The following is a 144,179-nucleotide window of genomic DNA, read 5'->3' on the forward strand; positions in this document are numbered from 1 at the left end:
AAAACTAACCCTCACCCTGTTTCAGCCATATCACTTGACGCTCAAAAAGCATTTGATAAGGTGGAATGGGCTTTTTTATTTGCAACTCTTTCAAAATTCGGGTTTGGTGATGGTTTCTGCAGATGGATTAAAGTCTTATATTCCAGCCCTAAAGCGGCAGTTTTTACTAATGGGATAATATCTCAGTTTTTCAATATATCTAGGTCTACTAGACAGGGGTGCAGTTTAAGTCCATTATTGTTCACATTTTTTTTAGAACCTTGGGCCACGTCGATCAGAGCAGAGCCGAGAATTAAGGGTGTCATTGGAGGTGGCAGGGAGCATAAATTATTTCTTTATGCTGATGATATTTTGGTACTGAGTCGGGATCCAGACAATTCTGTGTCGGTTTTGCTAGAAACTATTGAAGCATATTCTAAAGTGTCCGGTTACTGTATCAATTGGCAAAAATCAGAAGCTATGCCAGTGTCTCAAACATGTTCACATAATCAGTTATCAGGTTTTAATTTCAAATGGCTACCAAAGGGGATGAAATATTTAGGCATAGAATTAGATACAGATATAAGGGAAATTATGACCACTAATATGGAAAAAGTACTAAACAAAATTAAAACTAATGTGGATAATTGGACTAAATTACACTTGACTCTATGGGAGAAAATAAATGCAATAAAAATGGTTGTGGCACCAGAAATAAATTACCTAACTGGGATGATACCCATATGCATTCCAAAACAACTATTAGTTAGGTATGACAAAATGATAAAACAATTTCTTTGGGAAGGAAAAAAGCCAAGAATTCGTTTGGATAAATTATTTGAGTCCAAGAAGAGAGGAGGTTTATCATTGCCAAACATAAAATATTACAGTGTTGCCTTTGAGATGTCCAAGCTTACAGGACACTGGGATGAAGCTGGTGCGGATCTGGACTGGGTCCTGATTGAGCGGGAACTCACCTTCCCCTTTAAACCTATAGAGGCTCTAGCACAAACAGTTAAAAACAGGAAAAATAAGGAGAACAACCCTATTCTAGGACATCCCAAAGCTGTTTGGCAGGAGGTGCATAAGAGATGTAAGATTTCTCAGTATACTCAAAAATATGTGTCCATATGGCACAATACAAAAATAAAAATAGAAAGACAGCCTATCTACTGTGGTTAAGAAAAAACATCAGAATAATAAATGATTTATTTGAAAATGGCAATTTTCTTTCATATCTTAGACTTAAAGAAAAATTTAATCTAGAGGGCAGGGGCCACTTTTGGAAGTACTTACAAATTAGACACTGTGTTAAAAAGGTGGTTACTGTTGGTCAGGACAGAAGTCCAATTGAATGCTACTTATATTTACCCAAAATACATCATAAGGCTTCAAGATGGTATGATATGTGTCCCTGGACAAATAATAATGGTTGTAGTAATCTCAAGAAGGTATGGGAGAAGGATCTGTCTTGTACACTGGATGAAAAAACATGGGGGGGGGATTCTTTCCAACACCGAAGAATAGATAAGAGAAGCTAGAGGCAAATTTATTCAGTATAAGTTAATCCATAGATATTATTTTACACCCTCAAGACTTAACAGAATGGGACTAATTGATAATGATTTATGCTGGAAGTGTGGGGTAGAAAGGGGCACTTTTATGCATGCATTATGGGAATGCTCTAAGATCCTCCCCTTATGGGAAAAAGTGATAGAATGTATGAGTAAATCATTAAATTGTGAACTTCCCAGATCACCAAGACTATGCCTCCTTGGAGACAGAACGGTGGTACCTTTGTTGGACAAATATTGTTTTAGAATATTAAAAATTGGCCTAATAACATGTGCACGGGCTATTTTGAGATGTTGGAAGGAACCACAAGCCCCCACACTGAGTATGTGGAAAACACAGATGATGGAGACAGTGGCGTGTGAGAAGATGCTGGGAAGATTAAACTGTGAAAATGATATGGTAAAAGAAAAATTGAATACTTTTGGTAGACAGATGTGTTAATTTGACTTACTTACCTGTCTGTCTTAATTTTAGTAAATTTATTTTTTGATTTTTCAAATTTACTTTTTTTTTTTCTCTCTATTAATATAATTTGTTTAGTTTTTTGCTATTTTTGGCCTCCATGATGTCTGTGGTGTTTGATGTTCGTTTTGTGTGTTGCAATAATGAAAAAATAATAAAAACTTTGAATTACAAAAAAAAAATAATCAAGTTGGAAAAGTCTTAAAAGCTGGTGATTTTAATATTCATGTTGATGAGAGCAATTCTTGTGCAGGAAGGGAACTTTTAACACTAACTGAAACTTTTAATTTTGAGCAACATGTTTCTGGCTCTTGACTTAGTTTTTTCTCTTGGCATCAACATTACCAACCTTTGTGTAGAAGATGTCCACATTAGTGATCATTGCTGTGTTTTATTTGACCTGATATCTAGCTTTGGTAACCAGAATGAAGGCCTCTTTTTGTCTATCTGATGCTCTTCCCTGTAAACTCTTTTTAAAAGTGTTCGATGCCATTGGTCCCTTGGTTACTAAGCTGGTAAATACCTCTGTTTAGTTTAAGTAATGTTAAAGTTATTTGCTCATGTCTGTTTTTCGTTGTGGTCACTTTAAGAAACTCAGGGAGTCATGTGACTAGAAACCAGGTAGTAAACAAGAGAGCTGAAGAAAACCGGTCGCCTTTTGTTTCATCTACAGCAACATCTGCTTATGTTTTATGCCTTTGATAGCATCGTAGGTATGTATCAATTTGTATTGTTATTATTTACAATTGCAGATCATTATTTTTGACATGTTTTGAAGTTTGATGCTAAAATTGACTAAATAATTACAGCTCTGTTACTGGCCACTGCGAGTCCATGTGGTCGTCATAACTAGTAGGAAATTAGCAGAAATTGTTAACATGTAAGGGTATTATTTAATATATGACATTTGAAGTTAAAAAAAGGATAATAAATACACACATCCTGTCACAGTTCAAAAACAGGTAAAAGAAAAGGTTTATTAATTCATGTTGAAGATTAAAGGGGACCTATTACGACATCTAATACCTATTTCAAACAGGCCTTGAATGTCTTAAAAACAAGCTTTTGATTGTTTTTGCTAAATAAATTAGAAATTCAGCCTCTAAACCATGTCTTTATCTTCCCATTCTTTAACCTCATTATCTATGCAGGATTATGAGTGGGCGGGGCTATGATAATGAGGCTCTGTGCTGATTGGCTGCCTGAATGACGCGATACACCGCTACGGAAAAATGGTGGAAGCTCCGGCCGGCGGAGTTAGTTGTGGGCGGGGTTTCACGCATCGGAGGCCAACCTATGGAAATCACATTTTTGTTACGTAACAACGGGAGCAGAATCTTATTGGCTCATAGATCCACATGACACTGGACGGCTCATCCGGGCGGCTGTACAGACACTGCAGAATTTGGTTGCTTTCCTCCTTCTCTGAGTTGGCAGGCTGAGGGGAGACCACTTTATATATGTTAAAGCAAGAGAACATGTGTTTTTCATAATAGGTCCCCTTTACGTGGGTTTTATGCAGGACCCGGAAAAGGAACACCACCCTTTCCCGATGGAGAACCAAGGCCTCGGTTTTGGAGGTGCTGATTCTCATCCCTGCCGCGTCGCACTCGGCCTCAAACCGCCCCAGCACATGCTGGAGGTCCCGGTCCGATGAAGCCAACAGGACAACATCATCTGCAAAAAGCAGAGATGAAATCCTGAGGTTCCCAAACCGGATCCCCTCCGGCCCCTGGCTACGCCTAGAAATCCTGTCCATAAAAATTATGAACAGGACCGGTGACAAAGGGCAGCCCTGTCGGAGTCCAACATGCACCGGGAACAAGTCTGACTTACTGCCGGCAATGCGAACCAAACTCCTGCTCCGATCATACAGAGACCGGACAGCCCTTAATAGAGGGCCCCCGGACTCCATACTCACTGAGCACCCCCCACCCCCCAGCAGGACAGCAAAACCCAGTAAACCAGGCCTCGGAGGGGGGGGTGCTGCCCCTTTGAACAGAAGAAAACTTTGAAACCCTGGTCAACCCCCCAAGCCTGAAACCGGCTTTAATGTGCCTCCTAAAATGGCCGCCGTGCCATGAACTACAATCCCAGCATGCCTTGCGGGATGGGGCGGCGCCTACAAGCGGCGCGCATCCAATCACAAACGAGGCACCGATGACGTCACCGCAGCGCGCGTAGGGTCAAAACCCTGCCGCTGCTCCCTTTCTCTCTCTTCCGATCAACCTCTCTTCCTGAGCAGCAGGACTTTTGGCTCCGGGCCAAGGTCCCATCTTCCTTTCTCCCCCCCGGCTGGGGGGAGGTGTAAGGCCCCCCATCGGATCGGGCCGCTCCGTTGGACCTGCAGCCCGTTGAAGCCGCGGTGCGCGGAGCCGCTCCCATCAACTCTCGGTCTCAACTTTTCATCCGGAGCTCCGGCTCCTGCTTCACGTGTCCCCGGTCTCTGGGAGCTGGAAAGGGGGGGGGAAAACCGGTTCGAGGCTTCGGCCACCGATCTAGGGTGAGACCCCGTTTCCTCTTTCCTAACTTCTCTCTCCGTCTGAGTTTCTCTTGGAAGGATTCTCCGGTCAGCCTGCCCAGATCAGACCGCGACGCATCCCGCCGCCCCGTCCGGGGCCATGCGCTCACCAGCCGACGGGCACCCGCACTCTGAAGAAGTGGACCAGCCCCGCGCGCACCCGAGACGACGTGATAGCCTCCGGACCGGGGGGGGAGCGCCGGCTGCTGCCACGCTGCACCATCGTCCTCTTGTGATTCGAGAGTCAGGAGGAGGAGCGGGAGAGGCGAGAGAACTCTTGGATCGGACTCCGACCAAAGACCCGGCAGGAACCCCTGATCGGCACCCGGAGACCCGAGGAGGCGTGAGGTTTTGAGACCTGGGTGTATGAGTTTAACTGGGAGTGTTACAGAGCTAAATCTGTGTTCAGAGCTGAGATTACATCAGCATCATTATCATGACTGTTGTCATTAATTTGTAGTCACCACTTTCTGCTAGTCATTCATGTTTTAAAGCGCCGTTTCGCCAGTTGATCACGGTTTAAACACCGGGATCACCATCCGTTCTAATTGCACGTGGCGTGGTTACAGTTCTGCCATCTTTAAAATACCACAGGAGCCCGGCTTCTTTAAACACCGCAGCCATGTTTTAAACCGTACATGTTCGTGATATCATTTTTATTATTGCTTTGATTTCTTTTTCCATTCCATGCATTTAACTTTCATTTCATTTTTATTGATTGTTGTTTTCCTAGTTAATTAATTGTTTTATAATACTTAAGTTCTGCCATCAGGTTTATTTGGGGTGTTGTGTTTATCATCTTTTGACACCTGTATGTAAATAAATCCTGATTGATTTTTAATGAGTGGTTGTTGTTATTTCATGCAAGATTTGGTCACAAACTGATTGCTTAGGCAGAGCCTAGTGTTCGGATATCACTCCTTCAACTGTTATTCTGTAAGTGATAGTAGGATTTGCTGTTATGCAGGATAATTCAAATCATATGAGACTGATTTTCTGCTGTTTAGTTATCATTTTCCCCCGGAGTAAGGCCCCGGGGGTGGTGCCCCTACGAGAATTATTATCATTTTGATAATACAATTTGATAAATAGTCAACTTTATTAATTATTAATAATTATTAATAATATTCATTAATAGCCTTCGATAACTGATCAGCTTAGCTACCTGAGTTGCACAACACCTACGACATCCAGAGACTTGAGCTACTCAGGGCGAATCTCATCCACCCCCGGTGCCCTGCCACTGAGGAGCTTATGAACCACCTCAGTGACCTCGGCTCGGGTGATGGATGAGCACGCCCCAGAGTCCCCACTCTCTATTTTCCTACACATATATATATATATATATATATATATATATATATATATATATATATATATATACACAAAATTGTATTCTGTTGTTTTTTTTACTTTTTTGTACTGTTTTTGCATGTTCGAAATAAAATCTTCAAATCAAATCGGATCAAACAAATGGGGTCCAGACGTATATTAACGTGGTCTCATGCAGCTGCATGAGCAGAACTGAATCCAGCTGAGACCAATTCATCCAGGGACAAAGACCTTCTGTCCAACTCATTCAGTCCTTTTTCTTGTTTATGTAGAGTAAAATTTATTGAACAAATCTTGAAATATGATCCAAATCATTATACGCTCCAGAAAACATATATCAATACATGTGATCAATAATAATAATAATAACAATAATAATTAAAAATATGAATGGCTAGGGAGCGGTGGGGGTTTTCCCCGCACCTTAATACTGTTGGAGGCCATTGTGCCACACACACACGCACGCACGCACGCACGCACGCACGCACGCACGCACGCACGCACGCACGCACGCACACACACACACACACACACACACACACACTATAAAAACACTTCATAATGTCATCATGCAATAAAAAATACGACTGTTTAGAAAAACAACATGGCACATATGTGATCATTATTTCAAACCATAATCAAGTCCATATCAAATATAGAGATAATTTGTTTTAAACAAATATAAAATTATTGCATTTTCATGAATACTTCATATAAGACACTTCATCAAGGCTAACTGAGGACATCTCCTCCCCTGCAGGTGGAGCTGCTGATTGTCCTCATCGCGTTTCATGGCTTCTTGCTCTTATGTACAGAGGGATGTCCCTTTGAAAGCTTTTCATAGCAACCAGCAGCATGCACACGCACACACACACACACACACACGCACACGCACACGCACACGCACACACACACACACACACACACACACACACAGCAGGCACATCTGGGCCTGAACTGGGCCACTTTTGGGACGTAGGTTCTGTGAGTTTCCGTGAGGTTCTGTGAGTTTCTGTGAGTTTCCGTGAGGTTCTGTGAGTTTCTGTGAGTTTCCGTGAGGTTCTGTGAGTTTCTGTGAGTTTCCGTGAGGTTCTGTGAGCCAGACGTGGAGCGAAGACTCCGTACTGGATGGATTACTACCACGGGCCAGTGATGGGGGACTGCTTGAGTCCACAGATCCAGAGGACAGATCTGAACCTTGCCCGGTGGAGGTGGAGGTGAAGCAGCAATGCTCTGGTGCAGACGGGGGCCGGGACTGGCCCCAACGCTCCTCGCCATTCCTAACTTTCCCACCTCAACCCGTCAGGGAGAAAACCAGTGTTGGTTCCTGCTGCTTCTGTGATGAGTCCATCCATCTCACACAGCTGATCAGGAAACTTTCACCCAAATTGACAGGAGCTTCAGGTCTGGGGAACTGGTCTTGGTTGGAGAACAGTGTGAAGCAGGAACTTTTGACGAGGCCTGGATACAGACCAAACTCTTCTGACCATCTGATCTGAAGCAAAGGTCCCAATGGAGGTCCCAATGGAGGTCCCACCGGAGGTCCCAACGGAAGCCCCAAAGGAGGTCCCACCGGAGGTCCCACCGGAGGTCCCACCGGAGGTCTCATTGGAGGTCCCACCGGAGGTCCCAACGGAGGTCCCACCGGAGGTCCCAACGGAGGCCCCAACGGAGGTCCCACCGGAGGTCCCACCGGAGGTCCCAATGGAGGTCCCACCGGAGGTCCCACCGGAGGTCCCAATGGAGGTCCCAATGGAGGTCCCAATGGAGGCCCCAACGGAGGTCCCAATGGAGGCCCCAATGGAGGCCCACACGGAGGTCCCAATGGAGGCCCCAACGGAGGTCCCAATGGAGGTCCCAATGGAGGTCCCAACGGAGGCCCCACCGGAGGTCCCAATGGAGGTCCCACCGGAGGTCCCAACGGATGTCCCACCGGAGGTCCCACCGGAGGTCCCAACGGATGTCCCACCGGAGGTCCCAATGGAGGTCCCAACGCAGGCCCCACCGGAGGTCCCACCGGAGGTCCCAATGGAGAACCCAATGGAGGTCCCACCGGAGGTCCCACCGGAGATCCCAACGGAGGACCCACCGGAGGTCCCAACGGAGGACCCACCGGAGCACCCAACGGAGGACCCACCAGAGGACCCACCGGAGGTCCCAATGGGTCCCACCGGAGGTCCCAACGCCACGTCTCATGGTCTGCAGCACGTTTTCACTGACCTGGATCCATCTAACGTCTGGTTCCCCGTGAACCAGCCACGACACGTGTGTGTGTGTGTGTGTGTGTGTGTGTGTGTGTGTGTGTGTGTGTGTGTGCACAGATGAGTCTTTGGTCTTCATCTCGGGTCTCCAGTCACAAACAAACACACCAGAGAGAATGAGTCACAAATGTACAGCTTTGGAGGGAGAGGGTGCTGTTGAGAAAATACTGTTTATAGTATTATACTGGATGCTTCTTACACACACACACACACACACACACACACACACACACACACACACACACACACACACACACACACACACACACACACACACACACACACACACACACACACACACACACACACACAAAAGCTTTCATCACCAGGTTGTCCACCAGCTTGATTGTTTGAGACGCAGTTGAGTCAGTAGGAACGATTGTCATCACGGATGTGGTGGCCCGGCCAGGCCCCCAGGGTGGGCCTGGGGAGGATGGGGCAGACCCCAGGGTGGGCCTGGGGAGGATGGGGCAGACCCCAGGGTGGGCCTGGGGAGGACGGGGCAGCCCCCCAGGGTGGGCCTGGGGAGGACGGGGCAGCCCCTAGAGCTGGCGGAGGCCCGGAGCTGCCAGGAGGATGGCCAGCAGGAGCCCCAGGCCGGGAGGCGGGGCGGCAGGCGGCGAGCCTGCAGAGTGGATGGAAGTGGTCTCGATGTCGGAGGAGAGGAAGGCGGAGAGGGGGACGTGGGAGAACAGAGTGGGGCTGGCATAGTTGATGAGGGAATCAATCTTCTCGGCCTCCTTACTGCAGGCTTCCACCTGGAAGAACAAGAACGAGGGAGTCAGCGCTGCAGATCTAAGCCACTCCTCCCAGCAGCTCCACACCGAGCCACAGACAGGGGTGTGTTGACTAGGGCTGTAACAATATATGGTGTCACCAAATTTGGCGATACAAAAACGTCACGATACGTGTCGTGGAGGTGACAAACGCTATTGGGTTATTACAGTTTTTGCCCATTGCTTGAACACTATAGACCCATGCTTAAACTAAAGTAACACAACTTGAAACTTTTGTTACCATACCTCAAACACATGTACCCATACCTTAAACCAAAGCGCTGCTTTGCACTCTAGTTGCAATTCTGCAACACACTTAGTCCTTTATGCAGCACACTTGGTCCTGCATACTAGACTCTATTTCATACATAAGACACTTCGTTCACAAATGAAATCTCAGGGTGCCATTTGGAAAACACATGTTTCCAAAATACAAAACACATCGGTTAATTGCAACCATTCAAATACACACCTGAAGACACTAGCTTGCTAAACGTAACACCAATCAGCCAGCTACAAAAAGGCCTCAGTTTAGCCATTTCAAGAACTTTGCAAGCATGGATGGAGGGAGAGCAAGAGGACGAGGAAGAGAACGACAACGAGGGCAAGGACAAGGTCGAAGAGGCAATGCACGGACCTCCATATCTGACGATATAAGGGCAACTTTGGTGGATCATGTTATAGATCATGGCCTGACAATGAGGGAAGCTGGGCAGAGAGTCCACCCGCACCTCAGCCACTTCACAGTGGCATCTATAATACAGTAAGAACATTCAGACTGGAAAACAGGTATGTCTTCCCCTCTCTACCTTCTACTTAGATGGTATTTACAGCACTCTACAGTATATCACATTACCACATCACATGTACAGGGTATTGCAGGGTTCAGTACAGTGGATGAAACAGTATATACAGTGAAATACTGTAAGAAAAAGAATCAAACTGATGACAATTTGTGGTTGTATTTCTCTAGAATGACTAGAAATCCTTCTGGGGGAGGACGCCAACGCCTGTTCACACAACCATGAGCCCACATGCAGTATGCACAATTATGTGTTTACAATATAGTGTTTTTTCTATTTTTTTTTTTTTAGTTCACGTTACTATGTACAACATTGGGTAGGCCTATTTGGTTTGGTTTTTTTGGTTGCTTGAACATGTGCCTGCTGAATAAACAAAAATAAAAAAACAAAATCAAAGACTGCAGTGTTTTATATAAAGTAGACTAGTGTGTTCTCCCTGATCTGAAAGTGTATGCATATGATACAAGTGTGTGTCATTTTGTCATCAGAGTTACATTTTGACCAAGTATTTTTAGGTTTTGATAGCAGAGTTAAGGCAGTGATAGTAAAGTTTCAATTTGACACAGATGTGAATGGTATATTTCCCAGTGTTGTGTAATGCTTACTTGTGTGTAGAGTTTTGGCACAATGAGCGAACTTTTGCAAAATGTGTTCAAGCAACGGGCAAAAACTGTAATATTAATATATTGTTTACTAGTAACGTGCATCCTATTGGTCCTATATATCCTATATAAGAAACTAGTACCGTTTTGTGGTCCCGGTCAAGGGACTCTTGCAGGTCATCCCGCTGCTGCTTCCACCTGCCTGCGCCCCCCCCCCCCTCTGGTCATCCCGCTGCTGCTTCCACCTGCCTGCTGTGTGCTGCTGAGGTCCCCGACTCCCCCACTCTGGCCTTCGGCAGGAGGGTCCCCCCTTATGAGCCTGTTCAAGGTTTTTTTCCCTCCTAAAGGGGAGTTTTTTTTGCCACTGTTTGGCTTAAGGCTTTTCTCCCACTATGGGAGTTTTTACCTGCCATTGTTTATATAATAATTGCTCGGGGGATTATATTTATATTTATAATTATATTAATGTTTATGTTCATGTTCTGGGTCTCTGGAAAGCGTCTAGAGACAACATCTGTTGTATTAGACGCTATATAAATAAAATTGAATTGAATTGAATTTAATTGGTGGTCGGAGGGGCCGTTTGGTCAATATGGCAGCCACGCTTCCATCAGTCTGCAGGGCAGCTGTGGATACAAACGTAGCTACCACCACCGGTGAGAATGTGTATGAATGAATAATGGTCAAAGGGCCTGATTTACTAAAGGTTTGCGTGTGTAAAAACGTGTGCAAACTTGACATCACCCGCAAACCAATGTGCAAGCTGATCTACTAACAGCGTGCAAAGAGGACTGCGCCTCTCAAATGAGCAAAATAGCACACGCTGTTCATTTAGTACTTTTGCCCTGATGAATAATCAATATGGGGCGTACCCACCAGAAAGCGCTAAATACTGGGAGGGGAAAATGCGAATAGGTTAATTTACCACACGCAATGAGATTTACCAAGCCTGAAAGTTTTTGCGGGGATTGTGATTGCGTCTGTATTTAATACGTTCGAAAGGAAGGTGCTAATCTGCCCAGCATTACGCACCGATGGCTGCTGTTATTGTGGCAAGGAGGCGACATCCAAAATCAAAGAATACGCAGAGAGAGAGTCTTTGCCGAAGTTTTATTAAAGGCCACTTTTTCTTTAGTTGTTCGCCTTATATCTTGCCACCTTCTTTTAACCTCATCTGCCGTTCTTTTTGTCTTACCAACTGCATTTATTCTATCGCAGATTTTCTCCCATATTGCATTTCTTTTGGTAATGTTTAAATTTCTTTGCTGTAGTTCATGAATGTGTTTATTTGCCTCTTCCACTAATATCTCTAACTCCAACTCGTCAAATTTCATTTTGCGCTTGCGACTATCCTGCTTTCCATCCAGACTCCATGGCGCAAACCTTAAGACACGCAACACCTCATTTAAATACTGCTGTTTGCACCTGTTATCAATTGCGCAAGCATTCTTAGTTGATCACCCACAAAACACACAACAACAGCACGTGCAAACTTTTTCAGTGCACACGCAATTTAGTACTCTTTATTTAGGATCTTAGTAAATCAGGCCTTAAGTGTAGCACTTTGAGATTCATTGAATGTAAAGTGCATTATAAGTTAAATCCATTATTATTATTATGTCAAAAATCGTAAAGATTGTGCACTTCCTGGTCTGGCTGTTCCCCCTGGAATTGATGAAAGCTTGATTTCCCAAGAATATTCAACTATATATGGCACAATGGCAAAGGCATCCGGAAGCTTCAAGGATGAGAGGTGGAGGGTCTACCCCCATGTTGTCAGATGGTTAGTCAGGGATATAGCGGTGCCATGGAGCTCAAATCCAACACACAATACTATCAACTCCACCAGTAGTGAAGACTCCTCGCTTCATGTTTAGGTTTTTTTTTTTTGTTTTTTTTTTTTTACCTTAGAAATTAAATTTGACATTCAACATGACCTTGAAATAGGAAATGTATCTCAGAATTGAATTCCTAGCACCAAAAAAGTAGAGAAAGTGACAATATACAACAATCTAGGTTTAAGAGAAGCTGAGATATGAGCTTTGGTCTTTTTGGCAGGAGACATTTTGAATTTTCTGCAAACCGGCCACTAGGGGGCCATTCCAATTTGTGTGCGGTGGTTTTTGAAAACCTTATGTCCATACCCAGTACTCGAGTTGAAAAAAAAATCAGGGGGGATGGTGGATTTTATCATATGGGGACAGATAATTTGTACTGATTACAAATAATATAATATATTACAAATAATAGCAGTGACCAAAACAGCTGCAGAAATACTGCAGGAATGACATAGCAGCAGTTAAATGCAGCCTTCTGTAAGCTTTAAATATCCACTGGGCTTACATCAAATACATCAAAACACAACAATAAAAAACACTTTTCTGAACTTATCAATATGACTCTGTCCTTCACAGGATAAGTAAAATGGATCACTGCAAAAACTCAAAATCTTAACAAGAATATTTGTCTTATTTCTAGTTAAATGTCTCATTTTAGTAAAAAAAATCTCATTACACTTAAAACAAGACTCATCGCTGGAAAAAACAACAATTTTCACCTGTTTCAAGTAGATTTTCACTTGAAAGAAGAAGAAAAATCTGCCAGTGGAACAAAATTTTTTGTAATTAATTAAATAATTGCTTGTAATGAGAAGATAAATCTTGTCCCACTGGCAGATTTTCCTACTTATTGCAAGTGAAAATGTACTTAAAACAGGTGAAAATTGTCAAATAAGTTATTTTATGTTATTATTATAAGTCTAAATGTTGAAATAGCAGTAAAATCACATTCATTGATGAAATGACATAAAGGATGGAAAGGGGCGATGGGGGTGTGTGGCAGGGTGCAGGATTGGGGTGTGGTCTGCAGGGGAGAGAGGGAGTGCGGGGAAGTGGTGCACAGGTGACGCGGCTGGAACAGCTGATGGTGCACAGGTGTGTCTAATCACTCTCTGTGTATTTCAGTAGTGTAGCAAGCTCGTTGCCACTGGGGCCGACCGACAGGACAGAGGACACAGGGTTTTGTGCAGGAACCGGTTTATTCACTCTCACTGCAGACACACGTGCACCAACACCTTCAGCAGAGACCCTTTGCTGCTGTGCAGCCACTCCTTATGTAGCCAGGCAGGGTGGAGAGGGTGATGGGGCCCACCTGTGCCCAACCACCTGAGTGTCTGCTCCTCCACCCTGCCACAGCAGTTTTACAGGGGGGATGATTTGGACCGTTTTTATTTTTGGGGGGATGCCATCCCCCCTCATCCCCCTCAACTCCAGTACTGTCCATACCTAACACCATACCAAATACCAAAAACAAGTTTGCAGAAGAGGCTGGGTGGTGGGGAGTGCAGGTTTGTGGTACCTGCAGTGGTGTTGGCTCCTGCTCCACCGGGGCGATGAGCACCACCAGCTGGTGGTCCATACTCAGGTACCCGAACACGTCGCACTGCGGCACCGAGATGTGAAGCCGCAGGATCTGCAGGATGTCGCGGATTGTCACCGGCTGGTTCTTGTTGAGCTGCACAAAACAGACCAGCGTCAAAACAACTTCACATCTGTCATCAAAAAAGGGACGTTCAGACACAGACGGTCTTATGATGGTGTGAGGAACCTTGGGGTTGTTTGTGACCAGAATTTCTCCTCTAACTGACACAAACATCACGTTTCTGGGTTTCTTCTTCCATCTATGTAATATTGGAACGTCCCGTCTCAGAGGGATGCAGCTAGTGGACGTGGAAGCTGCCGGTAACATCTAAACTTTAAAGAGAACTGCAAAGCTGTGAGCAGGAAGGGACACCAGCGGCTGCTCTGTCTGAGGAAGTTGTCCCGTTTCCACATAGATAGGACCATGATGACACTTTTTTATCATGCTTTTATTGAATCTGTTTTAGCTTTTTCACTAGCATCATGGTTGGGAAACCTGCTCCTAAAAGAAAGGAGCTCACTCCCCCACATCATTAAATGGTGGGCTGATTGGGGAAACACAGCTGGGCCTGGAGTTGCTGGACGCCGAGCAGTTGCAGCGACTCGCCGCTGCTGCCTCTCTTTTAAACAAATCCTAACTAGGGCTGTCAGTTTAGCGCGTTGATTAGATTAATTAATTACACTGCTAATTAACGTGTTATATAAAATAACACAATTAATTATGAGTGTCAAAATGCACGAGCATTTTAAATGTGTCCCATTGAGGGAGCCGTAGTTCACTTGGCAGTAACAGGTCACTTCCCTCCTGCTGCTGGTCAAACTAACAAAGACCTGACAGACCTGGACAACTCAGGGGACACTCAGATAATCTTTGTTAGGGCCTTTGAACGGCAAGTTTATGTATAAAAAGAAAGAAGACGGGACTATCAACAAGAAGGCAGTGATTTGTACATTTTGTAAAAAATAATATTCCTATCACCAGAGCTGCTCCAGCCTGAATTATCATTTAAACACTAAACATGTCCGGACCAGTTCCACTGTAAACGTTACAGCTACTAGAACTTGAATCGCTGTATTGAGTCAGCTTTAGTTTTAATTTTGAATTGAGAGTCTTGTTAGGATTTCATGAAATTGTTAAAAACTCAAAGAATGTATAACACTGGTGGGCTTTCTCTTCATATTCAAAGTAACCTCGTATTGATTAAGACACGGAGCCCCCCCCCTGGTGGTACAGGTAGACTAGATTAGATTAGAGGTTAAATACAATACACATATCATTGTTGAAGAGGAGACGGTGGGAAAAGCAGATACTTAGCATTGGGGGGTCTTATCTGGGTTCTGGGTGGGCACCCCAGGTGAGAGAATAACAGAAGAGATGGAAGTGACACATTCGGGCGGTCTTTCCGTAGCTGGCCACACCAATGACATTCAGGTGCAAAGAACACCCCCCTTTTTAGTATTAAAAAGGAACTGGATCGATGACCAGGGGTGCATTTCTCTCCTACCTCTGTGGTTTCCAGACAAATGGACCTCCGGCCGGAAAACCTTGTACTTGACATATTTTAAAGTTTGTATTAACCTTTGATTCTATTCATCTAGTTTTCTTTTGGTTCGCCAGACAAACCAACACGAATCTTTCAGTCTGCCTAAGTGCCTATTTGAGACTCAGCCTTATTTTATTCCTGAATTTTGTTTATTTAAAACAAATTTCTAATTTGTATTGCATTTTTGAATAAAACACCTGGCCTAATTGGTTTGCTGATGTGCTTGAGCTTTTTCTTTTGATTTTCATTTATGAAACTTCACCAATAAAAATGTGGATTTCAAATCTTCTATTCTTAGTGTTTTCAATTGATCAGTCATGCACTGCAATTTTGCAATGTCCTAGAATTCTAATTCTTTATTTGGGGACCTTTAGCAGATATAAGATTAAAATGTGATTCATTAGATTAATTAATTATAAATCCTGTAATTAAGTAGATTAATTTTTTAATCGCCTGACAGCACTAATCCTAACGCATTTTATTTATTGCTGATGTCTATCCTGCTTTTAACTTATTTATTTTTATTTATTAGAAACCCTGACCTTGGTTTTACCTCTATTTCTTGTTCTTTGCCTTGTGGGCAACATTACTTTTCTCCTGTTCCTGTTCCTGCCATGTCTGTCTTGTGCTGCCGTAAACCTGTTCTCTGTATTTGTCCAGTGTCAAATGAATGTCTGTAAAGATTGTGTGTGAGATGCTTCTCCCATCTACTGCAAAACAAATCTACCTGCGGGTATTAATAAAGTCAGCCTGAACTGGAACATGTTAGTGTGAGCTGGTATCTGGTTGCAGACTGCTGTAGGGACAGAGCGGTACGGGTGTGGGTGGAAATGGGCCGCATTACTGGAGTAAAAACCCTGAAACGTAGAAGCAGCAGCAGGAACATCCTCTGGACTCCAACCCCCTCCTCCACCCACAGGTGGAGAGAGACTGCAGCACCAGACAGCTGAGAGGAGGAGGGACTGCAGACGTGCTGACGGCCCGGCCCCAGTTTCTACTGGCGTGTCCGCGTTACGCGCTGAGGTGCACGTGACGTCCTCAGCCCTTCAGCACGCCGGTGCTGATCCGTGGCTGTGATCAGCCTCTTCAGTCCCAGCTCAGGAACACGTCTGCACACTTTGTGCAGGAGGTCCCCCCTTATGATCCAGGTCCTGGTCCAGGTTTCTACCCCCTTATGATCCAGGTCCAGGTCCAGGTTTTTCTCCTTATGATCCAGGTCCTGGTCCAGGTTTCTTCCCCCTTATGATCCAGGTCCTGGTCCAGGTTTCTACCCCCTTATGATCCAGGTCCTGGTCCAGGTTTCTCCTTATGATCCAGGTCCTGGTCCAGGTTTCTACCCCCTTATGATCCAGGTCCTGGTCCAGGTTTCTACCCCCTTATGATCCAGGTCCTGGTCCAGGTTTCTTCCTCCTAAAGGGGGGTTTTTCTTGCCACTGTTTGGTTTAAAGTTTTTCTCCCACTAGGGGAGTTTTTACCTGCCATTGTTCATGTAATAATTGCTCGGGGGTTTATGTTCATGTTCTGGGTCTCTGGAAAGATTCTAGAGACAACATCTGTTGTAGTACAGGACTGTCTCAGAAGATTAGAATATTGTGATAAAGTTCTTTATTTTCTGTAATGCAATTAAAAAAAACAAAAATGTCATACATTCTGGATTCATTACAAATAAACTGAAATATTACAAGCCTTTTATTATTTTAATATTGCTGATTATGGTTTACAGTTTAAGATTAAGATTCCCAGAATATTCTAATTTTTTGAGATAGGATATTTGAGTTTTCTTAAACTGTAAGCCATGATCAGCAATATTAAAATAATAAAAGGTTTGCAATATTTCAGTTGATTTGTAATGAATCCAGAATGTATGACATTTTTGTTTTTGTAATTGCGTTACAGAAAATCACAATATTCTAATTTTCTGAGACAGTCCTGTATATTAATAAAATGTAATTGAATCATAAAGTGGCATTTCGGCCAATTTAATTCAACATCTGCTGAAATTGTAATTAGCCGTTTTTGCTCTTGCATAGAGCAACCCTTCCTCTGTTACCTGAGGTGCTGGTCTGGTCTTCCTGTGGGGGCGGTGGGACACTTTCTGGGTTTACAGCCCCCCCATGTGGCCAAGGGTGGTAGCTGCAGCGTTCCAGCAGCCTTATGAGTGCTGTCTGGCAGCGCTGAGCCATCCTAGCAGGACTCTGCCAGGTCCGTGTAGCTAGAGGCCTCACAGCCGCCCTGGCCCGGCTCAGCTTTACGGGGGGAAGTTCTGAGCTGCATGACAGGAAGCCCAACTGTGAACCTTTCTTACCTTTGAGAAAGTGTTCATCTGCTTCTTGCTCCAGAGGATCTGCAGCATGCTGGCACATATGGGACAGCAGGCTCCTGGAAACCAGTCAGAGAGCAGAGGTCAGAGGTCAGAGGTCACCAGTGTTGGGACTAACGCGTTATTAAGTAACGCGTTACAGTAACGCCGTTAGTTTTGCGGTAACTAATACTCTAACGCATTACTTTTTAAATTCAGTAACGCAGTTACCGTTACCAAACTTCGTTACTCCGTTATTTCTGGATACAGTGAAGCTTTTTTTCCCCACACGCGGAGACCAGAGGAAACGTAGTGTGTGTGCATTTAAAAACATGACGGTCATGAGTCAAGAGTAGGTGAGTTTCACAACGTGGAGATATTGTCATTACAGTAATCCCTGGTTTTTCGCAGGGGTTACGTTCCAAAAAGAACCCGTGGTAAGTGAAATTCTTTTTACAATTATTATAGAAGGCTTTAGATTACGGAGATCAGCACAGCCTCGCACGTATTCCACTGCTCTTCTGAGCCGCTGCATCCCGACTCTGTAGCGCCTTTTTCTTCTAAGTTGCGCGGTGCAGGAGTGTTTTTACCAGAGAAGAAAATAGTTATGGGTCGTTGTTGTCGCTCTTTTTTCTTCTGGGCAAAAAGATTCTTCTAAACCAACACCATGGATTATATCTGAGACTGTAATGAACGATTCACCAAAGGTCCCGTTCTTCAGCTGCTGCTGAAGCTCATTGGCCGTTCTCAGCTTGTTGCTCAGCAACCAACGTTATTGACACAGGAAGTGAAGAAGAGGGGAGACTGTTTAGCCAATCAGAATGCAGAACACGATGCACAATGCAAATCCATACAGAACCTGCTGAAATGAAGGCTAGAGGGGATTAATGGGAGCATTTAAAATAATGTTTTTATTTAAAGTAACTCAATAGTTAGTTTTCATAGTAACGCATTACTTTTTGGTCTAAGTAACTGAGTTACTAACTGAGTTACTTTTTTAATGAAGTAACCAGTAACGGTAACTAGTTACTATTTTTCAGTAGCTAGCACAACACTGGAGGTCAGAGGTCAGAGGTCAGAGAGCAGAGGTCAGAGGTCACAGGTCCTCCAGCCTGGTCCACTCACCCGGCGGTGTGACGGGCCGGCAGCCCGGGGTGGTGATGGGCGGGCAGCTGACCAGAGCGCAGGCCGAGTCCGGGGGCAGGGCGGCCACGGCCCCCACGGCGCGGCAGGGGCCCTCGTAGTCCACGGCCACGCGGTCGGAGAAGGCTTCACACACCGTGTTGTACGTCTCTCCGTTGTGACAGCACACCTTCCTGGGCTTCCTGCAGGCCTCCTGCACACAGTTAGGCGTGCTGTTGGTCTGCTCTGGACACAATACAAACTCTAAACTTCACTTGAAACTTAGGGAGCTCTCACACCTGTGGCCCGTTTGTTTTGTTCCCATTCAGGGGCTAAATCCATACAGTTGTTCTGTTTTTCGTTTGTGGAGTTTGTGTTCACAAGGCAACCGTCTGTAGCGGTTCAAAGCTGTTAACAAATGCCATGAACCAACTGTTCTCTCATTGGTCAGAAATGAACGTGGAAGGAGTTTCCTGTTCCGTACCCCGGGAAAAACAACAACTATGGAGCATCGTAACCACAGTTATGAGTGAGTTGTGTGGGTTGCAGTGTGGATTATGTTCTCACTGCAAACGAACCGCTCCAGGTCTGGAATGGAAGCGAGCCGAGAACCTAACCCTAACCTCTCCTAGGAGATCTCTCGCTTGTTTTGTCCTGCATCCGAGTGTGATTGCTGTGTTCACATGTACCAAACTAACCGATCTTTAGGGGGAAACGCTCCCGATTTTGGAACAACTGTTCCAAACGGGACAGGAGTGAAAGCACCCTTAAATACAGCCAGCAGCACCAAGGCCCGGCACACAAGACGCCCCAAGGAGCAACGCCTACAGACACAACCTTTCACACATTCATTTAGAGCTCATATCTGAGCTCAAATGACGGTGAAACAGGAGCAGATGCCTGGCATTTCAACCACTTTGAAACTACTTGTTGGATGGATAAGTGGTGTCCACTTCACGTCCAGCATGATGGTACCTGGCAAACGTTGTATCATGTCTGTGACTGTTGCATTGCTAGTCCTGCAGGCTTTTAGCCCATACCATAGCAACAGTGGCTAAGGCTATGTGTGTCTTGTTACTATGGGAACCACGGAGGCAGATTTGTCCTAATCTAGCTGGTTATCAATGTTAAATGAGATCTGCTATGTCTGGGCCAAGTCCATATATTTATGTTAATGTTCACCTTGAAGGGCATTATACCGCTTATACCACGGTCACTTACCAAAAAACATCAATATTAAATCAGTTATTCATGCTTTAATGTGTTTTCAGTTGAAATCATTAGTTTTATAACTCTTTTCTCTCCTCTTCAAAATTGTTCACAAAATTGTTAAATTCACCAAATAAATTAAAAGAAATTACAAAAACCCTCTTGTCTCCGTCCTGCGGTAGCCGGCTCTTCTTCTCTGAATCTCCGTTGCCGTGGTTACCACCTGGCAGTTGATCCAGTGCAATGATATTAAAGTTTTCAGGCAATTTGACCGAACTTGTTTTCTAGGTGGAGGTTATCACTTTCCATGTACACCTGCCAGCCAATCAGAAGCGAGTATTCACACAGACTGTGGTATAAATGTGGTAAACTTAAAACCTTTCTGTTTAGTAAAGCCTATAGTTAGTGTTTAGTAAACCTCTAGCTGGTGTTGGTAAATCTGTAGGTAGTGTAAACTCTAGTGTGTTAGAGTCAGTAGTCATAGTTGCAGCTATAGAACAAGACTATAATAGTTAGTCTCAAACATAGCTTGGTGCTGGTAGATATGCTGCTATAGGCTTATGCTGCAGGGGGGCACCGACATGATCCGCTGGGCGGTGCCTCTCACCCTTCTTCTCCTCTCCTCTTCCCTTCCTCTCTTCTCCATTTCCATTTTTATAAATGTCTCATAGCTATCATTTTGTCCATCGTTCCTGTAGTTTCTTGTGCCGGCCCCCCTTTTTTCTCTTTTGTGCATGTTTGCAGGCCGGAGCCTCGGGAGCTGCGGTCCCGGTCCCCGCCCATCCCTGGTCATCCCGTTGCTGCTTCCACCTGCCTGCTGTGTGCTGTTGACGTCCCCGACCCCCAGTCTGGCCTTCAGCAGGAGGGTCCCCCCTTATGATCCAGGTCCTGGTCCAGGTTTCTTTCCTCCTAAAGGGGAGTTTTTCTTGCCACTGTTTGGCTTAAGGTTTTTCTCCCACTAGGGGAGTTTTTACCTGCCATTGTTTATATAATAATTGCTCGGGGTTTATGTTTATGTTTATGTTCATGTTCTGGGTCTCTGGAAAGCGTCTAGAGACAACATCTGTTGTATTAGACGCTATATAAATAAAATTGAATTGAATTGAATTGAAGGTTCCCTTCTGTAAGTGTAGCTCTGGCTCTGGACCTGTCCGGCTGCACCAGTCCCCCTGATGCCTGCTGCCTTGCTCACGTACCTGGCAGTGGCCCATGTAGGCCAGCACCTTGCCCGCCTGCTGCAGGTGGCACATGCTGAGGTGGACCAGCCCGTCCGTGTCACAGGCCGGTTCCAGCTTGTTCCTGTCGCAGGCCGCCGGCCGGCCCACGCACTCGTACTGGGGACAGTCGGACGAGTTGCTCAGACACACTTGGTGCTTTGGAATGCACCTGAAAACACACACACACCACAAAAGAATGACCTTGGTAAAGCAACACAACAGAAGAGCAAAACAACATCAAGCAAAAGCCAAAACCTGTTGCCAAAACCTGTTGTCCAAGGCCGACCTTCTCCAGCTGTGTTTGTCTCATCAACAGATACAAGGACTCTGTGAACCGGACTTCGTCTGACTAATGATTTCATGCAGAAATATTGTTCAGTCTCCAGGTAAACAGTCCTGACAACAACAGTCACAGTGAATCACAATCAGGATTCAAGCAAATGTGAAAGCATGACACTTTTCAGTGAAGAAGGTGAAAGGGAACTGGTTCCTCACCCTGGACTGAACACAAGACCAGAGCCTCATGTATATGTGTGACCACCTTGGAATAAACAGTTGGACTGATTTGTCAATGGAGGGTTTACATGGCAAGTTTAATTCCTCTTTAATTCAGAATTAAAATTAAATCCAATTTAAAATGAGTAAAAATTACAATGTAAACACTTAATTCTGAATGAAAATGGCCATTCCGAATTAAACTTAATTCTGAAGTAAGTGTCTGGTTTATTCTGATTTTAAATCTGAATAGAATAATTCCACAATCATGTTTACACTCATTCCTCTAAATTAATGCCGGTCTTTCTTTCTGCTCGTTCCCTCCCCCGTCTGTCTCCATGATCTTATATTCCACTGGGCTGGTTTTCCTAACAAAGTTTCAAGATGCAGCAGCAGTAAACGCTGGTCAAGAGCAGAGACCATTTATTTATGAAATAGAAATCATTAAAAGAACACATGGAAACAGGAAACATAAACATTGTGAGCTTTTCAAAGTTGTAGCAGCTAAGTTAGTTTTTTTTCCGGTAGTTTAACTTCCGGAGAATTAAAAAAAGAGATTCGGAATAATTTATTCCGAATTAAAAAACATCATGTAACCGTGTCCATTAAATGTGATCAGGGCCGGGCTCTTCCTTCTTTAGTGGGTGTGTTCATGTTTGATCACATAAAGGACAGTGTGTTTGCCGTTATTGTGACTTACAAGAAGATACAAAAAAGCATAAAAGCTCCAAGAGTTCATGTACTGTAGGTATAGTTTGTCCTAATATGATTGTATCTAGGACAGATTAGTCCACATGTTACACCACATCACAGGCCTGTTTTTAAACTGAGGCTGTTTGAACCATCTTTCTAAATGACACGTCATCCCTGCGCCTGGCCTGGGTATAAAAGCCTTCACAGCGGCCGAGTCAGAGGTCGGAGGTCATAGCATACGGTTGGAGAGGGGGGAGGGTGAAGAGTGGAAAATCAGGAGGTCAGTTTAGCACAACCAAAAGCACCTGAGAAAACAACGGAGCTGCCGGTCTAGAGAGGTGGGAGGAGAAACAGACACGAGGAACTGAGGCGAGGGATGTTGATGAGAGGGGTCTGCTTTGATGCCTTGGTGTTAGCTGGGACTTCACCAACTCACCTCTGGTTTCTCTGGCAGGTTTTATTGCTGCAAGGGTTGCTGAGGTGGCACTGGCCAAACACGTACTGGTGGTCTTTGAAGCCCATGCAGCGAGCCACGCAGCCGCTGGGGTACGTCCGCCCGTTGGAGGCACACACCGGGATGAAGTGGTCCGGACAGCTGCACGGCAGACCTGAGGGGACGGGGAGAGGAGACCAGGACAACCAGGAAGGAGATGGTGAATCATTTCATCCTGGAACCAGAAGTCCTGGTTCTTACTCGCTACGTTCACAAGACGACCTGTTGCTCTCTGTTCCTTTGGCCCGTACTGAACTGTGTTTATTCTGCTCCTTCAGCCTGGAACACATTACAATATGACTGGAGGCTAACAGGGTTCATTTCTCTGAGAAATCTTAAATCTAAATTGAAAATACCGACTCCATTACATGTACCTGTTCTTTGTGATTTGCTTGCTTTTTTAATTGAATTTTAATTGTATTTTATCTGGTGTTTTCCGTCATTTATAACTATATGTTGTAATTGCTGCTGCCTATCTTGGCCAGGTCTCCCTTGGAAAAGATGTTTTTAATCTCAATGGGATTTTCCTGGTTAAATAAAGGTTAAATAAATAAATACAAAAAAAATAATCTAGGGACGACCCGATACCGACACTGGTATCGGGGCCGATACTGCTCTCATATACTCGTACTCATACTCGCAAAAATTCTCTGATACCAGGCATCGATACCACTTCATTGTTGTTGTAGTTACTGATAAGTGACTCTAGGGGGAGATGTTGAGCTGCAGTCAGCGGTGATGAGAAGAGAGTGATACATGAGTGAGAAGAGAGTGATACATGAGTGAGAAGAGGGTGATACATGAGTGAGAAGAGAGTGACACATGAGTGAGAAGAGAGTGATACATGAGTGAGAAGAGTGACACATGAGTGAGAAGAGAGTGACACATGAGTGAGAAGAGAGTGATACATGAGTGAGAAGAGAGTGATACATGAGTGAGAAGAGAGTGATACATGAGTGAGAAGAGAGTGATACATGAGTGAGAAGAGAGTGATACATGAGTGAGACTGGCAGCGCCGTTTCAGGCAACATAGCAACAATTAATGCAGCGGGACGTCAGCAGTTGGACATATTTCAGAATAAGAGACAACGACAGAAGCAAGACAGACTGAAGCTACTGCTGCTAAGGAGTCAAGAAGAGGAAAGGAGAATACGTGGTTTAATACCAGCAACTTGATAAAACATCTCAAGACGCATCATAAAGCTGAGTATACGGAGTTTGCTAATGCTACTGCAAGAACACAACAGCAACATTAGCTCAGGTTCTGCAAAAGAGACAGACAAGAGACGACCCACGGCCGTGTTGGGACTCAGCGGGCTGTCGGCGCGGCGCGTGGCCGGGGGGCTGACCGGGCCGCAGAGGAAAGCCCAGCCGGCTGAGTTTCGTTTAAAATAGTTATTCTACTCATTTTATTTATTTTTATTGAATTTATCTGTTGCAAATAAAACCTGTCTTCCAATTCATTGCATTTTTCATTGCATTTTTAGCCAAGTACACAAATTAAAATACTCGCACTCGGTGTGAATAAAATGGTATCGGGGCATCCCTAATTTCATCTCTTCATGCATGTGCAGTCTAGCAAATGCCAGAGGAGATATACCACAAACTTCAGCCTAAATGGAAAATAAGCTCCTCCCCTATTTTCAGAGTTCTGGTTATTAGTTTACCAAACCCACCCAAGCTGGTGTGGCCAACACAATGGGTTTGTTTAAACAACGCTGTTGCAACTAAAGTTAATAAAAATGAAAGGAAAAAACTGACCAGAACTATAAAAAACCCGACCAAGATTATGACGAGCCAATATTCACCAAGGAACCTGGCATCTGCTCAAATCCAGAGTTGTGGTATGCAGTGGTTCCTGATTTCCACTAGTATGGTGTAACAAACTCTCAAACAAGAGGAGCCAGCGCTGTGAAGAACGTTCAGCTGATTGTGGGTTGTGTCTAGCCTCAGTCTACACGTGTCCACCCGGACAGGGCCGGATCTGGGGGGGCCATGGGGGCCGAGGCCCCGCTTGTAATCTGATTGGCCCCTGAAGTGCCCCTGTTCTGTCAATCAACGGGCAAGCTGAGAATTTGATGATCACTGCTGCAGTTCCACCCCCAAACTGTTGGTGGTGCCTGTTGCGTCAATACAAGTGAATAGAAGCAGAAACAGCTTGGTGCTCTAGGTGGGACAAATAGATTATGGTAGATGTTATTGGACACTTTTATTTGGAGGGAGGATTCACTTCCTTTTAAAATATTTGTGAACATAACGTAAGGATTGCGTTTTCATTCTGCTTCCAAAGAAAGAGGATGATGTTAAATTAAAAGGAGCACCCTTTCGCCGGCTTTCCCATTCATTGTGTATGTGGTACCGCGGCGGCAGGCCGGTCCGCTCTTGCTGACCGTTTCCCCAGCAAAGCAGGAACAGGTCTGGCAGTCGGTCCTGCCATGGTCCGATACTACACCCAGCCAGACAACACGGCCAAACATGACCAACATACTCAACTGGATATATGAGGTGTCATTATTTACATGAAACAGTCACTCCAAACAACGACAGAGAGAAGCTGGTTAGTGAGAGCTGACTTTGTTGTGTCTGTCAGATAAGAGACTAATTATTGGAGCCATATGGTATACAGTTTAATGCAACCACTGTTATCTGGGATCCATGGGGGCGGTTTGTGACGGTATCAGGACTCCTGTGGTTCTAGTTAATATCTATGCCCCGAACTGGGATGACGATAAATTCATGAGTAAAATCATGTCAGTAATTCCAGATTTGAACTCATGACAATTGATTTTTGGTGGAGATTTAAATTGTGTGATAAACCCAGCGCTTGATCGCTCCAATTCTACCTCTACGAATATTTCTAAAAAAGCCAAGCTTTATCAGCGTTTATATTTTTTTTTCTAATGTACATCTTTCATATAGTAGAATAGATATTTTTTTCATTGACTGGAACCTTCTATCATTTGTTAATGATGTAGAGCCAGATCATGCCCCTGTATTATTATTATTAGACCTTGCATTTCCTCCTTATCAGTTTCAACAGTCCTCCTGGAAATTAGACAGACATATCCTGACTGATGAGAGCTTTTGTCAAATGATATCGCAAAAAAGAGAGATTTTCATAGATGATTTCATTGAATTCAACCAAAATGATGACATCTCTCCCTCTCTCCTGTGGGAGACACTAAAAGCAGTAATCAGGGGTGAGATAATATCATATTCAGCTAAAATAAATAAGAAGAACAGATTAAAACAAGAGGAGCTTATTAAGGCAATATCTATGGTAGATGCTCAGTACTCTGTCTCTCCCTCCCCTGAGAGCTACAAAAAGAACCTTCAAATACAATATCATTTTCTATCTGCTGAAAAGACAGGATGTCTCCTTTTAAAAGCACGAGGGAATGTCTATGAACATGGCGACAAAGCTGGACGTTTACTAGCACACCAACTTAAGTGCCGCTCAGCCTCTCAACAAATCCTACAGATTCGGAAGAATGATGGGGAATTAACCATGGAACAGAAGAAATTAAAGAAACATTCACCTCATTTTATTTGAACCTGTATACATCAGAGATAGGGCTGTAACAATATATCGTGCCACGAAATTTCGCGATACAAATACGTCACAATACGTGTAGTGGAGGTGACAAACTGTATCACGATATTGGGTAATTAATATTAATCTATTGTGTTGACTAGTAACGTGCATCCAACCACGCGTACCGACCGCACCTCGACCCGCGGACCAAAATCTTCCTCCGCTCAGAAGAAACTAGTACCGTTTTGGTCCCGATCACGGGACTCTTGGGGGTTTTGAGCTCTGAACTTTTACTTACGAAGGCTGGTGTAGAGTTAAGCCTTACCTTATTAAATTAAACCTTTTTGGGGTGGTGAGTAGGATAAACACGGGGAAACTTCTGCTGAGTTCCAGTGTACTTTAATGTCCCTCAACAGTGTAGGATTTTAGAACATCAACAATTCAATTCAATTCAATTCAATTCAATTTTATTTATATAGCGTCTAATACAACAGAGTTGTCTCTAGACGCTTTACAGAGACCCATACCCAGAACATGACCCCCGAGCAGTTATTACATAAACAATGGCAGGTAAAAACTCCCCTAGTGGGAGAAAAACCTTAAGCCAAACAGTGGCAAGGAAAAACTCCCCTTTAGGAGGGAAGAAACCTTGAGCAGGACCAGGCTCACACAGCACAGCACCTAGTGCCGTACTGTGGCGTATCACTCCGCCCAATCTAAAACAGACTAATCACTACGGATAAACTGACTAGTGTCATTATAGTCCCTGATTTACATCAGAATATAAATAATAAATTTATAAAATAATGAACCCTGAATTACCAAAATAACCTTCTTAACAAAAATAAATCTCCTCTTACACTTATAAGGTGAGCATGAATCAATCTTTTTTATGATGTAAAATTGTATGTATTTATTTACTTGTATTTATTTATTTAATTTTAGTTGTTACATTTCTGGAAAAGAAAAAAGTCAAATCATACATGAGAGAAACTATTCAGTTTGTGTCTAAATATTTGTACTTGTATGAAACTGAAGATTCATAATGCAAACCTGACATTTACTTTTAGTTCAGTTTGTGGAAAATGGTTGGCCTGGCTTTCTCTTTAAAACTTAAACAGTTATAAAGCATTACAAACTGTAACAATAGGGCAAATGCACAGTATTGTTTTGTATTTTGTGTCTTTCAAATAAAAGACCATTTTTTCCAGTCATATGTTCCTCATTCAAGGTTGTTAAAAAAATACTGCTATACTATCGTATCGTTATCGTGACCTCAATATCGTGTATCGTACCGTATCGTGAGATTAGTGTATCGTTACTGTGAGATTAATTAAACTTCTGAACAAGTTTGTCCTTATGAAAACTATCAGAATCAGAATCAGAATCAAGAATCCTTACCGATCCCGAACCGTGACCAAAACCCACGGTGAGGCTGCATTCAGCCATTATGGCCCCTCTTTATGGAACAGCCTGCCAGAGAACCTCAGGGCCGCAGAGAATGTTGATATTTTTAAAAGGAGGCTCAAGACACACCTTTTTAGTTTGGCTTTTATCTGATCTCATTTACCTATTGTTTTTAGCTATGTATTGTGTCTACTTCTTTAGCTCTTTTATCATCTCTAAAACGTTAATCCATTTTAGTGACTTTTTACTTTATGTTATTTATTATTCATCTTAAGTTTTATATAGATTTCTCTAAAATTTTACACTTTTAGGCATTTCTTACTTTCTTTTAATCTTTTAGTTTTTAGCTCCAGTGTTTCCTCAGGGGGGTCGTTCACACTGGGAGGTGTGCCTGCTCCGCCCATGGGGGTGTCGTCATGGGGATCCCTCAGGCCTGGGTAGCTGGGGGGGGGGGCTCCATCTTCTGTGTGGGGTCTGCCCCGGTCTGTCCGGGTTGGGGGGGTCTCTGTGGCGATGCTTCTGGTGGTCGTGGTCGGTGGAGCTTCTCAGTGTGGACGGCCACCCATAGGTAGTGTTTTCCTCACCTGGATCGTTAGTGCTAAGCCATGTCACCAGTCCACTTATTGTGTGTGTGTGTGTGGGTGTGGGCGTGTGAGTGTGTGCACATGTATATGAGTGTGAGTGAGTGTGTGTGTACGCGTGGGGGGTGGGGTCGTATGGAATGTTTTAAATTGTGTTTTTTATTGTTATTTTATTCTGCATGTAAAGCACCATGTGTTGCATTTTATATTGTATGATTTGGCGCTATACAAATAAATAAAGTTTAAGTTTAAGTTTATAAGGTAATTTCCTGTCACAGTTTTCTCAATAAAAGCGTCATGCTGCAAGAAGATTTTGGGAGAAGAGCTGACGAGTTCTCGGATAAGGGCCATGTGCCCTGCACTACTCAGCTTTCCTCCCCAAGCTTCTGCGCAGAAGGCTTTAAAAAAATCATTCTACAGTCTCTGTGTCTTTCCTAAGTTATGAATTTATGTTATGTTGATTTAGGGACCTAACAGTTACACCCCTAATCAGAGATGACAAATGACTGCTCCGACATGGAACTTTTTTTGATAACCTTCACGCTCCTTCTGTTACAGCGATTCATAGAGCCGGAACGGAGCTTCCATTGAGTCTTACAGAAATCATGAATGCAATGAAGGCAATGCAGAACAATAAGGTGCCAGGCCCTGATGGGTACCCCATAGAGTTCTTTAAAAAGTTCTCTGACAAACTATCAACAACCTTACTGGATATGTTTAATGACTCTTTGACCCGTGGCTCCCTCCCGCAGACTTTGACTGAGGCATCAGTCTCCCTCCTGCTAAAGCCAGGTAAAGATTGCACAGACTGCAGCTCATATCCACCCATCTCCCTATGTTTATTCTTGTCTGGGCATTTTCTTTTTTTGTTTTTGTCCAGACATTTAGCTTGTTACTCTCCCGCTCTCTTTTTTCCCCTCCTCCGATAAAACTTTTATTTTCTTGGGTTTTTCCGCTGCTTGGGCCATGATACCAGCTTCTGCTGAGCTCTGCGCTCCACGCCCCGCCCAGCTTTGGTCTCCACTACGAATGGGGAAAGAGGGGGAAGTGACGTATGCCGTAAAGCAGTCAAAGCTGTATAAATGTGTAGTTTTTTAGTGTGGCAGGGTTCCTACCATGCTCCTCAAAGTTACATAGTGCCAGTGAAGGAGATACAGACGCCTCAGACCATGACAGAGGTTCATTAAACCTGCTGGAAGTTGATGTTCCATCACAATGTAAATATTAGATTAAGCTGGAAAAGTTACATCGTGCTGCTTTAAATGAATGTATACATCACCCAAAGCCTCTGTAATTATGACTGGTAAGCTCTCACAGTATTCCCAGCTGTCAAGGGGACCCGTCAGGGCTGTCCAATCAGCCCATTGCTGTTTCTTGTCTATTACACTCAAAACTTTGCCAACAATTACTGGAATCCATAAGGGGGTGAGGGAGCAAAGAGTATGTCTCTACGCGGATGATTTGTTAATCTATGCATCCGTCTCTTGTGCTCCCCATATTATTTGTGCACTGAGGAGATTTGGTGCTTTTTCAGGGTACAAACTGAACTTAAATAAGAGTGAATGCTACCCTGTTAATGACTTGGCTCTTCACATTCAGGACGGTGTTTTACCGTTCCAAATGTCTAAAAATGGCTTTAAATACTTGGGCATTAATATTACAAGGGATTTGCAGAGTCTTTATCAAAAAAACTTCAATCCGCTATTTGAGAAAGTCAAACTGGACCTGAAGAAGTGGAGTCTACTTCACCTAGCAGGTAAAGTGAACTGCATCAAAATGAACGCGCTCCCTAGGTTTCTTTACCTGTTCCAATGTATCCCACTGTATCTTCCTAAATCTTTTTCTAAATCCATTGATAAGACTTTAATTTCATTTATATGGGACGGAGGGAATCCTAGGGCGCGGTTAGAGCTGTTACAGAGACCTAAATGTCAGGGTGGCTTAGCTCTTCCTAATGTTTGTCATTATTATTGGGCCTCTAATGTTCCAAACATCCTGCACTGGCTTCATCCTCCTGACACAGACTGACACTCTGAAGCCTCATCTTGCACTTCTACATCCCTGGGAGCCCTGGTTACCTCCAGCCTTCCCCTCTCTATCTCTCAATACACTAGCAATCCTGTAGTTATAAACACTTTAAAAATCTGGGTTCAACTTAGACAGAGCTTTGGGTTTAAAAACCTTCTCCATCTAAGTCCCATACACAACAATCACCTTTCCCCCCAGCTAGGTTAGAGTGGATTTGCTTTATGGCAGAGACGAGGCATTCATCATTTTAGGGATATGTACATAAATCGTGTTTTTGCAAGTTTTGATGATTTATCACACAATTTGGCCGACCTCGGTCTAGCTTGTTTCGTTATTTCCAAGTTTGCCATTTCCTTCAGCATCATGACCCCAACTTTCCACATCTAATACCGCCTTCTGGTTTAGATGATCTGTTGAAATCCCCGTTCAATCCTAACAAAACTCATCTCAAGAATAAATGACAGTATAACCTCCTTTAAAAACACAACCCTAACAAAACTCATCTCAGATTGGGAGAATGAATTAGGGGAGGATTTGCAGGAGGACATTTGGGAAAGCGCTCTATTAAGAGTTAATAACAGCACCTCCTGTGCCAAATTAAACATAATACAGTTCAAGATCCTACATCGCATGCATTTTTCCAAAGCAAGATTGGCTAAAATAAATCCTAACACGGATGTGAGTTGTGACAGGTGGAAACTCTCCTGCTGATTTAACCACATGTTCTGGTCGTGTCCTGCCCTGGTAAATTACTGCTCCACCATCTTTAAAACATTATCAGAAACTCTGAATATTGATCTTCAACCCGATGCTGCTATGGCCATATTCTGTACCACAGGTATTAGATATACAACATTAAAGAAAAGCTATAAAAATATTATTGCATTTACAACGCTGCCTGCAAGAAGAAGAATATTATTGTACTGGAAGTCAAAAATCCCCCCAAAGTGGTTTGGGTGGTTTAGTGATCTGACTGATTCCTACAAATCTCCTCTCAGGGTCCAGGGACATTTCTCTCTGTCTGGGATCCGCTTTATCAGTAAACTTAGAACTGTGCCCACTTAGATACGGCATAGCAGCCACCTGTATGTGTGTGTATATGTGCTTATGTGCATGTTGACTTGCTATATTCATTATTGGTCTATGTTTTATTTGTTTTTGTTTTTTTTCATTCAATTTTCCAATTCCGTTGGTTAGGTGTCCAACCTGTTCAGGGGACGGGAGGGCAGGGGTGTTAAAATATAAACATGAGCATTGTAATCCTTTTGTGTCTGTATCCATGTGCTGTGTTATTAATGCTCAATAATAAATAAAAAATAAATAAATAAACCAGTAGTTCAGACATAACCGTTGAGAGCAAACACCTGAGCATCACTCATTTGCCTCCACTCCACTGTTTGTGAGCTCAGTAACTTCTCAGGTCCTTAAATGTTGTAGTGTGAAGGCTCACGTTTGCTTTTCTATTTCACTGTTGGATAGATGTTAATGTATTTGACGCTCAGTGCATCAGCTAATGTGTTTTAATGTAACAAAGCTTAAATTGTTCCCCACTATTTGGTTACTGGATAAGACCTAAATGATTAAATGAGTGGTGTAAATGTCTTGAAACATTACAGAAAACCTTTCTTATGAGAAACACTGGTGAGAAAGACGAACTCCGTCGCTGTCAGATTAGAGGAAAGTGCTCAAGCGCCAGCGTTAAGTTGATCAAATGTGAAGTGATTATTTTGTGTCTACCAAGGCTCAACTGACACTTATGTAAGTGCTAAGACGTACTGAAACGTTAGAAGTGGATTTGAGACTTCCAGCAGTACCAAAGTTGCTTTTCTGTCAGTCGGCGTGTTCCTGTTGTTCCTTGATTTGCAAAAATGACAAATATTGAAAACAGAAATCCTGTAATAGAAATTACGCTAACTTGAAAAAACTCCAGGATATTGAAAAACCTTTTACGCTTCCAGGAGATGGTTTTTAAAGTGTATTGGAACACATTTTTTTGTGCATTTGCAGAGTCATCAACATCTGATTTTCATCTGTTTTTGTCCTCATTAATATAATGCAGTTGTCCTGTAACACTATTTAATCATTCTACTTTCCATCAGGGCTTTGCCTCTGAATAATCATTTAAATGAGTCTGCTGCCTTCAGCAGTAGTGGCAATGACAATCATTTACCAGACTGCAGATGTTTTAGTCCATTTTCTTCAATGTTGAGATTTTCGTTTTCGCTGCTTTGAAGAGAAATCTGGCAGGAAGAGCTTTTACGAGAATTACACTTACTCAAAAAACAGCAATAAATGGAAACACGACCCCCCCGCAGCACTACCTTTATCCAACTTTTAGAGATTGGATCTTCTTGATTGAAGTAGTGTTTTTTTGTGTTTGGGCCATATTATGGGTAGGACATTTGTGTCTTTATCATTTAATCAAAAAAGAAGTTGCTTCAAAAAGAAAAAAATATTTTCAATAAAAAAAAAATCACTTCAATAAAAAAAAACGTTTTCAATCAAAGAATACGGGACTGTCTCAGAAAATTAGAATATTGTGATTTTCTGTAATGCAATTACAAAAACAAAAATGTCACTTATATCACTGTATTGAACAGTAATTAAAGTAGGTATGTGTGTTTTATAAGTAAGTTTATTGAAACTCGTCTTGTTATATGTAAGAATGTATGCAGATTCAGGGGTAGGACTGGATAAATGTTTACTTCATTCCTACTCCGTTTCGAGCATGTTGGTGGATCCGTGAACTAATATTATATGAAGTGCTGTACATATATATATTATATTTGTATTCGGTTTTTTTCCTTTTTTGTACTCTTTTTTTATCATGCATGTTCGAAATCAAATCAAATCAAATCAAATCAAATTAAATCAAATCAAATCAAATCAAATCAAATCAAATCAAATCAAATTAAATTAAATTAAATTAAATTAAATTAAATTAAATTAAATTAAATTAAATTAAATTAAATCAAATTAAATCAAATCAAATCAAATCAAATCAAATCAAATCAAATCAAATCAAATCAAAGCCTGATGAGTGTCAGAGGCTTGTGGAGGACTGAAAGGACAGCATGTCTTACTCTTCTTCTGCTCCTCTGCGGTGCAGGGCTTGCTGGCCTCGGCACACGGCATCCCCACACAGTTCTCCAGACGGCCGCTGATGCCGCAGCTGCACACCTCGTAGCAGCCGGGAGCCCCGCTGGGGGTGGGCACCTGGATACGAGCGTCCTGCTGCACCAGGAACTCCGACGCCTCGCCCAGCTTGCAGCCTGAAACACACTCACATCTCAGACGCCGGCGGGAGGTCTGAGCGGTATAAGAGAGCGGCCTGCGGGTCTCACCGGGGACACACAGGTACGGCTGGCAGTTGAACCCGTCGAAGCATCCCTGCCTGTTCACCTGGCACAGGTGGCTGCTGGGGCAGGGGTTGGGGTTGCAGGGATGGATCACCTCCTCCACCACGCTGTTGCCCAGGGAGCTGGGCACTGGGGGGGAGGAGCAGAGAGTTATCAGAGCAGAACTCAGAGAGATCTGAACACATCCCAGCCTGGACACACGCTTTAACAAACTGAAGACTTGTGGGAAGAAAATATATAGAAATATCATAAATGATCAAATTATATATGTGATATATATATCATATTATTATATATAATATTATACACACATATATATATGTATATATATTATATTATATCATATATTATAATATATATATTATATATATAATATTATATCATATATGATCATGGATCATTATATATACATATATATATATATATATATATATATATATATATATATATATATATATATATATATATATATATATATATATATATATATATATATATATATATACACACAGGACTGTCTCAGAAAATTAGAATATTGTGATTTTCTGTAATGCAATTACAAAAACAAAAATGTCTTACATTCTGGATTCATTACAAATCAACTGAAATATTGCAAGCCTTTTATTATTTTAATATTACTGATCATGGCTTACAGTTTAAGAAAACTCAAATATCCTATCTCAAAAAATTTGAATATTCTGGGAATTTTAATCTTTAATATCAATCTTTAAATCAGCAATATTAAAATAATAAAAGGCTTGCAATATTTCAGTTGATTTGTAATGAATCCAGAATGTATGACATTTTAGTTTTTTTAATTGCATTACGGAAAATAAAGGACTTTATCACAATATTCTAATTTTCTGAGACAGTCCTGTATGTATATACAGTATACATATGTATATATATATTATGTGAAATATATATACTAAATATACTCACGGAGGTATCTGTGCAGGGGGATGCAGCGCTCGGGGTCGTCCATGGGGGACAACAGCTCACAGATCCCCTCTGGAGTCTGGCCCTCGTGGAAACGCTTCCTGTCCCCACACTGGGTCAGGATGTCCACGCAGTCGGACCTGAGCACGGAGAAGAAAAACTAGTGCTAGTAATCCAGCCGGCCAACACACAGCTTCCTCCCTGGAATGAGCTCAGTCCCCCCCAGCTTCTACCTGCTGAGGTCAGGTATCACTCATGACTGGCTGCACAGGGGGGGGGCAGAGACAGGCTGGATCAGCCTGAACGTATCCTGCAACCACAGCAGAACGTCTAGAAACTGACCACAACACCATTTTGCACCTTTTTGCAACCCATCTGGTCTTGTTAAATGAATCATGGTAGTAGATATTTCTCCCCCATTTCTTCTTGTTTCCAACTTGTCTGGAGATACAGTTCTCATCAGGAGATACAGTTCTCCTCTGGAGAACGCTGCTCCAGCGCTGCTCCAGCGCTGCTCCAGCGCTGCTCCAGCGCTGCTCCAGCGCTGGAACAGCGCTGGAACAGCGTTGCTCCAGCGCTGCTCCAGCATTATTTTTAGAATGAGCAGATGGCCAACAAGCACATCTTTCTGAGTCCCAGGAACTCAACCTATCAGAAAACACTTGCTCTAACTGCTTGTTTTAGATGCAGTTCTCTGTTTCCATCGTCCTGAAATGATGTCGGGCCTCTGAAGTCACGTGGGGTGTGAAGGTACTTTAAGTGTACAAGAGACTGATAATCAGCATAATCATGCCACTTAAAGTACAAAGGATCAAGAGCCGTTACAAGGCAGGTCCATAAAACTGAGCCAGTTATCCTCATGGTGCCTGAGATATTTTCATGTTTTTATCTGGAGTTGGGAGTGATCCAACTAGACTAATACTGCAGCGCTACACAACAGCACAACACCGTTTCCTCTGTAAATTCAGTTGTTCACCCATGATACCTACATTCTGAGCACAGAACCTTGCCTTTGGCCAGGTGTTGAGAGGGGAGGCCATGACCTTACAGATCCAGCATATGACGGGGGAGGAGTAGCCATGAGAGTAGTAGAAATACAGTGAAGGACAGCAAGAGACTTCATCTGTAAAGTACCAACACATCCTTGGTAATACAGATAGATGGGTCCAATCAAGAGCACAGAAACAGCTTACAGATACATGTACCTGCACAGAAACACCTTACAGATACCTATACCTGCACAGAAACAGCATGCAGATACATGTACCTGCACAGAAACAGCATACAGATACATGTACCTGCACAGAAACACCTTACAGATACATGTACCTGCACAGAAACAGCATGCAGATACATGTACCTGCACAGAAACACCTTACAGATACCTATACCTGCACAGAAACAGCATACAGATACATGTACCTGCACAGAAACACCTTACAGATACATGTACCTGCACAGAAACAGCATACAGATACATGTACCTGCACAGAAACACCTTACAGATACATGTACCTGCACAGAAACACCTTACAGATACCTATACCTGCACAGACACACCTTACAGATACATGTACCTGCACAGAAACAGCATACAGATACCTATACCTGCACAGAAACAGCATGCAGATACATGTACCTGCACAGAAACACCTTGCAGATACATGTACCTGCACAGAAACACCTTACAGATACCTATACCTGCACAGAAACAGCATACAGATACATGTACCTGCACAGAAACACCTTACAGATACATGTACCTGCACAGAAACACCTTACAGATACCTATACCTGCACAGAAACACCTTACAGATACATGTACCTGCACAGAAACACCTTACAGATACCTATACCTGCACAGAAACAGCATGCAGATACATGTACCTGCACAGAAACACCTTACAGATACCTATACCTGCACAGAAACAGCATGCAGATACATGTACCTGCACAGAAACACCTTACAGATACCTATACCTGCACAGAAACACCTTACAGATACCTATACCTGCACAGAAACAGCATGCAGATACATGTACCTGCACAGAAACACCTTACAGATACCTATACCTGCACAGAAACACCTTACAGATACCTATACCTGCACAGAAACAGCATACAGATACATGTACCTGCACAGAAACAGCATACAGATACATGTACCTGCACAGAAACAGCATGCAGATACATGTACCTGCACAGAAACAGCATACAGATACATGTACCTGCACAGAAACAGCATGCAGATACATGTACCTGCACAGAAACACCTTACAGATACATGTACCTGCACAGAAACACCTTACAGATACATGTACCTGCACAGAAACAGCATGCAGATACATGTACCTGCACAGAAACACCTTACAGATACATGTACCTGCACAGAAACACCTTACAGATACATGTACCTGCACAGAAACACCTTACAGATACATGTACCTGCACAGAAACAGCATGCAGATACATGTACCTGCACAGAAACAGCATGCAGATACATGTACCTGCACAGAAACAGCATACAGATACCTATACCTGCACAGAAACAGCATGCAGATACATGTACCTGCACAGAAACACCTTACAGATACCTATACCAGCACAGAAACAGCATACAGATACATGTACCTGCACAGAAACAGCATACAGATACATGTACCTGCACAGAAACAGCATACAGATACATGTACCTGCACAGAAACAGCATACAGATACCTATACCTGCACAGAAACAGCATGCAGATACATGTACCTGCACAGAAACAGCTGAGTCAGGGTGCTGGTTCACCTACTTGCAGATGACGCTGCCTCTGGACTTGCTGAGACAGGGTTTGATCTGCAGGGAACACGCCACAGCCTTCCACATGTCTGGGAGACACTTCCTGATGTCCAGCACGGGGATGTTCATGAAGGGCATCTTGATGGTCCCGTTGGACCACAGCTTGATGTCGTTCATCGCACCCTGGTCCGACTGGATGTTACAACTCCGGAAAAGCTCCGTCGGCCTGCACATTCACAAACCACACAGATATTACAACTTCACCAGGGAGGAGCTCTATTTAAGAATCTGCAGCATGTGAAAGGTTCTTCAAAGGTTTGGTATTTACTAGATGTGTCTACCGCTCATATTATCTCCCATAATGCAATGTGCCACTTCAGTGGAGGTTGGTCTGAGCGGTCACATGACCAGCCGTACAGTTGTTTTGCTGACTCATGCCAGCACATACTGTACAATACTTTAGAAACAGCCATGGTCTTAAGCCTGATTTAAGGTTCCACGTTAAACCGAGACAGAGCCTACTCCGTTGCTGTGACACCGTCGTGAACCTTCAGACTTCTCCGTCACTCCATTTCTCCGTGGTGCAGTACCCCCCCAGATCACTAGTTGATACTTTGTTTAGCCTCCAGTTTTTCCGGTCACAGTGAATCAAAGAGATAAGGACAACTATTGTGCAAAAAACCAAAACAACCCCCCAAAAATAAAAATCACACACACACGAAGAAAAGAGCGCTGAAAGTTCACGACTGCTTCACGAACCGGAACTGGAAATGCATTGCTACCAAGCGAACCAATCACAGCCCTCTCGTCTGCGTTGGGTCGTAGCTCCATGTTTTGGGAGGTGCTAGCAGGCTACGGCGTAGCTACGGAGAGACTCCCGCGTAGCCGCCTACCCTACGGAGTAGGTTTAACCAGAACCAGAATTCAGCCTTTAGCATTTCTAAAAGCAACGGGTTCATTAAAGTCCGGTTATAAGCTGTTGTTTCTGCTAAACGGAGAAGTGAGCAGCCTTCTGTCCGGGACTGTGGTACCGCTCACACTTGATCAGTTCACCGATCAAAGGCTTTGATTAGCAGCTGCTGCTCCTGCCAGTGGAAACAGTGAAGGGGGACCGGGTTTCCTACACACTGCTTCCACAGGTTGGCTTCTTGCTTGACGGTCAGATGGGGACAGAAATTGGATCCATCATGTCTTGTCATCCATCTACGACTGTATTTACCAATGTTAAGACCCGGTAAGTACCAGGTGATCTGTTGCATGTCATGAAATGTAAACCTGAGGATTTAAGGAGTAGTTTTTTGCGTGTGCAGCAGGAGTCAGAGTCGGACCTGTTGTTGAAGTTGGTGCAGTAGGTCAGGTCCTTGCAGCCCAGCTGGCAGGGCTCCCTGACGTCAGCCAGGCAGTTGATGAGCTCCGTCTCCAGCGGGTTGTACTCGCAGTGCTGGTCAAAGTCCTGCAGCTTCTGGCTGCCCCACTTGGTGCTGATGTCCTTGCACAGATCCCTGTCGCAGCAGAACCAAGGCTGTTACATGTGGCAGCTCTGACGCTGATCCCTGCTCTCCAAATCAATTCAATTCAATTCAATTCAATTCAATTCAATTCAATTCAATGTTATCTATATAGTGTCTATTACAAAATAAGTTGTCTCTAGGATCTTTCCAGAGACCAGAACATGACCCCCGAGCAATTATTACATAAACAATGAAAAAAAAAAAAAAATTTATATGTATTATGATTATGATGATGATGATTATGATTATTATTATTATTAATAATAATACTATTTATTTATATTTAATTGTATTTATTTATTTTTATTCAAATTTATTTATATTTAATTGTATTTATTTATTTTTATTAATATTTATTTATATTTAATTGTATTTATTTATATTTAATTGTATTTATTTATTTTTATTTATATTTAATTTTATTTATTTATTTATGTATTTATATTTAATTGTATTTATTTATTTATATTTAATTGTATTTATTTATTTGTATTTATATTTAATTGTATTCATTTATATTTAATTTAATTTATTTATTTTTATTTATATTTAATTTAATTTATTTATATTTAATTGTATTTATATAATATTTAATTGTATTTATTTATTTGTATTTATATTTAATTGTATTTATTTATTTTTATTTATATTTATATTTATATTTATAAATGTATAATTTCTAAATAATGAACCAGAGCGTATGACATCAGCACTGAGCTGAGCTGCTCCGTACCTGCAGTGGGAGGTGTTGGCCTTGGCGCAGCAGTGCAGCTTAGCACTGTCCATCTTGATGGGGTTGGGGGTCTCCTCCTCCGGCGGGGAGGGGAGGTGGGCGCTGCCCAGGAAACACTGCCACATGGGGTCCTGGGGGAGGGGCTGGGAGCGACACTCCTTGATCAGGCCGTCCATGATCTCCTGCTCCGTGCTCATGGTGCTGAGGATTTCCCGGCAGGCGATCTGGCAGTGGGGGGCCTCGGCCCGGTCGCAGCAGTGCAGGCCTGCAGGGGAAGGTCAGGGACACGTAGAGACACTAACTAATCAATCATGAGAGGATCATGGCTTACAGCTTAAGAAAACTCAAATATCCTATCTCAAAAAATTTGAATATTCTGGGAATCTTAATCTTAAACTGTAAGCCATAATCTGCAAAATTAAAATAATAAAAGGCTTGTTGATTTGATTTGTAATGAATCCAGAATGTATGACATTTTTGTTTTTGTAATTGCATTACAGAAAATAAAGAACTTTATCACAATATTCTAATTTTCAGAGACAGTCCTGTATAAGACTAGATAGTAGAATTATAGTAGATCAGAAAGTATTTGCTGTTGGGTGGAAAACTTGTATGTCTAAAACCATTCTTTTATTATTGTAAATATTGATGAAAATACTTTCTTTTTTCTTTTTTTTTCAACTAGAACTGACTAAAACTGGACTAAAACCTTTTTGAGTTTCCGTCGACTAAAACTATCACATATAGAAATGACTAAAATGTGACTAAAACTAATAAGCATTTTCGTCCAAAAGACTGAGACTAAGACTAAATCTAAAACAAGTGTGGCGGATGGACGTACTCTCGATGGGGCTGCGTGCCGGGTAGGTCTCGGTGAAGTTGTTGACGCAGTCCACCAGCTTGTGGCTGTGGCTCTGGCAGTAGTCTTTGACAGCCTTGATCTGGGACTTGGTTGGGGTGGAGTCGGTCCTGAAGATGGCCTCGCAGTACTCCCTGCAGGTGGTGTGCCGCCCCGCGAAGCTGCAGCACGAAGAGCCCACTGGAGGAACACACACACGGACCAGAGAGTCGCTAAATACGGTTAGAAATGTTCACAGTCATTTAAAAACCATGGCAGCGGGTGAGAAATCAAAGCATTTGTCATGACATGAGTCAGTATCTGACGACACGAGTGAGTCCAACGGAGACTGTCTGCTGGTGACAACGGTCAGTAAACCTGAGACTTGAGATTTTGTGCCTAATACTGGAAAAAAAAGAAAAAAAAGGCTTGTAACACATGAAAAAGAGCAATTTAATACCATCTTTTATTGTTTAATGCAAAAATGATATTATTCCAGGCTGGTTTGATGGAATCAGTTCACTGAGTTACAGCTGAGTCCAAAGTGAAGACTCCCATGATGCTGCAGCTTAGTAAACAAAAAGAGTGTGCACGTGCAAAGCTGAACTCCGTGAGAATAGAAACCAAAAATGTGACACCCCCCCCCGTACTGTACTGTAAGACATGAGACAAGGTTGCAGGAAGAATGAGACAAAATAACAAGTGCAACTGTTCGTCCTTCAAATGTCGCTGCAAAAATGTTTTACAGTAGAAAAGAGGAAAAGAGGAAACATGAAGACGTGGTAACAGCCGAGAAACTGATGCAAACTAATAAATGTAATGAAGCTGAGAAGAAATCGATGCAGCGTTTCATCCAGAGGAAAGGGATGCTCTGATGCAGCGTTTCATCCAGAGGAAAGGGATGCTCTGATGCAGCGTTTCATCCAGAGAGGGATGCTCTGATGCAGCGTTAGATCCAGAGGAGAGGGATGCTCTGATGCAGCGTTTCACCCAGAGGAGAGGGATGCTCTGATGCAGCGTTTCATCCAGAGAGGGATGCTCTGATGCAGCGTTAGATCCAGAGGAGAGGGATGCTCTGATGCAGCGTTTCACCCAGAGGAGAGGGATGCTCTGATGCAGCGTTAGATCCAGAGAGGGATGCTCTGATACAGCGTTAGATCCAGAGAGGGATGCTCTGATGCAGCGTTAGATCCAGAGAGGGATGCTCTGATGCAGCGTTTCATCCAGAGGAGAGGGATGCTCTGATGCAGCATTAGATCCAGAGAGGGATGCTCTGATGCAGCGTAAGATCCAGAGAGGGATGCTCTGATGCAGCGTTTCATTCCAGAGGAGAGGGATGCTCTGATGCAGCGTTTCACCCAGAGGAGAGGGATGCTCTGATGCAGCGTTAGATCCAGAGAGGGATGCTCTGATGCAGCGTTTCATCCAGAGGAGAGGGATGCTATGATGCAGCGTTAGATCCAGAGGAGAGGGATGCTCTGATGCAGCGTTAGATCCAGAGAGGGATGCTCTGATGCAGCGTTAGATCCAGAGGAGAGGGATGCTCTGATGCAGCGTTTCATCCAGAGGAGAGGGATGCTCTGATGCAGCATTAGATCCAGAGGAGAGGGATGCTCTGATGCAGCGTTAGATCCAGAGGAGAGGGATGCTCTTATGCAGTGTTTCATCCAGAGGAGAGGGATGCTCTTATGCAGTGTTTCATCCAGAGGAGAGGGATGCTCTGATGCAGCGTTTCATCCAGAGAGGGATGCTCTGATGCAACGTTAGATCCAGAGGAGATTGTGTGTGTGTGTGTGTGTGTGTGTGTGTGTGTGTGTGTGTGTGTGTGTGTGTGTGTGTGTGTGTGTGTGTGTGTGTCTTGGAGTGTGTGGACCCACACAGCTGAACTTACTTTCATTTTTGGTTATGCAGGTGTAGAGGGAGCTCTGGAACGAGAAGAGACAGCTGTCATGACACAAATGCTGCTCAGAACAGGGAGATCCCTCATGAATGAAGGTTTGAACACCCCAGGAGCAGGTCTACCACAGACCAGACCCCAGGAGCAGGTCTACCACAGACCAGACCCCAGGAGCAGGTCTACCACACAGACCAGACCCCAGGAGCAGGTCTACCACAGACCAGACCCCAGGAGCAGGTCTACCACACAGACCAGACCCCAGGAGCAATATATATATCCCACTATATATATTCATACTGCGTAAAATTCTTACTATTAGTTTAAGGTACTTCTAAATACGTCAAGGTCTTTGATATCTAATAAGCAGGTCCATCTGAAAACATAGTCTTGAGTTCAAGGGGAGGAGTTCATACGTTTTTTACGTCTTCCTTTTAGAACATGTCAAAACTGCTGTTGCTACCAAAAAAAGTGTCTCTCTTGCGTTCATTGTTTAAGTATGTTCAAGCATGTCTGTTACTTACACTATCATGTTTGAAATAAAGACTGAATTGAAAATTGAATTGAAACAAGAAAGAATGGAGAAGTCAGGTCTGCCGTATTCATGGTTGAAGGGACATTACTGGACATCGCTCTTCCACCTACCTCCGTGACCTTTTTGCATACGCTTGTTATGTCATTTTTAGAAGATGCCTGTCAGGGAAACAAAGAAAGGAAATTAGCAGAATGTTCACTTTGCTTATTTTTGTTTTCAATAAAATGAATCTGGACAGATATCAGTTTGATGGCGTGAGGTTGTGCTGCTTGGTGTCCTGCGTCTCACCTGTCTGCATTCCCTGCGACACTCGTTAGTGATGGCCAACTCACAGCAACCGAGGCCGACCCAGCCATCCGACTTCCTGGATACTCCTGCAGCCACACAAACACAATCAACCCTCTGGAAGTGTGCTTCTGCAGGCAGACCCATCCAATTCCCACAATGGACAGATCGGGGAATTCATCTACTTAGTGATATCTATGATGAAAATGGCCTGTGCACATTTCAAGATATAAAGTTTAGTTTTAATTTACAGAACACATCTTTTTTTTCTGCTTGCAAATTAAGGCTGCACTTAAGGCGCAAGGTGTAGCTAATGATGTTAAGTTATCTTAACATCCCCTGTATGAGCTAATCAGTGGTGATTCCTCTAAGACTGCAAGGGAAGCTCAGCTTCCTCTAAAATGTCAAATAAGAGGAACCTTCATGCAGATGGTCTGGGAATGCCAACCTGTTGCAAAACTTCTGGCAACAGGTTGCAACTGCATTATCCTCGATAACAGTACAGAATATTACAGTAAACCCTCAAACACTTATTTTAAATAATTTATCCACAATCAATGCTTCACTATGTCAAAAACAAATCTTGCTTGCTGGCCTAACAGCAGCAAAAAAGATAATTGCAGTAAGATGGAAACCACCACACACGCTTAACATCTCCCATTGGTATTTGACTGTTCTTGATATTATCTATCTGGAAATATCTACAGCTCCAATCCATAATGCAAAACAACCAAATATTTTATTTTGGCATATGGCATCAGATCAAATGAAAGCCAAACTAGATAGATGTATTTAACATTGATATAGACTACCTTGTTGCAGCTATCCTTGTCCAGTTCTTGATATAATTATGTTTTGCCTTTGTTTTATTTTGTCCTTGTTTGTTTTTTATTGTTGTATTATCTTTTTTTTCTGTTTTCCTTATTATTAATTACTCATTGTTTTCATCGAGTGCTCAGGTCCGAGGGGTGGGTTTGGAAGGGGGTGAAAATATGTGAATAATGTTTGTTTGACATCATTGTGGATGCAAAAGTAAAAAAGATATTTAAATAAAAACATTTGATCACAAAAGTGTGCTTTTGCTTCATGGGCAAAGACTGACTCTATTTTTCTACGCTGATATGGGTCTTTATCAAACATCAGGAATTGGATTGGAGCGAGCTCTGCTCTGGCTGCCCTAGCGGTGAACACCTGAAGAGGTGTGGATGCGGAAGAATGAACCTTTGTGCACCAAACTAGACGGCAGAGAAGTCTGGGAAAGATGAGTGTCGTCACGGTTACGTGTTGGGATCTGGCCCACATCTTCTGTTATTGATTTGTGGTTCTTGTTGTTGCATCCAGTGTTGAAAGGCCAACGTGAACATCAGACAAACAGCTGCATGTATCACTTCCTGTTTTCTTCATGACCAAAGACTGTGAAGTGCAAGCTTCAAACAGCTTTGGTAACTGCTATGGAAGCATTCAGGAAGATGGTGTAAGCCTTTCACTGAAACTGGTGTAGCTGAGCCAATATGTTGTTTATTTTATTTTTAATTTTTTTATGAACATTCTCAAAATCTGGGCGCAATATTGTTGTGTATATATTTTTTTACCGTAATTCGGTATAGTTCCCTGTCACCTGTAGCATAGGGGGACCTTAATTAGAGGCGCACCCAAATATTCAGGAGTGACGTAAGCACAGACTCCCGCCAGAACTCCTGAAGCTGTTACAATGGTAAGACGTATGTGTCGGTCTTCTTTGTTTTATGCAAGCTATCTTGCTTTAAAGTGACTTGTTTTGGTTAAAACCGTAAAAAATACAACTGCTAACTTACCTTGAGTCTTTTAAATGGTAAAACGGCCGTTATATGTGTGAAAATACGTCGGGAAATCCCCCTCATTTACATATCCTCTCACTGACTTCAGGAGACACAGAGAGCTGCTGCTCCGTCTGCCTGTGTTGACTGTCCCCTGTGCTGCTGTTCTTAGGTGCGTTATGGGTTTTTTTCCCCATGTATTTAATGTTCTGTGTATTTTAAAGGACTGCTTTTGTTAGTAGCTTGACAGAAAATATTTTATTTGGAAGTGGATTTTTATTTTATTTATTTATATTTTTATATTTATATTTATTTGAGAATTAGACATATTTTATTGCAGTGGATATCAGGTTTACTGATTGTTTCAATTGTAACTGCTCAGATGTGCAGCCACTGTACAGGTATACATTTTAGTATACACACTTTTTGTTTATATTAATATTTTTCTGTTTATTTGAGCATACATAAATAATTTGTTATTTAATTTAGAACTCCTGAAGCTGTTACAATGGAGACACAGAGAGCTGCTGCTCCGTCTGCCTGTGTTGACTGTCCCCTGTGCTGCTGTTCTTAGAAATAAATTTGCAGATCCTGACTTCCTGGTGCCTGGTGTCTTCCTGCTTCTGTGAGCAACCATCTTAAAGTCGCTACATAAACTGGTGCCGTGACAACCCGGATCCATTGGTCAGCCGCCGCCGATCACCGAGGTTCAGCAGTGTGCTCGTGACGTCTGGGATGCCAAGTTGGTGGACCTGTGGATTCTTTTAGCTGTTTAAGTAATTGCTCACATCCAGTATAAATACAGTCATCAGGAATAATCAGATTACTTCATAAAAGTAAACAAAAGTATCTGTACAAGTTATTATTGCCTGTGAATTCTGCAAAACTATTCAAAATTGTTAAAATTGTGAAAATTGTGAAAATTGTCTGTTACATTTTTTTTAATATATTCATATGGTGTAAAACATGGCTGGTAGAGGTCGGGATACCTTTAATATTTTTACACCAACTGCTGGGAGGGGCAGGGGGTTGTTAAACACAGATGGAGTAGTTCGGGGTAGGACTTCAGTATGTGAAGAGCCTTTAGACTCAGATTATATCACTGATACCCCTCTGCGTGAGCCTCTATTCTCAACCCCTGTTGTAAACAATGAGAACACTTCCCAACAGTTACGTGAGCTCATAGGTGAGTTAGGGAGCCAGATAGGTGAATCAATAGCCAGCCGCTTGCTGGCCAGTCAGTCCCCACTCACCCCAAAACAGCCTACTCCAGCTGATTCAGCCAGAGCTGGAGCGCCAGACACAACCATGGATCTTTCCAAAGTGAGCCTGGTAGTCAGACCTGATACTAAAGAGCCTCCCATGTATCGTGGAGATGGCAATGACAAATATTCCATTCAAGAGTGGATTGAAATGATGGAGGTGTATTTGGACAAGAGAGGGTTCTCAACCAATGAGCAGAACAAGGAGATTCTCAGTCACCTTCTTGGCAGGGCAAAAAGTATTGTTAAAGTAGGATTGAAAAGCAGCTCATCATCTGGCACAGCTGTTAATCCTGAGGCCATCTATAACATACTGAGACGCTACTTTAGCGAAACCCCTGAGTCCTGTTTACCCCTGGCCGACTTTTATGCTACCCAGCCAACGGCAAAGGAAACACCAGTAGATTACTGGGTAAGGCTGAATAATGCTGCCGAAGCAGCCCACAGGCATCTGAGGCGCCAGGGAAGCAACATGGAAAACATGGATGCTGAAATAGCCATGATGTTCATCAGAAACTGTCCTGACCCTAGTCTCGCCTGTGTTTTTAAGTGTAAGCCCATAAGTAAGTGGTCACTCACAGAGGTGCAAGAAAGTATTGATGAACATCAAAGAGAGTATCAAGTGAAAAAGTCAAACACCAACACAGCCAAAACACATGTCCTCCAGGTGTCAACCATTAGTTCTCCCGAACCCGTATCTGAACCCGTATCTGAATATGCCCAAGTAAACACAGCCAAATATACCCCTAACCAAACCAGGTCAAATGAAGCAGCCACTTCTGAAGCAGGTGCTCTAGAGCGTGTTCTAACTATGCTGGAGAGAGTGTTAGAGCGCACCAGCCAGCCTGCCCGCGCTGCAAGACCTCAATATTCCCCATCAGCTCAGTTCACTCCATGCCAGGTCTGTAGCAACCCCTCTCACTCAACACGAGCACACTGCATGCGTGAGAGGAGATGTCTAAACTGCCTAGAACCAGGCCATCAGCGGAAAGACTGCCCTAAAGCCACTGCCACACAGCGAGACGGTCGTTCACCAGATCAGGGAAACTAAATCACTCACACCTGGGAGGGGACAGTGTGAGTGTCAGTAGTGAAACCCTCAACGTCAGTGAAAACATGCAATCTGTGTACGCAGAGAGTCTAAAATCTGTCCCACCTGGCACTGTTGTATTATTTCAGAACATAACCCAGCTTGAAAAATCTGACGACCTGTTCTACACCGATACACAGGTGGATGATAAGGTTTCATTGAAGGCTCTGCTAGATTCTGGTTCCATGGCCTGCACCATAAGTGAGGAGGCGGAGCAGATGCTTAAGGATGTTGGATCAGCGTCGGAGCCTGAATGCACCCACCCTAATATTGTACTCGTCGGCTGTGGTGGAATTCAAGTGAGACCCAAATGCATTCACAACCTGAAGATTGGGGTGTATGGGAACACGTTCAGGGTGCCTGCTTTAGTAGTCCCTGGGCAGAAAGATCAGATGATTCTGGGCACAAATGTGATTAAACACCTCCTGAAGCAGTTCAAACAGTCCCCCCACTTTTGGCAGGTTTTGAGCAGACCTGAGTCTACAGATGCGCCTGAGATAATGCAGTTCCTTGACATGTTGTCCGGCATTAACAGGTGGAGAGGTGATGTAATGCCAGATATTGTTGGAACCGTCAAACTTGCACAGGCAGTCACTCTTCTCCCGCAGCAAGAGCACCTGGTTTGGGGTAAATTGCCTGCAACGTCACCCCTCTCTGAAGGCAGTACCATCTTGGTTGAACCATCAAAAACACAAGTTCACAAGAAAGACATCATTGTCTGCAGGTCTGTAGCCTCCATGACCGGTGATAGGTGGGTCCCAGTAAGGATTTTGAATACCTCCGACAAAGCAATCACCCTAAGGCGTCACATTAGAGTGGCGGACGTGTCCACCTGTATCGCTCTTGAGGATCTAGACATGACTCCTGAGCAAACGTCAGCCGAAGAAGTCAGAGTGCAGAGCCATTCGGTGCATGATGAAGTGACTAGCAGCCCCAGTCCCCCACCTTGTTCCGATTATCAGAACAGTCTGCATGACCTAGGATTGGATGATCTGGACATTGATTCATGTGAGGTGACAGACTACTGGAAATCACAGCTGCTGCAATTGATCCACAAATATGAGGACATATTCTCCAGGAGCAAGCTTGATTGTGGGCTGGCTAAGGATTTTATCCACCGCATCCATTTAGCTGATGAGCGACCATTTAGACTCCCCTACCGGCGCATCCCACCAGGGCAGTATCATAAGCTCTGACAAGTTCTCACAGAGATGGAGGAACGGGAAATCATCCGCAAGTCCAACAGCGAGTGGGCGTCCCCACTAGTGCTCGTTTGGAAGAAGAACGGGGATCTCAGGATATGTGTGGACTATCGCTGGTTAAATGCGCGTACGATTAAGGATGCACACCCCCTGCCCCATCAAGCCGACTGTCTGGCAGCTCTCGGAGGTAGCGCCATATTCAGTGCAATGGACCTCACCTCTGGATTCTATAACATCGCCATGGCAGAGGAGGACAAAAAACTGACAGCCTTCACCACACCTATGGGGCTCTATGAGTTCAACAGGCTGCCTCAAGGACTTTGTAATAGTCCTGCAAGTTTCATGCGACTCATGATGGGTATATTTGGAGACCAGAACTTCCTGACCCTGCTCTGCTACTTGGATGACGTACTTGTGTATGCTCCCAACGAAGCAGAAGCCCTAAGGAGGCTTGAGACAGTCTTCAGCAGGTTGCGCGCTCATGGGTTAATGCTGGCCCCCAAGAAATGTCAGCTGTTAAGGAGAAGTGTAAGATTCTTGGGGCATGTTGTTGATGAGACCGGTGTGTCAACCGACCCTGATAAGGTGAAGGCCATTGCTTCCATGACCGAATCTAATCTTATGATGGAGGATGGAGCGACACCCTCTCAGAAAAAGATCAAGTCATTCCTGGGCATGGTCATGTACTATCAGCAGTTCATCCACAACTGTTCTCGCATAGCAAAGCCGCTGTTTGCACTGACTGCTGCACCAAAAGGAAAAAGAGGCAACGCGAGAGGCGCCGCTGCATTCAGGAAGTTGCATCCAAGTGACTGGAGAGCGGAGCATCGCAACTCATTCGAGCAGTTGAAAGCTGCGCTCCTGGAGTCTGTTGTACTTGCACATCCTGATTTCAGCCGACCATTCCTTCTGTGCACAGACGCCTCACAGGATGGTTTAGGTGCCGTATTATCTCAAATTCAGGATGGTGACAGTAAAGCACGCCCCATTGCCTTCGCCAGTAAAGCGCTCACCCGTGCTCAGACCAACTATCCTGCTCACCGCCTTGAGTTTTTAGCATTGAAGTGGTCAGTTTGCGACAAATTTAGCCACTGGCTAAAGGGACACACTTTTACTGTTTGGACGGACAACAATCCGCTAACGTATATTCTCACGAAGCCTAAACTTGACGCATGTGAGCAAACGTGGGTTGCCAAGTTGTCACCATACAACTTCAGCATCAAGTACATACCTGGCAGTAAGAATATCGTTGCTGATGCCTTAAGCAGGCGGCCCTTTGTCCAAAACCCTGTCTGCCAGAGGCTTATGAAGGAGCTGTATGAAGTGCTGTTGGAAGAGTCGCAACAAGTCCAAGAAGGCATGGTTCAGGAGATGTTCAGGGTTGGTACTAACCACCAGAGTGTTGAGAACCCACTTCCACCAGAGAGCTTGGACCATCGCTCTCTGTCTGACAGCGAAGTATCTGCAGTCTTGACGGGTCATGCTGAGTGGGATGAAGGCCCAAAACAGAGGGTGGTTTCTTTGCTCGTTCAAGACCTGGAGAAGCTTGTCCCACCAGGTCAAGCTGCTCTGCCTGTCTTCTCACTCCAAGAGCTCCAGGATGAACAGGGACGGGATGCTACACTGTCGCAGGTCATTCCATTTGTTGCACGTGGGAGACGGCCATCAAGACGAGAGAGGGCTGGATTGTCTTTAAGGGCGCTCAAAACCCTGAAGCAATGGCAGAAACTGAACATGCTTAATGGCATCCTGTACAGGGTGTGTAAGGACTCACTAACTGGAAAAAAACGGCATCAGTATATGGTACCCACCTCCTTGGTCAATGACGTTCTGCATGGTGTCCATGATGATGCTGGCCATCAGGGTCAGAGCAGGACCTTATATCTGGCGAGGCAGAGATTCTTCTGGGCTGATATGGAGCGTGATGTCAGAGAACATGTGAAAGTCTGCAAGCGCTGCGTTGTTAGCAAAACATTGGAACCAGAGGGAAGAGCCCCGCTTGCAAGTATCAAGACCACAAGCCCCTTGGAATTGGTTTGCCTGGACTTCTGGTCTGCAGAAGACTCCAAGGGAAGGAGTGTGGATGTGTTGGTGGCAACAGATCACTTTACCAAAATGGCCCACGCCTTCAAATGCTCTGACCAGTCAGCAAAACAAGTGGCACGCCAGCTGTGGGATAGGTATTTTTGCGTCTATGGATTCCCGCAAAGGATCCACGCAGACCAAGGTGCCAATTTTGAAAGCCAATTGATTCAGGAGCTGCTGCAGATCGCTGGTGTTAAAAAGTCTAGGACAACCCCTTATCATCCCATGGGGAATGGCCACACTGAGAGGTTCAATAGAACCTTAGGGAACATGATCAGAGCCCTGCCCCCCAGGGATAAGCAGAGGTGGCCACAAATGCTGCAAACGCTGACCTTTGCTTATAACTGTACAGCTCATGAGTCAACTGGATATGCTCCCTTTTATCTGATGTACGGACGGATCCCCAGATTACCAGTGGATGTTATGTTCCACAGTGTGGAGAGGGACAATGACATCACAGACTATGACAGTTATGTCAAGAGGATGAGGGATGACCTCAAGGAAGCTCTTGCGGTGGCTCAAGTCAATGCACATTCCAGCCAGCGGCGCCAAGCAGACTTGTATAACAAAGGACTAAAGGGAACAGAAATTGAAGAAGGAGATCAGGTTCTCGTGGCAAACAAGGGTGGACGTGGTCGCAGGAAACTGGCAGATAGGTGGGAGTCAGCACTCTACACAGTAGTCTCTAAAGACTCGAGGTGCCATACTTATCGTATCAGACATCCCAATACTGGACAAGAGAAAGTTGTCCACAGAAATCTGCTCTTGCAAGCCAACTTTTTGCCAGTTGAGGTAGACTGTGAAACTGTGTAGTCATTTGACAGTGGATCTGAACACAGCGAGGTAAATAGAAGCCTCTTGGTGACCGAGTCTGAGTTTGACCGGTCAGAACGCACTGCCAGCTGGGTGGCAAGGACCACCTCTACGGGACGTTCCCCAGAGGGAGAACATGCACCTTCTGAACCTCCTCGAGTGGTGTCCAATGAGGATAGTCCTAACTCAGTCGTTCCGAGGTCACAGACAAGCGACAGTGTCAGAGTGGGCTTGAGTGACGATATCGAGTCAGATATCTCTGTCGATGGGGATGACGGACACAGAGACAGCAGCAGTGAGTCTGAGACTAAGTGCAGTGGGGAACAGCCACAACCGAGCAACAGTCTTCCAAAGAGTCAAGTAGCTGGAGGAGACACCACAGTGGTAGCCCTAACACCTGTCAGACCACCACCAAGCAGTCCTGTGGGTCATGTCAGGACAAGAGTTGGCAGGGTGGTAAAACCAGTTAATAGGCTGATACAAAACATGACGCAGAGAAAAGCACAAGCCGGCAGTCTCATCAGTGAATTTGCCAAGTCCCTATTGTTGTAGGTAACACTCAGGTTATAAGTAATTAGGGTAATCCTAAATTCACTGAGAATGTAGTCTTTTGAGTAAGTTTAAAGTCAGGGTAATAGTTATTTAATCATCAGTGTGAGATTGTGTATAAGGCACATTCTTTAGCGAGTGGATATTAGAGGTTTGGCCAACTTCTGTATGCTCACTTTCCCTTTTAACTGGGAAACAAATATGTTGCATTTAAGAGATGTATGTTAGAGAATAACGAGCCGTGCTAGTTTACCCAGGATTCAGCTGTCGACTGCTACTTCTGTAATTTTGAGAAGTTCAGGGGGGAGTATGTAGCTGAGCCAATATGTTGTTTATTTTATTTTTTATTTTTTTATGAACATTCTCAAAATCTGGGCGCAATATTGTTGTGTATATATTTTTTTACCGTAATTCGGTATAGTTCCCTGTCACCTGTAGCATAGGGGGACCTTAATTAGTGGCGCACCCAAATATTCAGGAGTGACGTAAGCACAGACTCCCGCCAGAACTCCTGAAGCTGTTACAATGGTAAGACGTATGTGTCGGTCTTCTTTGTTTTATGCAAGCTATCTTGCTTTAAAGTGACTTGTTTTGGTTAAAACCGTAAAAAATACAACTGCTAACTTACCTTGAGTCTTTTAAATGGTAAAACGGCCGTTATATGTGTGAAAATACGTCGGGAAATCCCCCTCATTTACATATCCTCTCACTGACTTCAGGAGACACAGAGAGCTGCTGCTCCGTCTGCCTGTGTTGACTGTCCCCTGTGCTGCTGTTCTTAGGTGCGTTATGGGTTTTTTTCCCCATGTATTTAATGTTCTGTGTATTTTAAAGGACTGCATTTGTTAGTAGCTTGACAGAAAATATTTTATTTGGAAGTGGATTTTTATTTTATTTATTTATATATTTATTTGAGAATTAGACATATTTTATTGCAGTGGATATCAGGTTTACTGATTGTTTCAATTGTAACTGCTCAGATGTGCAGCCACTGTACAGGTATACATTTTAGTATACACACTTTTTGTTTATATTAATATTTTTCTGTTTATTTGAGCATACATAAATAATTTGTTATTTAATTTAGAACTCCTGAAGCTGTTACAATGGAGACACAGAGAGCTGCTGCTCCGTCTGCCTGTGTTGACTGTCCCCTGTGCTGCTGTTCTTAGAAATACATTTGCAGATCCTGACTTCCTGGTGCCTGGTGTCTTCCTGCTTCTGTGAGCAACCATCTTAAAGTCGCTACACTGGCATGTTGAGGAGAACTGTTTACACCACCAGACATAGAGTGTGTTTACATGGGAAGTTGAATTCCTCTTTAATTCAGAATTAAAATTAAATCTGATTTAAAATGAGTAAAAATTACCATGTAAACACCTAATTCTGAATGAAAATGGCCATTCTGAATAAAATTTAATTCCGAAGTAAGTGGCTGGTTTATTGTGATTTTAAATCTGAATAGAATAATTCCAGATCATGTATCCACTCATTCCTCTTTAAATTAATTCTGGTCTTTCTTTCTGCTCGTTCCCTCGCCCGTCTGTCTCCATGACGCTTATATTCCACTGGGCTGGTTTTCCAAACAAAGTTTCAAGATGGCAGCACCATTTACTGTATCTAATAAATAGCTTGGAGGACCTGGAAATAATTAAAAGAACTGATGGAAACAGTAAAAATCAAAATTGTGAGCTTTTCAAAGTTGTAGCAGCTAAGTTAGTTTTTCTTCCGGTAGTTTAACTTCCGGTCCCCCCCCTATCCAATCAGAACCTTCCCAACCCCCAGACCTGGAGAGGAATTGGAGAAAGCCCATCAAACGTGTTTTCCATGTAAATCTTAATTCAGAATTACTATTTCCATGTAAACTCGAAGGAAAATAGTTTAATTCTGAATTATTTAATTCGGAATAATTCATTCCGAATTAAAAAACATTATGTAACCGTGGCCATAATCAGCAGAAGCTGCTGGAATGTCACAGACATCAAAGAACGATCCCATCTCAGTCTGACGGGATCTGAGTGAGAACTTCGTCCTCTACTGGCTCAATGTTTGCAGACTAGCCGAGCTGTCGGGACGCTAGAGTTTAGCAGGTTTAGCAGCCTTCAAATCCATGTTCCTTCACTTCAAATCCATGTTCCTTCACTTCAAATCCATTATTCCTTCACTTCAAATCCATTATTCCTCCAGTTAAAACTGTTGAAATGTCTTGAATTAGTGGACCACAGAATTCTGCAAATTGTCGAAAGCTCGTAAGAAAATGATGCCAATCAATATACAGAAAAAATTTGATAAAAGAGAACATAAGTACCGTACCGTATAACTTTAAAGGAACAGGGATCTTTAAAAAAACTAAATTCAGGACAAAATTAATGGAACGTTGTGTTTCTGTAAAAGGTATCAGTTTATGGAACAATCTGGATACAGAAGCCAAAGAATGCAAATCAAACATTACATTTAAAAGAATAATAAAAGCCAGTTTGATGAAGAAATATCGTGATAATTGTTAAGTTAGGTGGGTTTTCTTTTTTTTCTCTCTCTCATTTTAGCACCATTGTTATATTATTTTTCTTTGAATCAAAAAAGAATAGGACTATCTGTGTTTGACGACAGCTATTTTGTATTATTTTATAACTTTGTTGTAGTTTTGGTTTTGTTTTTTTTTTAATTACGTTTATTGGAAAGTGTTTTTTTTTTAAATTGCATAATTTGTAATTTTTTTTATTTTTTATTTTTATTATTAAATTAATTGAAATTAGATTTTTTATGAAAAAGGGACGGATAAAATAAGCTTAGTCTTCCTTCTGTTCCCTTTCATACGATGAAAGATATTTGTTGTCATTATATTTAACTGTTTTGTTTTTCTTTTAATGAATGAAATAACGAATACAATAAAAAATAAAATAGATCTTTTAGCTCGGCTTGATGGCCGCTACGATCTTGAGTTGGACAACTTAACAAGTACAAATGTTTGAGGAAATCATGTGTTGATTACTTAGTGATGAAAATAATTGTCAGTTGCAGTTGAATCTAACAGCACGCTGGTTATCACGGCTCCCATTAGTGCTCCTGTGATGCATATCAGTCCTTCTTCATTCAAATTTACTTTCCACAAAAAAAAAAAATCATCTTCCCCCAATTGAGCTGTAAATGTTCCAGCACGACGGTGTTTCAGGAGCCTCACCTGGGAGCGTGGAGTTGATGCACATCCAGAGGTCATTCTGGGAAACATGAAGATCACAGTTTAGTACCCCAAACACATCTGGAAGGCAAGTACATTTTATACAAATGACAGAACTTCCTGTGTAGTTGAGTAGCCTTCTGCTGTCGTGAAGCGAGAGCCAGTAACTCCTGTGTGAGCAGGTCAAACGTTCAGCCCTCCAGACATCTTTCTGTTAAAGAGGCCGACTGACACAACTGAGCAGAGGGTGGACTACAATCAGACAGGCCGCTGGAATTGAATAAAATGTCTCCAACAGGACCTGAAACGTTGTTGGACAACTCTTTTGAAAAGTTTCAAACCAGTTCTACTTCCGTCTTTCGTCCCGGCAAAGCAACACAGCTTTTACCCAACAGCAATAACAAAAAACCATTGTATGTTGATGAAAGTTCTTGTAATGTCCGTGTGTTGATGTATGTGTGGAAGGGTGAATGTGTCTAGATATATGTTCATTTTATTTTATTTGTTTTTATTTCCATCCATCCATCCATTGTCCACCGCATTATCTGAGTCCGGGTCGCGGGGGCAGCAGTCGGAGCAGGGATCCCCAGACTTCCCTCTCCCCAGACACTTCCTCCAGCTCTTCCGGGGGGACTCCAAGGCGTTCCCAGGCCAGCCGAGTGACGTAGTCACTCCAGCGTGTCCTGGGTCTTCCTCGGGGCCTCTTCCCGGTGGGACATGCCCGGAACACCTCCCTAGGGAGGCGTCCAGGAGGCATCCTATACAGGTGCCCGAGCCACCTCAGCTGGCTCCTCTCGATGTGGAGGAGCAGCGGCTCTACTCCGAGCTCCTCCCGGAGCTTTGTTTTTATTTCATTTTATTTATTTTTTAAATGATTTTATTTTATATATGATGGACTGATTGGAGAGCACTTTTAATGTCGTTGTACCTGGTGATAATGACAATGAAGATCTATTCTATTCTATTCATACTGATTAAAAAGTTTCAGCTCGTTGTCAAGCATGTGTGAATGTAACACTTATGGCTGAATTCTGGTTCTGGTTAAACCTACACCGTAGGGTACGCGGCTACGTGGGAGTCTCTCCGTAGCTACGCCGTAGCCTGACCTGCACCTCCCAAAAAATGGAACTACGTGTCGAGGCGACGCAGACCGAATGCAGACCAAGAGGGGTGTCATTGGTTTGCTTGGTAGCAACGCATTTCCGGTTCCGGTTCTCTCTCGGTCGCCATTGTTCACTGTGACCGGAAAAGCCAGAAGCTAAACAAAGAATCAACTAGAGACAACAATAACAATAAAATTGTTGTAATTCAGCCACATTGGAGGGTTTTCGAGCATGAATCGCCTTCTTTTCTCTGGAAAAGAACGCAACTCCCTAGCGCTCTGGGGGGGTACTGCACCACAGCGAAATGGAGTGACGGAGAAGTCCGAAGGATTCACAACGGCGTCACGGCAACGGCGTAGGGTCTGCGTTGGTTTAACGCAGAACCATAAATCAGGCTTTACTCCATCATCTCCAGCCCTTTTCTTAATTTAAGGACTGTTTGAATGCAGACAGCAGTTTACCAACACATAAAACATTACCGCTAATGTCTTGAACTATACAGTATTTCAAACATTCAACATGGAAGGTCCTACAAAGAACTAATTGATCCTGCTGTATTTATCATTCCACACTTCGGTGGAAGTGTTTTCTGAAACCACAGCACACATCGGTGAGCAGCCGAGCAGCCAGCGACGGCAGCAGGGGGGGATTATGGGACCCTGAGGGACCGATGTCCACGCAGGAGGTGGCACCCTGTGGGAGAGGTGAGGGGGGGACCTAATGCTGAAGATGATGGCTCACTAGAAGTTACTGGATCCAGAGGAAGTGGACAGGGGTTGGAAAGTACACACCTCTGGAAGAAGTGCAACCCACAACCCTATGGCCTCCAGGACCCCCCCACAGATTCCAGTCCTAGTCCTGGACACTCTCTACAGGACAGAGTGCAGGCAGACCAGTGTCTTGCTGGTCCCTCCTGAGCTGTGGCCTTTTTCTCACTGACAGAAGTGTAGTCCTTTCACTTGGTCCAGATATATTCAGGTGTTCTTTTCCCATCATGTGTCTTGCAGATGTGCATCAGTGAGGCCGGTTCTGTTTTTGTTCTTGATGAAGTGCATGTCAGAAAAGGCTGATTCACAAAGATAGCTTGAACCAAACAGGCTTGTGATCGTCAAAGCTGCTGTACATACACCACTGTACTTTTCTGTGTCAACAAGGCCCCAAAAGTTTGGTGCACTCTGATAGGCTTTGAGGTGGATGTCATTTTGCAATGTTCACATTTCAAGCTCCATCCGTCTAGCATCAAGGGTGAGAGTTACACTTAACTGCTCAGCAATGCTTGATATGTCCACGCTCATAAAAGGATTACAAATGAATGACACGCATGGCTCAAGCTGACCCAGGTCACAAAACCAAGTCTTTCTATGACTTGAGGGTGTTTTTCTGCAACTTTATCAAAAGCCTCGGATGCAGAAGAAGTTTTGTCTTTCAGCACCATCTGCACAGCGTTAAAGTGCAACACCTTTTTTCTCTTTAAATGCTCAGAGCTTAAATGCTCTTACCTTTGCTTTGCAACTCACAGTTCCAACTGTTCAGGTTCTCAGTAATGTCCGTTACAAATGCAAGGTCAAGAGTCCAGTCTCCTATCAGCGAGGTGTCTTCCCCTCTGGACTGCATGAACATTTTGATTTCACCCAAAAATGACAAAGAACAATGCAGAACCCGTCCTCTGCTGAGCCGTTGGATTTCTGGGTGTAGTAGCAGCAGCACCATATTCAGCTGACAGCTCCTCCAGTAGTATCTTGAATATTCTGAGCTGGTTATAATCTTTACAACGGGAGTCATCACATGGTCAAAGGCGATCACTGATTTCATTTCATTTCACTTTTTTTTGACCAGCTCCTGTGTTCCGGTTTCCAGATCTACTCAGCGCTCACACCAGCTGTTTTCTGGTATTGGCTTTACTGCCACTGCCACTACCACGATCCTGAGGACCCAACTCTGCTCTATTGCCGGCTGTGAGGCTTTAATGAAGACTTTTACTGAACACCGTTGTGCTGCATTTGGGTCCAACACACACTCTTGTCAGTAACCTTGGTTACTGACAAGATGAGCTGATGATGTCATTGGTGACTTAGCATCAGCTAACGCCAACAATTATGGCAGATGTACACTCCCCATTGCAAGTAGTCCCATATCTAGGCAACGGAGATGTTCTCATTAACATGCTTGAAATGACACCATCTTCAACCCTCACCACCACCACTAACATCCGTGAAGCTGCAACCAAACAGCCTCCTGGTGATCTGTTAGTAACTGCACACTTGACGTGTGTAAAAACTGTTGAGGGGTGATCACATCTGCCAGAAGCCACCCGTGGTAGTAGAGGTCACCAAAAAAGTCAAGAAAAAGAATCAAAAATTGGAAACAAGCTCCTTGAACAAGCTGAACTGAGCTGTTTGCTCAGTGTCTGAGGAGTAGCCACAATGCTGAAGCGTCTCCAGTCACAGGCAGTCTGATCTCATCATGATCGTACGGCTTCAGAGGTCGCCTTATGGCACGCTGCTCCTGGAGCTGAACCTGCATCACAGGCCAACACGTAGCTGGGTTTCAGCTGGTCAAAGCCTGAAACAACCCTTCATTTCAAAAGGTTTGTCACTAAAACGAAACTGGGAGAAAGCTTTACGCTTTATTTTACATTCCTCTGATCAAAGCAGCGATGAACGATACAAAAACATGATTCTAATGAAAGACCCTCTTGGTTTGCGGTGAGATGCTGTGGCATCAATTATCACAAACAAGTTTGTCTTCTGTGCTTCCAGTTAAGAAACCGGCAAGGAGGAAAAAGAAAGCCCTTGCACGTCCTTGTGTTAGTGCAGGATATAACAACAGGATATTGAACTTAACATGTCCCTGTTAACGCTCCAACGTCTGTTGGCTGTGGAACAAAGGCTCCAATCAGCAGGCGTCGGCATCATTTACGGCTGGGGCGAATAACACTGTCTCTACATAAGTATAAACATGAGCTGTGACCAAGCAGAGGCCAAGGATGATAACCAGGACAAGATGAATAATGCTCCAGCGTGTATGAGCCCGAGCAGACGGGCCTCCAGTCTTTACAGAGACGGGCCTGAGGGAGACCATGTGCACAATTTAAAGCTGCTAATCAAAAACGTTGGAATGAAATTATTCTTACATTTGATTTGACTTTTATCAGGGATGTCCTGATCAACTCCTGAGTCCGAGTCGTGTCATTTTGAGTATCAGCCGACACCAAGATGGCAATCCACAAGAAAGAAAAGAAGCAATTCCCAGATTGGAAACAGTATGTGGTACAACAACATCCGCTGTCCAACCGGCAGACGTTTCTGGTATGTTTGCTCTACGTTTACGTCCGTGTTGCCACCTCGTCAGTTAGCTCTGTTAGCTTTACAATTTGTAAATAAATGTAATGGACACTCTAGGAGAAAGGAATAAAGTCCTAAAAAGGGAGTAAAAAACACTCCGGTACGCTCTAGTATGCTCCGGTATGCTCCGGTATGCTCCGGTACGCTCTAGTATGCTCCGGTACACTCCGGTACGCTCCGGTACACTCCGGTATGCTCCGGTACGCTCTAGTATGCTCCGGTACGCTCTAGTATGCTCCGGTATGCTCCGGTATGCTCCAGTATGCTCTAGTATGCTCCGGTATGCTCCGGTATGCTCCGGTACACTCCGGTATGCTCCGGTACGCTCTAGTATGCTCCGGTACGCTCTAGTATGCTCCGGTACGCTCCGGTACGCTCTAGTATGCTCCGGTACGCTCCGGTACGCTCCGGTACACTCCGGTATGCTCCGGTACGCTCTAGTATGCTCCGGTATGCTCCGGTATGCTCCGGTACGCTCTAGTATGCTCCGGTATGCTCCGGTATGCTCCGGTACACTCCGGTATGCTCCGGTACGCTCTAGTATGCTCCGGTACGCTCTAGTATGCTCCGGTACGCTCCGGTACGCTCTAGTATGCTCCGGTACGCTCCGGTACGCTCCGGTATGCACCGGTATGCTCTGGTACGCTCCGGTACGCTCTAGTATGCTCCGGTACACTCCAGTACGCTCAGGTACGCTCCGGTATGCTCCGGTACACTCCGGTATGCTCCGGTACGCTCTAGTATGCTCTGGTACGCTCCGGTACGCTCTAGTATGCTCCGGTACGCTCCGGTACGCTCCGGTACGCTCCGTTATGCTCTGGTATGCTCTGGCACGGTCTGGCGCGCTCTAGTATGCTCAGGTATGCTCGGGTATGCTCGGGTATGCTTGGGTATGCTCCGGTATGCTCCTTTATGCTCCGGTACGCTCCGTTATGCTCTGGTACGCTACGGTATGATCTGGCACGCTCTAGCGCGCTCTAGTAAAATTCAGAATCCAATTTAAAATTTTATTACTTGCGTATAAAGCCCAAAACGGCTTAGCTCCGCAGTATTTACAAGACCTGATAGTGCCTTATGTTCCTGGCAGAGCTCTCCGTTCTCAGAGTGCAGGTTTACTCGTAGTTCCTAGAGTATCTAAATGTAGATTTGGAGGGCGGGCGTTCTGCTATCAGGCACCATTACTATGGAACCAACTTCCAATCTGGGATAAAGAGGCTGACACACCTGCACCTTTAAAACTAAACTTAAAACATTTCTGTTTAGTAAAGCCTATAGTTAGTGTTTAGTAAACCTCTAGCTGGTGTTGGTAAATCTCTAGGTAGTGTAAACTCTAGTGTGTTAAGTCGCTCCTGTAGTTTCTTGTGCTGTCTTTTTTCTCTTTTGTACATGGTGCAGCATCCTCTGCCGGTGGCGAAGAGCATATCTGAATGCACAACACCGGAACCTTCAGCGTGGGAGTGAGAGGGGCAGGGTAACGACCCGGTCAGGCAGGGGAGAGGTTTGTCCATCAAGACTCCTCTTCCTGGCCCTGCCCCTTCTCAACCTTTCCCCGACCCTGCAACTAACCTGGGGCTAGGTGATTGGGCCGGAGCTTCGGGAGCTGCGTGCTGGCCTGCGGTCCCCACCCCTGGTCATCCCGCTGCTGCTTCCACCTGCCTGCGGTCCCCACCCCCGGTCATCCCGCTGTTGCTTCCACCTGCCTGCTGTATGCTGTTGACGTCCCCGACTCCTCCAGTCTGGCCCTCGGCAGGAGGGTCCCCCCTTATGATCCTGGTCCTGCTCAAGGTTTCTTCCCTCCTAAAGGGGAGTTTTTCTTGCCACTGTTTGGCTTAAGGCTTTTCTCCTACTAGGGGAGTTTTTACCTGCCATTGTTTATGTAATAATTTCTCTGGGTTTATGTTCATGTTCGGGGTCTCTGGGAAGCGTCTGGAGACAACTTTTGTTGTATTAGACGCTATATAAATAAAATTGAATTGAAAATTGAATAGTATGCTCCGGTATGCTCCGGTACGCTCCGGTACGCTCTGGCACGTTCTGGTGCGATTCCAGTACGGGGGAGGGACCCACGGCAGCAGAGGATGATATAATCTACTAATGTCTATTAATGTCTTCAGTAACACGCTAGTGGAAAACAAAATGAAGTTGCTAGACAGGGTCTGACAACGACTCAGTTGGTGTGAGTTACACAAACCGCCCACACGGTCAGTGTTGTGTCTGCTAGCCGCGGCTAGCTGCTAGTCTGGGCTCAGCTGTACAGTCTGCCAGCGGCGTGCTGCACCTCCAGTATGGCCCCGTTTCCGCCTGACTGGAAACGAGGACCGACACGCGACACCATACCTGTCAAGTTTGCCGTCTTGAGAGACATTCCTGAGCCTCTCCAAACGGAATTGTCACTAGCGTCGCGAGAACTACCACTTGCTGTAGCCTGGGGACAGTTCTCACGAGGTTAGTGGCAACAACGGAAACAAACTCTGAACAACAAGTCAGACGGATGGATGGATGTAACGAGAGAGCGCAGGATGGGGCGCGGTTACGTGTTCTGAAAGACGGGCGACGTGATGGCTGGCAGGGCGGCAGGTGGGGCGGCCGGCAGCGGGCGTATTTTTATACCCAAGCTTGCTAGGTCAGCGCAGCAGTGGCGCCAACGTGCTCGTCTGGTTGTTGCTCTTTGTGTAATTTGCAGCAGAGATGAGAGAAGATGGCAGCAGTTAATATCAGTACCAGTGTGATATCTGAGCTGGAAGGTCACCATGGCAGCAAGTCTAATGAAGCCTTGATTTTCATATTCAGCAGCTTTCTGAAAAATGAAAAAACTACTTCAATTTCTTGAGCTCTGACCCCATTTTCTGTGTGAATGAATATTTTCTATAAAAGTGCAATAATTCCAGAAAGATTTATTCTATTCAGCCCGTCAAGAAGAATTTCACAATAGTTCCATTTCCACTGCAGTTCAAAGTAATAAAGTAACACATACGACGGTTCCGGCTGGGTCTGCATGCGTGTGAGGCTGCCGCACACTTACCATGGACTCTGGGCAGTAGCTGGGTAACCGCTGGAGAAGATGCTTTAGACGAGATTCACTCTTGATGGTGGCGAGCTGTGGGACACAAACAAAACCCTTTTCATCCATTTCCACATCGTGTAAGCCGGCATATAAATGAGAGCTACTCTGAGTGGGTAGGTGTCCCTTGGCCTAATCAGGTTCAGTGCACTCTGTAAGCTGCTGCTACAGAGGAGCTGCTTCATCACAAACTGCACATATTGGGGAGTTTCTCCATCAAAACAGGAGAGCTAACTTCCCACATTTTCCCAAAATATCCAATAGCAGCTTCTGTGATCTAGATAGAGATCACATCCATGAACGCATGTTGATGTGAAGAAGATCAATGAACGCAGGGTATGGTTAACGATAGGGCTGGGTATTGTTAAGAACCTCACAATTCGATTCGATTTTGATTCTTTAGGTTTCGATTCGATTCGATATCGATTCGATATTGATTTAAATGCCTCAGCAACACGTGGAATGTTACTTCACATAGAAATGAACTGAGCAATCAAACTTAGCAGCACCATAAAAAAAACCCATGACAGTTCTGTGTCAACATGATCCGCAGGTTTGTCGTGTTGCTGTTGTATTTTAGTTCTGCCTGGCACAACTTAAGCTGCTTTCACATAGAGCAGGGTTTGCGCCGCGCCCACCGCCGGGTAGCAGAGTCGGCGCAGCCTCCACCCCCTTCTCTCTTATTGGACACAACTTTTTCTCTTCACCCTTCTCTCCTATTGGACGCACAGAGATGTCGTCACAGCTGTGAAATTTAAAAATGTTCAATTCGATGCAGGCAGACGGGGCGCAAACGCCGCGGCCAGCGCCCTCTCGCGCTACTGAGCTCAGCAGCAGAGTTTTTAGTTTTAGTTTAGTTTATTTTGTTTTGGTCATTTACATTTTAAGATGTTTGCATATGCACACTGTATATGTATACACACAGGTATAAATATATATATTATATATATGTACACATTTCCTTTTTTTTTTTTTTTTTTTTTCTTTTTGACCAAAAAGGTATAGGCTGCAGCCTCATGGCTTATTTTGCCTATCCTTTCAAACAAAAGGCAGACTTCAGAAACAAAAAGATACTAATAAGATGAAAACGAGCGGTCCGCTCTTGCGCATGAGAATGGGAAAGCCGGCGGCGGTCTCCACTTTGCGCCCTCTCTCTGAAAGGGGCTTTACACACCACCCTACTTTTGTCCGTTTCTCGTGTTAAATTCAAAATGAGTCCAAACGTCTGATCTGAAAGATTTTCCGCTTTCCATCGTCGCCATTTTATTGTTGTTTGGTTGCGTGCACAAAACGCCGTCCACAAAACGCGAATCATAAGAAAATGTTGCGCACAGCGCCCCCACTGGCCAAGAAGTGAATCGATGCAGAGGCATTGCTTAATGGATATTGAATTAGGGCGGGAATAATTGCGATGCATCGATTTTTCGATATTTTTACCCACCCCTAGTCATGGCACCAGTGAAACAGGAAAAACACCTCCAGGTTCAGACCTTTTCCCTGCAGGGTGTGTCGGGGACATGGGAAAATCCTTCAGTTGGTCCCAACATTGTGAAATGTATTGACTTTGACACATATGGAAGGTTGAAGATTGTGGCGAGCATCAACATGCACACCCGTAGCCAAACGTTGAGCAGACATGGAGGCGAGAGCCTGGGAGAGCACGGCCACTGCCAACGCGCTCTGGTTGAAGTGTGAAGTCATGAAACGAGGGAGTGAGATTTACAGCTTCACACACTCAGACTGCTGGCAAGACACAACGCTTTTCATGATTCATGGCTTCTCATCCACAGTTATTAGACAAAAACAAGAGTCAAAACCCCGGCTGTGGAAACTAATAAACAGGAAATACCGAAGACGCTTGATTGCATGTCATCACACTTTCATTATTTTTATTTCTTCTGGACTGGAGAGAAATTCCTGTCTGTGTTGATCAGAAAACAACAAGTGAAGATAAACAGTAAAACCATGCAGCACCGGTGTTTGAATGCAAGAGTCTACGGGCCGGAGCTTCGGGCCGGAGCCTCGGGCCGGAGCCTCGCTCAGCGGGCCGGAGCCTCGAGCTGGAGCCTCTGTCTGCGGGCTAGAACCTCACTCAGCGGGCCAGAGCCTCGGGCCGGAACCTCACTCAGCGGGCCGGAGCCGCGCTCAGCGGGCCGCGGGATCTCTGGCTGCTTCTTCCCATGGCCGTGGGGGCCGCCGCTGGGGTGGGCGGGCCTCGCTGGCGGTCGGTTGTCCCCCTCCTACTTCTCCCCTCTGGGGGTTCCTGGTGGCCTGGGTTCCGGGTTCTTCCTTGTCGGCCTCTGGTCTCTCGGGTGGCAGGGTTGCTCCCCCCCCTCCCCCACTATAGATACACTTCAGGTGGAGCTTTGTTTGGATTATTACACACACACACACACACGCACACACACACACACACACACACACACACACACACACACACACACACACACACACACACACACACACACACACACACACACACACACACACACACACACACACACACACACACACACACACACACACACCGGCCCTTTCACCTGCATGCTTGCTCTGTAGTTTTGGGGGTTAGTTAGCAGTAGATTAGCCTAGCTGTGATTGGGTCTCGGGACCTGGGACGGTTGCTGCTCGTGTTTCTGCCGGTTTTGTGTCGGTTTTGTTTTTGTTTTTTTTCTCCCTGCTTTTTTTTCCTTTCTTGCGGATTTCCACACATTTCCAGTGCTCGATGTGCGCCTCCATGTGTATTCTGGCATATCATATATATTTTATATAAAAAATGCACATATATATGCCTTAGGTTCTTACCAGCATGGTATCAACCATTAATATGTGCAGGGGTGCACACAAGCCGGTACTCGAGGGCTAGTCTATGCAGGATTCTGAGTGGGCGGGGCTATGATAATGAGGCTCTGTGCTGATTGGCTGCCTGAATGACGCGATACACCGCTACGAAAAAATGGTGGAAGCTCCGGCCGGTGGAGTTAGTTGTTAGTGGTTTCACGCATCGGAGGCCAAACTATGTAAATCGCATTTTGGTTACGTAACGACAGGAGCAGAATCTTATTGGCTCGTAGATCCACATCACACTGGACGGATCATCTGGGCGGCTGTACAGACACTGCAGAATTTGGTTGTGTTGGGCCTCGCCCATATGCTCATGTGAACTCTGAACTTATAAATGTATGAACATTTTGTGAATGTGTATATTCAACTTTGAGGCTGCTCAGCCGGAAATCGTCTGTAATGTGCCTCCTAAAATGGCCACCTTGCCATGAACTACAACCCCCAGCATGCCTTGCGTGGGGGGGCGGCGCCTACAAGCGGCGCGCATCCAATCGCAAACGAGGCACCGATGACGTCACTGCAGTGCGCGTAGGATCAAAACCCTGCAGCTGCTCCCTTTTTCTCTCTCTCTTCCCACAACATCTCATCCGAGCTGGATCTTTTGGCTCCGGGCCAAGATCCCATCTCCCCCCCCCCCCCCCCCCCCCGGGCTGGGAGGAGGCAGGAGGCCCGCATCGGACCGGGTCCGCGGGGTCCGGCCCCCACTAAACTCTGTCCTCTTTAAGTTTTACAGATCCGAGCTCACGCCGCCCACACGCTCCCGGCCATCAGATTGGGACACCGCTGCGACTGAACGCTCCGACTGAAGCCCCCTTTCCCCGTCCGAGCCCCTGTCTGCTGACCGCGCAGGGATCGGAACGGTCTCCTGAAGGGACGGCCGGCGTCTCGTCCGGTTGTGAGCTTTCCCGGGGCCTGGACGGCCACACGTCGGCGACCGGCGAGCAGGGAAGCACGGCAAGGAATGACCGGTCCCCCGCCGCGCCTAGGAATGCGTGAGAGCCTCCGTTGGTCCGGAAGCACGGCCCGGCACGAGGCGGCCCCGCCACTGTCTAATCCGTTTCAGGGGAAGGGACGGAACGCGAGAGCCTGACTGGGAAACCCCCCAGCAGGACCGCGACCCCAGTCGACAAAGCCCGCAGGCACCTGATCCTAAGAGCGAGTACTAAGAGCGGTTCAGAACTGAGTGTGAAGTCATGAGCCCTGGTTATCAGTAACTTGGGGCATTTCAGAGCTAAATCTGTGTTCCGAACTGAGATTACTGCATACATCATCATCATTGTTATCATTATCGTGTTTGATTATTTGGTAGTCGTTGTTTTCTGCCGTATTCACGTTTTAAATGCTGCGTTCGCCATCCGGTCCGACTGCACGTGGCGAGGGCGCGTCCATCTTTAAATACCACAGAGTCCTGCCGTCTTTAAACACCGCAGCCATCTTTGTGCAGCCACAATGTTTTAAACCGTAGATGTTCATTGATATCATGTTTATTATTGCATTTGATTTTATTTTACATCCCATGCATTTAAGTTTAATTTCATTTCATTTCTTTTGATGTTTTCTGGTTAATTAATGGTTTTATAATAATGTAGTGTGCCATCAGGATTTATTTGGGTATTTAGTTACATCTGCTTTGATACCCGTATGTAAATAAATTCTGATTGATTTTTAATGAGTGGTTGTTGTTGTTTCATGCAGATTTGGTCACATTCTGATTGTTTGAGCAGAGCCAGTGCTCGAATCTCACCCTTCAATTATATTATACTATACTATACTATACTATACTAAACCTTAATCATCTGAGACTGATTTTCTGCTGTTAAAAGTTATCATTTCCCTGTTTAAGGAACAGGGTGGTGCCCCGAGGATCTTTTTATCATTTTTGATCATTCAATTTGATAAATAGTCGACTTTATTAATTATTAATAAGTATTAATAAAATAATTAATAACCCTTCGATAACTGGACAGCTTAGCTACCTGTGTGGCACAACAGTTGTTTCCTCCTTCTCTGAGTTGGCAGGCTGAGGGGAGACCACTTTATAAATGTTAAAGCAAGAAAAAAACCTGTTTTTCATAATAGGTCCCTTTTAATTCCTCTTTCCACAGGAAAACTAAGGTTTATAGTTTACAACTTGTACCAACTTTTAGAGAGTGACATGTCTGCTGTTGTCTGTGTTGCTGCACATGTTGTACATAATTATTACCACAGGAAGCTGAAGTTAATAAGCTACACCTTTTCTTTGTAAGCCGAGTCTAAGCCGAGTCTAAGTCGTCTCTAAGAGTCTCTAGAGTCTCAATTCATGATACTTTCTCATGTCCCAATTTTTATAGCTAATAATACAATGTCAGTGTCATGTACATGAGACAACAATATTGAGGAATTTATGGATTTCACGCTGTGATCAACAATATCGGGATCGGCAGATACTGGTTTTGGAGATCGGTTATCGGTGATCGGCCCTCAAAATCCTGATCGGTGCATCTCTACCAACAGCCAGGCCCTGTGATGGCATCAGAGACCTCGGTAAAGTTCATCCATCAGCATATGCTGCCCCCAAGGCCACATGTTTTCCAGAGAAGACTAGCCTGCAATCAGGACCATGTTGGAGCATTACACATGTTGACATGGGTGTGTTTGAATAATAAAACCAAACACTTGAAATGCCTGATATTTTCTTTCATTTCTGCAACGTCCGTCAAATGTTGTGAGAAGGACTGCAATATTACAAAGTTGAAAAATCTTTACGAGGCCAATTTGTTGTGGAATGCACTTCTGGTCTGAAATACAGCAACTGATCAACAGATGAAATGAAAGTGAACAGAAAAAAAGCAGAAAGGGTTCTGGGTTCATGCCGTCTGCAAACGAACACAAGTATGTGTTTGTTTGACTTTTTCTGCAAACAAAAAAAGGCCTTGGTGGGAGAGTTGTTGATTCATTGTCAGCAAACTCTTTTGAAGCTGGTGTTTGCGTCAACCTCCAAGTGCAGGCAGAAATGAGTGTCCAAGAACTAACCCCCACAAGCAGTTCAACTCCTGCCCAGGTGGGACTTACATCCACACAGCATGAAAAACACGTTGGAGCACTCACATGTTATACACAATGCTGCACTTTGTTAAAATGTCCTTATTCTCCATGGCACCCACTGCCCCTCAGAACCATAAAAATGTATTTTGTAAATGTAATTAAAAGGGACCTATTATGAAAAACACGTTTTCTCTTGCTTTAACATATATAAAGTGGTCTCCCCTCAGCAACTCAGAGAAGGAGGAAACAACCAGATTCTGCAGTGTCTGTACAGCCGCCCGGATGAGCCGTCCAGTGTGATGTGGATCTACGAGCCAATAAGATTCTGCTCCCGTCGTTACGTAACGGAAATGTGATTTACATAGTTTGGCCTCCGATGCGTGAAACCACTAACAACTAACTCCGCCGGCCGGAGCTTCCACCATTTTTTCGTAGCGGTGTATCGCGTCATTCAGGCAGCCAATCAGCACAGAGCCTCATTATCATAGCCCCGCCCACTCAGAATCCTGCATAGATAATGAGGTTAGAGAATGGGAAGATAAAGACATGGATCAGAGGCTGAATTTCTAATTTATTTAGCAAAAACAATCAAAATCTTGTTTTAAGACATTTAAGGCCTGTTTATTAGATGACATAATAGGTCCCCTTTAAGTAGCGTAGTAGAGTAGATCTGCTTATATGCAGGGCCCCCACCGCGCAGCTCAAAGGATGTTTCACCAGCTGGAGCCCGGAGGGTTCCCCTATGGCGCTTTTCCACTAGAACCTACTCAGCCCGACTCTCCTCCACTCCGTTTGGTTCTTCTCCACTAGGGGTCTAACGTGCTGAGTAGATACTTTTCTGTATCTATTCTGCCGAGGTTCTAAGCTGCTGAGTCGGCTGTATCTGACATCATCACACTACAAACACTCAAGGCCCCAACATCACCCTACCAGGAGTTGATTGAAACCATTCCTGTTCACCTCTAAAGGGCTATCAGCTTTCGCTCAGACTTGTTTTATAAAAATTTTTTTTCACACACACACACACACACGCACACACACACACACACACACACACACACACACACACACACACACACACACACACACACACACACACACACACACACACACACTTTATATACTTGCATTTTTTCTTTTCATTTTCTCCGTTTCGCGGAGGTCTTTTTCTATGTTTTTTCTGTAAATGGAGATGTCCGTCAATAAGTGTAAAATAAGGTCCGTCCTGTTCCGCTACACCTTCCTTCCTCCCTTGAAAAGCAGGAATAACCTTTGAACTCTTACCCTGTTCATTCTCAGAGAAAAAGCCTCCTTCACATTTCCTTTGAATTTCTTTCACAGAAAAGATGGACAGGAAATCCAGAGAGAGAGAGAGAGAGACCTGGTCCCAGCTGAAACTGGCTGGGACAACTGCACTTCAAAGACCCAGAAGACAAAGACATTTTCAGAAAGGCCTATTCAGTAGGCAACTAGCCGGCTGAGGAGGGGTGTGTGTGTGTGCATGTGTGTGTGCATGTGTGTGTTCATACCTGGGCACAAGCTTCTTTGCAGGGCGACGTCTCAGCAGCATGTTGGCAGCATAAGGGATCTGCAGAAACAGATGCATCATGTTATTCATTACTGTAAAGCCATAATTGTCCATCAGCCCGTTCTCAGACTGCACCCACTGGGGGACCAGCTGGGATTCTGAGTCCTTCAAAACCTAAGCTGGTTTTTCTGGTGTAAATCACTTGATAAGTTTATAAACTCTTAATATTTTCCCGTTGCTTCAGTTTCGATTCAAGCATACCTGAATTTCAAACCATTTCAAACCAGGCACCAGCGACACCTATCGCTCAGATGTGTTTGAAAGTGAATAATGTAAAACAGAAGGAGGATACAGGAAGGAAATCCAGTCCAGCGGTGGAGTACACCTGTTGGTGCTCCTGCATGAGTTGGTTGTGTGTTACTTGCTTCTGTTTATCATTCTTGCTGATTCATTCAGATTGAATAACATTTGGGGAGAAACTAGGGGTGTAACGATACACTAATCTCACGATAGGGTACGATACACGATATTGAAGTCATGATAACGATACAATACGATATTATAGCAGTATTTTTTTAACAACCTTGAATGAGGAACATATGACTGGAAAAAATGGTCTTTTATTTGAAAGACACAAAATACAAAACAATACTGTGCATTTGCCCTATTGTTACAGTTTGTAATGATTTATAACTGTTTAAGTTTTAAAGAGAAAGCCAGGCCAACCATTTTCCACAGACTGAACTAAAAGTAAATGTCAGGTTTGCATTATGATCTTCAGTTTCATACAAGTACAAATATTTAGCCACAAACTGAATAGTTTCTCTCATGTATGATTTGACTTTTTTCTTTTCCAGAAATTTAACAACTAAAATTTAATAAATAAATAAAAGTAAATAAATACATACAATTTTACATCATAAAAAAGATTGATTCATGCTCACCTTATAAGTGTAAGAGGAGATTTATTTTTGTTAAGAAGGTTATTTCATTATTTTATAAATATATTCGTTATATTCTGATGTAAATCAGGGACTATAATGACACTAGTCAGTTTATCTGTAGTGATTAGTCTGTTTTAGATTGGGCGGAGTGATACGCCACAGTACGGCACTAGGTGCTGTGTTGATGTTCTAAAATCCTACACTGTTGAGGGACATTAAAGTACACTGGAGCTCAGCAGAAGTTTCCCCGTGTTTATCCTACTCACCACCCCAAAAAGGTTTAATTTAATAAGGTAAGGCTTAACTCTACACCAGCCTTACATCAGTAAAAGTTCAGAGCTCAAAACCCTGCAAGAGTCCCGTGATCGGGACCAAAACGGTACTAGTTTCTTCTGAGCGGAGGAAGATTTTGGTCCGCGGGTCGAGGCGCGGTCGGATGTGCGTTACTAGTCAACACAATAGATTAATATTAATAACCCAATATCACAATACAGTTTGTCACCTTCACGACACGTATTGTGGCGTTTTTGTATCGCGGTATTTCGTGGCACGATATATTGTTACAGCCCTAGGAGAAACGTGTTGATAAATGACAGTCACTGACGGTTGATGCTGCTGCATCACGCCTGGAGAGATGCTGCAGGATTTTGGTCTGTCAGACGAATGATGACCGTTGTGAAATAATTTTGGTGATATCTTTTGTCACAGCTCCAAACTGATGGTCCTCCATTGTACAGTTCCAGCAGGCCGGTGAAGGTCACTGTAAAGGTCACTGTAAAGGTCACTGTAAAGGTCACTGTAAAGGTCACTGTAAAGGTCACTGTAAAGGTCTTGGAACCAAAGACTAGGATACATTTCTGACCCTAAGAAAACCTGAAATGGCACATTGGTGGAAGGGACTTGCCTGTTCTCCCTAACCATGACCACATCCTCCTCCTTTGTGACTTTTGGAAAGCATTTTAGGCAAACATAGAAGCTACTTCTAAAGTGGAGTTCATGTTCTTGTTTTGCTTATTGTTAATAAGTAACCTTCACCCCATGCTGAAGACACTTTACCACACCGATCTTTCAAGGTTGAAGATCAATTCCTGCAAAAATGGTGAAGGATGATATAGGATGACATCATGTGATATTTATGTAGAGATTAAGCAAGAGTTTAACCTAGAACAGTATTTATTATGTCAAAATCTAAAGTATAGACAGGCCATTTGTAATTTTAGGACGAACATAATTTATTATTATTATTATTATTATTATTATTATTATTATTATTATTATTATTATTATAATAAAGGTCTGGATAGAAGTCAGAGATTCTGTAACTCTGTAACATCAACCGTATTGGAGATGAGTTTCATGTTTTAAAAGTAACCAAAGTATTATACAAACCGACCATCTATGTTTAAATTGATTCTGTTACTTCAATCTAATAAATTAAATGTTATTTATAAATTAGGCGCCTTTTTGAAGAATGTCCTTCCTCTGTTTAAATGATTTTGATTTTTATTTTGCCAAATTGAGTATTTTAGTTGAACATGTACAGCCGGCCACTTGCTACAAATGTACAAATGTTTGTGTTCTGTGCTTCATACCATGTGATCATGGTCGTGAGTTAAAATAAATGATTGATTGATTGATTGATTGATTGATTGATTGATTGATTGATTGATTGATTGATTGATTGATTGATTGATTGATTGACATAGCCTACGATTCAGGAGGTGGTAAGATGGTAAAATGTACATATAGCATTGTTAAGGTGAAACCCCAGATGAAGCGGATGCAGGTGGTCCAGCGTGTTGGGCGTAGGAGCCTTCAGCTGACAGACGTGGTACTGGGCTGTGGATCCTGGTAGGGTTGAGTACTTCCTCACCACCACCTACACTACAGTTCAAACAATGGTCTGGATCAGGACCCTTTCTTTTTTGGGGGTTACAGTCTAGGTATTTTTGTTCATACCAAGAAAATGAAGAAAACAAAGGCCTGTAGGTGTGAAACCCTGGTGGTGCTCTGGACAGACATGTCTTTCCTGCAACTCCAGAGCTTACAGCCTTGTATCTTAACCACAGTCACATATTTCGGACTGCCTTTACGATGTTTTTGGAGCATCTGTCTTTGCTGACCTTGCTGCTCTTATTCCGAATTAAATAATTCAGAATTAAACTATTTTCCTTCAAGTTTACATGGAAATAGTAATTCTGAATTGAGGTTTACATGGAAAACCCGTTTGATGGTCTTTCTCCAATTCCTCTCCAGGTCTGGGGGTTGGGAAGGTTCTGATTGGATAGGGGGGGGACCGGAAGTTAAACTACCAGAAGAAAAACTAACTTAGCCGCTACAACTTTGAAAAGCTCACCATTTTGATGTTTCCTCTTTCCATGTGTTCTTTTAATTATTTCTATTTATTAAATAAATGTCTCTGCTCTTGACCAGCGTTTACTGCTGCTGCATCTTGAAACTTTGTTAGGAAAACCAGCCCAGTGGAATATAAGATCATGGAGACAGACGGACGAGGGAACGAGCAGAAAGAAAGACCGGGATTAATTTAAAGAGGAATGAGTGTAGACATGATCTGGAATTATTCTATTCAGATTTAAAATCAGAATAAACCAGCCACTTACTTCGGAATTAAGTTTCAGAATGGCCATTTTCATTTGGAATTAGGTGTTCACAGGGAAATTTTTAGTCATTTTAAATCAGATTTAATTTTAATTTTGAATTAAACAGGAATTAAACTTCCCATGTAAACGCAGCCATTGTATTTATCATAGCAAAAATGATAAGTGGGTTTAAAACAGTGCACAGAAACTCCCAAGTCCTTGATTGATTTTCCTTTGGCTAAATGTATGTTTTCTGGGGAGGGTAGGGCTCTGACGAGAGGCTTTCCAGTACATACAGCAGATGCAGAGGTCAGTGCTTACAGGAGCAGAGGTTACTGGGAACATATGCAGCTGTCCTAAATGCTGCCTACAAACGTATGCATCATTCCACCCCCCACGTACAGTACGTTACGAAGAAAAACCATCCCATGCACACGTGCACCATCCACATGAATAGAACCTCCATGTCTAATAGCCCCGCAGGAGTAATGGCAGGGAGGGGGTGGGCGTTGGCTGGCAGAGCACTAAACCACTGCCCTGCCCAGGGTTCCAGTAACTGAGGCGTTTGCTGCCAACAAACCGCTCAGGGTTGCTGGTGGACTGACTTCACAGGACCTGAGCTCAGAGAGCCAGAGGAATACTCAGGAATACTCTCCCGGTAAGGTGCTGGGGGACTGGACGCCTGTCTGCTGTCCTGCTTTGTCCTCAGTGGAGCGTAAAAACACACTTCTATTACAATCCCACATCAGGATCATTCTAACCAGGGCATACACTGTGTGATATTTTAAATCGTTTGACTCAGGACCATCTCACACTGCACGACTAGATCTCTGAGTTCAAAATAGGGCTGGGCGATATGGCCTTTTATTAATATCTCGATATTTTTAGGCCATGTCACGATACACGATATATATCTCACCAGGATTTTACCAGGATGACCAGGTTTGACCTGGTTTGACCTGGTTTTACCTGGTTTTACCTGGTTTTACCAGGATGACCAGGTTTTACCTGGTTTGACCTGGTTTTACCAGGATGAGCTGCTCTGAGCAGGAGAGCCTTTACAGCAGCTTTATATTAAGACTAATTGTAGGTGCAGGGACTGCAATGTTTCATCCTCTCCTCCTTTAATTTGCATCACTTTCACTTACTTTTAAAAATATGACGTCATATAGTCTTGTTTGACTTTGTTTCAATGATAGTGATTGATTTCATGTGGCCACATTTAAAGAGCATATTGCAGGTTAGAATTTTTTCAAAAATGATACCTGACCTTATGTGAAAATTACTATGTGAGAAGTTAATGTAGGATTTAATATGTTTTACAAGACATAAGGGCACTTATTCAGAGGAAAAAGTGGCTGATTTTAGCCAAGCTCGTACAAACGCTCTTTTTTTCGAACACCGCGTCATATGACGTCACACCAGGGAGCAGTCTCCACAGCTCTGCCCCATCTGACTGCCCAGACCCCGTACACACGTAGCCGGGTATCTGCTAAACCCAAGATATTTTCCTACGTTTGGACCTGTCATCCACATGAAAACACAAATAAACGAATGTTTAAAAAAACTCCGGGCAAAGGGAAGATTTTTGAAAACTCCGTTTATGTAGATGCGTGTAGACCTGGTGTAGACAGAGACAACCGGAGTTTTGCGTTTTCGAACGTCACATTATGCTCCAAAACGACAACAAATCTGCTCTGATTCTGACGTCTAACGTGCGACCTTTGTTTACTACAGTTCTACAGATGATCCACCATCTGTTCTCCAAGCTATTTATTAAATAAATGGTCTCTGCTCTTGACACGTTACACCGACGCGGAGCCTACGCCGTAGGGTACGCGGCGACGCGCAGCAGCTGCAGCCCGGCTGCGTCGGTTTAACGCAGCAGCTCCGCGGTGGGACCATGGATCTGACACGGGGGGAGTCGAGCTCGTTTCCCGAGAATGAGACACGGCTCCCGGACCCGGGAAAGCTGCGCAGCAGGACTGCGTCGATTAACGCGGCAGCTCCGCGGCGGACACCGGGGGGAACTCGAGCTCGTTGCCCGAGTAGGAGGCGCTGATCCCGGGGTAATTGCGCCGCGGAGGTGGCCCGGAGTCCGGAAGACCAGATGATCTACAGGTCTGTGCTTATGAATGTGGTCGAAAACGCAGATCTTCGGTTCTGTGTGGAAGGTTTTATTTTTTTTTAACAACGATGTAATGTGGATACAAATTATTTTATAAACGAAGGTGGGGAAGTATTCGGTTTTAAAAAATACCCGGCTATTTCGGATGCTTTTAAAAAAAAAGAGAAGATAATAAGCCTGTTTTCTGTTTATAAAGTACAAACGTAGACAGATTACAAGTACTCACCCATTTTTAAGGAGTTATTTTCGGAGTTTCTTTCAGGAGCACGGGTGCTGCAGTGAATAAAGGCGGATTTATGGTTCCGCGTAAAATCGACGGCAGTTAATCTCTCGTCGTGAGGTGTTAATCTCTCGTCGTGAGGTGTTACTCTCTGGTCGTGAGGTGTTACACTCGTCGTGAGGTGTTAATCTCTCGTCGTGAGGTGTTAATCTCTCATCGTGAGGTGTTACTCTCTCGTCGTGAGGCGTTAATCTCTCGTCGTGAGGTGTTAATCTCTCGTCGTGAGGTGTTAATCTCTGGTCGTGAGGTGTTAATCTCTCGTCGTGAGGTGTTAATCTCTCATCGTAAGGTGTTAATCTCTCATCGTGAGGTGTTACTCTCTCGTCGTGAGGCGTTAATCTCTGGTCGTGAGGTGTTAATCTCTCGTCGTGAGGTGTTAATCTCTGGTCGTGAGGTGTTAATCTCTCGTCGTGAGGTGTTACTCTCTGGTCGTGAGGTGTTACTCTCTGGTCGTGAGGTGTTAATCTCTCGTCGTGAGGTGTTAATCTCTGGTCGTGAGGTGTTAATCTCTCGTCGTGAGGTGTTACTCGCTGGTCGTGAGGTGTTACTCTGGTCGTGAGGTGTTAATCTCTCATCGTGAGGTGTTACTCTCTCGTCGTGAGGCGTTACTCTCTCGTCGTGAGGTGTTACTCTCGTCGTGAGGTGTTAATCTCTCGTCGTGAGGTTTTAATCTCTGGTCGTGAGGTGTTACTCTCTCGTTGTGAGGTGTTAATCTCTCATCATGAAGTGTTAATCTCTGGTCGTGAGGTGTTAATCTCTGGTCGTGAGGTGTTAATCTCTGGTCGTGAGGTGTTAATCTCTGGTCGTGAGGTGTTAATCTCTGGTCGTGAAGTGTTAATCTCTTGTCGTGAGGTGTTAATCTCTCGTCGTGAGGTGTTAATCTCTCGTCGTGAGGTGTTAATCTCTCGTCATGAGGTGTTAATCTCTCGTCGTGAGGTGTTAATCTCTCGTCGTGAGGTGTAAGTCTCTCGTCGTGAGGTGTCACTCTCTCGTCGTGAGGTGTTAATCTCTCGTCGTGAAGTGTTAATCTCTCGTCGTTACCCCACGTTTACTGCACGAGGCACGGCCAACGATTGGGTCGAAATCCGGCCCGATCCAAAAAATAGTGGCATTTTGGATTGCAGGACGGCCAGTCCAGTCCAGTGCCCTGATCCTCCTCAGCCAGGACTTTTTGTGTGGTATGGGGTTCTCTTTCATAATATTTCGCTCAATGTCTCACTATGGGATGCAGCCCTCGCTGCAGACCTCAGAAGCGGGACCGCAGGCAGGTGGAAGCAGCAGCGGGATGACCGGGGGTGGGGACCGCAGGCAGGTGGAAGCAGCAACGGGATGACCGGGGGTGGGGACCGCAGGCAGGTGGAAGCAGCTCCCGAAGCTCCGGCCCAATCAGCAAGTCCCAGGTTAGGTTCAGGGTCGGGGAAAGGTTGAGAAGGGGCAGGGCCAGGTCACTCAAGATAACGTCATTCAAGATAAGCACCACTCCTCACTCGCCCAAGAAAGAAGGGTTGTCTGGTGAGACATCTCACTCATATCACTCAGAGAACCAGGGTTATGTCAATAACCTAAAGTTCTCTTTCATGATATTTCATTCAATGTCTCTTCTCACTCGGAGCATATCTCGTGTCCTGGGCTTGTTAGCTGAACTATCCACAGACAGATCTTATTTAGCTTCTGCCGCCAGGCGCTAACTAGTGTTGGATGGTTTTTATCCGCTTCGTCGGTCACACCAGATCCAATTTTGTGCTTTCCTCGCCCTCCACGGCTTGGTTAACACTGTCCCGGTTAGCACACCAACTAACTGCCTCAACCCCACATGCACAGATATTGAGCAGGGATCCACACCTGGGGCCTCATGTACAAAGAGTGCGTGGATTTCGACGTGAATCCGTGCGTGGAATTCTTGCAAAAAAAATTCAGATTCTCAAAACTGTGCGTACGCCCAAATCCACGCAGGTTTCTTTGAACATCACAATCAGCGTGGATTTGAGCGCCCATGCGGGAGCACAACAATCCTCCCTGTCTCCTCCCTCAAATACATATATTTGAATATGATAATGAGGATAATTATCCAAAAAAAAAAAACTCATCCTAACAAGGAACTTGGAAAAACAAGTAAAACAAATAAAAAAACATTGGCTGTGAGCTGGAGACAGTCCTGTCAGAAGTTGAGGCTGGAAAAATAATTTATTTGGGGCATTTCTTCCGATTTAAGCTGCAATGCATTATGGGTAATGTTGTTCTTTGCTTTGTGTTGCGTTCCGTGAAGAGTTGTGGTTTATTATGATCGTACGGGTTTGTGAATGTTTATGGGCAGCGTTATTACAGTGCATCATTACACTCTGCTTTTCCTGTTTGTATTTTAAGAACCAAAATCAGAACTTAAATTGGTGGAAGAAAAACGGCTCCTCGTTCTGTTTTACTGTCGCGCGTATTATATACTGACGGATTAAGACCAATGTACACGTTTATTTAGTCTTACACATTGTGGATGTCCGCGATCACCTCTCTCATAAGTATAACAATGTGAACAATATACATTTATATTTAAAACATGAAGCATCACGATCTGATTCCTCCGCTGCAAAAATAAAAACAAGTTGTGCCAATGTGATTATCGAGGTGCAACGTGAGAAATAAAGAGCAAAGTTGCTGTAACTCGGAGTGTTGCATCTGCAGGAGGAGAGACCGGTCTAGATCCCGGTCCATCACCGGAGAAACACTTTCTGGATCCTGCAGCTCCTGCAGCTGACTAATATCAGACTCTGAAAGTTGCCTAAACATTCAATAAAAACTTAATTCATTCAACTTAATTCATTCATTTCTGAGTCACATCAGTTCGTACCTACCAACTATTCGTGTCTGTGTTTATAGCCCGGGAAATGAAAAAAATGGGTTGGAAACAAAGTGGTTAAAGTTTGACGCCATTCAGCCTGACATGAGAAAGCTGTCCTAACTTATCTGACATCAACTTCACTGCACGTACGTGCTCGTGAAGGGAGTCCATTCCCCGGCCAAACCGCACCACACTGCGCTACGATATGCAGCATTAACTCACTCTAGGCTTGTTAGCTCTCCACTTCTCCAGGTGACCTTTTACACCACACAGCAACACAACAGATACATCTTAGCCGGTGGCAGCAAACTGTAAAAATGGTGAACTGGACAGAATTTCAGCTCGGTGCATTTTATACGTCATGCAGACTTCAGTTTTTTTCTCTATCCTGTATCAGCTTCTTCCATTTTTTTCTCTGTATGGGGAAGGACCCACGCGTGTGCAGTGCATGTTTCCAGTTTCAGGACAGATTAGTGCACCTAAAAGAAGCCCGGTCCACTTCGGTTTAAGTCAGACTGAGATCTTCTTTTTTTGTTATAGTTTTATTTGGATCCCCATTAGCTACAGCAAACCTGCAGCTATTCTTCCTGGGGTCCCACACATAATACACAGTACATTATAGGCCTGTGTTGAAAAAATTGATTTTCCGATTCTAAATCGATTCTCATATTAATTCCTAAAAATCGATTCGTATGTCTAAAGATGTTTTTTTTTTTTTTTTTCATCATTACAACTTTTGGTATTTTTTTGTTTATGCCCAAAAAAAGGAATGTTTTGTTGGAGAATAACTACTGCCATGTTTTTGCCTTTAAATATGTTTAAAGGTATGAAAACATTAAAGTTTTCAGTTATAATTGCATAAATTGTCTATATTTCATTACTTTATATACTGTCTTGGGGTTACATTTGCATGATATGCTAAAAACCGAATTCTCAAAAATGTAAAAACCGAAAAAGACCGAAAATGGAAAAAATTAAAACGCAATGTGGGAAAAAATAAAACCGATTTCATTCATCCTCTGTTTCCTCCCTGGATCTGTTTGATAATTCTACACAATGTTTCTGTTTGCAGTTCTATCAGCATTCTGGGAGCTGATTGGTCCTTACAGCATTATTAGCTGCAATACTTGCTGTTGAATCTCAATATAATACTAGTATTAATATGTTGCATAACTACAGTCATATCATTCATGCAACAGCTGAAAAAACAGTTTTAATAACACTAACCCAAATCAATATCGGATCGAATCAAATAAAATCCTGATAATCGATTCTGAATCTTAAGAATCAGAATCGAATCGATTCTTGACATTTGAATCCATCCCCAGCGCTAGTACATTACAACAAAAATTAAAAGCAAACATAAAGAGGTAGCATATAAATAGGCATTTTACAAAGACAACTAAAGCACTAACTTGATTTTTGTACTAATGTGATATAAACATACTGAAGGCAACTATACAGCAAATGCAATGGACACACCAGTTGGAATTCACGGAACGAGGGCTCATCTGACTGTCGTCACAATCACAGATGACGACATGCAGGATTAATGCTCATGCACCGCAGGGTGAGATTCAAACCAATTTAGGGTGACGCTAGCAATTAATTACAGCTCATTTTTATTGATGATTTATTGCCTTTTCATTGACAATCATCAGCATCCTTGTTGCTCTTCTGGACGTTATGTTGGCAGTTTAATACAAAGCAGGCATTTGTTTGGACCAATAAACACATCATTTGACCATATTTTCTAGCACCAACACCATTAAACCAATAAGACTCCGGGTTTTTCCGCGTGTTGGGGTCCCACCAGAATACTGACTGGATTGTTTGGCGCAGTTCAACAGATCACCAACCATCAAACGAAAGTCCGTCTGTGAAGTCCTCTGGAGGCTTGGCCTTATTTGGAGCATTCTGTCCCCATCCCCCAACACCAGCGACTGATCGCCGCTGGCAACCAGGATGACACTTAAAAGAAGAGAGAGTCCTCTTGACGAGCCCGACGCAGACCAGCGACAGCCCCGACGCAGACCAGCGACAGCCCAGCACCCACTTATCCGTGTGTGTTGCTGTGTTCCAGCGAGTGTGTGTGTTGCTGTGTTCCAGCGAGTGTGTGTGTTGCTGTGTTCCAGCGAGTGTGTGTGTTGCTGTGTTCCAGCGAGTGTGTGTGTGTGTGTGTGTGTGTGTGCCAGGCCTTCACTCTACAGCAGCTTCTGGATCCCATCAGGACTCATCTCTGAAGCTCAACAGGAGACGCCTGTGTGTGACGTAAATGGATATGGCTGGCGTGAATGATGAAGAGTAAAAAGCAAAATGACGCTCTGTAACCTAACACGAGCTTGTCTATGGGCTCAAATTAAAGCCATAAATAATTTGTATCTTTAAATAAACTTTGTACTTTGTACACTGTATTGTGTACATGTGCAAAAAATAGTTGTACTTGTAGAAATATTTTGTGCATGTGAAAAAAATATTTGTACTATATATTGTTTTTCGGCACTACCTTGTTCTCTATAGCTGATATAACATGAATTACTCCTATGTGGGATCAATAAAGTTCTTATTTTTGCCATCTGAGAAAATTAAATATAATATATTTGGTGCCTAACTGTTTCCCAAGTATATTAGTGTGTGTGTGAATGAATAAATGAGACGTAAAACATAAATTTCTTTGTAGAAAGGCGCTTTATGAAAATAAGTCAATTTACTTGTATTAGTTTACAGCGCAGTCTTGAACATCCAATATGGCGACGTTCACGTACGGCTCAGCTCTCGATGGGGCGGATACGTGCAGAGTGCAAAATACGGGGGGATTCGGGGGGGTCCAACCCCCTCGATTAACCCTTGAGCCCCCCTGAAGGACTTAAAAGTCAAATTTAGGGGGGGGTCTCAATGTTGTCAAAAAAAAAAAAATAGGCTATATAATATAATATGATAATTTGATTGTCACTAATGGTCAATTAAATATGTTTAAGAGATCGCCATATCAAGTATTCACAATTCAAAACTTTTACTGGTTTAACACAAGTCCTGCACCTTTATGTATGCAAATTAGCCATGTGCACCAGCACAGCGCAACAAGGCTTTTCCGCAGTTAATAACACGGACAGCCAGGCGCACAACAGGTTGCGCGAAGAAAGCCTGTCTGCACTCCTGTTTGTGACCTCAACGGACCTCCTCTGGACAAATTCGACCTGGTTCCATTTGTCAGAAGCTGGATTAAAGCAGGACATCGCCTCTCTTCTTCCTGGAAACCAGGACGGAAAGCACAAGAAGTCGAGAAATGTCCCACCCCTCCTCCCCCACATACAAACTGGGTTTGTATGTGTATGTATGTCTATGCGTATGTATGCGTATATATATGTATATATATTAAATATAGTAACAATGCACATATATATGCCATGGTATTAACCATTAATATGCTTGCAGACAAGGTAAAAAAAAACAAAAAGGCACATTTGGTCTATGTTAACTTAAGGTAAGAGGCCAGCCTGCTTAATATGGCCTGAACCCACCTGAGAGCTAATGTTTTTTTTAAATTATTGTTTTTATTATTATTTTGCGTTATGGCCTGTTATGAGTGTGATTTGTGAATGTGTAAGCTGCGTGAACCCACCTGTTGAGAGCCATCATGTTTTGTTGTATGAGTGGAGTTTGTGAATGTCTTCACACAGCTGTGTTAAAACATTATTTCCTGGATGGTTACATAACGTTAAATAATCAGTCATCATTGTGCAGGCTGAGGATCTGTTTAAGTGCACTGATTGCACGTCTCCGATAGTGGCATTTGTTGTTATTACTGTTATTTGAATGCACAATTCAATTGTATTTGAATTGTAAGTGCACCAGTGTGGTGCCAATTAATGTATTTTATTTATTTTAATTATCGGATTTAATTTGTAAATAACATTCTGCATCGTAATGCACAATTTTGCCTCCTGTTAGTAAAACAACGTGCATCTAAAATGGTTAAAAGTGTGCGTGTGTTTGTCATAGGCTATAGTAGGCTGATTGTATTGGTTTATTGTATAGGGCCACAGTTTAAAAAAATAAATAAATAAATTAAAAAAAAAAAACGCGAGTTAGGGAACCCCCGAATATGGATGGGTATTTCGCACACTGGATACGTGTATATGTCTATGGGTGACGGTGCGCAGTGCAGCGCCGATTGGCTAGTCAGTAGGCGATGCAATGTGCTGATTGGCTCTCCAGAACGCTTTGAAACCCGTGAGATTGCTGATTGGCTCTTATTATTGGCACGTCAAAACAGTGCCATAATTCGTAGTTGTAAAAGAAGTTTGTAGCTTTTGTAAAAAAAAGTTTGTAGCTTTGATATCCAATGATGCACACAGACAAATTAATTCCACAGCTACAAAAATGTTCTACACATGCACAAAATATTTCTACAAGTACAAATATTTTTCGCACATGTACAAAATATTTCTACAAGTACAAATATGTTTTGCACATGAAGAAAATATTTCTACAAGTACAAATATGTTTTGCACATGCACAAAATATTTCTACAAGTACAAAGTTTATTTACAGATAAAAATGATTTATGGCTTTAATTTGAGCCCATACTTGTCGAGTTATAAAATGTCCAACATGTGGTCATGATGGGACACGTCTGCATCTGTGTTTTTTAAGCTCTTATGAACACTTGAAAGTGAACACTTTGACCTAAATGAACTGAGAACAAATGAGCCCTCCCGTCGCCGCCCGCCAAAAAGAATGTTTCCAAACAATGACAGGTGACATAATAAGTGGAGGGAGAGCGAGGGATGATGGGAGCTGCTCAGTCATGTGCAGTGCCAGACCTCTAGCTGGCCGCTAATGAGCACTGGCCCCATTCTGCTGCAGCCTGCACACAACAGGAACTCTCCTGTCAGCCCAATGGTTTCACTCAGACCGGCCGGATAAAAGACAGTGTGGCCAGAACGCTTTGTTCCAGAAAGCACAGACGGTAACAGTGTATGCTGCCGTTCACGGAGAGCCGTCTGAACACTCAGGAGCTGCACAGATCCTGCAGGACCCGCACCACCTTTACGCTCACGTCTGCAGAACAGGAGGAGACACTCACTACGTTTACATGCAGTCAAAATTGGGGTTAAGGTCAATATTCCGGTTTCTGAAACATTGGGAATAATCTGTTTCCATGCGTGAGCAAACAGGGTTATCCCTGTATACATGGTAATTAATCATTTGGGATATCTGGATCAAACCAGCGACGCACGGAGAACATCATGACGCAATTATCGTCATTTCCGCTTCTTCTTCCTGTATCCAAATCCAAAACAACAAGAATAACAGCAGCACGGCGGATAATGAACAGCCCAGTAGAAGTGGTTTTGTTTCTTGTCCCTGTAGTTCTCCTTTTTCATTGTCTTCCAGCGGAGCTATCCCGGTACTTTCTACCGTCTACAAATGCAGAAATGTTCATATCCTTCATTACATTTATGAAGTGATTAGTCTCCTCCTGGTCTTGTGTTTCTCCGTGTTTATAAGAACTTCCTGGACTCAAAAGACCAGGATTCCTTGTGAACAGAGCATGTGCAGAAAACAAATTCCTGTTCCGTTTGATGGGGATATTCTGTTTGGCGTTTACATGACCCAATATTCAGGTTTTAAAAGGAGGAACCCAGGGGTCATATTGGGGTTTTTAAAAACCGGAATATGAGCAAATTCAGTTTATTCAAAGGGGTTATTGGTGTTTACATGGCCGTGCAAATTCGGGTTATTGCTAATATTCCGGTTAGGAAAGGGTTATTGATGCATGGAAACGCAGTCATTGATTCACTCTTTCTGAGGTTGATAGCGGTTGATATCAATCAAAGGTAGTTGGTGCTGTTGTTTGGGTTTTTAAAGAAAATATATGCAGTAGAAAAACAGGAAAATAAATCAAAACAAACCTTTCCCTATGAATGCTCCATCAGAACAGGACCTGTCAACTGGACCATTGCCACGGTCCATTTTTCTGATTGGTGCCATCATTTTGATAACTGGTCAGATTTAGTCAGGGTCATAAAGCCACACGTGTTTTTTAAATGTCCACGCTGCAGGGCTGGGAAGGGGCGTCGGGGTAGAGTTAAGACTCCCTGGAGAGATGTGGTCTCTCTTGGCTGGGGAAGGCCTGTGTGTGCCCCTGCAGAGGTGGGGGAAGTTGCTGGTGAGGTCGGAGCATCTCTGCACTGCCGTCACCCCCGTGACCTGGTCCTGGATAAGTGCTACAACATGGAGGGGTGAATGTAATTCTCCCACTAGGCACAGGACACTCCTCCCCCTCAACCACCAAGAAGAAAAACTATTGCATGCAGATTTGGTCTTGCTATGTCTACAAAAAGGAGCATTAATCATATCGAAGTAACAACCAAATAAAGTCTACTACTTGTTACAGATAATTGACAGGTCTGGTGTGGGCTTTTAAAACCTGAGCTAGGAAGTTGTAGACCTCTTGAGCCTGCATGTGGAGGTTACTCAAAGCACTAGGGTGTGTGTGTGTGTGTGTGTGTGTGTGTGTGTGTGTGTGTGTGTGTGTGTGTGTGTGTGTGTGTGTGTGTGTGTGTGTGTGTGTGTGTGTGTGTGTGTGTGTGTGTGTGTCTCCTCTGGTAAACTATGTCGGGGGTTTTTAACAACACAGAACGAGCTGCAAATCACGTTAGCAACTTTTTATCTTTCAAACTCAAAATGTGTCTAAATCTCCACGCTATAAACATCAGGCATACGGTTTAATCATATATATATATATATATATACAGGACTGTCTCAGAAAATTAGAATATTGTGATAAAGTTCTTTAATTCTGGATTCTGGACAAATCAACTGAAATATTGCAAGCCTTTTATTATTTTAATATTGCTGATTATGGTTTACAGTTTAAGATTAAGATTCCCAGAATATTCAATTGGAGAACAATTTGAGAACATTTCTCATTGTGAAGGAGTGGCGGCTCGACTCCGAGCTCCTCCCGGGTGACCGAACTCCTCACCCTATCTCTAAGGGAGCGTCCAGCCACCCTGCGGAGGAAACTCATATCTAAGGGAGCGTCCAGCCAGCCTGCGGAGGAAACTCATATCTAAGGGAGCGTCCAGCCATCCTGCGGAGGAAACTCATCTCTAAGGGAGCGTCCAGCCACCCTGCGGAGGAAACTCATATCTAAGGGAGCGTCCAGCCACCCTGCGGAAGAAACTCATCTCTAAGGGAGCGTCCAGCCACCCTGTGGAGGAAACTCATCTCTATGGGAGCGTCCAGCCACCCTGTGGAGGAAACTCATCTCTAAGGGAGCGTCCAGCCACCCTGTGGAGGAAACTCATCTCTATGGGAGCGTCCAGCCACCCTGTGGAGGAAACTCATCTCTAAGGGAGCGTCCAGCCACCCTGCGGAGGAAACTCATCTCTATGGGAGCGTCCAGCCACCCTGCGGAGGAAACTTATCTCTAAGGGAGCGTCCAGCCACCCTGCGGAGGAAACTCATCTCTAAGGGAGCGTCCAGCCACCCTGCGGAGGAAACTCATCTCTAAGGGAGCGTCCAGCCACCCTGCGGAGGAAACTCATCTCTAAGGGAGCGTCCAGCCACCCTGCAGAGGAAACTCATCTCGGCCGCTTGTATCTGCGATCTTGTCCTTTCGGTCACTACCCAAAGTTCATGACCATAAGTGAGGGTAGGTGCGTAGATTGACCGGTAAATCGAGAGCTTCGCCTTTCGACTCAGCTCCCTCTTCACCACGACGGTCCGGTACATCGACCGCATAACTGCGGACGCTGCACCGATCCGTCTGTCAATCTCCCGCTCCATCGTTCCCTCACTCATGAACAAGATCCCGAGATACTTGAACTCCTCCACCTGAGGCAGGACTTCTCCACCCACCCGGAGAAGGCACGCCACCCTTTCCCGGTTGAGAACCATGGCCTCGGTTTTGGAGGTGCTGATTCTCATCCCTGCCGCGTCGCACTCGGCCTCAAACCGCCCCAGCACATGCTGAAGGTCCCGGTCCGAAGAAGCCAACAGGACAACGTCATCCGCAAAAAGCAGAGATGAAATCCTGTGGTTCCCAAACCGGATCCCCTCCGGCCCCTGTCTGCGACTAGAAATCCTGTCCATAAAAATTATGAACAGAACCGGTGACAAAGGGCAGCCCTGCCGGAGTCCAACATGCACCAGGAACAAGTCTGATCTACTGCCAGCAATGCGAACCAACGATGTCCCCCCCAACGATGTCCCCCACAGTCAAGGTCCAGGTAGACACAAGACGGAACTAAGTGATGCTGTAAGACTGAAGAAGGAGTTCTACCGGGCTATGTTGGCCTGTGGGACTCCTGACGCAGTAGATAGGTACCAGCAGGCCAAACAAGCCGCGGCTCGGGCGGTCTTGGAGGCAAAAACCCGGGTCTGGGAGGAGTTCGGTGAGGCCATGGAGGAAAACTTTCGGTCGGCCTCGAAGAAATTCTGGCAAACCGTCTGGCACCTTAGAAAGGGGAAGCAGTACTCTGCCAACACCGTTTACGGTGCAGGTGGGGAGCTGTTGACCTCGACTGGAGACACCGTCGGACGGTGGAAGGAATACTTCGAGGATCTCCTCAATCCGACTAAAAGTATTGATGCGCTTGTTAAAGCAGCACAACGTAACTTTCAGCTTTTCTGAGTTTGGCGGCATCTTTTGGACAAAAGCGGTAGTGCTTTACCAGAAAGAACACTACGTTTCCCATGAGCACCAGCGCGTACTGCCGGAAAACTCCTGTCCCGTCGCGTGCATTTGTTTTGAGAGAAGACGGGAAGCTTTTCTGTTTCACCAAGTGAACAGACGGAACGCAAAAAAAAAGATGTTAAACTGCTGGAAAGGAACTGGAATTTACCGGGATACCTTAAACAAGGAAGCCAGGGAGCAGTATATGGAGAAAATAATGATTATTAACGGTCTGGATCCATATGAAATCCCTTCTAAAGAATGGAGCTCCTCGTCGGAGCGCCACTCTTTATAAGGGATTTACTGCCGCAGTTCTGCACAACCCACGTCTTAGGCTACCTTGTTTAGGAGTGTTTGGCAGCTGCTTTGGTAAATGCTTGCCTCGCCATGTGTTTCAATAAATTAGTATAATAGTACAACATACAGTACATGTTTTGTATTACTCTTACTTTTCTTTTCTTTTTTTTGACTGCTTTGAAGAGGCTTCGAGGCGTGAGCAATATTTTTTTTTCCTCGTGACATTATTTTTTTCCTCAGCAGCTACAAATCAAATAGTTCATATTTTTTCCTCAACAAAATTAATCGCACCGCAGAGAGCTGGCCAGCAACTGCGTTTAGCTGGAGAAGTGGGGAATAAAACCCGCTTGAATGATCCGACCCCGGTCTGTGAGTGTTTGTTTGTGGTTTAATAAACCCGTGTTTTGATCCGACGCCCGTCTGTGTGCGTGTTTGTTTGTTTACTGAGGAACGTTATGTTTGGTCGTTACAGCCGCGATCCAACCGAGCCGACGACTCTTTTACTTTGTTATCTCAGATACTCGGCCTCCGTGGTTCTGCCTCCGAGCAGGAAAGCGGTGAAAAGTTAAACCATTAGTGATCTTTTCCCCACGTCTGTTGTGTGTGGAGCTGCTGCAGCCACAACGCAGCAAAGGGTTACCGCTCCAAGCCCCGGCCATTTTCGTCTCGACTACGAATGGGGAAGGAGGGGGAAGTGACGTATGCCGTAAAGCAGTCAAAGCAGTAAAAATGTGTAGCTTTTTAGTGTGGAAGGGTTCCTACCATGCTCCTCAAAGTTACATAGTGCCAGTGAAGGCGATACAGACCCCCCCAGACCATGACAGAGGTTCATTAAACCTGTTGGAAGTTGATGTACCATCACAATGACTCTGGAAATATGATATTAAGGTGGAAAAGCCACAGCTTTGACTTGATGGATTAAGTGTTTCTCACTCCAAACTGTCACTGTCCCTTATTCTTTGTGTCACGCTGTGAACGATCCACAATATGATTTGAAATCCTGTTTCAGCCATTAAACCAGATTGAGACACATCTGTGAAAATCCAGTTGGCGTCACATTTAAATACCTCTGTATGTGGTTTGATCTCCATTTGGGAAATATCACATTTCATGTGGTATTGGCTGTTTCTGCTGTCAAGAAACCGGTATAGAAACACTGTTGACGTACTAAAAGTCAGGTTAGGGTTGGCTCTCACTTCAGTTACTGGATACATTACAACAATTATACAAAGAAAATAGCTCTGTATGACCATCAGCAAGTTTATCTAATTAACAAAAACCACAGGTACAACATTTAAGGATCACAAACTTTAAAAGTCAACACGCAAAATGAAAACAAAACTTTACACTGTTTATAGAGTAACGTATCACAACATCTTGACAATAATGGAAAGCTACGGTACGTGATGCACAGCCACTCATCATTCCACTTTAAATTGACTGGAAAAGGTCCAGATTTGAACTCAGATAAACGATTTGGAAGTAACAGCCACACTCACAAGCAGGGGCCAGCTGCTGGGACATTATGGAGGAATTTCAGCGCACCCCCTTCCCTTAAAATGTAACATTACTCTGGGTTTCCTGCCAGCCGGTTTCCTGTGTGTACGTGTGGAAGTGGAGCGTGGACACAATAGTAAAGCCAGCTACTCATTCAAGAAGCCTGCAGGTTTCAGCCATGAATTAAGATTTACTCTTTAAAAATCTGATTTTACTTTGATTCATTTTAAAGCAAATTAGATATTTAGCAAAGAACATTCTTGAGTCAGAGGAGTAGGTTTTGTACCACTGCAGTTCTTCTTCCTCAGTCACAAATATGCAGCACGGGTGCAGATTAAATATCCCCCTAATCACAGTCACTAGGAGTCCCATGAGGAGATACTTGGACCTTACAGAGGTTGACCACGCAGCCCAAGCCCAAGCCCAGTCCAAGCCCAAGCCCAAGCCCAGCCAAGCCCAAGCCCAAGCCCAAGCCAAGCCCAAACCCAGCCCAAACCAAGCCCAGCCCAAGCCAAGCCCAAACCCAGCCCAAGCCCAAACCCAGCCCAAGCCAAGCCCAAACCCAAGCCCAAGCCAAGCCCAAACCCAGCCCAAGCCAAGCCCAGCCCAAGCCAAGCCCAGCCCAAGCCCAAACCAAGCACAAGCCCAAGCCCAAGCCCAAGCCCAAGCCCAGGCCCAGGCCCAAGCCAAGCCCAACCCCAAGCCCAAGCCCAAGCCCAAACCCAAGCCCAAACCCAGCCCAAGCCAAGCCCAAACCCAAGCCCAAGCCCAAGCCCAAGCCCAAGCCCAAGCCCAAGCCCAAACCCAAGCCCAAACCCAGCCCAAGCCCAAGGCTCGCTGTGTCTCCCAGCACATATTCAAGATAAGGGAAGATAGTCCTAGAGACAGGCAGTAACTCTCAGGGACCCAGACAGAGGTGTAGATGGTCCCTAACCCATCAGCAAGACCAGTATCCGCTCAGTCGTACAAGGAGGGACAGGATGAGCACCTACAAAATGACCTCCAGCAGACCGCTGGTGTGAATATTTCGGACAAAACAATCATTAACAGACTTCACGAGGGTTGGCTTATCCTCGATTTGGCATTGTGGTCACTACCCGGCACCGTGGAGCTCGACTAGAACACCAGAAGCGGCAGGTCCACCTCCGGAGCCCTGTGATTTTCACATTTGAGACCAGGTTCACTCAGAGCACATGTGACAGACGTGAAAGGCTCTGGAGAAGCTGTGGAGAATGTCATGCTGCCTGTCACATCGTTCAGCATCACTGGCTTGGTGGTGGGTCAGCGAGGGTCTTGGGAGACCATTGACTGTCCCCCACGCTCACCTGACCTAAATCCAATAGAAAACTTCTGGGACATGACGTCTCGGTCTATCGGACAGCACAGGGTTGCACCTCAGACTGTCCAGGACCTCTGTGATGCCCTAGTCCAGATCTGGGAGGAGAAGCCCCATCCATCAATCAAACATGTACTGATGTTTGGTCGAGGTTCCTGATGGACTCGGGGGAGGGGTCTTCCCATGTTTTCCCCGTGCTTTTCTTCAGGTATTCCAGCTTCCTCCAACAGTCTAAAAACAAGTCTGTCAGGGTAGGGCTGGACAATAATTCAATATCTATATATATTAGGGGTGTAATGGTACACAAAAATCTCGGTTCGGTACGTACCTCGGTTTGGAGGTCACGGTTCGGTTCATTTTTGGTACAGTAAGAAAACAAAATGCAAAATATAAATGTGCTAGTTATTTATTACACACACACAAAATAACATTGGCCCAGACTTAAAAAAAAATATCTCCCTGATGTGAACAGTTTAAAGTTGTTGCTCAGATTAAATAACATTTATAAGGCTCAGACTTATAAACAACAAAACCTTAAATCTTAAAAACAAATCTTTTCTACGTCAAATGTGCAAAATTGAACAAATGCAACACTGAACAGTTTAAAGTTGTTGCTCAGATTAAATAACATTTATAAATAATTTACTTTTATTGCCAATACTGGCGGCATTACCCTGCATTCACACTGAAAGCGTCAGTGCCTGCAGCGGGGCGGAGTGGGCGGGGTTTCAAGCTGCGCTGCAGAACTGAAGGGAACAGTGGGAACAGCCTACACATATAGCGTACACATCTTAATTTTCCTATTTCACCATAGATCACACTTTGGGACGCCTTCTTTATATTTCAGCGTTTTTTCCGCGTAGATAAGAGTGAGTTTGATGCTCCTTAACAAGTTTGGTCCGCGGATCAACATCAACCCACCGAGCCTTTGCTCCCGGTGGCTGATTTATGGTTCTGCGTCACACCAACGCAGAGCCGACGGCGTAGGGTACGCGGCGACGCACACCGCACCGCGACCCTACGCCGTCGATTTAACGCGGAACCATAATTCAGGCGAAGCTGCAGTCTGTCAGCGGTGATCACAGACACACCGGGTCGGAGCGGATTTGGTCGGCTACAACTGTTGCTTGTTGTTTCTCGGTGTGAGCCCAACTGCCTATGTGCAGCATGGATGTATTATAGGATGTGCAGCTGCAGCATCGCTCTGCTCCACAACGTGCGGTCCTCTACTTAATATGTCCGTGTGGAAACTCGTTCGGTACGCCTCCGTTCCGAACCGAACACGCTATACCGAACGGTTCAATACAAATACATGTACCGTTACACCCCTAATATATATCACGCTATACTTTTTTTTCTATAACGGTGATATGAGTTTTAAGCACATTTTCAATATTTCGATATAGATTACAGTCTATGATTACAGCGTTTCACTTACTGAAGTTCACAGGGCAGCCGATTCAAACCGAAGAGAAAGCGCATTGGCTACATGAGTGATACGCCACAGACACGGAGCCCGAGACCAGCTGTTGTGAGGAGACACGTCACAGCAAACTGCTTCGTGCAGAGACTGATTGACCGTTTGCACATCCGTAGTGTGTTCTAAAAAACTTCAGCTTAAGTCGAGTTTAATCTTGTACCGGTCGTAAGCGTTATTATTTCTTTGTACAACAGTCTGCGTCGGTGATGATCTAAATTACATATCTCGATTCAATTCAATTCAATTTTATTTATATAGCGTCTAATACAACAGATGTTGTCTCTAGACGCTTTCCAGAGATCCAGAACATGAACATAAACATAAACCCCCGAGTAATTATTACATAAACAATGGCAGGTAAAAACTCTCCTAGTGGGAGAAAAACCTTAAGCCAAACAGTGGCAAGAAAAACTCCCCATTAGGAGAGAAGAAACCTGGACCAGGACCTGGATCATAAGGGGGTAGAAACCTGGACCAGGACCTGGATCATAAGGGGGGTAGAAACCTGGACCAGGACCTGGATCATAAGGGGGGGAGAGACCTGGACCAGGACCTGGATCATAAGGGGGTAGAAACCTGGACCAGGACCTGGATCATAAGGGGGGGAGAGACCTGGACCAGGACCTGGATCAAAAGGGGGTAGAAACCTGGACCAGGACCTGGATCATAAGGGGGTAGAAACCTGGACCAGGACCTGGATCATAAGGGGGTAGAAACCTGGACCAGGACCTGGATCATAAGGGGGGACCCTCCTGCCCAGAGGCCAGCTGGCAGAGTAATGAGTGGATGTTGTTTATATTTCACATGTGACCAGAGCTATTAATATTATCAGGGTAATATGCTCCTTTGTTTCGTTAGCTTGGTCAGCATGGATGGCCCGATATGTAACTTAGTTAATGACTATATCAGGGGTCACCAACCTTTTTTAAACCAAGGGCTACTTCCTGGGTGCTGAGGGCTACCAGTTTGTTACACACTTTGGAAATAGCTAATTCGCTTAATTAAGCTTCAGTTATGCTCTCATTATGATTAATCAAATTTAGCTTTGTGAAGACAATGATCATGTTAATGGTTTCGCAAGAAAATATCAACAATGATAACAAGATAGGAAAAAAATGAATATCAATATGCAACATTTTATTTCCATATTTTCAAGTTCCAGTGTTTTTCAAATTGAACATGTTCAACCCATCACTTCTACAACAGTCACAATGTCACTAGGAAATCACAATGTACCTCTCCAGAATTTTTGACATTTTCAACAAATATCGTGCATAAGCCTAGGAAAGAATACACTTAACAGTTGTGATATCAAATGTTAATTTTAACAAATACATATAATAAATGATGAATAAATGGCACATTTTGAACTGTACACCAAATCTGGTATCTGTTTCTTTCAAATAAAATAAAATCAAATGTATTATTATTTGTTATGCATTTGTTATGCTAATTTTTTGTTAAGCGCTTTTCATAAAAAATGCAACGCAAAGCGCTTTACATAAAACATAAAACTTAATAATAGCCCCAGACCCCCAGGACGACCCCCAGGACGACCCCCAGGACGACACCCCTGCAGGCCAGAGTCACTCCCAGCATGGAGGCTCCCCATGAGGAAACACTGGAGATAAAACCTACAAGAAAGCAAGCGAAGATAGGCTATGAAGTTAAAATACAAAGTAGTATAATATAAAAGGAAGACTAAAAGGAATCAGCTAAAAGCCAATTTAAAGAGGTGAGTCTTGAGCTTTTAAAAGCATCAACAGTCTCTAACCCTGAGCTTCTCCAGCAGGCTGTTCCACACACGTGGGCCGTAGTAGTGAAATGATTCCTCACCGTGGGTTATGGTTCTAACTCTGGGAATGATTGAAAGGCCGGTGCCGGAGGACCGTTGTCAGTTAGTGGGAAGCCTGGCATTGCCTGCTCTCCCCCAGTGTGTTGTACTCTGGTGTTTAACTGGACACTGCAACTCTGAGTGTGTCTTGCAGATGTGCATCAGTGAGGCGTGTTCTGTTTTTGTTCTTGATGAAGTGCATGTCAGAAAAGGCTGATTCACAAAGATAGCTTGAACCAAACAGGCTTGTGATCGTCAAAGCTGCTGTACATACACCACTGTACTTTTCTGTGTCAACAAGGCCCCAAAAGTTTGGTGCACTCTGATAGGCTTTGAGGTGGATGTCATTTTGCAATGTTCACATTTCAAGCTCCATCTGTCTAGCATCAAGGGTGAGAGTTACACTTAACTGCTCAGCAATGCTTGATATGTCCACGCTCATAAAAGGATTACAAATGAATGACACGCATGGCTCAAGCTGACCCAGGTCACAAAACCAAGTCTTTCTATGACTTGAGGGTGTTTTTCTGCAACTTTATCAAAAGCCTCGGATGCAGAAGTTTTGTCTTTCAGCACCATCTGCACAGCGTGAAAGTGCAACATCTTTTTTCTCTTTAAATGCTCAGAGAAAATGCTCATCTTGTCTTTAAACGCATTTAAATCACTTATCATATCAGCAACAGACTTACCTTTGCTTTGCAACTCACGGTTCCAACTGTTCAGGTTCTCAGTAATGTCCGTTAAAAATGCAAGATCAAGAGTCCAGTCCGTTACAAACTCCCATTGTAAGGATTATAACCAGCATTCGTTCCAAAGCTAAACAGCTCAGAATATTCAAGGTACTACTGGAGGAGCTGTCAGCTGAATATGGTGCTGCTGCTACTACACCCAGAAATCCAACGGCTCAGCAGAGGACGGGTTCTGCATTGTTCTTTGTCACTTTTGGGTGAAATCAAAATGTTCATGCAGTCCGGAGGGGACGACACCTCGCTGATAGGAGACACCGACCTTGCATTTTTTTAACGGACATTACTGAGAACCTGAACAGTTTCAACTGTGAGTTGTAAGAAAAAAGACGCTGTTGGTTGAGCTTGGTTAGGTGTCTCTTAATTAGCTTGCTTTGCTATTTCTTCTGTGGTTTTACTGGTTGATTTACTGGTTGCTCTCCCAGAGCCTCCCTGGACCAAGTTCGTTTTCAAACCTCAAACATTGGATTTTTGCTTTTTAAATTGGTGTGATGGGATCCGTTCTGTGAGTCTTGTCTCCATGTAGAATAATTATGTAACCAGGGTGGTTGGATAAAGTTGAAAAACATGCTGCATAAGTGCAGGACTGTCTTTTAGTACCCTAGGGAACTTGTTCCTTTTCAAGCTAAACTGATTCAGAACTTGTAGCTTTGAAAGTGGGAGTTTGGTCTTTTAGAAAAAAGGCTGCATCCATCTAAAGTTGTTCCAACGACATCCATCCATCACCTACTGTATACCCAGTACTGGAGTTGAGGGGGGATGAGGGGGGATGAGGGAGGATGGCATCCCCCCTGAAATAAAAACGGTCCAAATCATCCCCCCCTGTAAAACTGCCATCCCTCCTTTCCATCCCTTATGTCATTTCATCAATGAATGTGGTTTTACTGCTATTTCAACATTTAGAGTCATCACCAGAAAAATAACACCAGAAAAATAACTTATTTGACAATTTTCACCTGTTTCAAGTAAATTTTCACTTGAAATAAGTAGGAAAATCTGCCAGTGGAACAAGATTTATCTTCTGATTACAAGCAAAAAAATCTTGTTCCACTGAAAATCTACTTGAAACAGGTGAAAATTGTTGTTTTTTCCAGTGATGAGTCTTGTTTTAAGTGTAATAAGATTTTTTTTAATGAAATTAGACATTTTAACTAGAAATAAGACAAATATTCTTGTTAAGATTTTGAGTTTTTGCAGTGATCCATGTTACTTATCCTGTGAAGGACAGAGTCATATTGATAAGTTCATTTTTTTCTATTGTTGTGTTTTGATGTATTTGATGTAAGCCCAGTGGATATTTAAAGCTTACAGAAGGCTGCATTTAACTGCTGCTATGTCATTCCTGCAGTATTTCTGCAGATGTTTTGGTCAGTGCTATTATTTGTAATATATTATATTATTTGTAATCAGCACAAATGATCTGTCCCCATATGATAAAAGCCACCATCCCCCCTGAATGTTTTTTACAACTGGAGTACTGGTTATACCCCCTTATTCCTATCCAGGGTGACGGGTCTGCTGGCGAAGGGCAGGGTCACCAGTCCACACTCACTCCTATGGTTCACTTCACAATTAGTTTTATTTTTACATTTTTAATTACAGAGAAGAAATAATTAATTAATTAAGAGACACCTAAAACCATGCTCAACCGACAGCCTCTTTTTACCCATTGTTTTATATTGAAAATTAGTTGTATTTTTAGGATTTACAAATATCTATACATATTATATATTCAATCCAGGCTTTTTAATCCTTTTAGAAAACTTTCTCAAGAATGTTCCCGTATTTGATAAGACATACACAAACAGAGAGAGAAAAAAACTGCAGTTAATTTAAATTCTGTCTTTAACATTTTTCTAATTAATAGGTTTTGTATCTCTATGAATGAAATAGTACATTTCATTTATTTGAGAGTTTTTTGTATAGAACTACTTTTACAGAGGAATGTATCATTTATCATCAGGCATTAAGGGCTTGAGGAGAGGATGAAGCGCTGCGTTAATTGGATGCATTTGGACTAAGCTAAACCGTATTGTTGAAGTGCCTTGAGATGCCATTCGTTGTGATTTGGCCCTGTATAAATAAAGCTGAATTTGATTGAAATGAACATCACGTAACATCAGTGTACGTGCTCAGAGAAACCTTGAGTTGGAGAAAAGAAACTGCGGTTGCAGCAGACACTTTAACATAAGGCAAGTGAAAGGGGACTTGCTCTCAGCCGAAGATTTCGCTTCTTTAGGGCTGTTATAAGATTTAAAAACATAAAAACTAAAGTTGTTCAAGGGTATACGTGCAAAAGAAAAGTAACCACAAGTGACCATGCAGGGCCATGCCAGCGCTACCATAAATGCAAGGACAAGGGCAAACAGGGAGAAACTAAACCCTAAACCCCACAGAATTCGGTCGTTTGCACAAACCAAATGTAAACAAAGACAAATTGGAAAACACTAATTATCAAAGAAAAGCAGTCATTCTCAAATTTACTGTGACTTTGATTCTTTTGCAGACGATATGAAACCAAGATATTTCATGATCGTTTTATTCTTTTCTTTTTGTTCAAATTCATTATTTTATTTGTTAACAAATACTCTATATTTACATTTTTACATTTCAGACTTCCAATGCCGTCAAAATAAAGGTACTTTTGATGGAGATGGGGTGTGAAGCAGATCCGCTCCACCGGGGTCTCGTATCTGCAGGACATCGCTCCACAAGTCTTGGGATTTGTGGAGAAGCAGCAAGCTTTCCAAACAACCCGCACTTGCTTAGTCTTCTTCTCATTGACTACGTTTCCATGCAGTCAAAATTGGGGTTATTGCTAATATTCCGGTTACTGAAACATTGGGAATATTCCGTTTACATGGTAATTAATCATTTGTGATATCTGGACAAATGATAGCGACGCACAGAGAACATCATGACGCAATTCCCGTCATTTCTGCTTCTTCTTCCTGTATCCAAATTCAAAACAAAAGCTGCTTCGTGCAACTTTTCTCTCACCTTCTTGTAAATCTTCTATCCCGGGACTTTCTACCATCTACAAATGCAGAAATGTTCATATCCTTCATTACATTTATGAAGTGATTAGTCTCCTCCTGGTCTTGTGTTTCTCCGTGTTTATAAGAACTTCCTGGACTCAAAAGACCAGGATTCCTTGTGAACAGAGCATGTGCAGAAAACACATTCCTGTTCCGTTTGATGGGGATATTCCGTTTGGTGTTTACATGACCCAATATTCAGGTTAGAAAAGGAGTTAGTTAGTTAGTTATGAATCTTTATTTCGGCTTGTACAGAACAAGATGAAAAGGTGTAGCTGAAGCCGTAGCTTATAGTGCCTACCCTTTTTTCTTATGATCAGCAAAAATATGAGACATTAGCTTTTACTCAGTGGAAACAAACAATACATAAAGAAGAAAAAAATAAGTAAGACAAAATATAAAATTGACGTTTCAGTTTCAGAGTAACCCAGGGGTCATATTGGGGTTTTTAAAAACCAGAATATGAGCAAATTGGGGTTATTCAAAGGGGTTATTGGTGTTTACATGGCCGTGCAAATTCGGGTTATTGCCAATATTGGGGTTTTAAAAGGGTTATTGATGCATGGAAACGCAGTCATTGTACTGCCACAGATGTTAACGTCTAACGTGACGCTGGCTCTAGGGCTTTCTGACGCTCATCTGAATATCACACTGGCCTCTCACCTCGGGGTCATTCCTTCTTAGAAACACTGACTACTGTCTTGCTCTGTTTCCAGTTGTAAATGCTTTTATAATCCTGTTCAGACTGACGGTCAATGACCGGTGCTTATGTCTCTTCTTCTTGGCATATGTAAACACACGCCTGAATGAGCCGGACCAGCTAAGGCCAACAACGTTGGCTTGTCCACTGGCTGATTTCTTGGTAGGTTTCTGTTTTAAGTACCATATAAGAATTTTAAGAATAACAGCTCTTAAACTCATAACAAAAAACTGGCTTTAGAAATTAAGTCCGGTTTTAGAGAAATGTCGAGACTTAATGGAACAAGTAAAAGAAATGGAGCAATTAACGTATAAAACCAGAGGAAATCTTCACATGAGACACATGCTGTGGGCTAAATGGGAGAGCTATTTAAAAAAAGGGGGTGAAATGCTAAGATAGAATAAGACATGAAGAGATCTAAATGCACCTAAAAGCTTAGTACTCTTAATACTGAGGCGTCAATGGATTATTTGACGGATAGATATATGTGGCTCCCTGAATATCAGATGCTTCCTGTTGACAGTTCTGGTGGTAAATCAGATGATTAGTCGTCACCATAGCGACCTACTTCCATGCTGAATTCACTGAACACACCGAGACCTGTTGTCCACACGAGTGACACAAAAAACATAAGTCTCTGGACTAAAGTTTGTCTGTTTTCTTTTTTGTCTTTCGTTTCACCTTCAGAACAAAACTACAGAAAAGTGTTTCCATGCAAAGAAGGCGCGACACTCCCTCTCCAACAGGCAGTCTCATGCTGGATTCACACACACGTCACAGGCGTCCGGCTGCCATTCATTGTCTATGAAAGCGCTGCCAGAGGAGTGGGAGGAGTGGGAGGCGTTGGGGGCGTTGGGAGCAGCGAGTTGGAGGCGTTCAGAGCGTCAATTTGAAGCTGAAAAATCTGAACTTTATGCAAATGAGCAGCAGCGACGCCGAGGCAGCGTCCAATCACAGACCGGGATTCCTGAAGCGAGAAGCCTCAATGCAGATTGTACTTTCATGTACTCACTAACGTACACTCATTCACATGCATACATGAACAGAGCTGTGCATTAACAAACTTATTTTATCAGGAATTCATATATTTCATCCAGTAAACTGACATTTTTGCTGATTTGACTGCCGTTTTTACCTGAACTGCTCATGTGAAACAGTAACTGATGGTTGAGGAGCTGGATGGTCCCAACGATTTTATTTGCTACATCGATCCAACGCAAAATAATTAAAAACCGTGCTTATTTATCACAAAACAAAGTTTAAACATCATGAGCAAATCCGCTGGGACCCGGTGTGTCAGTGTTCACTCAGACAGACTGCAGCTTCACCGGGACCAACGATGATGGTTGATGTTGATCCAGGACCGACCTGGTTAAGGAGCATCAAACTCACTCGTATCTACGTGGAAATAACACTGAAATATAAAGAAGGCTTCCCAAAGTGTGATCCATGGTGAAAGAGGAAACTGAAGATGTGCAGCTATATAAAGATATGTGTAGACTATGCACTTGTTTCCCTCCAGTTCTGCAGCTTTAGCCCCGCCCACTGCAGGCCCCGCCCCTGCAGGCGTCCACAGACTTTAGCCAGCAGCGATGCAGGAGTCCTGGGTCCTGAGCCTCCACAGGAGATGTTTGACTCTTTCAGTGTGAATCCAGGGTCAGAGAGCGTGCAGGGTGTGGAGCGGGTGTCACCTGAGACAGACTCAGCTAGATGAGCCTCACGTGAGGGGTGCTGAAGGAGTCGGCATAAGACACGAACAATGACATCTGTCCACTAAGTAGAGCAATGTGGACAATACGATGGGCAAAGCCTCAGGAAATCCCTTTAGTTCTCCCACAAACATGCATGTTGGCATAAGCACACCACACTGATGGTGGGCAGCTCGCGTGATCTGGTTCTCATATAAAGAGTAAAGCATTAACTCCCAACCGTTACCACTGGGACGGAAACACAGCTGCCTTACCCATCCGTATTAAGGATCAACTGGAAACAGTAGGATAGGGGCTTTTATTTCCAACAACACTTGTGGTTCATCTACTTTTCTTTTCTTTACTGATAAACAACATAACGCGTTCAAACATCAGTGAGCATTTTTCTGTAGGCAGATGATCTTCTTTAAATATCTAAAGGCAATGTTTCCTTCATATGCAACCCCATTTCAAAAGCCCATTGGGAAACATGAGAGAGTGTGGACAGAGACAGTGATGAGGAGCAGGACTGATCTTACCTCATGCTGCATCATAGGGATGGGCGGTGTGGACTAAAACATTTATCACCATCATTTCTGGCATTTATCCTGATAACGATAAAAATGACGATAAAAAAATACCAATTCAACTCCACCTTTGTAACTATAAATCTATCTCCACATTCAGTCTTTGGAGCCCCCAAAACACTGCTCTAAAAGATACTAAATACTACTAAACTACACCAATTACATTGAATGAATAAAAACCAATTAAATGAGTTACACCTGTACTGCAAAACTGGAATGAGTCAAATGAAACAAGTTTGAAATGTAAGAACAGATTCAACATTTATTCAAACTGTATGGCTTAAACAGTGGGATAACAGTGCAAACAGCTAAAGTACTATTGTCCTTCAAGTTTTCTTAGCTTATAAAATCACAAAGTAGAAAAAAAATACAACCTGATAAATAAAGAAACAGGACAAATAAATAAAAGTTCACTGAAAATAAAATCCAATCAGTGATGACCTCTTCTAATATAAATAAAATGTGCAAATTAACCTGTGGTTGGAACATGCCACAAATTAGATACTATTGCAATTTGTTTTCTGAGCAGCAGCTGTTATATATAATAATATGTTATATATAATAATATATAATGTAAAATATATAATATATAATAAATTACTTGTATTGCCATCCTTTGCACTCACTGTTTTTTTGCAGACTCTGCACATAATAGATGATGTTTGCTCCTCGTCACTGTTTTTAAATCCAATCCAGTTCCAGATAACGGAGCTGGAGCCTCGTTTAACAACGAGCTCCTCGCTCTCAGATCCGCCTTCCACCATGTTTGTTACACAAAAACGTCATCAACGGGAATTTATCCTTTTTACCGCGAGATGACAAATTCTTACCGTGGGGAATTTTTTTGACGGTTTATTGTGAACGGTAAAATATCGACCATTCCTACTGCATGATCTGCAAAAACCTTTTCAGCGACTGGTGTGACCCGGTGGGTGAAGGAACCCTCGTCAAGCTGCACTCACAAATCCCCCTTCAGTTTCACTGCTGAGAGAGAAGCCTGAGCAGAGCTGTGGTCCACATCATCCTCAAACATATCAATCTAACCATTCACTGGACTTTAAATCACATTCACATTTCATTCATCTGCATTTTCCCAACCCTCCGAGGTCAGATTCATAAATCATTTGGTTTCTTTTCCAAAAGTGACTTGCCAAACCCCGTTTATGGGCTGTAATTCTGTGGGAACAGTTCTTGTTAAATGTGTGGGAGTAACTAGCACTTAATTGTTGTCTGTCCATCTCCAGGACGGCTGATGTTCTCTGTGGCTCCAGGATCAACTGATAACCAGCTGCAACCCATTACAATTAACGTAAAATAGCATTTGACTGTAAACAATCTGAGCATAATTGAGTTTTGAGAAGGAAAGTATATGTACCAAAACAGAGTATGCCTGACCTGATGAGAGGATTAGAGCTGGAGCCCGTACTCAGGGCCAATCACTGCACACCACAGTGAGTGGGTTTACATGGGAAGTTAAATTCCTCTTTAATTCAGAATTAAAATTAAATCCGATTTAAAATGAGTAAAAATTACCATGTAAACACCTAATTCTGAATGAAAATGGCCATTCTGAATTAAACTTAATTCCGAAGTAAGTGGCTGGTTTATTCTGATTTTAAATCCGAATAAAATAATTCCAGATCATGTATCCACTCATTCCTCTTTAAATTAATTCCGGTCTTTCTTTCTGCTCGTTCCCTCGCCCGTCTGTCTCCATGATCTTATATTCCACTGGGCTGGTTTTCCAAACAAAGTTTCAAGATGCAGCAGCAGTAAACGCTGGTCAAGAGCAGAGACCATTTATTTAATAAATAGATATCATTAAAAGAACAGATGGAAACAGGAAACATAAACATTGTTAGATTTTCAAAGTTGTAGCGGCTAAGTTAGTTTTTCTTCCGGTAGTTTAACTTCCGGTCCCCCCCCTATCCAATCAGAACCTTCCATCCCCCAGACCTGGAGAGGAATTGGAGAAAGACCAGCAAACATGTTTTCCATGTAAACCTCAATTCAGAATTACTATTTCCATGTAAACTCAAAGGAAAATACTTTAATTAGGAATAATTAACTCCAAATGAAAAAACATCATGTAACCGTGGTCACTCAGGTTACGGAGCAGAGCTCCACCTGTAGAGCTCCACCTGTAGAGCTCCACCTGCAGAGCTCCACCTGTAGAGCTCCACCTGTAGAGCTCCACCTGCAGAGCTCCACCTGTAGAGCTCCACCTGTAGAGCTCCACCTGAACATCATACACTGCATGGGTTTATTCTTTCCTCTCTCACTATCTACATTACCCCAAATCAAAAAAAGAAAGTGGAATAGTATGGAAAATGCAAATTTGAAAATAAAAGCAGATATCTATAAATATAGTCAGATTTAATGCACATGATGCTGCTCAGCACCACGTCTGGAATCCTAGCTCCTCTGACTCCACATGTACGACCACTGAGAAACGGCCCGCCTGAGGCGCCTGCAAGCCCACAGATATCAGCAGGATTCTTCTCTCACATTTGCTGACAAACTTGAGTTATTGCCATTTTATTTATTTATTTACTGTCTTACTAGCACGAGGACACTATGTCCAACATTCTTTGGTACACGGACGTGATCCTCCGCCCATCTCCGCTGCTCATGGATACTGTTTCTGTTCCAAAATCACTTTTTCTCTCTAACAACCTTTTCTTAATGTAAAAGCAGGGCAAGGCAATTTGAGTCTAGGCATGACTTTAATTGATTAAAAACCACCTTTTCTAGGAGCACAAAAAAGAAAGGGAGTTAGGAAGTTAGAACATTTGAAGAATCATGACTCTTCAAATTCAGAGTTGGTCTGGGCTACATGTGACTACTTTCTTATAGCAGGGTAAACAGAATGCATCCTGGGCCACAGTGAAGGGCTGCCTGCCTACAAAAGCAGGCGTCATAACAACCAACACCATGGACTTTTGATTTATCCATCTTAAAATATTGAATACCTATGAAGCCTTTTGTTATCCCCTATTTTTTTAGAGTTAAACAAATTCAACAAAGCTGGACATAAAAAAGTGACAGAAGAGGGAAGAGAGAGGAACGTTGCTGTTCTTCTTCTCTGAGGTGACTAGGCATAGTTTAGTCTACCACAGGTACAAACCAAACGGCACTAATTTAAAGTCCTAACAACCACCTCAGATGCAGTTCTGTTTCTCTGTCACGAGCAACAAACCCAGTTCAACAAGTTCAATCCATACATGGGAACCAGTTGAGACAATTCAACTGAAAAGTATACATTTATTCGGAGAGAGATCACTCCGGAGGTTTTTTTGTTCATACATTTGTCCGTTTCTGAAGAACAGGGACTTTATTTTGAAATAAAAGAAAGGGAACTCTTGTTTTGCAGTAGGAAACTGACTGTTAAAGGTTTTCATCAGCAGTGGAACCTCAGAGAACTACAGAGAAGATCTCAGGTGTCTAGAGCTGGAAAAGGACTGAAAAGGGGGGAAACATAAAGTACCAGCTTTTTCCAGAGAATCTACTGGTGGGAAAACAGTTATGTTTGAATTTACTACTAGTTCACGATTTTTAAACTATAATATTAAGCCTAGCTAGCTTTGCTGATTTGTTTGATTAGCTTGCAGGTGCAGCAACATGTGAAAGATTATGCAGGCTTATAGTAGTAATGTTGCTTATACCCTTTTGTTAGTGTTTTAGGGTAATATTTTGTGTTTTATATTGTGATGGTTTTCAACTTGAGTAATCCTGCCCCCCTCGAGGGAGGCAACCATTTCTGTTATCCCGGAAGAGGGGAAGGATAGACAGGAATGCAAAAATGATTGCCCAATAAGTGTCCTCAATCTAGATTATAAATTATTCGCCTTTATCTTTGCCAGTAGACTGGAGAAGCTGTTGCCTGACCTAGTCAATTGAGATCAGACTAGCATCAAAGACAAACAACAGACAACATCAGAAGAATATTACATATCCTAGGGAAAATACGAAAGGACAAAATTCAAGCTATTATAAGGAGTCTAGACGCAGAGAAAGCTTTCGACTCCGTCAGGTGGGCTTTTATTGTACAAAACTCTGGGAAAGTTTGGTTTCCAACATAAGTTTATCAGAGTGATTCAGGCGCTATATGATAAACCCTCAGCCCGTATCAAGGTCAATGGAGATCTATCTGGGTCCTTTAACTTGAATCGGGGGTGTTGACAGGGTTGCACAATTTCGCCACTCCTTTTTGATCTATTCATAGAAGTATTAAGCCAATCAATAAGAGAAAATGTAAAAATCAAGGATATTATTAATGTCAGGACCTGAACACAAGGTGGCGATGTTCGCAGATGATGTACTGGTCTGCCTGGGGGAGCCAGAAGGGTCATTTAATGAATTGATGTCCACTTTGTCTGATTTTGGCAGGTAGCTACTATATAGTACCTGCGACTCGTCGACTGCGTGTTTTGTTGGGTGTCTTGACATCAATTACACCCAAAAAACAACAAACTTTTAACATTCAGTGTATTGTGTGCTTTCTGGGATTTTCCGCATAACTGTGCAAAAACGGCGCATCTGGTTTGGTGGCGGGCCGTTACGTAACGGCCCGCTAAATCACAGCCCCCTCCACCCAGCTCCCTGTCTCCTCTCCTCTCCAGCGCACCATAAAGGCTGATTTATGGTTCCGCGTTACACCGACGCAGAGCCTACGGCGTAGGGTTACGCGGCGACGCGCAAGGTGCGTCGATTTAACGCGGAACCATAAATCAGGCTTAACACGGAGCTGTTTAGTGTTTAGAGCCTCTTTTGTTCTAATCACCGGAGGAAAACTGCTAAGAACATCCGCGGCCACTGACTGGACTTAAGATAAGGTGACAGTGCTGCTTGCATGCCTTTATTTTTATGATTGTTTGCTGTGGTTCGCCGTGCTGCTTTTCCGTGCATGCTTCGCCTGTCGCTCCCGGTTCTCTCCGACGCCGCTGTGAGCGTATGGCTGGAGGAGGAGGAGGTTTGGAGGAGGAGCGGAGCAATGATTGACAGGAAAGGGGGAAAAGGAAGCATTTTTCACGGCGCAAAAAAACACTGTAATAAAAGGCCAGGAATAGAGTACTAGAGTGAATATTTTCTTGTTACATTCTTTTAGACACATTTGAGGGATGTTGGCCAAGACTTTTAATAGTGTTAAAAGCATGTTAAAAATGATGTCACAATACCTTTAAGGTAAATTGGGAAAGTGAGAATATTAAATATGTAGGGGTACACTTGACTAGGGATCTTTCAGGGCTCTTCCGGGCAAACTATGAATGAATGAATGAATTAATTAATCTTTATTTCGGCTTGTACAGAACAAGATGAAAAGGAAGAAAAAAAAATCAACATTTCTTTTGCCGAAAAGGTGTAGGCTGAAGCCGTAGCTTATAGTGCCTACCCTTTTTTCTTTTGATCAGCAAAAATATGAGACATTAGCTTTTACTCAGTGAAAACAAACAATACATAAAGAAAAAAAAATAAATAAATAAATAAGTAAGACAAAATATAAAATTGACATTTCACATCCTAGAATGTTTTTGATAGTATACTTTATAATTATAGTGTTTTATATTTATTTACAATATTTTCTTTAAACAATTTCTTAAACTTGACGATAGAGTGACACATTTTTAGGTTGTTATTACAACTATTCCAAATTTCTTTTGCCTTAACTGATGTACATTTCTTTTTAATATTTGTTCTTGCTGTCATCGTCTCAAACATGAGTTTCCCCCTCAGATCATAACAGGTTTCTTTTATCTGGAACAGGTCCTGAATGCAGTTTGGAAGCAGTTTCTGCTGGGCTTTAAAGGCAAATAAAACAGTTTTCTGCTCTACTATATCATGGAATTTTAAGATATTATATTTAATAAAAAGATTATTTGTTGGTTCATAATAGTCGGTTTTATTAATTATCCTTAACGCTCTTTTCTGTAATAGAAAAATAGGGTTTGTATTTGTTTTATAGGTGTTGCCCCATATCTCCACACAATAAGTCATGTATGGAACTATGAGTGAGTTATACATTAAAAACTGTGCTCTTTGACAGAAAAAATAATTTGTTTTATTTACTATTGCTAGGGTTTTAGACATTCTTGATTTTACACTATTTATGTGTGATTTCCAGCTAAGTTTATCATCAATTATTACCCCCAGGAACTTATTTTCATATACTCTTTCTATTTCCATACCACTAATTTTAATTGTTATATGATTATTTTTTTTTCTAGTGCCAAAAATGATGAACTTAGTTTTAGTTAGGTTTAATGATAACTTATTGATATCAAACCATGCCTTCACATTTTTCAGTTCTCCTTCCACCACATTCAGCAGCTGTTCCAAATTCTTCCCTGAACAATAAAGGTTTGTATCATCAGCAAACAAGACATAATTTATTATTTTAGACACTTTACAAATATCATTTATATATAATATGAACAATTTAGGACCTAGCACTGAACCTTGTGGGACACCGAAGGTGACTCTTTCTAGTTCTGATTTATCATTATTTAACTCAACATATTGAAATCTGTCAGCAAGATAACTCTCTATCCATGAATTGGCAATCCCTCTGACACCATATCTCTCTAATTTATTTAATAAAAGTTTATGATCTATGGTATCAAATGCTTTCTTCAGGTCAATAAACACCCCCACTGTATATTCCCCTTTCTCGATAGCAGTTGAAATGTCCTCTACTAGTTCCATCACAGCCATTGAGGTTATTACCTATTACCTCTGAACCCATATTGATTATTGCTCAGCAGATTGTGTTTTTCTATGAATTTATCGAGTCTATTGACAAACAATTTTTCTATTATTTTTGAGAATTGAGATAATAACGAAATTGGTCTGTAATTATTAAAAAGGTGTCTATCTCCGTTTTTGAAGATGGGTATTACTTTGGCGGTTTTCATTTTATTAGGGAAAATTCCGGTTTGAAATGATAGGTTACATATATAGGTCAGTGGTTTTACTATGTTTACTATAATATTTTTAACTAAAGACATATCTATATCTGTCCAATCACCAGACCTTTTATCTTTGAATTTATGCACAATATCAAGTATGTCTATTTCTTTAACTTCACTTATATAAATTGTATAATAATTTCGTTCAACTAGATCTACTAAGCCTTCCTTATTTGCCGGCTCCACAATCTCATTTGCCAAGTTATAACCCACATTTGAAAAGTATGTATTAAACTCATTGACTATTTCCTTTGGATTATTTACTGTTGTTTTTTTATCCTTCGTAAAATAATTGGGATAGTCTGCTTTGTCCTTACCTTTCCTAATTACACTATTTATTACCTTCCATGTCCCCTGTGTATTACTCCGATATTGTTGCAGTAATTTATAGTAATGCTCTTTCTTCTGAATTCTTATAATTTTAATAATTTATTTTTATAAGTTTTGTATCTATTTTCGGTTTCTTTCGTTCTATGTTTTAAAAAGTTTTTATATAATAGATTTTTCTTTTTGCATGCATTTTCAATCCCCCTTGTTATCCAGGGGTTATATTTGTTCTTGGGCTTTGCAGCTTGTTTTCTTAAGGGACAGTTCTTGTTATAAAGGTCCAGTAATGTGGCTAGGAAAGCATCATATGCTTTGTTGGGGTCTTTGTTAACATAGACCTCCTGCCAGTCCTGCTCACTAAGGTCCACATTAAGGGCTGCAATGGTTTCCAGTGTTTTCAATCTGGAAAGGTTATAGATGTTTTGCTTGGGTTCTTTTTTGGTCTTGAAGAAATTATGTAAGATGGCAAAAACGGGAAGATGGTCACTTATATCATTCAACAGCAGTCCCCCTGTTATTTCAATATCAATTTCATTAGTAAATATATTATCTATCAAAGTTGCTGAGTCTATTGTGATTCTGGTTGGTTCTAGTATTATAGGAAAGAGGCTACTACTATACATTTGATTTATAAAGTCTATTGTTTTATTATTTCCATGTGGATTTAGAATATCTATATTAAAATCCCCACAAACTATATTCACTTTGTTATTATTTATATTACTAAACATATCAGCTATTTTATTATTAAATCTATCTAAACAAGTACCAGGAGTTCTATATATGCAGCTGATCATTATATTTTTAGCTTTTTCGTTAATAATTTCAATAGTTAAGTATTCTATAAGATTTTCTATTTTATTTGACATGCTTTTGACCATTTTACATTTTAAAGCAGTATCAACATATATTGCAACACCTCCTCCTTTTTTACTGTCTCTATTTGTTGTAAACATCTCATAGCCATCAAGATCCATATCGTAGCCTTTGTTGTCATCAAGCCAAGTCTCTGAAATTGCTATAATATAATTTCTTAAACTTCCCAAGATATTTTTTAATTTCTGTGAAGTTTCTGTATAGGCTTCTGCTGTTGAAATGCACTAGTGACAGGACTATGTACCAATATCCTTGAAAATAAAAGCAGATCTGCATAGATGGAATCTGGTGCCCTTTCTGAGCCTTAGCTCAAGCTCAGTAAGCGCAGTAAAAATAAGTGTGCTCCCCCGACTACTTTACCTTTTTAGGAACTTTTTAACTTTTTAACTTTTTAACTTTTTAACTTTAACTTTTTTAGGAACTTTTTAGGAACTTGCCTGTAGAGGTGAGATAAAGGCATACTAAAGGCATAAATCAGCCTTTAGTGTGCGCTCTGCGCTGTTCTGAACACAAAGAAGTGTTCATTTTGCTGGGACGCCGGGTCCCTCCGCCGAGACACAACTTTTGCGGTATGCGTTCATTGTTGTGTCTAAAAATGATGCGCAGTGCCCACCCAATCAGAAACAGTACAGATATTTGGGGATTTTTTTAATATATATGACAAAATAAAGGATCCCCATAACCTTTGATCGGGTGGACAGGACGCACAGCCTACCCGTGCCTCAAAACCGGCCTCGTGTTCCAGTACACAGAGGTCCAACGTGAGGATTATGATCGTATAGTGTGAGCAGACGGGTCGCATCAGAGCATCGGGTCGTACAGTGTGAGACCATAAATCGTGGGCTGTGAACTTTTGAACTCAGCGATCTAGTCGTGCAGTGTGAGATGGGGCTGAATCAAACCATTTAAAATATCGCACAGTGTATGCCCAGCTTTAGAGATTTGTAGGATGGAAAAGCTGACTTTTCAACTAAAAACACATTGGGACATATTTTACAAAATTTGGAATAACTGTCTCGTATTTATCACTCCCATGAGTAGGGATGGGAATCGAGAACCGGTTCTTGTTGAGAACCGGTTCCCAGTGTTTCAATTCCTTGGAATCGTTTGCCTTTTTCCCAAACGATTCCCTTATCGATTCCAGTCGGCGCAAATGACGTCACCAAGCACGTTGCGCAGCGTGCGCATTCGCGCCCAGCAGGAAAACACGGGGACAAAGCGGCATAAACGCTGGAAAGTTTGGTTACATTTTACCAAAAAGGATGACAACAGGGCGACAATTCTTGCAATGTGGACATTTCAACAAAGGGGGGAAACTGTTAGGACTCGGCCGACTGATGCGCTGGGAGCGCGGAGTCAGCCGGCGTGTGGTAAGGCTGATTTATGGTTCCGCGTTACACCAACGCAGAGCCTACGGCGTAGGGTACGCGGCAACACGCACCGTACGGCGCGCGTCGCCGCGTACCCTACGCCGTAGGCTCTGCGTCGATTTAACGCGGAACCATAATTCATGCTTTAGAAGAGCTGCGCTCTCGGCCACGCGGACGAGCCGGGCGCTCCGTCGGACAACGGAGCTCCTAACACAGCTGCAGCTCGTCAGCTCTTCTTTAAAGTTAAAGTTAAAGAGCATCTACCACTAGATTTTCCTTTCATCAAGGCAGGGAAGAGTATCAGGCCAGAATAGATGAATGTCACCAGCAGTGACTAAGTTTGTGGTGTTGAACATGTTACTGGACATTCTTGTGTAATTGCCACAAAATAATTTGTTGTTTTCCATTTCTACAGAAGAATATTTATTTTATTATTATTATTTTATATTAAATACATATTTTACTGTATATTACAAATCATTTTGTGGGGACCCCCTGGCACCATCGAGGAGCCCAAGGCTGGGGGCGTCTTAAGACCTCACTTATATTTTTTTTGTTCAAAGATATACAAGTTTTATATCTTTGAACAAAAAAGATCGGAGAAACAAAGAAATTGAAACAAAGAAACAATTTTAGTATCAACTTTGTTTTATTAAAACAAAGTTGATACTAAAATAGTTTCTTTTTAGTATTTTAGTATCAACTTTGTTTTATTAAAACAAAGTTGATACTAAAATTGTTTCTTCTCCTTTTTTCCAAATGAGAATCGATAAGAGAATCGATAAAGAATCGAATCGATAAGCAGAATCGATAAGAGAATCGGAATCGAAAAAATCTTATCAATTCCCATCCCTACCCATGAGAGCAGATTTGATTTGACTTCACTGGTACTATTATGTTGTAACTTGCTGATTTAACCTTTGACTGGGTTTTATGATTAATTCCACAACAGCAGCGGCAGGTGACCCCCTGATTTCTGTTCATAGTTCCTGTAAACTGTTTATAAGGTTCAAATGCTAATAACTAAGTTGTATTGTATCAGATCCTATCCAAGTGAATGTGGGAGCCCTAGTTCCGGCTCTGCTGATTCAACATGTCTTTCTGATGCAGTTCTAAGGAAGATGTTTCATTGGCTCTGCATTTCTCTTCCACCTTCTCCTCCCCTCCCTACCACTCATTCTCTGCAGGTCTGAGGTCCATAACCAGCAGCCATTCACCACCCATCTCCCATTGGCCAGCCTCTGATTCCCTGTCTCTGCCCTCCACCAATCATCTCCACCTGTACCCTCCACCAATCATCTCCACCTGTGCCCTCCACCAATCATCTCCACCTGTACCCTCCACCAATCATCTCCACCTGTACCCTCCACCAATCATCTCCACCTGTACCCTCCACCAATCATCTCCACCTGTACCCTCCACCAATCATCTCCACCTGTACCCTCCACCAATCATCTCCACCTGTGCCCTCCACCAATCATCTCCACCTGTACCCTCCACCAATCATCTCCACCTGTACCCTCCACCAATCATCTCCACCTGTACCCTCCACCAATCATCTCCACCTGTGCCCTATAAAAGGGCTGATTGCCAGTTCCTTCTGGCTCTCTCTGACAGCAAGTTGATGGCTGCTTGCTAGAGTCCACAAGCACACCCTGCTGTTATTGTTATTCTACATAGTCTGGTGTAAATGCCCTGCCTTGGGACAGGTAAGACGGGGGCCCCTATACACAGGCATCACGTAGGTAGAATCTATGTTTAGTCACATTAGGTAAGGGACGGTTGCCACCAATGTTCCCTCTAAACTGCGCGCGTGCGCAATCGCGCACTGCCCGCATATTCTCAGCGCACAAGAAAGTCTATCCAGGGCAGTGCTTTAAGTGGGCCGGTACGCGCCGGTACGGAGTACCCCCACTTCTCAATATTAGCCTCTGGCACCTTTTACGGCGTACCAGGACTTCTCATGAGCTCACAGTTCTCTGTTCTCTCCTTGTGATTTGGCTACAGTGGCGTCGCAACGCGACTGCCCCTCGTGAGACGTTCACTCGTAAAGCCTGATTTATGGTTCCGCGCTAAATCGACGCAGAGCCTACGCCGTAGGAAACGCGGCGACGCGCAACATACGTGCACGTCGCCGCGTACCCTACGGCGTAGGCTCTGCGTTGGTGTAACGCGGAACCATAAATCAGGTTACGGAGGTCCCGCGAGTCAAGAGGAGGAGAAGTATTCAAGGATTTGGGGAATACAAGGAGCTGTGGGGATCCCGGACACGAGAAAGTCTGAAGCTTCTGCTAAAAGCTGTCCATACCATTGCTGTGTATACCAGCAGTACTGGAGTTGAGGGGGGATGAGGAGGGTGGCATCCCCTCCTGAAATAAAAACGGTCCAAATCCCCCCTGAAATAAAAACGGTCCAATCATCCCCCCTGTAAAACTGCCATCCCTCCTTTCCATCCCTTATGTCATTTCATCATTGAATGTGGTTTTACTGCTATTTCAACATTTAGAGTCACCACCAGAAAAATAACACCATAAAAATAACTTATTTGACAATTTTCACCTGTTTTAAGTAAATTTTCACTTGAAATAAGTAGAAAAATCTGCCAGTGGGACAAGATTTATCTTCTTATTACAAGCAAAAAAATCTTGTTCCACTAGCAGATTTTTCTACTTATTTTAAGTGAAAATTGACTTGAAACAAGTAAAAATGGTCAATTAAAACAAAATTTTGTCGACATTTCAACTTTTTTCATAAAATCTTTGACTTTTGTTCTGAAAATTTCAACTTTTCCCTGGACATTTTGACTTTTTTTCTCTAAATTTTGACTTTTTTCTCAAAATTTCAACTTTTTTTCTCGACATTTCAATTTTTTCTCTCAAAATTTCGAGAAAAAAGTCGAAATTTTCACCTGTTTCAAGTAGATTTTCACTTAAAATAAGTAGAAAAATCTGCCAGTGGAACAAGACTTTTTTGCTTGTAATGAGAAGATAAATCTTGTTCCACTGGCAGATTTTTCTACTTATTTCAAGTGAAAATCTACTTGAAACAGGTGAAAATTGTTGTTTTTTCCAGTGATGAGTCTTGTTTTAAGTGTGATGAAATACTTAAAAATAAAGCGTGCATATCTGATGTTGCTCACAGTCGTCCTGAGTTTGCTCAGGGAGCTTGTGTGTACGCCCAGATACATGACAGATTAGAGGGAACATTGGTTGCCACTACTGTATTTTTGTCCCACTGGTTAGTGTAGTTAGGCAGACAGGCTTTTGTTTCCAAATTAGACAGTTAGATAGAACTGTGTATTTCCTTAGCTGCTTAATTTGTTATTTTGGCAACATCCACGTCCCCTGGCAGTGGCATACTTTTGTTTTGTTACTTTGTTCACTTGTAAATATTGTAAATATCTTGCTGGAGTGTAAGTAAAATCAAGCACACCAGTTAAAAACCCTGTGTTGTCTCCGTTATTTGCATCTTTTAATGCTTGGGTTCCCTTTTGGTTAAAATGTCATGCTATGTGACCCTTGGTCTCAACACCTGTACATGGCCTGACCAGGGGTTTCGTAACATCCCTCCATAAGTGCTGTGAAACTAGTTGTCTGTGAAACTAGGCTCTATAAAGCTCAAAGGAGGATAAAACCCGCAAACTGTGACTATACTACTCTTGTACCAGTACAGGACTGTCTCAAAAAAATTAGAATATTGTGATAAAGTATTATTTTAATATTGCTGATCATGATTTACAGCTTAAGAAAATTCAAATATCCTATCTCAAAAAATTAGAATATTCGTGGAATCTGAATCTTAAACTGTAAACCATAATCAGCAATATTAAAATAATAAAAGGCTTGCAATATTTCAGTTGATTTGTAATGAATCCAGAATGTATGACATTTTTGCATTACAGAAAATAAAGGACTTTATCACAATATTCTAATTTTCTGAGACAGTCCTGTAGTAATGTACATTTTCAGGACATAAACAAACAAAACTGGAAGGACATTCATTTTCATGTACTTGAATATTGCTGTACCGTTTTATCTACTTGTCCTTTCCAAATAAAGAAACAATTAAAAAAAAAAAAAAAAGATTGTAATACTTGGTACTTGTATGAGATTAATTTGTCCACAGCTAAATCAGTAAAGGGAAAGTCTTCCTGTTCCTCTGGAAGTGTGTGTTTACGAGTAAGAGCTTGATGTGCGCGGGGACGGCTGATGCTGCCGTTGATAGGGAAGTTCTTTGAATGTGGAGTCTCCGTGGGGGGAACATAAGTCTCAGTAAAAGCAAGACTGCAACAACGTGGAGCTTTCAAGATAAAAGGGAATTATTTCTGTATATTTGCAGAAGACAGATCTGATAAATGAACATAAACTTCCCTTGTATACAATTTTTATAGTCATTTTTTAACCATATTAGCTTAGATTCTGATTTGTTCTGAGGGACATGAATCAGATAGCCCACAATCATCAAAGAAGTATTTTATCTGCTCACTTTAATTGTTTCATATTTGTTTAAAAAGATTCCAGCTATGGGTTGCAGTTGGAAAAAAAACAAACATTAAATTTCATCGTCCAGCAATAGCCAAGAAGCTGAGCTGTGCACGCTGCAGCTTCATCTTGTGTTCACTCTACTATAATTAGGTTTGCGGGACTCGGAGCCATGTCTGCTCACAGCGGACACGGAAAGCAACAAGCTGGCCTTCGCTTCCCTCCTTCCCTTCCTCCCTTCCTCCTTCTTCCCCTTCTGCTTTGTAGAGTCAAATTGGTTCCAGATGCATTCTCTCACGGGTTAGCCTCCATAACCAGATCGCAACACGAAAGAAACAAAGGAGACGATTAGCACAACTCGCTTGAAGAGAACAGAAATGTATGGAATTTTTAAACGAAGCGGAGGGAGGACGTCGGAGACGAGGATTCAAACCCAGCTCATCACCTTTCCAACGGGTTTATTTATTTCACGTAGATTACTCCGGGAGTCTTTGGTACCTTTTGTTATTGTGAGAAGCTCACAGAGACAATGTGCAGCCCAAATGAGGATCTGAGAGTTTCTTTCATGTCCGTACAAAGTGATATTTAGCCAGAGCAAATCCACATCCTGCACCCATGTGCAGGGAACATCAAAGACCGACCCACCAGCATGTTAGACCCATTTATAACCGAGCCCCGTCAGATAAAACCAGCTCTGGAGAAGCCTGCAAACGCTGCCACAGACGGGTGGAGGGCTCCTGAGAGGACATCTGACCAAATGGCTCAAAAATGTGACGACAAAGTTGAAAGTGGCACTAACGTTGACACAGACAGCTAGGTGACGGCCCCTTCAGGGCCAGCTGTTCCAGCTGTTCCAGCGGTTCCAGCTGTTCCAGCACCCCTGGCTCAGGGCCCTGCTGGATTCCTTAACGCTTTCCCATTTCAAACATCCTGCACTTTCATTTTTTTTAGATTTTTTAATTAGAATATTGTGATAAAGTTCTTTATTTTCTGTAATGCAATTACAAAAACAAAAATGTCATACATTCTGGATTCATTACAAACCAACTGAAATATTGCAAGCCTTTTATTATTTTAATATTGCTGATTATGGCTTACAGTTTAAGATTAAGATTCCCAGAATATTGTAATTTTTTGAGATAGGATATTTGAGTTTTCTTAAGCTGTAAGCCATGATCAGAAATATTAAAATAATAAAAGGTTTGCAATATTTCAGTTGATTTGTAATAAATCCAGAATGTATGACATTTTTGTTTTTGTAATTGCATTACAGAAAATCACAATATTCCTAATTTTCTGAGACAGTCCTGTATACAGACAAGTTAGAAAGTAAAAAAAAAAGGTATTTCTGAGCCTGTATACTACAACAGGATAATAAAATCCTGTAATGATGGCTTTTAGTTTTGGTGTCCACCTCAAGAATTGAAGTGGCCCCCACTGCCCCCCCCCCCCCCCCCCCTGGTGGGGGCCGTGGCCCCCTCTGCCCCCCCTAGTTCTGGAGCCGCCCCTGCACCAGTAACGGACCGGAACCCCGACTATTCCCAGCAGGAATAGCGGCTTCAGGGCAACACTTACACACCAAACTACAGACCCAAATACTTTAGTAGTTTCGTTGTAAGAAAACCACTAAACATAAATGGCTTCCTGCTTTTCCAAAGGTAGTTTTTCGCTATTTGTCACACAACATGTTAATGTGGTGGGCGGCAGCTCGGGCGGCTGAAAAGTTAAAACATAAAGAAAAACTAAGCTCATTTCGAGAAAAACCTAACTCTTCCCAAGACTATTGAGTTGCCCAAATTTTCTAAAAATACGTATGTGATGTATACTATAATTTACTGAACATCCGGCCAGGGGCTGATATTTACTACGATGGAAAATACAATCAAACTGAGATTTCTGGTCGACGTCTGGTTTCTGCTCAGCACCGTGAAAACACGTCAAAGATGCCAGCTGTCACTCAATAAGTTACACCAAACTTACAAGTAATGGCGGTTTATACTGTTCACATATACTTTTAGATATATAATAAATAGAGCCATTTTTCGGTAAACTGCAGAAAGCTGCCAGATTGACCGCATTCATGCAGAGATGAAGGTAAAACTCACCCTGGGCTCGCAGCGGCTGGAGGCAAAAGTTTACAGCGAGGAGGAAACTGCTTATCTGGAAACACACACGCATCTTATTGAAATCCTAAAGTGCATGGTGAACAAGAAGAGCCAGAGTTGCAGAGTTGCGGTGACATGCCGATCCCGTTAACTGTGGCTCGCCCCGGGCCGCCCACGGCGCATGCGCGGGACGGCAGGAGCGCAGTTCACAAGCACATGTTTAAAGTATAAAAAGGACATTTGCAAAGATCTGCCGAACATGCGAGCTGCTCTTAACGTCTTTCCGCTTCACTCTCTTTGGAACAACAATTTGCTGAGTATATCAAGTTGAATTCCACGTTTAACCACTTAAACTGTCAAAAAAAAATTTAAAAAAATACAATAATCCAGAGCTAGGTAGAGGAGCCAAAAAATTGTACTCAAGTAAACGTACTGTTACTTAAGAATAATATGACTCAAGTAGAAGTAAAAAGTAGTCATCCAAATAATTACTTGAGTAAAAGTAAAAAAGTACTTGGTGAAAAAAACTACTCAAGTACTGAGTAACTGTTGAGTAACGTCTGATTTATTTTTTAACACAACCATTCAAACAGACAAATGTATAAAATAATCATCGTCAGGCAAATTAATCATCAAATCAAATCAATAAAATTAATTAAAATTAATAAAAAATAGCTTAAATTATGATAATCTTAAAGTAAATTCAAGTATTTTAATAAATAATAAAATAAATAAAATAATAACAGAATAAAAAAATAAATTAAGCACAAGTAGTACAAAATTTCCAGCCTTTGTATTTTTCTTTTTTAACCAGGCAGAACTAGAACAAACATGAACTCATAGAAACTCTGTGTGTTTGAGTCTGTGTAAATGTGACAAAACATGCAAAAACTAACATTTTTCCCAAAGAATCACCAGTGATGTCATGAGATTGACGCGTACGTGGATAAAAGTGATAAAAGAAAAGTAACAGCTCAACGTAGCCTAATGTAGCGGAGTAAGAGGAACAGTTTCTTCTTCACAAATCTACTCAAGTAAAAGTAAAAAGTATAGTGATTTAAAACTACTCCTAAAAGTACAACATTTCCCAAAACTTACTCAAGTAAATGTAACAGAGTAAATGTAACTCGTTACTACTACCTCTGAACATATCACAGAAGTTCAGTTCAGTTTATTTTCGTCATGACATCGCAAAAAAAATAAAAATAAAAATAAGACAAACGTCAAAATAGCTTTTACAAAATTAAAAATTAAATGGCAACAAGGAAAAAATTACACTGTTCAAAGAAAACATTACAAAAAAAAGTTTCCAATATACAAATAACATCCAGCCCGAAAAAAAAGGTGTAGGCTGAAGCAAAGCTTATTCATTGCCTCCCCCTCAAAAGGAATTATTTAAAGTAATGAAATAAAAGCAAGAAGTAAGAGATAAGTATGGCTGCGAGCTGTAAAACAAATTGCCTCCACGGCCACGGGGACAATAACAAAGATTCCTTGAACGTCGAGAAATAAGAAAGAAAAAAGGTGCAGTGTACATGTTCCCTTCATCCTTGAATAATCAAATCAAATCACCAAATAAATGAATATCCAAATCAACATAGCAGCATCACTGCTCATTACATAAAGAGAAAGGACCAGGAACACAGAGCAGTGTTGGTGATAAGGACCCAAACGCAAGACATCACGAGACAGGAGTAAATATTTGTTTTATTTAGGGGGGAAAAACCCGACTGGCAACTATAGAACCATAAAAATCCAAAACACGTAGTGGATGGCAGACAGGAGAGCAGCACGACAGAAGAGGTTTGTAAAAGAAGGAAAGGAAACAGAAACAGAGAGGAAAAAAACAAGAGACCTACAACTCTACAAAAATGGAGACCCAAAAAAGAATTAAGATCCAAATCCTAAAACCAGTGTAGGTTCCTGCAGCCACTAGCCGAAAAAAAACGCTGGTTGCCCTGTAATTTCTGCAGCCCCAGCCCTCCTGGCAACCACAGCAGCTTACGTGCAAAGAAGAGCATGAGGGACAGGAAAAACATCCACCCATCTCACTTGAATCCCCACATCCCCATGTGAGCTCCAACCACTGACAGAGGAATGAATGGGAATGTGTCCGAGTGAGGTAGCAGGGAGGAGACGCTGCACACAACGCACCGCTCCACACTGAGAGCAGGTAACTAGTTTTTATGACTAAGTGACCTCCTGCTCTGTAGCACAGATAATGGGATGCCCACATGTGCTCATCCACCCCTGTTTGTTGTGTCTTGTTTTTCGTGTTCTCAACAAATCAGAGCATGAACAGCTCACACTGCTGTTTCTTCTCTGTCCGCATTTGAATAAACAACTTTTGTTTTGCACAGATTTCCAGCTCATTTCCCACATGTGCTTTGTTGATAGAGGTGGTTTGGAGACCAGCTGGGTGACCATGCTGCCGAGCTGGAGGAGCCACGAGCGATAACTGCCTCACCACTACCAGCCCCGTCTCCTGCCAACATGCATGGCACTCACAAGTACAGTAGAGTACTGTGTATCACAGCATTGCCATGATTATACATTTTGGGTATATAATTTGACCCCTAATTCCAGCTCTACACCCTCACCAGGATGGGGGGGCATAGGAGAATAGAGGGAATGTTCATGATGTCACAGATGCGACTTCACAGAGGGTTACGCCCACTGAGTGTCAGAAAGACTGAGTGTCAGAAAGACTGAGTGTCAGAAAGACTGAGTGTCAGAAAGACTGAGTGTCAGAAAGACTGAGTGACAGAAAGACTGAGTGACAGAAAGACTGAGTGTCAGAAAGACTGAGTGTCAGAAAGACTGAGTGTCAGAAAGACTGAGTGTCAGAAAGACTGAGTGTCAGAAAGACTGAGTGTCAGAAAGACTGAGTGACAGAAAGACTGAGTGACAGAAAGACTGAGTGTCAGAAAGACTGAGTGTCAGAAAGACTGAGTGTCAGAAAGACTGAGTGTCAGAAAGACTGAGTGTCAGAAAGACTGAGTGAATAAAGACTGAGTGTCAGAAAAACTGAGTGTCAGAAAGACTGAGTGTCAGAAAGACTGAGTGTCAGAAAGACTGAGTGTCAGAAAGACTGAGCGTCAGAAAGACTGAGTGTCAGAAAGACTGAGTGTCAGAAAGACTGAGTGGCAGAAAGACTGAGTGTCAGAAAGACTGAGTGTCAGCGTAAACTTTCAGTTTGAGCAACTGGAAAACATCTAAAATGTGAAAGAGCTGTTGTGCGATCGACTGTACTCATAGAATAAGCAAGAAATCAGAGTTATCGTTTTACAGACTGCCAAAAAATAAGCTTAAGAGCGACAAATGGATCGCTGCAATTCACAGAAACAACTGGATTCCAGGCACCGAAACGTGGATTTGTGGTTCCCATTTTGTATCAGGTAATGTTGGATTTTTGGGTAGCTAACGTTAAACGGTCCAATCATAAAGTTTGGTGTCCTCATCACTTTAATTTCTAACAAATCCTGCCTTGAAGTCGGACCAAGCGTCAAGACTTTTGTAAGCCTTCAAGCTTTGCTTTGTGTATTTCCCCGGTGTAGAAGTTAAGTACATATAAATATCAGGAAACTGGATTTGTGGCCAAATATTACTGTCCATGGACCACTGGTTCTTGGGGTAACTGTACCAAATATTAATGTCCATGGACCACTGGTTCTTGGGGTAACTGTACCAAATATTAATGTCCATGGACCACTGGTTCTTGGGGTAACTGTACCAAATATTAATGTCCATGGACCACTGGTTCTTGGTAACTGTACCAAATATTAATGTCCATGGACCACTGGTTCTTGGGGTAACTGTACCAAATATTAATGTCCATGGACCACTGGTTCTTGGTAATTGTACCAAATATTAATGTCCATGGACCACTGGTTCTTGGGGTAACTGTACCAAATATTAATGTCCATGGACCACTGGTTCTTGGTAACTGCACCAAATATTAATGTCCATGGACCACTGGTTCTTGGTAACTGTACCAAATATTAATGTCCATGGACCACTGGTTCTTGGTAACTGCACCAAATATTAATGTCCATGGACCACTGGTTCTTGGGGTAACTGTACCAAATATTAATGTCCATGGACCACTGGTTCTTGGTAACTGTACCAAATATTAATGTCCATGGACCACTGGTTCTTGGTAACTGTACCAAATATTAATGTCCATGGACCACTGGTTCTTGGGGTAACTGTACCAAATATTAATGTCCATGGACCACTGGTTCTTGGTAACTGTACCAAATATTAATGTCCATGGACCACTGGTTCTTGGGGTAACTGTACCAAATATTAATGTCCATGGACCACTGGTTCTTGGTAACTGTACCAAATATTAATGTCCATGGACCACTGGTTCTTGGGGTAACTGTACCAAATATTAATGTCCATGGACCACTGGTTCTTGGTAACTGTACCAAATATTAATGTCCATGGACCACTGGTTCTTGGGGTAACTGTACCAAATATTAATGTCCACTAGTTGCAGACATTTTTGCTGATGTTTTACCACTCAGTGAGTAAGGGGGCTGGTCCAGTGGTGAAGTGACATCAATGCAGACCCTCTATAAGAGTTTGCCCAACCAGTCCACATGTGTTTTCTGGACTTGCAAAAGGCAAGTTGTCTCTGGGACTCCTGTCGGGGGTTTCTCAGGGAGTATGGGTTCCTGGAATCCCTTATACGGGCTGTCCGGTCTCTCTTCATCCGACTCCAGATCCGTATTGTCAGCTACAAGTCGGACTTGATCCCCCGTGGGGGTTCGACTCCACCAAGGCTGCCCTTTGTCAGCGGTTCTGTTCATTACTTTCATGGACAGAATTTGTAGGTGTAGCTGAGGAGGTGGTTCGATGGCCTCAAAATTGGGTCTCTGCTTTCGCAGATGATGTGGTTCTGTTGGCTTCATCAAGCCAAGATCTTCTACTCTCACTGGAGAACTTTGCTGCCGTATGTGAAGCAGCAACTCCAAAACCGAGACCTTGGTCCTCAGTCAATAGTGGGTGGAGTCTCCGGGTCGGGAAGCAGATACTGCCCCAAGTGAAGGATTTCAAGTATCTCGGAGTCTTGTTCACGAGTGAGGGAAGCATAGAGATCAAGGATCTGCGTTGTGGTACAGAAGGTCCTGAGCTGAAAGGCAAAGCTCTCAATTTACCAGTGGGGTTATGTTCCTACCGTCACCCCCGGTTACCAGTTGTGGGCAGTGACCAGGAGAACTGAATCAGGGATATAAGTGATGTAAATGAGCTTCTAGGGTGTCATTGCTCATTTATGTATTTGTTTACTGTTTAGAATTTGTGTTGTTTAGTATATTGTTATTTTTTTTCTATGCACATATTTTGACAATATTTATATTTTCTGTTTATATTCAGCATATAATTTTTTTGCATTTTCATGGTTTTTTACTTGTTTGACTTCTTAACCTGTGTTATTGCAGAGATTGTTTAGGGTTACATTTTACTACATGTGTGCGTGTGTTCATGCGTGTGTGATAGTGTGTTTATACAGTATGTAATAAAATAAACTGATATTCTGAATAAGGCCACGTTTACACATATCTATTTATATATTTATAAACCGGATATTTCCCCCTCCTTATTTTGAAAAATACCATCATTTCCAGGAACCTGCATAAATATCTGTTAAGGTGCTATGAGCAGCCAAACCTACAGGGGGCAGTGTAACGAGAAGATAAAGTCATGCTAGCCAATCAGAATCCTGGAAAAAAACACCAACAAATGACACAGTAACTTCCAGTTACTTCAAAGATGAACCAGAGTCTTTGGTTTGGAGTGACAGAGAAGTGGAGTTACTTTTAAGTGTGACTTTAGAATATAAAACAGGTAAAATACAAGAAAATATTGACGGTTACAAACTAATTGTAACCACAGGTGTCACTCATGACGCTGGTGACGTTTCTGTCTCATAATGTGACGTTCTGAAGCCTAAATGTCCGTTTCTCTCCGTTTACAAGCAAACGTGAAGAGGGAGATTTTGCAAATCTCCACTTTGGCCGGAGTTTTCAGAAATGATGGTTTTTGGTGACTTTAGTACACGCAATAAATAACACTGACCTGTCATTAACAGGTGGTCGGGGAACACATCCAGCAGAAACAACAAAGAGTCCATGGGGAAGTCCACTCTCCAAATCCTTTCCAGTTATAGCTGCCCGTTTCTGTACATAAATATAAACAAATCTACCCATCACCCAATAGTGTTATATCAGGCCCCTAAAGGCCGCTAAACCGCTTCCTCTTTGTACCTCGTGAGAATCCTGTCTTTATATTTGTTTTTAAACTGGTTCATGTTTGGACATTGTTTTAATAGTTTTCAGCCTGAGAACATGACCTTGGTTTTAGACAGATTTGGTGATTGATCAATCCACCATCCAGCGACAGGAAGTCTTGTTCTCCACGGGGGCCTCCCAGTCTGTCCCCCCATTGTCCCCAGTAATGCCCGTGTCCACAGAGCCAGCCGTGTTTTGTGCTGCACAGCCGTCAAACACCAGGGGAAGCTCTGTCCAGGGAGACGCCCTCTTTTGTAGGGGATCAGAGTTCAGGATGGAGGAGCATGTTACAGGCTGGAGTCAGCACGTCTGCCCCACGTGGCTCCATCCTGTCGTCCATAGGCTTGAACCACGACCAGTACTGGAGTTGAGGGGGGATGAGGGGGGATAAATAAAAACGGTCCAAATCATCCCCCCCTGAAATAAAAACGGTCCAAATCATCCCCCCCTGAAATAAAAACGGTCCAAATCATCCCCCCCCCTGAAATAAAAACGGTCCAAATCATCCCCCCCTGAAATAAAAACGGTCCAAATCATCCCCCCCATAAATAAAAACGGTCCAAATCATCCCCCCTGAAATAAAAACGGTCCAAATCATCCCCCCCTGAAATAAAAACGGTCCAAATCATCCCCCCTGAAATAAAAACGGTCCAAATCATCCCCCCTGAAATAAAAACGGTCCAAATCATCCCCCCCTGAAATAAAAACGGTCCAAATCATCCCCCCCTGAAATAAAAACGGTCCAAATCATCCCCCCTGAAATAAAAACGGTCCAAATCATCCCCCCCTGAAATAAAAACGGTCCAAATCATCCCCCCTGAAATAAAAACGGTCCAAATCATCCCCCCCTGAAATAAAAACGGTCCAAATCATCCCCCCCTGTAAAACTGCCATCCCTCCTTTCCATCCCTTATGTCATTTCATCAATGAATGTGGTTCTATTTCGTCCCTACTGACCGCCAGGCGGTGCTGTAAGCACTGGATATCTCCCCTCGCGCATGCGCATGTCGAGTACAATACCAACAATGTCACGTCACCCGTGACCCCTGCATGACCCCCGGAAGGGGTATATCTTCCGGGGTCAAGCATGGGATCGGCTCCTCATTCTTCTCGCATCGCGCTGAAGTACAGGACGGAAATAGAAGGCTGGTTAAAAGCTTCTTCCTTTCCTCCCTACAACCGCCGGCCTCTGTGCAGCTTCGTGCCGTAAGGTAGGAGTAACGATCTCTGTCGTCCTCCAAGAGGCTGTGGCCACGCGGTATTTATTGGCGTTCGTTGCGGCGGCGGCGGCGTCTCCCCGCCCCGCCCCCCTGGGCCAGCTGGCAGAAGGTAAGCTGTAGGCTGCGCCCGACACCTGAATATTATTCTGTGCAGTTATTTTTTCTGCAAAAAAAAAAAAAAAAAAAAAAAAGAAGACAGAAAAGGATTATTATTTTTTTTTTTTTCAAAAAAAAAAAAAAACAACACCTTTTTTTGTCCTTCTTACAGCCGTGGTGAAGGCCACGCCCCTCTCCCACCGGCACACTTGTGGTGACGGCAGCGTTTCGCTCCCTCTCCCACTTTATTAAAGTGACAACATTATTTTTTTCCTTGCAGATTATTTTTTCTTTAAAAAAAAAAAATAATAATATAAGAAAGGAAAAGAACAGCGCCTTTTTGCCTGTTTTGCGGCCGTGGTGACGGCAGCGTTTCCGCTCCCTCTCCCACCGGCTCGTTCAGGGTGACGGCAGCATTTGCTCCCTCTCCCACTTACTGATGTGATATTGTTATTTTTCCTTGCGGTTATTTTTAATTTTTTTCTTAAAAAAAAAAAAAAAAAAAGGGAAAAGAAACGAGAGAGGATTGTTCTCTTCTTTTTTTTGAGTAATGACGCCTTTTTTGCCTTTTCTCATAGCCGTGGTGACGGCAGCGTGGCCCTCCCCTCTCCCGCCGGCATATTGGCGGTGACGGCAGCGTGCTCGCTGTGGTGACGGCAGCGTTTCCGCTCCCCTCTCCCACTGACACACCCATATTGACGGTAGCGTGGCTGCTCCCCTCTCCCACCTGCATATCGGTGGTGACGGCAGCGTGCTCGCTGTGGTGACGGCAGCGTTTCCGCTCCCCTCTCCCACTGACACACCCGTATTGACGGTAGCGTGGCTGCTCCCCTCTCCCACCTGCATATCGGTGGTGACGGCAGCGTGCTCGCTGTGGTGACGGCAGCGTTTCCGCTCCCCTCTCCCACTGACACATCCGTGCTGACGGTAGCGTGGCCCTCCCCTCTCCCGCCTTCATATTGGTGGTGACGGCAGCGTGCTCGCTGTGGTGACGGCAGCGTTTCCGCTCCCCTCTCCCACCGACACCTACGTGGTGACTGCAGCGCGTCCGCTCCCCTCTCCCACCGGCACATCCGTGGTGACGGCAGCGTGACCGCTCCCACCGACACATTCGTGTGGACGGCAGCGTGTCCGCTCCTCTCTCCTGCCAGCACATCCGTGGTGACGGCAGCGTGTCCGCTCCCTCTCCCACCGTTCCCTGTGATGGAGCGTTCATGCCCAGGGTGCATGGCCTCCCTGGATCCTGCGGTTGACCAGGACCTCTGCGTGTCATGCCTGGGCCCTGAGCAGCCGGGGCCGTCGGCCAGCCTCCCCTCATCCCAGCCGGGGTCTTCGCTGAAGCGATCGGCGAAGAGAGTGGTGGGGGCCCCCAAACGACGGCGGATGACGAGCCAGCTCTCCTCGAAGGTAGATCGCTTGGCTGCCGACATGGAGCAGATGAAGGCGCTCCTCCTCAATCTGCAACCTGGTACTGGCCAGGTGGAACCTGCCGTGCCAGAGTTTGCTCTGGGGTCGCCACCGCCGCTGCCAGAGGACGCAATCTCCATTGCAGCCTCGGCGAGCCAGTTCAACGTGTCATCAGGGGACCCGGCCTCACAGCGCTCGGGGTTCTCCTCGCACTCATCTGCCCAGAGCTCTCGGGAGGGGACGGTTTGTTCCTCCGTGCAGAGCATTATCCGCACTGCCCTGGCACACTTGCAGCTGGATGCACCGCGTGCGGAGGTGGCCTCTAGCGCCTTCCACAGGCGCAATCCTTCTCCGGTGGAATTCACCATTCCGCCTTCGTCGGATTTTTTGAGGGAGCTGCACTCATGCTGGAGAGATGTCACAGCCCTCTCCAGGCTAACAGCTGATGACCGTGCTCTGACGGCGATGGAGGACGCTGCAGTGGCTGGTCTCCACCACATGCCCCCCATCGAGCCCTCCATTGCAGCACTGATAGTGGCTCCTGATGAGGCTCTGAAGCCAGATCCCAAGTGCCCCTCTACCCAGTGTAGGGTTACTGATGGGCATATTTGTAGGGCTTATGAAACAGCGGCGCGCATCGGCCGGCTGGGGAACACCCTTTCTCATCTGCTACTGGCCCTCTCCACCTCCCTGCAGGATGCACAGGTGGATGATTCCACACGGGACTTGTGTGATGTGTCCCTACAGGCTTTTGCCTCCCAGACGAGGGAACTGGGGCGGCTGATGTCCACCCTGGTGCACACACGCCGTCATGTCTGGCTGGCGCAGTCACCCCTGACAGAGACTGCTCGTAGGGTTCTTCGTCAGGCACCGGCAGAACCGGGGGAGCTGTTTGGGGCAACTGCCCTGGAAGCTCTGAACCGCACCGCCCTGGCCGATGAGACCAGGCAGCGACTGGTGCACCTTCACAGGAGGGCGCCCGCTTCCAGTACACCGAGGGGCCCTTCGTCCGCCCCTGGACGTCGCCCCCAGCCTCCTGCCCGCAGGAGCCAGCGCAGCTCCCAACGGCCCGTTGGACAGCCTGCCGGGGGGTTTCGCCCCCCTGTGCGCGGACCGCCCCAGCAGCGTCGGGGTGTTGGCCTCGACCATCGCCCCCCCGGCACGTCCAGAGGCCGGGGGAGACGGCGCTAGGGCCACGGGGCCGGTCGTCGGCTGCTTTTCCCGGCAGCAGCTCAGTCACTGGGCTGCCTGCTCGTCGGACCCCTGGGTAATTTCCACCTTAACCCACGGGTACGTACTGCAGTTCCGACACCGGCCCCCTACCTCCGGCCGGGTCAAGATGACCGTCATCAGAGACCCGGCGAACATTCTGGCTCTGACTCAGGAGTTGTCCGTCCTGCTGGCCAAGGGCGCCATTGTGCCGGTAGACCCCCTGCTGCAGCCCCAGGGGTTCTACTCAACCTACTTTCTCGTCAGCAAGAAAGACGGCGGCCTTCGTCCCATCTTGGACCTGAGAGGCCTCAACGGGTACATGAAGGCCCTGCCCTTCCGGATGCTGACCACAGCAGATGTTCTGCGTGCGGTCGGTCAGGGGGAGTGGTTTACGACGGTAGATCTACAGGACGCTTACTTTCACGTGCCGATTGCAGCACAGCACCAGCGGTTCCTGAGGTTCGCCTATCAGGACCGCCATTACCAGTTCAGGGTGCTCCCGTTCGGGCTCTCCCTGTCCCCAAGAGTTTTCACCAGGTGCGTGGCGGCAGCCCTCGCTCCCCTGCAGGCACAGGGTATGAAGGTTCTGCCGTACCTGGACGACTGGCTGATATGCGCGCCGTCCCGAGAACAAGTGGTGGCAGACACGGCCCTCCTTTTGTCGCATGTGGCCAAACTAGGGCTCACAGTGAACAGAGGGAAGAGCTGTCTGGCTCCCTCCCAGCGAGTCGCCTACTTAGGATTGGTACTCGACTCGGTGACCATGAGGGCCTGTCTCTCACCGCGGCGTGTGAGCGACATCCTGCGGCTCCTCCCCCGATTCAGGAGGGGCAGACGGCTGCCTTACCTCCAGTTCCTGCAGCTTTTGGGCAGATTAACAGCCGCCTCGGCTGTTGTGCCTTTGGGCCTGCTGAGGCTACGCCCCCTGCAGATGTGGCTGAACAGCCTTCGCCTGGATGCCGAAAGGCACAGGCACAGGCTAGTCAGGGTGTCGCGGGTGTGTGTCCATGCCCTGGCACCCTGGAAAGACGGGGCATTCCTGCTGGGGGGTGTGCCCTTGGGCACTATCACCTCCTTCCGGGAGACTGTCACCGCAGATGCCTCCCTCTCGGGGTGGGATGCTGTTTGGCGCGGCAGGCCTGCCCAAGGGCAGTGGTCTGCGCGGGACCGCACACGCCACATCAATGTGCTGGAGCTCCGTGCTGTACACCGAGCACTCGAGCACTTTTTACCTCACTTATGGGGGAGGCACGTACTGGTTCGGTCGGACAATGTGTCCACTGTCTCCCAGATCAACCACCAGGGGGGCACCGGGTCTGCACAGCTGCTGCAGGTGTCCCGGGGCCTTCTGACGTGGGCCGCTCCTCGCCTCCTCAGCCTGCGGGCGATATACCTGCCAGGGGTCAGGAATCAGGTGGCAGACTTCCTGTCCCGACACAAGCCTCCCCCAGGAGAGTGGCGGCTTCATCCGGAGGTAGTGGGGATGATTTGGGTCCTCTTCGGCAGAGCGGTGGTGGACCTCTTCGCCTCGGGCGTCTCGGCTCACTGCCCCCTCTGGTTCTCCTGGACAGAGGAGACCAGTCCTCTGGGTCAGGATGCCCTAGGGCACGAGTGGCCCGACGGGCTCCTGTACGCGTTCCCCCCACTACCTTTAATCCTTCCGACGTTGCAGAGGGTCCTCCAGAGAGGTCACAGGCTCCTCTTGGTGGCCCCCTTCTGGCCGGGGAGACCGTGGTTCCCACTACTCCGGAGGCTCTGCTGCGGCACGCCATGGCGCCTACCCGACCGGAGGGACCTTCTGTCCCAGCTGGGGGGTCGGATTTGGCATCCCGACCCCCGTCGCCTTCAACTCTGGGTCTGGCCACTGCAGGGCCCGACCCGTTAGTGTCAAGCTGTACTGAGCCCGTCAGGGCTACCATCTTGAACGCTCGTGCGCCCTCCACCCGCCTCCAGTATGAGTGCAAGTGGAGGAGATTCTCTGCCTGGTGTGCGGACAGGGCAGAGGACCCTATGCTTTGCCCTGTGGCCACGATCCTGGAGTTCCTTCAGTCCCTCCTGGATGATGGCCGTGCTCAGTCCACCTTACGGGTGTACGTGGCGGCCATTTCATCACGACATGCCCTGGTCGAGAATGCCACCGTGGGGTGCCACCGGCTGGTTTCTCTCTTTCTTAGGGGGGCTCTGAGGCTGCGCCCCCCGAGGACCCCAAGGGCCCCGGTGTGGGACCTGTCTATGGTACTAGGTGCCCTCTCTTCTCCACCTTTTGAGCCCTTGGCCCAGGTGGACCTGAAGTGTCTTTCTATGAAGACGGCTTTTCTCCTCGCTATGACGTCAGCAAAGCGAGTCAGTGAGTTACATGCCCTGTCAGTCAGCGGGTACTGCCTGAGGTGGAACCCGGATGGCTCAGGGGTTACGTTGTGGCCGAACGTGGCGTTCCTGCCCAAGGTCCTGCCACGGGATCATGCTAATCGGCCTATCCAGCTTGCCCGGTTCGACCCCGAGCCTGCGGAGGGTGGGCCAAGCCCTTTGTGCCCCGTACGGGCCCTTACTGCTTATGTTGCTGCCACCGCGCCTGTGCGACGGTCGGAGCAGCTTTTTATCTGTCATGGTGGCCCTAACAGGGGGCGCGCTATTTCTAGACAGCGCCTGTCCCACTGGGTGGTGGACACCATCGAGCACGCCTACAGGGCCAGTGGCCGCCCCTTACCAGTGGGGGTGAGGTGCCACTCGACCAGAAGCGTCGCAGCTTCTTGGGCTGCCCTGAAGGGGGTGCCTCTGGAGGACATCTGCGCAGCAGCTTCGTGGACGTCGCCGGACACGTTCTCCAGGTTTTACCGGATCAATGTCGCCACTCCCCAACCATTGGGCGTGGTTCTACTCCCGGGTCCTTCTGCCCCTGATCAGTGAGGTATGTGACCGGGATTCTATGTGACATTGTTGGTATTCGTCATCCAGTGCTTACAGCACCGCCTGGCGGTCAGTAGGGACGAAATAGAACGAAAGTTACGCCTGTAACTACGGTTCTATGAGTCCCGGATGACCGCCAGGCCTGCCGGTCACTCCGAATCCTCGTGCTCTCGCGAGAAGATTCTAGGAGCCGATCCCATGCTTGACCCCGGAAGATATACCCCTTCCGGGGGTCATGCAGGGGTCACGGGTGACGTGACATTGTTGGTATTGTACTCGACATGCGCATGCGCGAGGGGAGATATCCAGTGCTTACAGCACCGCCTGGCGGTCATCCGGGACTCATAGAACCGTAGTTACAGGCGTAACTTTCGTTTTACTGCTATTTCAACATTTAGAGTCATCACCAGAAAAATAACTTATTTGACAATTTTCAGCTGTTTCAAGTAAATTTTCACTTGAAATAAGTAGAAAAATCTGCCAGTGGGACAAGATTTATCTTCTTATTACAAGCAAAAAAATCTTGTTCCACTGGCAGATTTTTCTACTTATTTCAAGTGAAAATCTACTTGAAACAGGTGAAAATTGTTGTTTTTTCCAGTGATGAATTTTGTTTTAAGTGTAATGAGATTTTTTTTACTAAAATGAGACATTTTAACTAGAAATAAGACAAATATTCTTGTTAAGATTGTGAGTTTTTGCAGTGATCCATGTTACTTATCCTGTGAAGGACAGAGTCATATTGATAAGTTCAGAAAAGTGTTTTTTATTGTTGTGTTTTGATGTATTTGATGTAAGCCCAGTGGATATTTAAAGCTTACAGAAGGCTGCATTTAACTGCTGCTATGTCATTCCTGCAGTATTTCTGCAGCTGTTTTGGTCACTGCTATTATTTGTAATATATTATATTATTTGTAATCAGCATAAATTATCTGTCCCCATATGATAAAATCCACCATCCCCCCTGATTGTTTTTTACAACTTGAGTACTGACCACGACGTACTCTGGCACTGAGGGAGACCTATGACAAGTTACTTTAGTTACTTTAATGTCCTCTACTAGCCACTTACACACAACAAACTTTATCTGTAATGTAGTTTTAAACCAACTGGAAAGCAAAATAAATAAATAATTGAATATTAATAATAATATATTTTTTTTAAAGTAATAATACAATTGTGATTCTTTACTCTAGCTTCAACTTTGGTCATTTTTGTCCTGTGAGGTCCAAAGTACATTAATTTTCTCAGCAAATATCTGGAATCCTGACTTGTTGACTGTAATACATTCAATTCAATTCAATTCAATTCAATTTTATTTATATATTTATTTATTTATCTATTACAACAAAACTTTCCAGAGACCAGAATATAAACCCCCGAGCAATTATTATTATTTTGTGTATCCTGTATTTGATTTTATTACTTTATTTTTCCAATTATTATTGTCTTCAGTCAGAGTTTGATTGGTAATTGGTACTGACTTTTGGACCTGTTTATAATTATGTATTTTACAGTGTGTGTGTTTTGGGGGGTTCGTTATGTTAAGTTTTGTGTCTTTATTTATTTTACTTTTTTTTTTCGTTTTGTGTGTGTGTGGTAAAATATAAAACGGGGTAATCTGTCAAATCCTTTAAAAAATGTTTATTGTGTAATATGCATCGACTACCCAATAAAGAAACATGTTAAAAAAAAAAAAAACTCCCATAGTGGGAGAAAAGCCTTAAGCCAAACAGTGGCAAGAAAAACTCCCCTTTAGGAGGAAGAAACCTGGACCAGGACCTGGATCATAAGAAGAAACCTGGACCAGGACCTGGATCATAAGGGGGGAAGAAACCTGGACCAGGACCTGGATCATAAGGAGAAACCTGGACCAGGACCTGGATCATAAGGAGAAACCTGGACCAGGACCTGGATCATAAGGAGAAACCTGGACCAGGACCTGGATCATAAGGGGGGAAGAAACCTGGACCAGGACCTGGATCATAAGGAGAAACCTGGACCAGGACCTGGATCATAAGGAGAAACCTGGACCAGGACCTGGATCATAAGGGGGGAAGAAACCTGGACCAGGACCTGGATCATAAGGAGAAACCTGGACCAGGACCTGGACCATAAGGGGTAGAGACCTGGACCTGGATCATAAGGGAGGAAGAAACCTGGACCAGGACCTGGATCATAAGGAGAAACCTGGACCAGGACCTGGATCATAAGGAGAAACCTGGACCAGGATCTGGATCATAAGGAGAAATCTGGACCAGGACCAGGATCATAAGGGGGGAAGAAACCTGGACCAGGACCTGGATCATAAGGGGGTAGAAACCTGGACCTGGATCATAAGGGGGGAAGAAACCTGGACCAGGACCTGGATCATAAGGGGGTAAAAACCTGGACCTGGATCATAAGGGGGGAAGAAACCTGGACCTGGACCTGGATCATAAGGGGGGAAGAAACCTGGACCTGGACCTGGATCATAAGGGGGTAGAAACCTGGACCTGGACCTGGATCATAAGGGGGACCTCCTGCTGGAGACCAGACTGGACATGTTGCTTGTCCATCCTTCATTGGAGGATGAGGGTCCATGATCATGCATCTTCAAAGTTAGGCCTGGACCCTTGGCTCATACGCACTAAAGTTCCTCCAAATTCCTTTAAACATGTAATGATAGGCAACGTAGACAGAGAAAAGTGAGGTGAAATGAAGTGAACTGAGCATGTCAACAGTTCAACAGCTGGAGTGCAGAGGTGCTACTTCACAGCAGCATGTCAAGGATTACACCATCTGCTGCTAACAAATGCTGCAGACACTCCTGCTGGTCTTTGGAGAGCCTCTTGTCTGCTGGCTCGTCCAGAATCCATGCAGGGAGGTGCTAAGAGAGGTGCCGGAATGTGCTCCTTATCAGTCTCCTTATTAGTGCCACCAGCTTGTCCATTTTGCTTCCCTGGGATGTCCCTTCAGGATCAAGGTGCAATAATGGTTAAAGGGGACCTATTATGAAAACAATGTTTTCTCTTGCTTTAACATATATAAAGTGGTCTCCCCTCAGCCTGCCAACACAGAGAAGGAGGAAACAACCAGATTCTGCAGTGTCTGTACAGCCGCCCGGATGAGCTGTCCAGTGTCATGTGGATCTACGAGCCGTTCAGATTCTGCTCCCGTCGTTACGTAACGACGGGAGTGATTTACATCTGTCTCCTCCGCTGCTGAAACCACGCCCACAACTAACTCCGCCGGCCGGAGCTTCCGCCATTGTTCCGAAGCGTATGTGTATCGTGTGGCTGTTTCCACAGCGAGGGACAGTAGAAATTAGGTTTTGCACGGACATTTACCCTCATAAAAGGATCAGTTCCAACAGCACAGATCCGGCAACTGCACACGAGTCAGCGGTAAGTGACGTTAATTAGTGACACGGCCCCCGGCCAGAGGCACGACTCCTCCAAAGCTATGCAATAGCAAGGAGGAGTTGGCCTCTGGCCGGAGGCCAGAGGCACTATTGTTATTCTGCGGGTTTATTATTCCTCATCTTCCGGACAACTTTCGGTTCGCTACTCCTCCTAGGGCTTTGAGAAAACGCAAAAAGTAAAAACGTAGAAACGTGCGCCTTAAGCGGGAATCGTGTGCTATGACTTTTATAAGCGATTGACGTGCACGTTTTTGCGCAACGTGCACAAACGTGTGCTTTTTGCCCCATCCGGAATGCATTGCGTGAACTTTGGGGCCTCACCACTCGCACACCGTTAATCGAAAAATTCTGAACCAAATTAGAAAGTTGTAGGCCCTGAATTTAACTACAGTCCTGTGGATTTTCAGAGCGATGGCACAAATAGTTTTTGCACGAAGTGCAAAAACATTTCCAAATTTCCAAACTAATGGGGAAATCATTCTCCCATGTATTCCTATGGCGCCATTCAAAGCGGATGGGAGAAAAAAGACGAAATTCACCTTTTTTCTCAGTCACGTATCTTCCTCATAGTTGCACGTAGAAATGTCATTCAAACTTCAAAACGGAGGAAAACGTATCTTCTCTCTCTGAACCTGGAACTGTTTTTTCCTAAAATGTACACTTTTCAAGATATGAGCGCTCAAGCGAGGACTGGAAATCACTTTTTTGTCAAATCTTCAGTGCGGTTCAAATTCATTAGAGTGGAGAGACTTTCGAAAAATGATCATAATTTTTATTTGTAACTCGAGCTCACGGGCAAACCGTAAAAGCTAGAAAGATAATTTTTGGTCAGAATGTAGACATAGATGTTGAGATTCCTAAAATGTGACTTTGACAGGCGTGGTGTGCACACAATTTTAACGGGGGGCCCAACAGACACGCCAAATCCTGTATCGCTCTCCATTCACTCCCATGTTAAATGAAGTTTTCTTAAAAAAAATCTCACTTTTGTTTTCGAATTGCCGTTACTAACACATTTTAAGGAATATCTGTATGAAAATAACATTTAGATAATCTGGTAGGTTCTCTGTTTCTCAAAATGTTTTCGTTTTTCTGCTAAGAGCTACGGTTTGATTACAAGGTGAAGTTATTTCAGGCTTGTCAAAACCAAAAATCTCTGTATATTCTCTGTATACAGTAGTAAGCTTTTTTTTAAGGTTTTGTTGCCCGGCAACCGGAGCTCAGCTGTTGACTGATTAGGCTGACCCAGAACTGGTCACATGACCCATTCAGTACAGACTTCATAGTATAACCTGGAAAATGGAGAAATCTGAACCCTGACCTTCATCATCCTCTTACTCCTCCTCCTCCTCCTCTTCCTCTTCTTCCTCCTCTTCCTCCTCTTCTTCCTCCTCCTCCTCCTCCTCTTCCTTCCACCCCTCCATCATCCCTCCATCCATCCATCCATCCATCCATCCATCCATCAATCATCCATCCATCATCCATCCCTCCATCCATCCATCCCTCCATCCATCCATCCCTCCACCCATCCATCATCCATCCATCCATCCATCATCCCTCCATCCATCCATCATACATCCATCCAACCATCATCCCTCCATCCATCCATCATCCATCCATCCATCCATCCATCATACATCCATCCAACCATCATCCCTCCATCCATCCATCATCCATCCATCCATCCATCCATCATACATCCATCCAACCATCATCCCTCCATCCATCCATCATCCATCCATCCATCCATCATCCCTCCATCCATCCCTCCATCCATCCATCATCCATCATCCCTCCATCCATCATCCATCCATCATCCATCCACCATCCATCCATCATCCATCCATCATCCCTCCATCCATCCATCCATCCATCCATCCATCCATCCATCATCCATCCATCATCCATCCATCATCCATCCATCCATCATCCATCCATCATCCATCCATCCATCATCCATCCATCCAGCATCCATCCATCCATCATCCATCCATCATCCATCCATCCATCATCCATCCATCATCCATCCATCATCCATCCATCCATCATCCACCCATCATCCATCCATCCATCCATCATCCATCCATCCATCATCCATCCATCATCCATCCATCCATCATCCATCCATCATCCATCCATCTATCCATCCATTATCCATCCATCCATCATCCATCCATCCATCCATCATCCATCCATCCATCATCCCTCCATCCATCCATCATCCATCCATCCATCCATCATCCATCCATCATCCACCCATCATCCATCCATCATCCCTCCATCCATCATCCATCCATCATCCCTCCATCCATCCATCATCCCTCCATCCATCCATCATCCATCCATCCACCATCCCTCCATCCATCCATCATCCATCCATCCATCCATCATCCATCCATCCATCCATCCATCATCCATCATCCATCATCCATCATCCACCCATCATCCATCCATCCCTCCATCCATCCATCATCCATCCATCCATCATCCACCCATCATCCATCCATCCATCATCCATCCATCATCTATCCATCCCTCCATCCATCAATCATCCATCCATCATCCATCCATCCATCATCCATCCATCATCCATCCATAATCCATCCATCCATCATCGACCCATCATCCATCCATCCATCATCCATCCATCATCTATCCATCCCTCCATCCATCAATCATCCATCCATCCATCATCCATCCATCATCCATCCATCATCCATCCATCCATCATCCATCCATCCAGCATCCTTCCATCCATCATCCATCCATCCATCCATCCATCATCCATCCATCCATCCATCCATCATCCATCCATCCATCATCCATCCATCATCCATCCATCCATCCATCCATCATCCATCCATCCATCATCCATCCATCCATCATCCATCCATCCATCATCCATCCATCTATCCATCCATCCATCATCCATCCATCCATCATCCATCCATCCATCATCCATCCATCATCCATCCATCCCTCCATCCATCATCCCTCCATCATCCATCCATCCATCATCCATCCATCATCCATCCATCCATCCCTCCATCCATCATCCATCCATCATCCATCCATCATCCATCCATCATCCATCCATCATCCATCCATCCATCAATCATCCATCCATCATCCATCCATCCATCCATCCATCATCCATCCATCATCCATCCATCCATCATCCATCCATCATCCATCCATCATCCATACATCCCTCCATCCATCCATCCATCATCCATCCATCATCCATCCATTATCCATCCCTCCATCCATCCATCATCCATCCATCATCCATCCATCCCTCCATCCATCAATCATCCATCCATCATCCATCCATCCATCATCCATCCATCATCCATCCATCCATCCATCCATCATCCATCCATCATCCATCATCCATCATCCATCATCCATCCATCATCCATCCATCCATCATCCATCCATCATCCATCCATCATCCATACATCCATCCATCATCCATCCATCATCCATCCATCCATCATCGATCCATCATCCATCCCTCCATCCATCAATCATCCATCCATCATCCATCCATCCATCATCCATCCATCATCCATCCATCCATCCATCATCCATCCATCCATCCATCCATCAATCATCCATCCATCCATCATCCATCCATCATCCATCCTTCCATCATCCATCCATCCATCATCCATCCATCATCCATCCCTCCATCCATCAATCATCCATCATCCATCCATCCATCATCCATCCATCATCCATCCCTCATCCATCCATCCATCCATTAACCATCCATCCATCCATCATCCATCCATCATCCATCCATCCATCATCCATCCATCATCCACCCATCATCCATCCATCCATCATCCATCCATCATCCACCCATCATCCATCCATCCCTCCATCCATCCATCATCCATCCATCCATCCATCATCCATCCATCATCCACCATCCATCCATCCCTCCATCCATCAATCAATCATCCATCCATCATCCATCCATCCATCATCCATCCATCATCCATCCATCATCCATCCATCCATCATCCATCCATCCATCCATCATCCATCCATCCATCATCCATCCATCCATCATCCATCCATCCATCCATCATCCATCCATCATCTATCCATCCCTCCATCCATCAATCATCCATCCATCATCCATCCATCCATCATCCATCCATCATCCATCCATAATCCATCCATCCATCATCGACCCATCATCCATCCATCCATCATCCATCCATCATCTATCCATCCCTCCATCCATCAATCATCCATCCATCCATCATCCATCCATCATCCATCCATCATCCATCCATCCATCATCCATCCATCCAGCATCCTTCCATCCATCATCCATCCATCCATCCATCCATCATCCATCCATCCATCCATCCATCATCCATCCATCCATCATCCATCCATCATCCATCCATCCATCCATCCATCATCCATCCATCCATCATCCATCCATCCATCATCCATCCATCCATCCATCATCCATCCATCTATCCATCCATCCATCATCCATCCATCCATCATCCATCCATCCATCATCCATCCATCATCCATCCATCCCTCCATCCATCATCCCTCCATCATCCATCCATCCATCATCCATCCATCATCCATCCATCCATCCCTCCATCCATCATCCATCCATCATCCATCCATCATCCATCCATCATCCATCCATCATCCATCCATCCATCAATCATCCATCCATCATCCATCCATCCATCCATCCATCATCCATCCATCATCCATCCATCCATCATCCATCCATCATCCATCCATCATCCATACATCCCTCCATCCATCCATCCATCATCCATCCATCATCCATCCATTATCCATCCCTCCATCCATCCATCATCCATCCATCATCCATCCATCCCTCCATCCATCAATCATCCATCCATCATCCATCCATCCATCATCCATCCATCATCCATCCATCCATCCATCCATCATCCATCCATCATCCATCATCCATCATCCATCATCCATCCATCATCCATCCATCCATCATCCATCCATCATCCATCCATCATCCATACATCCATCCATCATCCATCCATCATCCATCCATCCATCATCGATCCATCATCCATCCCTCCATCCATCAATCATCCATCCATCATCCATCCATCCATCATCCATCCATCATCCATCCATCCATCCATCATCCATCCATCCATCCATCCATCAATCATCCATCCATCCATCATCCATCCATCATCCATCCTTCCATCATCCATCCATCCATCATCCATCCATCATCCATCCCTCCATCCATCAATCATCCATCATCCATCCATCCATCATCCATCCATCATCCATCCATCATCCATCCATCATCCATCCCTCATCCATCCATCCATCCATTAACCATCCATCCATCCATCATCCATCCATCATCCATCCATCCATCATCCATCCATCATCCACCCATCATCCATCCATCCATCATCCATCCATCATCCACCCATCATCCATCCATCCCTCCATCCATCCATCCATCCATCATCCATCCATCATCCACCATCCATCCATCCCTCCATCCATCAATCAATCATCCATCCATCATCCATCCATCCATCATCCATCCATCATCCATCCATCATCCATCCATCCATCATCCATCCATCCATCCATCATCCATCCATCCATCATCCATCCATCCATCATCCATCCATCCATCCATCATCCATCCATCCATCATCCATCCATCCATCATCCATCCATCATCCATCCATCATCCATCCATCCATCATCCATCCATCATCCATCCATCATCCATCCATCATCCATCCATCCATCATCCATCCATCCATCATCCATCCATCATCCATCCATCATCCATCCATCCCTCCATCCATCATCCCTCCATCATCCATCCATCCATCATCCATCCATCATCCATCCATCCCTCCATCCATCCATCATCCATCCATCATCCATCCATCCATCATCCATCCATCATCCATCCATCATCCATCCATCCATCCATCCATCAATCATCCATCCATCATCCATCCATCCATCCATCATCCATCCATCATCCATCCATCTACATTTGTATATTATATATACATATTAGCCCCGCCCCTTCTTGTGATTGGCCGATACGTTATAGTCCAATATCTTTTGAATGGTTTGACATACAGAGACATGGGTGATGTCATATTACACAGTATCAGGTCATTGACCTTTATTGGTGCAAATTAGCCACGCCCCTTCTTCTGATTGGCCGATACGTTAAAGTCCAATATCTTTTGAATGGTTTGACATACAGAGACATGGGTGGTGTCAAATGACTAAGTATCGAATCCCTGACCCTCATTGGTGCAAATTAGCCACGCCCCTTCTTCTGATTGGCTGATACGTTAAAGTCCAATATCTTTTTAATGGTTTGACATACAGAGACATGGGTGGTGTCAAATGACTAAGTATGGAGTCCCTGACCCTCATTGGTGCAAATTAGCCCCGCCCCTTCTTCTGATTGGCTGATACGTTAAAGTCCAATATCTTTTGAATGGTTTGACATACAGACACATGAGTGGTGTCAAATGACTAAGTATGGAGTCCCTGACCCTCATTGGTGCAAATTAGCCCCGCCCCTTCTTCTGATTGGCTGATACGTTAAAGTCCAATATCTTTTGAATGGTTTGACATACAGAGACATGGATGGTGTCAAATGACTAAGTATCGAGTCCCTGGCCCTCATTGGTGCAAATTAGCCCCGCCCCTTCTTCTGATTGGCTGATACGTTAAAGTCCAATATCTTTTGAATGGTTTGACATAGAGAGTCATGGGTGGTGTCATTGGACTCGGTATTGAGTCCTTCACCTTTATTGCTTGTAAAATGTACACAAATTTGCAGCAGCCCGCCGTGGCACTCTCAAAATTTCTGCAAGAAATTGTCTAGTTAGTGACACGGCCCCCGGCCAGAGGCACGACTCCTCCAAAGCTATGCAATAGCAAGGAGGAGTTGGCCTCTGGCCGGAGGCCAGAGGCACTATTGTTATTCTGCGGGTTTATTATTATTCCTCTTCCGGACAACTTTCGGTTCGCTACTCCTCCTACAGCTTTGAGAAAACGCGAAAAGTAAAAACGTAGAAACGTGCGCCTTAATCGGGAATCGTGTGCTATGACTTTTATAAGTGATTGGCGTGCACGTTTTTGCGCAACGTGCACAAACGTGCGCGCTAAAACCCATCCGGAATGCATTGGGAGAAGTTTGGGGCCTCACCACTCGCACACCGTTACTCGAAAAATTCTGAACCAAATTAGAAAGTTGTAGACCCTGAATTTAAGTACAGTCCTGTGGATTTTCAGAGCGATGGCACAAATAGTTTTTGCACGAAGTGCAAAAACATTTCCAAATTTCCCAAACTAATGGGGAGATCACGTCCCATGTATTCCTATGGCGCCATTCAAAGCGGATGGGAGAAAAAAGACGAAATTCACCTTTTTTCTCAGTCACGTATCTTTCTCATACTTGCACGTAGAAACGTCATTCAAACTTCAAAACGGAGGAAAACTTCTCTTCTCTCTCTGAACCTGGAACTGTTTTTTCCTAAGATGTACACTTTTCAAGATATGAGCCCTCAAGCGAGGACTGGAAATCACTTTTTTGTCAAATCTTCAGTGCGGTTCTAATTGATCAGAGTGAGGAAAGATTAAAAAAATGAACATAAATTTCCTTCTACCTACCTTCATCATCCTCTACCTTCATCATCCTCTACCTTCATCATCCTCCTCTACCTTCATCATCCTCTACCTTCACCATCCTCTACCTTCATCATCCTCCTCTACCTTCATCATCCTCCTCTACCTTCATCATCCTCTACCTTCATCATCCCTCCATCCATCCATCCATCCATCCATCATCCCTCCATCCATCCATCATCCATCCATCATCCCTCCATCCATCCATCATCCCTCCATCCATCCATCCATCCATCCATCATCCATCCATCATCCATCCATCCATCATCCATCCATCCATCATCCATCCATCCATCATCAATCTATCCATCATCCATCCATCCATCCATCATACATCCATCATCCATCCATCATCCATCCATCCATCATCCATCCATCATCCATCCATCCATCATCCATCATCCATCATCCATCATCCATCCATCCATCCATCATCCATCCATCATCCATCCATCCCTCCATCCATCCATCATCCATCCATCCCTCCATCCATCCATCCATCATCCATCCATCATCCATCCATCCATTAACCATCCATCCATCATCCATCCATCATCCATCCTTCCATCATCCATCATCCATCCATCATCCATCCATCCATCATCCATCCATCATCCATCCTTCCATCATCCATCAACCATCCATCATCCATCATCCATCCATCCATCATCCATCCATCCATCATCCATCCATCATCCATCCATCCATCCATCAATCATCCATCATCCATCCTTCCATCATCCATCATCCATCCATCATCCATCCATCATCCATCCATCCATCATCCATCCCTCCATCCATCAATCATCCATCCATCATCCATCCATCCATCATCCATCCATCATCCATCCATCCATCATCCATCATCCATCCATCCATCATCCATCCATCATCCATCCATCCATCATCCATCCATCCATCATCCATCCATCATCCATCATCCATCCATCCATCATCCATCCATCATCCATCCTTCCATCATCCATCCATCATCCACCCTTCCATCCATCCATCATCCATCCTTCCATCATCCATCATCCATCCATCATCCATCCTTCCATCATCCATCCATCCATCATCCATCCATCCATCCATCCATCATCCATCCTTCATCCATCCATCCTTCATCCATCCATCCATACATCCATCATCCATCCATCCATCATCCATCCATCCATCATCCTTCCATCATCCATCCATCATCCATCCATCCATCATCCATCCATCATCCATCCATCCATCATCCATCCATCATCCATCCATCCATCCATCATCCATCATCCATCCATCATCCATCCATCATCCATCCATCCATCCATCATCCATCCATACATCCCTCCATCCATCCATCATCCATCCATCCATCATCCATCCATCCCTCCATCCATCCATCATCCATCCATCATCCATCCATCATCCCTCCATCCATCCATCCATCCATCCATCCATCATCCCTCCATCCATCCATCATCCATCCATCATCCCTCCATCCATCCATCATCCCTCCATCCATCCATCCATCATCCATCCATCATCCATCCATCCATCATCCATCCATCCATCATCCATCCATCCATCCATCATACATCCATCATCCATCCATCCATCATCCATCCATCATCCATCCATCCATCATCCATCATCCATCATCCATCCATCATCCATCCATCCATCATCCATCCATCCCTCCATCCATCCATCATCCATCCATCCCTCCATCCATCCATCCATCATCCATCCATCATCCATCCATCATCCATCCATCCATTAACCATCCATCCATCATCCATCCATCATCCATCCTTCCATCATCCATCATCCATCCATCATCCATCCATCCATCATCCATCCATCATCCATCCATCATCCATCCTTCCATCATCCATCAACCATCCATCATCCATCATCCATCATCCATCCATCCATCATCCATCCTACCATCATCCATCCATCATCCATCCATCCATCCATCAATCATCCATCATCCATCATCCATCATCCATCCATCATCCATCCATCATCCATCCATCCATCATCCATCCCTCCATCCATCAATCATCCATCCATCATCCATCCATCCATCATCCATCCATCATCCATCCATCCATCATCCATCCATCATCCATCCATCCATCATCCATCCATCATCCATCCATCCATCCATCCATCCATCATCCATCCATCCATCATCCATCCATCCATCCATCCATCCATCCATCCATCCATCATCCATCATCCCTCCATCCATCCCTCCATCCATCCATCATCCATCCATCATCCATCCATCCCTCCATCCATCCCTCCATCATCCATCCATCCATCCATCCCTCCATCCATCCATCATCCATCCATCCATCATCCATCCATCCATCCATCCATCATCCTTCCATCATCCATCCATTATCCATCCATCCATCATCCATCCATCATCCATCCATCCATCATCCATCCATCCATCATCCATCCATCATCCATCCATCCATCCATCCATCCATCCATCCATCATCCATCCATCATCCATCCATCCATCCATCATCCATCCATCCATCCCTCCATCCATCCCTCCATCATCCATCCATCCATCCATCCCTCCATCCATCCATCATCCATCCATCATCCATCCATCATCCCTCCATCCATCCATCATCCCTCCATCCTTCCATCATCCATCCATCCATCATCCATCCATCCATCATCCATCCATCATCCCTCCATCCTTCCATCATCCATCCATCATCCATCCATCCATCATCCATCCATCATCCATCATCTATCATCCATCATCCATCCATCCATCATCCATTATCCCTCCATCCATCCCTCCATCCATCCATCATCCATCATTTATCCATCCATCATCCATCCATCCATCCATCCATCATCCATCCATCTATCATCCATCATCCATCCATCCATCATCCCTCCATCCATCCATCATCCATCCATCCATCCATCCATCCATCATCCATCCATCCATCATCCATCATCCATCCATCATCCATCC

The 144,179-nt window shown here is 44.1% G+C and overlaps 1 protein-coding gene across 1 annotated transcript; it reads right to left on the reverse strand.

Moving 5' to 3' along the window:
• Positions 1 to 6,120: 6,120 nt before the first annotated feature.
• Positions 6,121 to 117,059, reverse strand: reck (reversion-inducing-cysteine-rich protein with kazal motifs). The gene is made up of 20 exons (XM_061713086.1): positions 116,910 to 117,059; positions 70,110 to 70,168; positions 62,674 to 62,748; positions 55,208 to 55,244; positions 43,233 to 43,318; positions 43,055 to 43,102; positions 42,407 to 42,440; positions 40,519 to 40,716; positions 39,678 to 39,942; positions 38,762 to 38,935; positions 37,447 to 37,659; positions 34,655 to 34,791; positions 33,698 to 33,841; positions 33,437 to 33,625; positions 22,746 to 22,917; positions 21,101 to 21,290; positions 18,699 to 18,909; positions 17,580 to 17,653; positions 13,669 to 13,824; positions 6,121 to 8,888 (listed from the first exon to the last, which is right to left on the reverse strand). Exons 1-20 carry the CDS (start codon positions 116,980 to 116,982, stop codon positions 8,673 to 8,675), a joined length of 2,751 nt encoding a protein of 916 aa, XP_061569070.1. The 5' UTR covers positions 116,983 to 117,059; the 3' UTR covers positions 6,121 to 8,672.
• Between the last annotated feature and the right edge of the window lie 27,120 nt (positions 117,060 to 144,179).

Source organism: Cololabis saira, chromosome 22 (genome assembly GCF_033807715.1).
Source record: "Cololabis saira isolate AMF1-May2022 chromosome 22, fColSai1.1, whole genome shotgun sequence".
In the NCBI taxonomy this organism is placed as follows: domain Eukaryota; kingdom Metazoa; phylum Chordata; class Actinopteri; order Beloniformes; family Belonidae; genus Cololabis; species Cololabis saira.

Excerpts from the sequence above, each read along its gene's own strand:
- reck (XM_061713086.1), bottom strand. The coding sequence starts at position 116,982 with ATGCGTGTGTGTTTCCAGATAAGCAGTTTCCTCCTCGCTGTAAACTTT. Across the intron at positions 39,943-40,518 it reads GGCACGCAGCCCCATCGAGA|GCCTGCACTGCTGCGACCGG; the intron begins GTACGTCCATCC and ends CTTCCCCTGCAG. Across the intron at positions 22,918-33,436 it reads CGCAGAGGAGCAGAAGAAGA|GTCTGCCGTGCAGCTGTCCG; the intron begins GTAAGACATGCT and ends CCGTCCCCTCAG.